Below are 144179 nucleotides of genomic sequence, written 5' to 3' on the forward strand. Positions count from 1 at the left end.
ACCAACATAGGGATGCGAGATGCGGTCGAAGGAGTCGTTAGAAATGTCTGCAAACATCTTCAGTTGCTTCTCGACAAGCTCCGGTGGGCAGCATTCATTTTCCAAGGACCACAGCTACGCCACACCTGCTGCCGCCGGATGGAGACCGTAAATTTTAGTCCCGTATGGTCGGTGTAGGCCACAGTTTCCCTTCGAGGACGACAGTGTCAAGAATGCGTGTAACATACATTCGGTCGAGACGACAATCAGGCGTGTATCCAGAACGGAGGCCATCTACATGCTCCCAGGTATCCACAAAATGCATATACTGGGCTCGGGGTATGAAGAGAAAATTGATCTTCCGTTGCAAGTACACATCTGAAATCGCCGCCTGAGCTACAACGGTCGTGTCGACGTTGGAAGAGCGGAGCGGGCCAATTTCCTCTGTGAAGAAGCGGGGAGGCACTCGTCTCCTATCTGTACCGAACGCAGCGTAGATGATGACTCGTACACTAGGCACTGTCATTGCTAATCCCCGCGCCGACGATACCTACGGTACATCCTCTGCCGTGATGCCTTGTCTGAGAAATATTACATTGCTGCTGCCAGTTTCGGAGACGGGTGATACATAGGATTCGTAGCCGTGGATGACGGAAAATTCCTCGACGTATGTTTCTTGTAGCAGAACGATGTCGGTGTCCTCCGGTCGCAGCATAACTCTGAGTGAAGACATCTTAATTTGCGACCGTATGGTATTGATATTGATACTGATAGAGGCAGGCCGATATGCTTGTCATGGTTCCGTCACATTTGTACCGGCCATGGGAGCTTACGCCGACTGATGTGCTGGCACGGTACGTGTCTGCGTCCTGTGCGCCGTCGTTGGTTGTAAGTGTGATTTCAGAAGGGTGCCTTCCCCGTCGTGCCGTCTGTTGTTACCACCATGGGATCCCGTTCACTAAGCCCAGTCCCAGTGTGACATGTTTCCCGTCGGCCGAGTCCTTCCAGCCCCTTTTCTTTGTGTCATCTCTTCTACTGCCTCAGGTTGGCAACGGACTTCTGGTAGCTTTGCGTTGTAGAGCCTTTCAGCTCACGCTTGACGTATGCTGCTGTCGAGACGGTAGTGTTCTGGACGTGAAGTCTCCGTACCCTCTGTAAGTCCTCTTCCTGCGTACGTATTTATCAGTCGGCCGACGCAGTGAGGCGTCGTTTGTTGTGCCTTTTCGCGGATAGTTGCTTACGCGTGTGAGTTTCTGCATCCGAGCCCGCATCTCGTGGTCGTGCGGTAGCGTTCTCGCTTCCCACGCCCGGGTTCCCGGGTTCGATTCCCGGCGGGGTCAGGGATTTTCTCTGCCTCGTGATGGCTGGGTGTTGTGTGCTGTCCTTAGGTTAGTTAGGTTTAAGTAGTTCTAAGTTCTAGGGGATTTATGACCACAGCAGTTGAGTCCCATAGTGCTCAGAGCCATTTGAACCATTTTTTTCCTGCATCCGACCGTGGTCGTGTGTCTCTGGCGCCACTGCAATTTTAGACGACGACAGCGGCTTGTACCGTGCTGTCGATGACACTCTTCTGGTTTCTGTACTGTAGGTATCGGTCACTTCTGCTCCGCGGGGGAGTGCCGCCACCGTCACCATGCCCGTGTCGTCTACCGCCGTCGTCGACTGTCCAGCTGTTGGCTGAGGACAATGTTTCGTAGAGCGTCCTTCCGGAACACATTTGCTTTTGTGAGAGGGAGAGACGTTGCCATAAGTGTTGCTCTGTCGGTGCTTGTACGATTCTCCGTTGGAGACATGTTGAGTGGACGTGACCTCCGTGACCACAAGCTGAGCAAATTTTCGGCTGACCATCATAAATATCGCTCTGCAGCCTCCACCTGTAAGATGCCACATGTTTTGATACGTCGTTCCGTATTTGTTCAAAATGGCTCTGAGCACTATGGGACTTAACTTCTAAGGTCATCAGTCCCCTAGAACTTAGAACTACTTAAACCTAACTAACCTAAGGACATCACACACATCCATGCCCGAGGCAGGATTCGAACCTGCGACCGTAGCGGCCGCGTGGTTCCAGACTGTAGCGCCTTTAACCGCTTGGCCACCACGGCCGGCGATCCGTATTTGGAGCACGCTACGAAATACCGGGTACCTCATAAAGAACGTCCATTTTTATGATATGTGACTGACCAAGACGTCAGCCAGAAGCTCAATTGGTAGCCTCAATATTCTGACAGTTATTAATCGAAACCACCCTGATCGGTGGCTGCCGCTCCGACATGGCCGTCAGAATGTTTAAATTTAAACCCATCTCTGGTATGGTGGACGAACTTGTCACACACAGTGTCACTGATAGGTTTCACGTTGATCACAGTGGCTGTTATAGAGAACTCGATTACAGTCATATCTTGTGGTCCAATTTTAATTCTCTTATATTTCGTTCCACCTCATATTCCTTGGATCGTACAAATTCATTATGAAAGCTGGTAGACCGTGGCTACAAATAAGCACTTCCACAGGACGACAACTGTTGAACTACATGAACTAAAATCGTCAGAACTTCTGAACGGTTAGCGCCAGGACGTTCAAACTGCACGGCTGACGGCGCAGCGCAGCGATTAGTACGCGCACGAACACGCGCCTTGTCGTTGTCGGCCATTTGCACGTGAAAATGTCTCGGTACAGCGTGCCTGCGTGTACAGCGCAAGTGAAGGCATACTGTGCGACCAATAACAGCCCTCCTCTAACTGAAAGGAAGTTTGCGAGCGAGTTCAAGGGAAGAAAACCGGTCCAAGTGTCCTAACAATCAAGAATTTGATTCATAAGTTTGAGAGAACTGTTAGTGTTCGTGATGAGCATTACCAACGGTCGTTCAAAAAAGGTGAAAACGCCTGAAGAAGTGGACAAGAGATGCGCTGTGTTTCAAACCAGATTCAAGATATCGACGAGACGAGCTGCGCAATATGTATGAATCAGCCAGGAGACACTGCGACGTATGTTTGTTGAAGATCTGCAGTCATTCGCACACAACATATCAGCCATTAAGCCACAAAGCCATGGAACAGCGGTTGTGTTTCGCCAACAGTTTTGACGACCAGGTCTTTGATATGAACATAGTTTGGTTTAGCGACGAAGCTCACTTTCATTTTTGATGGGTTCATCAATAAGCAAACCTGGGGCATTTAGGGGGCTGAGAATCCGCATTTCACGTTCGACAAATCTCTTCACCCTCTACGGGTGGCTGTGTTGTGTGCAATGTCCAGTCACGGAATAACCGGGGCGACATTCCTTTATGCCACGGTGGCTATCAAATGATACGTGAAGGTTTTGGAAGAAGATTTCATCCCCATTATCCAGAGTGACCCTGACTTCGACAAGATGTGGTTCATGCAAGACAGAGCTCGAACGCATCGACGCAAGAGAGTGTTTGATGACCTGGAGGAGTACTTAAGGGACCGCATTCTGGCTCTGGGGCACCAAGAGGCCACTGGCATCGGCATCGATTGGCCGCAGCATTATCTGGATCTGAACACATGCCACTCCTTTTTGCGGGACTATGTTAAATACATTTTGTACCCGTGGTCTAGGGGTAGCGTCGTTGATTCATAATCAAAACGTCTTCGGTCCCGGATCCGATCCCCGCCACTGCCTAAATTTTGATAAATAATCAGCATTGGCGGCCGAAGACTTCCGGCATAAGAAGTCAGCCTCATTCTGCCAACGGCCTTGTCAAAGAGGGTGGAGGAGCGGATAGAGGTTCAGGGCACTCTCTTGTCCTAGGGGTGGGAAATTGCCCCTAAAGGCGGAAGAATCAGCAATGATCAACGACATGAGGATGCAGAAGGCAATGGAAACCACTGCATTAAAGACACGTAACGTGTATCCACAGGACATGTGGCCTGTAATTGAAGAAGTGTCATGATGATCTTTCCATTGGCAAAAGATTCCGGAATAGTCCCCCATTCGAATCTCCGGGAGGGGACTGCCAAGGGGGAGGTTACCATGAGAAAAAGATTGAATAATCAACGAAAGGATAACGTTCTACGAGTCGGGGCGTGGAATGTCAGAAGCTTGAACGTGGCAGGGAAAGTAGAAAATCTGAAAAGGGAAATGCAAAGGCTCAAGCTAGATATAGTAGGGGGTCAGTGAAATGAAGTGGAAGGAAGACAAGGATTTCTGGTCAGATGAGTATCGGGTAATATCAACAGCAGCAGGAAATGGTATAACAGGTGTAGGATTCGTTATGAATAGGAAGGTAGGGCAGAGGGTGTGTTACTGTGAACAGTTCAGTGACCGGGTTGTTCTAATCAGAATCGACAGCAGACCAACACCGACAACGATAGTTCTACATCTACATCTACATCCATACTCCGCAAGCCACCTGACGGTGTGTGGCGGAGGGTACCTTCAGTACCTCTATCGGTTCTCCCTTCTATTCCAGTCTCGTATTGTTCGTGGAAAGAAGGATTGTCGGTATGCCTCTGTGTGGGCTCTAATCTCTCTGATTTTATCCTCATGGTCTCTTCGCGAGATATACGTAGGAGGGAGCAATATACTGCTTGACTCTTCGGTGATGGTATGTTCTCGAAACTTTGACAAAAGCCCGTACCGAGCTACTGAGCGTCTCTCCTGCAGAGTCTTCCACTGGAGTTTATCTATCATCTCCGTAACGCTTTCGCGATTACTAAATGATCCTGTAACGAAGCGCGCTGGTCTCCGTTGGATCTTCTCTATGTCTTGTATCAACCCTATCTGGTACGGATCCCACACTGCTGAGCAGTATTCAAGCAGTGGGCGAACAAGCGTACTGTAACCTACTTCCTTTGTTTTCGGATTGCATTTCCTTAGGATTCTTCCAATGAATCTCAGTCTGGCATCTGCTTTACCGACAATCAACATTATATGATCATTCCATTTTAAATCACTCCTAATGCGTACTCCCAGATAATTTATGGTATTAACTGCTTCCAGTTGCTGACCTGCTATTTTGTAGCTAAATGATAAAGGATCTATCTTTCTGTGTATTCGCAGCACATTACACTTGTCTACATTGAGATTCAGTTGCCATTCCCTGCACCATGCGTCAATTCGCTGCATTTCAGTACAATTTTCCATTGTTACAACCTCTCGATCTGCAAAAAGCCTCAGTGAACTTCCGATGTCATCCACCAGGTCATTTATGTATATTGTGAATAGAAACGGTCCTATGACACTCCCCTGCGGCACACCTGAAATTACTCTTACTTCGGAAGACTTCTCTCCATTGAGAATAACATGCTGCTTCCTGTTATCTAGGAACTCCTCAATCCAATCACACAATTGGTCTGATAGTCCATATGCTCTTACTTTGTTCAATAAACGACAGGTATACATGCCGACGTCGCAAGCTAAAGATGAATAGATAGAGAAAGTGTATGAGGATATTGAAAGGGTAATGCAGTATGTAAAGGGGGACGAAAATCTAATAGTCATGGGCGACTGGAATTAAGTTGTAGGGGAAGGAGTAGAAGAAAAGAGGAGATATATTTGGAAAAGGCCGGGAGATACGGGAAGATTTCAATTAGATTACATCATGGTCAGACAGTGATTCCGAAATCAGATACTGGATTGTAAGGCGTACCCAGGAGGAGATATAGACTCAGATCACAATATAGTAGCGATGGAGAGTAGGCTGAAGTTCAAGACATTAGTCAGGAAGAATCAATACGCAAAGAAGTGGGATACGGAAGTACTAAGAAATAACGAGATACGTTTGAAGTTCTCTAACGCTATAGATACAGCAATAAGGAATAGCGCAGTAGGCAGTACAGTTGAAGAGGAATGGACATCTCTAAAAAAGGCCATCACAGAAGTTGGGAAGGAAAACATAGGTACAAAAAAGGTAGCTGCGAAGAAACCATGGGTAACTGAAGAAATACTTCAGTTGATTGATGAAAGGAGGAAGTACAAACATGTTCCGGGAAAATCAGGAATACAGAAAAACAAGTCGCTGAGGAATGAAATAAATAGGAAGTGCAGGAAAGCTAAGACGAAATGGCTGCAGGAAAAATGTGAAAATGGTTCAAATGGCTCTGAGCACTATGGGACTCAACATCTTAGGTCATAAGTCCCCTAGAACTTAGAACTACTTAAACCTAACTAACCTAAGGACATCACATACACCCATGCCCGAGGCAGGATTCGAACGTGCGACCGTAGCAATCCCGCGGTTCCGGACTGCAGCGCCAGAACCGCTAGACCACCGCGGCCGGCGAAAAATTTGAAGACATCGAAAAAGATATGATTGTCGGAAGGACAGACTCAGCATACAGGAAAGTCAAAACAACCTTTGGTGACATTAAAAGCAACGATGGTAACATTAAGAGTGCAACGGGAATTCCACTGTTAAATGCAGAGGAGAGAGCAGATAGGTGGAAAGAATCCATTGAAAGCATCTATTGGGGTTAAGATTTGTCTGATGTGATAGAAGGAGAAACAGGAGTCGATTTAGAAGAGATAGGGGATCCAGTATTAGAATCGTAAATTAAAAGAGCTTTGGAGGACTTACGGTCAAATAAGGCTGAAGGGATAGATAACATTCCATCAGAATTTCTAAAATCATTGGGGGAAGTGGCAACAAAACGACTATTCACGTTGGTGTGTAGAATACGAGGTGCATTCAAGTTCTAAGGCCTCCGATTTTTTTGCTAATTAACTACTCACCCGAAATCGATGAAACTGGCGTTACTTCTCGACGTAATCACCCTGCAGACGTTCACGTTTTTCACAACGCTGACGCTATGATTCCATGGTAGCGGCGAAGGCTTCTTTAGGAGTCTGTTTTGACCACTGGAAAATCGCTGAGGCAACAGCAGCACGGCTGGTGAATGTGCGGCCACGGAGAGTGTCTTTCATTGTTGGAAAAAGCCAAAAATCACTAGGAGCCAGGTCAGGTGAGTAGGGAGCCTGAGGAATCACTTCAAAGTTCTTATCACGAAGAAACTGTTGCGTAACGTTAGCTCGATGTGCGGGTGCGTTGTCTTGGTGAAACAGCACACGCGCAGCCCTTCCCGGACGTTTTTGTTGCAGTGCAGGATGGGATTTGTTCTTCAAAACATTTTCGTAGGATGCACCTGTTACCGTAGTGCCCTTTGGAACGCAATGGGTAAGGATTGCGCCCTCGCTGTCCCAGAACATGGACACCATCATTTTTTGAGCACTGGTGGTTACCCGAAATTTTTTTGGTGGCGGTGAATCTGTGTGCTTCCATTGAGCTGACTGGCGCTTTGTTTCTGGATTGAAAAATGGCATCCACGTCTCATCCATTGGTCAACCGACGAAAAGAAAGTCCCATTCATGCTGTCGTTGCACGTCAACATTGCTTGGCAACATGCCACACGGGCAGCCATGTGGTCGTCCGTCAGCATTCATGGCACCCACCTGGATGACACTTTTCGCATTTTCAGGTCGTCATGCAGGATTGTGTGCACAGAACCCACAGAAATGCCAACTCTGGAGGCGATCTGTTCAACAGTCATTCGGCGATCCCCCAAAACAATTCTCTCCACTTTCTCGATCATGTCGTCAGACCGGCTTGTGCGAGCCCGAGGTTGTTTCGGTTTGTTCTCACACGATGTTCTGCCTTCATTAAACTGTCACACCCATGAACGCACTTTCGACACATCCATAACTCCATGACCACATGTCTCCTTCAACTGTCGATGAATTTCAATTGGTTTCACACCACGCAAATTCAGAAAACGAATGATTGCACGCTGTTCAAGTAAGGAAAACGTCGCCATTTTAAGTATTTAAAACAGTTGTCATTCTCGCCGCTGGCGGTAAAATTCCATCTGCCGTACGGTGCTGCCATCTGTGGGACGTATTGACAATGAACGCGGCCTAATTTTAAAACAATGCGCATGTTTCTATCTCTTTCCAGTCTCGAGAAAAAAACTCGGAGGCCTTAGTACTTGAATGCACCTCGTATATGAGTCTGGCGACATACCATCTGACTTTCGGAAAAGCATCATTACACAATTCCGAAGATGGAAAGAGCTGACAAGTGCGAGAATTATCGCACAATCAGCTTAACAGCTCATGCATCGAAGCTGCTTACAAGAATAATATACAGAAGAATGGAAAAGAAAATTGAGAATGCGCTAGGTGACGATCAGTTTGGCTTTAGGAAAAGTAAAGGGACGAGAGAGGCAATTCTGACGTTACGGCTAATAATGGAAGCAAGGCTAAAGAAAAATCAAGACACTTTCATAGGGTTTGTCGACCTGGAAAAAGCGTTCGACAATATAAAATGGTGCAAGCTGTTCGAGATTCTGAAAAAAGTAGGGGTAAGCTATAGGGAGAGACGGGTCACATACAATATGTACAACAACCAAGAGGGAATAATAAGAGTAGACGACCAAGAACGAAGTGCTCGTATTAAGAAGGGTGTAAGACAAGGCTGTAGCCTTTCGCCCCTACTCTTCAATCTGTACATCGAGGAAGCAATGATGGAAATAAAAGAAAGGTTCAGGAGTGGAATAAAAATACAAGGTGAAAGGATATCAATGATACGATTCGCTGATGACATTGCTATCCTGAGTGAAAGTGAAGAAGAATTAAATGATCTGCTGAGCGGAATGAACAGTCTAATGAGTACACAGTATGGTTTGAGAGTAAAGCGGAGAAAGACGAAGGTAATGAGAAGCAGTAGAAATGAGAACAGCGAGAAACTTAACATCACGATTGATGGTCACGAAGTCAATGAAGTTAAGGAATTCTGCTACCTATGCAGTAAAATAACCAAAGACGGACGGAGCAAGGAGGACATCAAAAGCAGACTCGCTATGGCAAAAAATGCATTGCTGGCCAAGTCTACTAATATCAAATACCCTCCTGAATTTGAGGAAGAAATTTCTGAGGATGTACGTCTGGAGTTCAGCATTATATGGTAGTGAAACATGGACTGTGGGAAAACCGGAACAGAAGAGAATCGAAGCATTTGAGATGTGGTGCTATAGACGAATGTTGAAAGTTAGGTGGACTGATAAGGTAAGGAATGAGGAGGTTCTACGCAGAATCGGAGAGGAAAGGAATATGCGGAAAACACTGATAAGGAAAAGGGACAGGATGATAGGGCATCTGCTAAGACATGAGGGAATGACTTCTTTGGTACTAGAGGGAGCTGTAGAGGGCAAAAACTGTAGAGGAAGACAGAGATTGGAATACGTCAAGCAAATAATTGAGGACGTAGGTTGCAAGTGCTACTCTGAGATGAAGAGGTTAGCACAGGAAAGCAATTCGTGGTGGGCCGCATCAAACCAGTCAGTAGACTGTTGAAAAAAAAAAAAAAAAAAAGAATAAAAATTAAAGACATGGTTACAGCAATAACCCCGAAAACAATTTCTGTGCTGAAAACAGCCATTCAGGCTATTCAGGCTATTCTGCCTTATCTTCATGGGGGTCATGTAAAATTTCACTATTTGTCAGCGCCAATTCATCGCCAATGATGCCAGGCAAATTGAACATCATAACCTAAGATATGGATATCTGTAGTGCCGTTTCCCTGTCGAATAAAGTCGGTGCACGCAGTAGTTTGTAACTAATTTACTTTTTTTTTGTACAGTTCAGTAAATGTCACCCTGTAGATCGAAAGGGTAAGCACTCACTAACAGGAAACAAACAACTGCATGCGCACGAAGCTCCGCAACAGGGACGAAAATCAGATGTCCGTGGCACAACGTCCGTCTGCAATCCGGGCGCGCTTCCAGGACCACCCAAAACTTCCTTTGCCCTGCTACTTATTGGCTGTCAATTGCCAGTAGTGTCTGTTCCTTCCGATATGTAGGCGTGTCCGAAGGAAGACTCCATCTAACTATACAGACGCTGTAAAATAAAGACGCAGCCCTAAGGTAATCTGGACGTATATTTATTCACTACACAAAAGCTACCACGACCCGCTGAATGTTCCTACAAGTTATTGAAAACTATTTTCTTTATTGTTCCTTTTTAAATTAGCGAGTTACGTTCTGATCAGCAGAAACTTTATTGTCGACCCCATGGCTTCACTAACTCCTTCTTTTTATTTGTATTCTAAAATGATTTTGGCAATGACTGCTTCTTCACTATATTAATATGAAATAATTCACGTTACGCAATTGCGATGTGTTATACTGTACCACACTGTTCGTCCTTGTATGATATTTTCCGAGCAAATATAGTGTGCTTGCACTTGCTCTATGTTGCGTGATGTGGGCACGTGGTGAGCACTCAGTCTTTTTACAAATTTTGAACTAATATAGTAATGGTGATTGCCGTGACTAATACGAGGGTCGTAACTTAAATAGTGGCAACTATTTATTCACAACCGATAAAAATGAGTTACATGTTTGCACCTGTTACTGTCCTTCAAAGTAGTCACCAGTGTTGTGTAGAACCCGTTGCCAGCGATATGGAAGGCGTAGTATACCGTTAGCAGAGCCTGTTCTGTTGATGGTGCGAATGGAACGGTCTACTGCCTGTCGAATCTTTGCTATAATTCTGAAGCGAATGCCACTAAGTGATTCCTTCATCTTCGGAATCAAATCAAAGTCACAAGGACGTAAGTCCGGGGAGTATGGTGGTTGGTACAGTACTTCCCAGTCCCATCGACCGAACAGAGCAGCCACAGCTTGCGCTGTATGCGCCAGCGCATTGTCGTGCAAAGTGATGGGTAGGTTGCAGGGAAAGTGTCGCCGCTTCTTTCGCAAAGCTGGTCGCAGAAGACGCCCCAAAAACGCACAGTAATACTGTGCACTGACGGTGGTGTTCGCTTCAGAACTGTTCCAAAGATTCGACGGGCAGTAGACCGCTCCATTCGGTATGTACTTGAGCACGGTTATGAAGACACCTCACCTAACAACAAAAAACCAACGTCCCATTGTGGCCCCCGTTGTACCATGCAACATTTGTCTCACAAACTTTTCAGCTACTTTCGAAGTTATTGTAGTTGGCAATAGCTAGTGACTCACCCTATATAATGTTCAATTGTTAACATACTCTCCATTTGCATCTACATGATTACTCTGTAATTCACAATTAAATGCCTTGCAGAGGGTTCGTCGAACCACCTTTAAGCTACTTCTCTGCCGTTCCACTCTCCAAAAGTGCGCGGGAAAAGCGAACACTTAAATCTTTCAGTGCGAGCTTTGATATTGTAATGAAATGATATCGGTATTATTATTATTATCATTATTATTATTGTAAAATGTTCATGTACTACAGAGATCAATGGAGGTTTCTGCAAGTGAGAGGAAGAAGGCTTTGATCTTGACTTGCCAAATACATTCATCAAAAACAAATAAATATAATGAATACGTCCCCAGAACGTATAAGTCAGCCGTATCATGATACAGAAGACTTTAAACGATGCTGGGTTGTATGACTCTTGGACGTGTGTTTACGATAGCACGAAGTTTCGGTTTGTGCAGCACATGCTGCAAAAATCATGATTCACATGTGATACCAGTGTGTAGGAGTGTCATACTGAGCAAACAGCAGATAGTGTACTAGACAAAGCGGTCACAACATTGGATGGTAGCCTCGTTACCCACTTGACTGTTATGGAAAGTCCAGATCGGTCCATTCGGCGCGGCCTAAGAGCACCATACCACGTGGGAATTTGTTTCTGTCCAAGGTTGCATATCGAACGGAGTGTAGGAAGTCTTTTGTTTGGTCGCTTCCCCCGTCCGTAAAGCACAGACTGTCTCGGTCTGGAAGGGCACATAAATTCCTGTTGACCACGTCGTTTGTGTGCTTCCTTTTTTCGGTCAGACAGTGTACATAGTTACAGAACGATACTAAACAAATTTCAAGACGCGACAGAAGGTGTCGTTAAGAAGAAATTGAGGGTAGGAACGCGTGTCCGGGAACGACGTCCAACGACGCTGCAGAGTGTCGAAGTTACAGGCGACGAAGTCTACCGCTAGGTCACCCCTGCGCAGGAAACGTGACGTTGTACGCAGACGGACCATGGGGGGAACGTCTGGCAACGTTGTTTGTTATTCAGTGATTACGACACATTGCAACGATAGACTGTGGGGGACACGGAGATAGTTGCGTAGGGAGGTCTTGGCTCCTATGAATGCAATGCTGTGTTGCCTCGGTGGATGCGGGGTTCCATCCGCGGCTCATTTTTCTCCTGTATACGGAAGAACACTGGAGATTTTAGAGCGTTTCAGGAGAAAAATAAAATGTGGATAGAAACCAGTGTGCGAAACTGTCATCCAACAAGGCGACAGACCATCGCATTCGAGAGACAAGGTCGTTATACACAGCAGTTGGCTCCATCTTCTCTACCGCCGATCTTGGAAATCAGTCGAAATCGCCGGATAACACACAGCTGCAGGCGCCGGCGTCCATAATTTCGGCGCTCTGCAGCACCCTTGCATGACATTTCCCGACACGGGTTGCTGACCTCAGATTTTTGCTCATGGCGCTCTCTAAAAGCCTAGGAGTTTTTCTGTGTCTTTTTGTTACACCCTGCACACATGGGCTTGCTCTCTCACAACTATGTTATGATACGGCAAGAATACAGTATCGTGAGCTACCGCGTCTGCAGTTTATCTCTCCACTATACTGCTGTTCGCCATGTTAGCGATAACAAGCCTCTCATGCGAAATTTCACCTGCCTCGAGATGACTGGGTGTTTGTGTTGTCCTCATCATTTCATCATCATCCAGGAAAGTGGCGAAATTGGACTGAGCAAAGGTTGGGAAATTGTACGGGCGCTGATAACCACGCAGTTGAGCGCCTCACAAACCAAACATCATCATCATCATCTCATGCGAAAAGGCAGTCGATGAGTCTATGACGATTGTTCTCAGTGCCATGCAGGGCCTCAACGGCTTCTGGTGTCTAGCGCCGTATCGCCAGACAGAGCAGTGTACGCTTCAGTCGATCACACAGATTGGTCAATTCTGGGTCCAAGATGGTGACATGTAAGTGAAATTTATCATTTTGGAAGTAATCACCATAACTATTAGTACATATATCCGATTGTGAGACAGGACGGTCCATACCTTCATGGAAGAATGTTTGCGTTCTGTGAAGGCATTGGCCATCTTGGGTCACAACTGAATAAATTTATCAACAGCTAGGGCGATTTCTTTTGAAATAATAAATAGTTGACTCTCCCTTTTTCCCATCTGTGTAGTTTTCATTTAACTACCCCTCATAAAATTGACATGTCTTACAGCTTTAGTTGAACAATAAAGCTCGATACAGCCATCTGTAAAAGAGAAGAAGAAAATAATAATTACCTTTGTTCCGATATTGTATATGGCAGCAGCCAAACAGAACAGGCGTTACACCTTATAATGAATCTGAAAGTAAAATAAACATCACACTGCTCGTCATTAGATGGTAAAAGAACACAAATCACTCATGGACTCATACGAAAAGGTAAATCAAAGGACAGCCGGCCGTAGTGGCCGAGCGGTTCTAGGCGCTACAGTCTGGAACCGGGCGAGCACTACGGTCGCAGGTTCGAATCCTGCCTCGGGCATGGATGTGTGTGCTGTCCGTAGGTTAGTTAGGTTTAAAAAGTTCTAGGGGCTTGATGACCTCAGAAGTTAAGTCCCATAGTGCTCAGAGCCATATGATTTTTGAAATAAAAGGACACAATCAATTCTACTGTCAGCGAGCAGAGTGAAGGAGATACAATGGAATGCTGTAGATCCTTCGCTTCTTTTAAAATAATTTTATAAGATAAGACTGTGCGCGAGGAGTGTCGTGACCTGATATGCCCACTAAAGTAAAGTACAGGCAATGCATTTGAGTGTCTCGCATATATAAGGGCCAACCGTGAACAATAGCGGAACTTCCCCACCATGTATATTTTTCTATGGAATTCTGCCTTGCCTCGTTAACACAGCCAATCTCAAACTGTAGTTCGGAAATAAACTAGTAACAGTTTTCCCCAGAAACTGAAATTATATAACCAGCACTAACGAACTGGTACAGGGAAAAAGCGGTGAACGGACGAGTTCTGTGACAAACAGCAGAGGCGTCAGCCGCAATATAGGCTGCTGTGCGCCTGCCGCAGCACTAAATTTCTCGTTCGGGAGACGTCAGGGGTGCGACGAACAGCGAGCGGAAGTCACAGCGGCTGACACACAGCCAGCCATCCGCCCATTCACGCACCCACGCACCCACGCACCCACGAATGCGCCGCACACACCCACGCACCCACGAATGCGGGCACGCGCTCACACACACACACACACACACACACACACACAGCCCCTCTGACCGGCTTTCGCTACTGTTCGTCACCGCCAGAGAACTCGCAACACGTCCACATGAATTATAACGGAGGTTCCCGCTGCCCGCCCATGGGGGAGCCATCCAACTCCTGCTTCGACTTTCCCGCCTGCTGGCCTATACTTTAAGCATTCAGCAGTTTCTTTCGAACGTGGAATCGACTCGCCTGATCCAGTCTTTACTTACACACGTCCTGACCGTTGTCAGCTGGGAGTTTTAATATGAGTACTGTAATATCAAAAGATGATAGAAGAATCTTTATATAAACAGCGCAGCTCGTGTTCTACATTAGGCATTAATAACGTAGCAATAAGAAACAGACAATGCGATGTACTGCATCATCAGGGAGACTGTAACTGTCCTCCATAACTGAGGTAGCGAATGGACGCCTGCACTTGGTGCAGTATTTGCCTGGAATCCGGATGGTGCTAACAAGTTTCAACCTCTATCAGTGACCGCCAACGGGAAGAAAGTTGGTACCATAAATTTCACCAGCACCTGATTATGTGCCAGCCTCGTAGAATAAATTCAAAACTTTTCCACAATCGCACATAAATTTAGGATATGCACCACTGTGATTAACCCAGCATTGGAGTGGGACGTCATGTTAGACAACCCTCTTCAGACTATTCAACGCGAGTACAAGACGTGCTAGCACCGAAATTCATCTTCTCACTTCTCTCATCCGCACAGAGGAACGGTCTTGACATCATGCTATAGGCACATCCATCAGTCAGCTACAAGCAACAGATACATTTAAGATACAAAACTCTCATACCTCACGAGGAAAAATGCTACTTTGTCTGCTGGAAGAAAACTGTTTTCCCTTTGGTGGCTGAATGTACTCATACCCTACAATCTAATATGAATGGCTCTTTTCTCAGAGAAAAAGTACACTGATTTCAGTTATGGAAGCCTTGTACACAACAATTACAGTCAAGCACGATAAGAAAACTATAGTTACAAAGAGTTTGACCTGTTCGCACCACTGTAGATTTTTCTCGCTCCACAATAGATGGTAAAATATGCACTTTTACATCTTATACATACAAATGTTAATTTTTACACTAGTAAATGTTTAATATTAGGAACTAGAAAGCGTTTTTCTTTTTACTTTTTCGTACCAACAGTACGGAGGTTGGGCGAGGGCTAACGGCTAAGAATCACGCGGCACGAAAATTTCACGTCATTGGATTAAATCTTCACGTGGGTGACGGCAGTCTACGTAGACATGAAAATTATTGATTGTCAGAAATAGATAACCTCTATCGAAAACTGATGCTATAATCTACAATTCTCTTAATTCTTCATTTTTTTCTTTTCCTCCATTCCACGTTATCTTCATCTATACTGGACCAATTATTTTAGTATTTTTCTTTCAAATAGTAACAGTCTTTCTTCATCTTTCTTTAATACTTCACATCCGTATAATGGTACTGGTATAATGGTCGACTGATACAAGCTGATTTTGAAGTTAGGACTAAGTGATCATTTCTGTAAGATTTTAATAAACCTAAAGAGTGTTTTGTTCGTTGTTGCCAGCCGGGTATCTACTTCTATATCCATTCCATTATTGTTACTAAACAGGCTCCTTAAGTACTTGAAGCGGTCAACTGTTTTGAAAGTGAATCCATCTACAGGCAAAGACGCATCACTTTGGTTTTTCTTACTTATGACCAGATACGAGGAAGAGTCAAATGAAAACCTTAAATATATTTTTAAATATTATTTACTGTGCAGAAGTGGTACAAAGCTGTATTACTTTTCAACACAACTCCCCCAAGCTCAATGCAAGTCCTCCAGTGTTTAAAAAGTGCAAAAATTCCTTTAGAAAAAAATTCTTTGGTAGTCCGCGCAACAATTCTTGCACCGCGTGGCGTACCTCTTCATCAGAACGGAACTTCTTTCCTCCCATTGCGTCTATGAGTGGTCCAAACATATGGAAATCACTTAGGGCAAGGTCTGGCGAGTATGATGGATGAGGAAGACACTCACAATGCAGGTCTGCGATTGTTGCAACTGTTGTACGGGCAGTGTGGGGCCTTGCATTGTGATGTTGCAAAAGAACACCTGCTGACAGCAATCCAAGTCGCTTTGATTTGATTGCAGTCCGCAGATGATTTTTTAGGATATCAGTGTACGATGCACTGGTGACAGTGGTCCCTCTCGGCATGTAATGCTCCAAAATTACGCCTTTTACGTCCCAAAAGAGAATCATCATAACCTTCCCTGCTGATGGCTCCGTTCGAAACTTCTTTGGTTTTGGTGATGAGGAATGGCGCCATTCATTGCACACTCTTTTCATTTTCGGTTTGTGGAAGTGAACCCTGGTTTAGTCCCAAGTAACGATTCTTGCTAGGAAGCCATCACCTTCTCGTTCAAAGCGCCGAAGAAGTTCTTCAAGCATCAACACGTCGTTCTTTCATTTCAGGTGTCAGCTGCCGTGGCACCCATCTTGCAGACACTTTCTGAAACTGGAGCACATCATGCACAATGTGGTGTGCTGACTCATGACTAATTTGTAAACATGCTGCAATGTCACTCGGCGGTTTTCCTTCACTATGGCTTCAACTGCTGAAATGTTCTGTGGAGTCACAACTCGTTGTGCCTGACCTGGACGAGGAGCAAAAAAATGGCTCTGAGTACTATGCGACTTAACTTCTGAGGTCATCAGTCGCCTAGAACTTAGAACTAATTAAACTTAACTAACCCAAGGACATCACACACATCCATGCCCGAGGCAGGATTCGAACTTGCGACCGCAGTGGTTGCCGGGCTCCAGACTGCAGCGCCTAGAACCGCACGGCCATTCCGGCCGGCTGACGAGGAGCATCTTCCACTCAAGTCACACCATTTGCGAACTTCGCACTCTATTCGTAGACTTGCTGCTGTGACAAACATGCATCACCGTACTGAACTTTTATTCGTCAATTAATTTCAATAGGTTTCACACCTTCACTACGCAAAAACCGAATACCAGAACGCTGTTCTTCCCTAGTGCAAGTCGTAAGTGTGGCGGCCATCTTTATACTGATGCTGCGACGGTATGTGTGCATCTGCTCTATGCAGCCACCTACAGGCCATTGTGCTCGCTGTTTGTAGCACGCTTACCAGCTTACAGGATAACGGCGCGAAATTTCGATTTGTGATTGCAAATTTAAGGTTTTCATTTGACTCACCCTCGTATTATGTCTTTTCTTCACTAACTTTGAATCCTATTTTCTCAGCAATTTTGTAATAATTTTCCATCATCTTGACTGATTCTGTTTTGGAACTACTTATTAATGCTACATCATCTGTGTAGGCAAGTCTAGCAGCATTCATCTCCTGCATTTGGATCCCGTGTCGATTAGTTTTACTAAATCCTCTATCGATCTTCTCTATAACGAAGTTAACTACAATAAGTGAAATGACGTCTCTTTGTCTCAGTCCAGTGAATAACTTAAAATTTTCTGTTTCTCCTACAGGTATATTGAAATGACGTAAAGTTTCATTTTAATTACTATGATTAGCTTAGAAGGTATTTCAAATTCCTTCATTATATTTAGAAGTGTTTATCGGTGTATGCTATTGTAGGCCTTTTCGAAATCTACAAATAATATGTGTACATCTGCATTGAATTCCTACGCCTGTTCAGTTACCTGTCTTAGAGTGAAAAGATGATCTAATGTGGATCTATTTCTGCGGAAACCGCACTGATAGTCACCAATTAACTTTTCAGTAATGGGATCAGTCTGTTCAACAGGCACGTCGATAGGATTTTATAATTAACCTCCAGCAAAACAATTCCTCTAAAGTTGTCGCACACAAGGGGACTATTCTTCTTAAATATCTGGTATATAATTGCGGTTTTCCAGTCTGCAGATATGGTTTCTGTCTTCCAGATTGTTTCTATTAAATATTGTAGTTCTACTTCCTGTCGTGGCCTTCCATCCTTTAATAACTGAGCGTATATCTGCTCTTCCCCACAAGCCTTGTTATTCTTTAATTTCTATATGGCTTGTTTTTTTCATTTACCGATTGGGTGCTAACTTGTACAACGACTGTATTAGGTTCTTCAAATTTGAAGTAAGGCTGTGGATCATTGCAGTTGAGTAATTGTGAAAACTATGTCTTCCATCTTCTTTGTATGTCACTCTTGTTGGTCAGAGTTTTCCCATGCTTATCCTTTTCAACTGTTCACTTTTAGTAAATTTACCCAAAGATATTTTAATGTTTTGGTACATCTTCCTTGCTCTGTCGCACTTGAAATCATCCTTCGCTTCTTTTATCATATTGTTGTAGTATTCCCTTTCTCTTGTCTTTGGGTTCGTTGTGTTTCAAGGCGGATTTTGTAATATCTTTCGTTCATTGTCATATTGTTCCTTTCTCTAAGCCCCACATTTCTCGAATTTCTTCTCTCCAGAACTTCTCGTTGGAACTTCTTGTTAAACCAAATTTTGTTAGGTTGTTTTCTTTTTCCTATAACTTTGGAAGATACTTCCTGACTATTGTTCTTCTGGTGTTCCTTTTGCTCTGACGTCTTGTTGTTTCCTGTTGTATAGTCTAGTTTTTGTTAGGTTGCTTTCCATTTCCTTGGTAAAGTTTCCTTTTGTAGGTTCTTCAGCCAAGTTTCCTAAGTTATATCTAGTAATTTCCGCTGTGTTTATATTTATTTTCTTCTTAATTTTCTTTTCATTTTTGATATGATTAACATATGGTCCTTGTCAAATCGGTGCCATAAAGGTTCTAATATTCTTAATACTGTTCTGGAATCTTTTTTGGATGGCGACATGGTCAATATGATTCACTACGTCTCCATCTGGTGATGTTCATCCTCTTGTCCCGTTTCCATGTACTGCCGTAACGGATTTGGAAATATGCAGAAGGCGTCTCTATTGTGTGTGTGTGTGTGTGTGTGTGTGTGTGTGTGTGTGTGTGTGTGTATGTGTGTGTTCAAAAATGGCTCTGAGCACTACGGGACTTAACAACTGAGGTCATCGGTCCCCTAGAACTAAGAACTACTTAAACATAACTAACCTAAGGGCAACACACACATCCATGCCCGAGGCAGGATTCGAACCTGCGACCGTAGCGGTCGCGCGGTTCCAGACAGAAGCGTCTAGAACCGATCGGCCACACCGGCCGGCTGTGTGTGTGTGTGTGTGTGTGTGTGTGTGTGTGTGAATAAAATTGCCGTACATTCTCTGAGTAGAGTTTAAATATTAAAATAAATTCACATCCGTCTTTGAAAATATTTGATACGCACGCATACACGACTTCCTATATAAAAAACACAGTAGTGTGGGACAGTGAATAGCACAATGCCGAACGAGGGTTCAAGTGCACATCTTGCCATCCAGGCTTAGGTTTCCTGTGATTTCCCTAAATCATTGCAAGCAAATAAGCAGGTGGTTCCTTTGAAAGGGAACAGGCGATTTCATTCCCCATCCTTGGAACATTCCGAGCTTGTGCTCAATCTTTAATGAACTCGATGTCGGCAGGACACTGAAAGTGGGGAGGGGGGTAAGAAAATTTAATGTGGATTGCAATTAAATAACTCGAGAACAAGTTAATGAAAAGTTACTGGGCACAGAGTCTGAATTAGGGGCTCTAATATTTCCTGTACAAGCTGATGGTGCATTAATAAATACGTAATGTTCACTTACCTCGAATAATTAAATTAATTAAATTATGGTTTGGCACAATGGATAACGTGAATTGACGTGAGTATATCACGGAAGGTATGTTACTGCAAACCACTCTAGGTTCTTTTGTACTGCACATTTCTTTCTTCATTCTGTATTTCACTTCTCTGCCTCAGCGTTGCAGGTACGTTTATGTCATGGTGTTTAGTAATCTGCATGAGACAAGTAATGATATGGGCATTAGTAATACCTTATTATAGTCAACGGAGTTCTTTTTTATCATCAGTAGAGAATATTTATTACTTAGGAGCAATGAGCTGACAGCAATAAATTTTAAAATATATTTAGCATCTTGCATTCATTACACAAGAGGTGCATCAAATCGTACTTGAATACGTGGTCCTACAACTGGAACAGAAATATTTATGTTCGTGAGGTACGGTGGTGGCAATAGCATCGGTTTGGCAACATCAATTCCTCAGCATTAGAGGGTAAAACAACAAAAATCACTCACACACTCATACGAAAAGGTAAATAAAAGGTAACGATTAATTGTACTGACTACTGTGGGATCCGTACCAGATAGGGTTGATAAAAGAGATAGAGAAGATCCAACGGAGAGCAGCGCGCTTCGTTACAGGATCATTTAGTAATCGCGAAAGCGTTACGGGGATGATAGATAAACTCCATTGGAAGACTTTGCAGGAGAGACGCTCAGTAGCTCGGTACGGGCTTTTGTTGAAGTTTCGAGAACATACCTTCACCTATGAGTCAAGCAGTATATTGCTCCCTCCTACGTGTATCTCGCGAAGAGACCATGAGGATAAGATCAGAGAGATTAGAGCGCACACAGAGGCATACCGAAAATCTTTCTTTCCACGAACAATACGAGACTGGAATAGAACGGAGAACCGATAGTGGTACATAAAGTACCCTCCGCCACACACCATCAGGTGACTTGCGAAGTATGGATGTAGATGTAGATGTAGATGTAGTGTTAGCAAGCAGATCAAAGGATGTACACAATGAATGGAGGGTGAACGCCATATCAAAGAAACATGCACGTAGACAAATTTTTTGAATAATCAAAAAGTAGTCATCAGATAATAATACACTCAGCATGTAGGTAGTCTTTTGACATAGATTTTAACGTACTGCACAGTGGAGGAGCCTCTGACCCATTATTTGTGAAACCATGACGGATGGTGGTCAAAACACTTCCATAATACTTACAAAAGAGAACATCGTTAGCAAGAGGATAAATTTCGCACGAATTTCAATACAGGCTAATGTTGGCCAAATAGTAACTGTCTACGAACAGCCAGTGCTTAAAGCATTGTGTAATTCGACATGGATCGATGGCTCAGTCCCGTACTAAGCAATGACCATCAAACAGCATTCTTGCACTAAAATTTAATGGCATGGACAAAATAAGAGACCACGACTGATTTCTCTAACATAGATGAATTTCAAAGAGAAAACACTAAGTGACTGTACAAGTAAATATATCCCGGTGCCTGTATCATCAAGTTAGATAGGACAGTTCAAGAGACCATGTTTTCCAACTTACCAAGACTAAGGCAGAATACTCATCATGGTGGACGCCGTGAAACGGCTTCACTTTCAAAACAGTCGTTGGGGCAAAAGGAACTGTTGGGGCTGACATCTACAGCATTACGTAGTTCCATCTGGATGTATATCTTTGACTCCTGTCTTAGCCCAATCTAGGCTCAAATTTAGGTTTAAATGGATCTACGCGACTCATGATCCTCTGGCTGTCTGTGTAGTCATTCAACTTTACGACACACTCATTCCATTCACTCATAATCACAGAAAGGGACCACAGGTACTGGAAAGCGGGCGTACCAATAAATAAAGGAATGAGTCAACACATTATTTCTCCAGATGCTGCCGGCGTGCTGAATATTTAACTACACAACACGAAAATCAATGTATATATATGCAAAATACATCAACTGTGAGGAAACGTAAAACATCTTACGACCCATTTCAACACTTACATCCACAGGGTGAGTCACGTACGACGTAACGCCCTCTTGGTTCATGAACGGTTGCACATATCGAAACGTGGTTTTGGGCAAACGTTAGAGCATCGAGGGGCACGTATGTTTCTGTTTGGTTAATGTTTTTAGCGTTGGTGTCAACAGAGATATTGAAGTAAGTAGTTTTTTTAACGGAATAGAATACTTTTCATACCTGCAATCGATGGCTCTTGAGAAGACAGTTACAGTGACATAGCGTTTGTTAATGTTGACGTTGAAACCTGTCGTACGAAATTTGAGAAATATCCTAGAATGTGGGAGCACGGTAGCCCGAAACGGCATTCGCGCTGCAAACACATCCAAGTAGATGTCTCGTACCAGGCTGCGTGGTTGTATACCGTAAGGCAGGCCTGCGCAACGAGAATAAAGCTTCATTTCCCCTCGAACTAACTCACGATCTGCATACATCTACGAATGTTGTATGTGGAAAAACAGCATAGGCTAGAATATAGAGTATATACTCCCAGATTTACGTGAAATGAAGAAACAGAGAAATAACAGTTCATTCTTAAATTAAAAAAAATCCTATACGTGGCTCTGCGCTTCTTAGAGGTAAAATAGAAGCTCTCTGACAACTGTCTCCACCTACACTGCTCTAACTCATATCATATGGGATACATTCGCTGAACTAAACATTTTATTAAAAATATTTTGGTGACCACCTGCACACCGCAAAATAAATATTCTTCTTAACTAAACGTCGTCGATTTATTTGACTCCGTAATGCAATTTCGTACATACGTAAATCAAATAAACAATTTAATAATAATGATTTGGTACTACCCAAATCAAAAAACAGAAATTGTCTTCCAAAAACATAACGTTATCCTTTATTTGAACTGTTCAAATTGTTAAAGATGGACTGAAAGCTACATTTCCAATCGCTGTTTGAAAGAAAGACGAACGGATGTACTTACAGTGTATGATAGAGCATGCACTGGTGACTCGACGACAAATTTCGTCTGACGTAGCTGGAGTTTCGTCATAGATGCATCTTTGAGATATCCTCAAAGAAAGCAATCAGGAGGAGTCAAATCGGCGAACAATGAAGACCATTTGTCAACAGAACTTCGTCCTATCCAACGTCCGGGAAATTTCTCATTGAGTATTTGCGTTTCAGCACGGGGTGCGTGAGCTGGACAACCGTCGCGTTGCAGCCATATACACAGTCGAATATCCAGGGGTATCTCTTCTAGAACAACCGGCAGAATGTTCGTCATACAGTGTGCGTACGAATGCCCACTTAGAACGCCTAGGATGAAGTAAGGTCCCAAATGTCATTTCCTATGAGGCCGTTTACGCTCCACGGCCGTTGATGTTGCCTGGGCGAAGCCAGTGTGGATTTTCGGCTGCCCACTGGTGCATGTTACGAAAATTTTCATTAGCGTGGAGCCGGCCGAGGTGGCCGAGTGGTTCTAGGCGCTTCAGTCAAGAACCGCGCGACTGCTACGGTCGCAGGTTCGAATCCTGCCTCGGGCATGGTTGTGTGTGATGTCCTTAGGTTAGTTAGGTTTAAGTAGTTCTAAGTTCTAGGGGACTGATGACCTCAGATGTTAAGTCTCATAGTGCTCAGATTTATTTGAACCACTTTCTTCTCATTAGCGTGGTTAGTAAACGTTGTATCGTCGGTCAAGCGAACACGATGGAAGAACGTAGGTTCGTCTTTCAGTTGCTGAAGGGCTAACCGACAAAATTCTCTACGACTTTCGAAATCACGGTCGTCGAGTGCCTGATGTAGTGCCTGATGTAGTGACAGATGACGGTGATAGAAGTTCTATCGTTGCGGGGTGCGAATGACACTCGCCTGGCTGACTCCAAATTCTTTGGCAATATATATTCAAATGGCTCTGAGTCCTATGCGACTTAACACCTGAGGTCATCAGTCCCCTAGAACGTAGAACTACTTAAACCGAACTAACCTAAGGACATCACACACATATCCATGTCCGAGGCAGGATTCGAACCTGCGACCGTAGCGGTCGCTCGGATCCAGACTGTAGCGGCTAGACCCGCACGGCCACTCCGGCCGGCACTCGTGAACATACAGGGTGTAATTGGTATAATTGTATGTATTTTTGTATGTGTTACCGTAATAGGTACGCTCCTCAGTATGTTGGTTGTCTTTCCCCTGCACGGAAGAGTCTTCGCACAAACACGTCACAGGCTTTTTAACCCAATGTTTTCACCACATTCGAAACTGCAGCGCTAGGTGAAATACGGCTGTGAGTATAAACTCACCGTTTTGTGCCCACACGTATACACATGAACAAGTGACCTACTCCCCAGGGCAAAATAAACATTAATGGCTTGGTCTTGCTAGACGTAACTGGAGGTGCTAACCAATCTTAAAACGTACTACTCCTATTAGCTATAATTATTAGTCTGCAAATGAAGTGAACATTGATGCATTGTGGTTCAGTATACTGTCCTCAATCCCCAGAAAACTAAGTGCACTTATATCTGTTACATGTTGTATGTACATATGCATACAGTCACACCTACCACCCCTCCTACACACACACATAGCTCAAAGTGCCCCAGGAAAGTTGAAATCCTCATGGCAGAGCGTGGACACATCTCATATTATTTTCCACTACTAGGGGTCCTGACGCTTTTGGTAAGATAGTGTATATTATGCTGCTATAAATTATTTAAATTATTTCTATTTCCTCAATGTCTGCTTTTAGTTGTCGTGATCTTCCTGAGATTAGTGCAAGATGCAGTACATCACCTTTATACGACACACTACCGTGAAGTACGGCAACGTCCAGATTGTGCTTACGATGACGTGGTTTGGTGGTGTCTAGGAAGCCTGCATACGCGATTCGCTAGACAAACATTCAAATAAATCTTATTAATGAGTTTTATTACAAAAAGAAAATTACAATACTTAACTTTTGCAATTGCACTGATGTGACGCAAGCAACGGGCGACATACAAAATAATGTCTTTGTCAGTATAAACCAGGGGTTCCCAACAAAATTTTCTTGAGGATCCCCTCATCGAGCATGATTGGCACCTTGTCATATCACATGGCAAATCTAGTCTTTTTGGTACTTATAAAAAACATTGATATATTCATTATTGACAAAATATTGAGGTGCCTAAACAAAAAATCTGTTATCATACAAAATATGTTTAATATATTTTTTATTCTAATAGCATCTTGCGGACCCCTCTGGCATAGCTTGCGGACCCCTGGGGGTCCGCGGACCACCTGTTGGGAACCACTGGTGTAGACAATCCCAAGTTTGTGCTGCATAGAGAGTACAAGCGAAGCGACTAGAGTTGACGCTGCTAATTTTGAATGGTTCAAATGGCTCTGAGCACTATGGGACTTACCTTCTGAGGTCATCAGTCCCCTAGAACTTAGAACTACTTAAACCTAACTAACCTAAGGACATCACACACATCCATGCCCGAGGCAGGATTCAAACCTGCGACTGTAGCGGTCGCGCGGTTCCAGACTGTAGCGCCTAGAACCGCTCAGCCACCTTGGCCGGCGCTAATCTTGAAGCTGCTATTGAACTGGGCTGTCACTAGTCGGTCGCGTCGCTATGTCCTCCCCACATAGGGGGCGCTGCTGTCGCGTTGTGGTCCTGGAGGGAGGTCCGGGAAGCGTGCCATTGGCTGACTTCTTTCCACAGCCATCTCTTCTCTATCGTTCCCGACTGGCGTGCCGGCGCTTGACTTGTGCGCCGTAACAGTTCGTGTCACTTGCTGTTGCAGATAGCCATTTTCCACGTGGAGAGGGGCCCGTTCTGCGAGCTGTTCCTGCAGTGCGTGACGTACGGCTTCTACACGGAGCCGTGGCAGGAGCAGCTGTACGCCGCCTTCAGCCTCATGTGCATGTTCGTGCTGCCGCTCGCCATCCTCATCGGCACATACGTGTCCACTTTCATCACCATCTCACGTGAGTTATCGCTGCTTAATATGCTATTGCATGTTTGCAGCTACATGTGTCATATCGTCTATTCCCCATACTAGGTATTACCGTGGCTCACATTGCCAATACAAGGGATGATGAGATCACTGGCACACCGACGTAATAACTGCGATGTCCTGTCTCGAACACTGAAATCATCACTAACTACAACATCGTCACCAACAGTAAACATCAATCCTAAGAATATTCAAATTATTTCATTCACAGTCTCCAGTCACAAGTATCTGAAAGTTTCACCGATTAATTTGCTTTAGCAGTGTACACCTTCAGATCTGTTTAATTGTGAATTTGGCTTATGTCAGTACTTTCGTTGCATTTTTGTTGTGCAAGTGTCTGATTGTGAACTTTTGATTGTTTCTACACAGGTACGAGCTCTCAACTAAGGAAATTTACGTTTGTACATAAATGGTATTTTAATTTAGATTTAGTGAACACTGGTATTGTACGTGTCTCTAGTTGGTTACCCTTATATTTTGCCACATTTTAATAGCGTTATCACTGTAAAAAGCAAATACTTGGTCCATTAAAGAATTTTAACGAAGGCTGTGGCTAAAATAGTTGGGTTGGAATTACCTTTAGTTCAGTTGCTAATATGTATATATTAGACGCGTACACTGGAGGCAGACACATTTCTTGGAACAAGCATCGTTTTGGGTGTATTTATTTTATTGTTCATGTTTTCATTAAGAAGCTTATGGCGAAGATATGATAATGACGCCAATTTTCAACATTCATGAGATTCCTCCTAATGTGGTGTCGGAACTCCATTTAGCCGGCGTAGCGTAACAACTCGATGTGGCATGCGCTCAACTAATAGTTGAAAGACTGCTGCAGAAAACTGAGCTATGCTTTCTCTATAGCCGTACATAACTACGGAAGTATGGCGCGCAGCACGACCTGACACCCCGATAATGCCCCATAAATATTCGATGGGATTCATGTCGGGTGATCTGGGTGCTCAAAACATTCGCTAGAGTCGTTCAGAATGTTCTTCAAAATAATCGCGAACAATTCTAACCTGGTGGCATGGTAAATTGCCATCCATAAAAAAAATCCATCGTTGAATTTCTGCAAATGGTCTCCAGGTTGCCGAACATAGCCATTTTTAGTCAATGATCGGTTCAGTTGGGTCAGAGTACCCAGCCCATTGCATATAAACACAGTCTGCGCAATTATGGAGCCACCACAAGCTTTAATGGTGCCCTGTTGACAACTTGGGTCCACGGCTGCGTAGGGTCTGCGCCACACTCGAACACTACTGTCAGCTCTTATCAAGTGAAATCGGGACTTCTCTGACCAGGACACGGTTTTCCAGTCGTCTAGGTCCACCCGATATGATCACGATCCGAAAATACACTCCTGGAAATGGAAAAAAGAACACGTTGACACCGGTGTGTCAGACCCACCATACTTGCTCCGGACACTGCGAGAGGGCTGTACAAGCAATGATCACACGCACGGCACAGCGGACACACCAGGAACCGCGGTGTTGGCCGTCGAATGGCGCTAGCTGCGCAGCATTTGTGCACCGCCGCCGTCAGTGTCAGCCAGTTTGCCGTGGCATACGGAGCTCCATCGCAGTCTTTAACACTGGTAGCATGCCGCGACAGCGTGGACGGGAACCGTATGTGCAGTTGCGGACTTTGAGAGAGGGCATATAGTGAGCATGCGGGAGGCCGGGTGGACGTACCGCCGAATTGCTCAACACGTGGGGCGTGAGGTCTCCACAGTACATCGATGTTGTCGCCAGTGGTCGGCGGAAGGTGCACGTGCCCGTCGACCTGGGACCGGACCGCAGCGACGCACGGATGCACGCCAAGACCGTAGGATCCTACGCACTGCCGTAGGGGACCGCACCGCCACTTCCCAGCAAATTAGGGACACTGTTGCTCCTGGGGTATCGGCGAGGACCATTCGCAACCGTCTCCATGAAGCTGGGCTACGGTCCCGCACACCGTTAGGCCGTCTTCCGCTCACGCCCCAACATCGTGCAGCCCGCCTCCAGTGGTGTCGCGACAGGCGTGAATGGAGGGACGAATGGAGACGTGTCGTCTTCAGCGATGAGAGTCGCTTCTGCCTTGGTGCCAATGATTGTCGTATGCGTGTTTGGCGCCGTGCAGGCGAACGCCACAATCAGGACTGCATACGACCGAGGCACACAGGGCCAACACCCGGCATCATGGTGTGGGGAGCGATATCCTACACTGGCTGTACACCACTGGTGATCGTCGAGGGGACACTGAATAGTGCACGGTACATCCAAACCGTCATCGAACTCATCGTTCTAACATTCCTAGACCGGCAAGGGAACTTCCTGTTCCAACAGGACAATGCACGTCCGCATGTATCCCGTGCCACCCAACGTGCTCTAGAAGGTGTAAGTCAACTACCCTGGCCAGCAAAATCTCCGGATCTGTCCCCCATTGAGCATGTTTGGGACTGGATGAAGCGTCGTCTCACGCGGTCTGCACGTCCAGCACGAACGCTGGTCCAACTGAGGCGCCAGGTGGAAATGGCATGGCAAGCCGTTCCACAGGACTACATCCAGCATCTCTACGATCGTCTCCATGGGAGAATAGCAGCCTGCATTGCTGCGAAAGGTGGATATACACTGTACTAGTGCCGACATTGTACATGCTCTGTTGCCTGTGTCTATGTGCCTGTGGTTCTGTCAGTGTGATCATGTGATTTATCTGACCCCAGGAATGTGTCAATAAAGTTTCCCCTTCCTGGGACAATGAATTCACGGTGTTCTTATTTCAATTTCCAGGAGTGTACATTCGTCGTACGTCCCACATTGTTTCCTGTAGTTATTTAATGCCGTGTTGCTTGTCTATTAGCACTGAAAACTTTACGCAGACGCCGCTGCTCTCGGTCGTTAAGTGAATGCCGTCGGCCACTGCGGTGTCCGTGGTGAGAGATAACGCCTGAAATTTGGTGTTCTCAGCACACTCTTGACACTGCGGATAGAGGAATATTGAATTACTAAACGATTTCCGAAAAGGAATGTTCCATGAACCTGGCTCCAACTACCATCCCGCGTTCGAAGTCTCTTAATTCCCATCGTGCGGACACAGGCATGTTAAAAATCTTTTCACGTGAATCAGCTGAGTAGAAATGACAGTTCCGCCTGTACACTGTCCTTTTACACCTTGTATACGCGATATTACCGCTGAGCATGTCGCTACCCCATGACTTGCCAACTCAGTGTAAATGTAAGTGACATGCTTTGGGTTAGAATTCATCTGATCTGTACCACGTCGGTGTCGTACAGGAGATCACCTCTCTCTCAAGGAACTGATTCTTTACATTGCCTGCTGAACCTAAAGAAAGTGGGGGTCATTCTGTGACAGATCGCTTAGGTCCACACCCTTTTCAATGTAAGCTGGAGCCTCACCTACAAGTTTGAATACAAGGAAACATTTCCTGTACGTTTGCAATACCCAACATAAACCTAAACATAGATCTACGACGACCGACACAATATTTCTTGTAGAGCTGAGGATGTCTTTTGAATCCGAATCACGTGGACACTATTTCTGTCAAACAATCTGGAAGCTAATGAATGTCTTAAGAGGTGCTACTACTTCCTGATGTGAAGCTACCTCAATGAGAAGTCGGGTTATTGTTTATGCAGGGAACTGCAAAGTAACGAATATGTAAATTAGTGAGAGATACAATGAAAATTTAAAATTTTAATTAAAATCGATGAAAAAGAATTTGAGGTTTCCAGTTTATAATTAACGATTTTGTGAAGTATTCGGGGAACAAGAGATTAAATTTACGCTTAGAAGCTTCTATTTGTTACAATTCGTGTTGTTGAGCACTCTGACACTAAACAATAATGGCCTCAGCGCGTTACTTAGAGTAATTTTTATTAAGACCTCTCCTTAAAAGCAGTATTACTCTCTCCTTACATACACATTTTTATGGCAATGTGATACACACTGTTTGGAAACTTGACATTCCTCCTACAGTTTGTAAACCATCGCGAATGGTAGAATACCGTGTGAATACTCTGTCATTTCATGTATATGACAGCACATTCTAGTGAGCACTCAAAGTGGATGTACCGGGTGATAAAAAAGTCAGTATAAATTTGAAAACTGAATAAATCACGGAATAATGTAGATAGAGGTACAAATTTACACAAATGCTTGGAATGACATGGGGTTTCTAGAACAAAAAAAAAACAAATATTTAAAAAATGTCCGACAGATGGTGCTTGATCTGATCAGAATAGAAATAATTAGCATAACAAAGTAAGACAAAGCAAATATGATGTTGTTTTTAGGAAATGCTCAATATGTCACCATCGTTCCGTAACAATAGCTGTAGTCGAGGAATAATCTTGTTAACAGCACTGTAAAGCATGTCCGGACTTATGGTGAGGCATTGGCGTCGGATGTTGTCTTTGAGTATCCCTAGAGATGTCGGTCGATCACGATACACTTGCGATTTCAGGTAACCCCAAAGCCAATAATCGCACCGACTGACGTCTTGGGACCTGGGAGGGCAAGCATGACGAAAGTGGCGGCTGAGCACACGATCATGTCCAAACAGCGCACGCAAGAGATCTATCACGTGTCTAGCAATATGGGGTGGTTCTAATAAAACCCCATGTCATTCCAAGCATGTGTATCAATTTTTACCTCTCTATCTACATTATTCCGTGGTTTATTAAGTTTTCAAATTTATACTGACTTTTTGATCACGTGGTACTTGTGTTACTCAGAGAACATCTTAATGAACATTAAGATTTAGTACACTCGTTGATAAAGAACCCCTTGTGTTTTACTTAGATAACAGGGTTTAACCTTTGTTACAACTCGTGCTCATATACCCACATCTAAGTACCGCGACGCACTGCTCGTCCACAGCTGATCTTATCAAAACCGATCATCCTAATAAGAAAATGTACGAAGTGACCCACACCGTCGCTTTCTTCATTACAGTTACGAGCGGTTACGGTCCCCTTATTTGTCAAGGTGTCAGCCACGGAACTCTACGTTCTTCTCTTGGTGAGATCATACTGGACGTGCGTTACCAGTATACTCCTCAGCCCTATCGACGGCGTCTCACATGAACAGTGTGTACTTCCCACATTAATTTCTGCAGTTATTGCATGCAGTGTCGCTTGTCCTTCAGCACTGATAACTCAATGCAGACGCCGCTGCTCTCTGTACTCGCCGGCTACTGCGTTGCCTTCGTGGTAATGCCTGGAATTTGTTATTCTCGGCACGCTCTTAACACTAGGGGTCTCAGAATATTGTATCCCCATGCGTCTAGCTCAGACTACCACATCGCATTTAAACCCCGTTAATTACCGCTATGCGGCCATAATCACATCGGAAACATTTTCACATGAATTACCTGATTACAAATAATAGCTCCGGCAATGCACCGAACTTGTGTGAAAAAAAAACTCTAAAAATTATTGACCGATTTACTCCACATTTTTACACGATATTCCAATAAACATTCGAAGGGACATTGGATGTATACTTCTTTTATGGGCATAATACATAAATACAGAATATGTAGTATATGAAGGGGATGTGTTGTTACGAACTGTTTGACCGATTCACTTCAAACTTTTACACGATACTCTTATTAACATTGGGACGATTATAATCTATATATTTTTTAAATACATATAATATGCTAATACATGAGTTGCATGTACAGGAGAGAGTTGTTACTAACAGGCGCTAAAAGTTCGTGACCGATTTACTTTCAGTAATTACACCATATTCTACTGTAAATGTCGACGTACATATGACACATATTTTAATGCATATAATACACAAATATGTATGAAAGGTATCGTTAGATCTATGTAAGTCTACCCATCCAAAGACTACAATTATGCGAGATACTGCCGCTGAAGCTACTATCGTCACAAGCTCAGCAGCTAGAGACGTGTCTCTCATGGTATGCCGACGATACCAACCGATTTACACATTCATTTTAAGCGACATGAGTTCCAACTCAAGGTTTCGTTTCCAGTAACAACAAATAGGCTTAAGGTCAGAGAAAGGGACAATGGGAGAGAGAAAAGGAAGGAGGAAAGGGACATGGAGAGCGGAAGAAAGAAATAGAGAAATGATTGAGAGGGAGAGGAGGAGATGAACAAAGGGAGGGGGCACCGGCAGGTGGACAGGTAAAGTGCGGAAGAAGTTGAGGGTGTATATCCCCTTCCCATACAGATGTAGCAACTGCGATGCTTTGATGCGTTCACTAGTGTAAATTCTGTAACCTCAAAACTGTCACGTATTATAATTCATAAATTTCTTCTGTATCATTTAAGACAGAGAAAATGAACCCACTGGAGATGGATAATCCTCTCTGTGAATGTTTGGCCACCTAAACAAGGAACATTATGTTTGCTCAAGGCAGAAATACATGTCATTACTACATAAATACAAAGCAAATGCTTCAACCACAAAAGGAATGTGTGTTTCACAGGATAGGTTGTCCCTGATCCCGCGTTGATTGTTTGAGAGAAGCTTGTTTCCCACATGTAAATAATAATATATGAGCTTAGAATATGCTTCATTGTCCAGAAAGACACGGAAATCAGTGATATTTTGCTCTGTAATTCTGTAGATTCTATCTTTTATGCATTTTTAAATAGTAGAGCTCTTCCCTCCTTACTAGCCGCGAGGGACGATTATTCGCTGTACAAGGGATTGTCGATAAATTTGAGCTAGGAAAGGAACTAGTTCCGAGACTTACTCCAGTGTGAAATCTAACGGCTGTTCCATTAGGGTCTGGCGTCTTGTTCGCTTCAAGTACTGTTAATGGTTTTTCAATACCGGGTATGTCATCTCTTATAGAAGAGGCTTTATAAGATTCTCTAACACTGCTTGATTTCCTCCTAAACATGTTATTTCGTCGATACTAGGCGAGTGGACCCGCTTACTTCCAAATATAGAAAAAAAAGGTGCGGATTAATGATAAATGCGAGGGCTAGTTTTTTCAAGATCCTATCGTTCGTGAAATTAAAAACCACACCAAAATTCTGATGAAGCTTTGCGGAGATGTGTTGTGCAGTGCCTCCAGTATGGCCGTATCTGTTACGAATGACAGTGAAGCGTAGCAGTGATGCAGGAGCTATGAAACAGGGCGTATGGCCGTTCATGACGCACTCTGCGCTATGACATTGCTCGGCAGCAAACAGCAGCTGCAGCAAAGACGGTTCTGCAGCGTTTGATCACTCACCGTACAACCCGGACTCGTGTTCCTCTGATTTTTGACTCTCACAGTGGTCTATATTTCACAAGTGATCGGACCTCTTTTGAAACAAACAAAAAAATAAATAACAAGCTCTCGTAATTTAGACGACGCGTCATTTTTTAACTCAACTGTTTTTGTCAGTGGCGTGTTTTGGGAAATATCTGCGTTGCTACAAAAACGTCTCCAACGCTCAACGCCAAAAGAAAAAAAAAATCATCCGTTGAGAATTTTATATCGTTTGTTTCTCTGGATAAATAATCTTAATGTACCACTTTTTGTTTGTCGTTGAGCGAAGCTTACGTATTTGTAGTAATGGAGAACATTTCCTGAAGACAACAAAACACCACGAACAGAAAGTGATAAACTACAAAAGTTATCTCGGCTAAATTATTAAATATTGTTTAATATTGATCAATACCTTTTGCTATATTTACAAGTCAGCCGCTCGACCCGCCTAGTAGTTAAATATCTGTGGGAGAAAGTCAAGGAGTGTCCCATAAAAAATATCAAACCGGTGCAATAATGGCTAGAAAACTGCTTAGACGCAGGCATTCGGATTACTGGAAGCACATTGCAATTATCAGGCATCAGGGTATTGAGAGCTGCCCCTGTGGCAATTGACTCTGTTCCCCAGTCAAGTCTTTGATCGATAGCCAGTGCAATCTCGCAAATAATGGCTGCGGTTTCGGAGGATTTACGGCTTACACATTCCTTCCACACCGTAAGATTGATGGGACGGAAAGTAAATACATCAGGCGAATCCGCAACCCAGCTGCTAAGGAAAGGCTAAGCGCAACGTGTTACAAACTTGCCGAAAAGTTTTCTGTTCACCAGTAAGCAGAGCAATTACAATAATTAAGTAGATAAACAGGTTGAGCAAATTGTGTATCAAGTCTGCACTCAGTCGCTGTGAATACAAACTTTGTACTTCAGTTGCCACTGACAGTTCAGTTCATCGATGACGTCAGGAGCCAAGTCAGTACTCCCTGGTTCCCAATTCAGATTTAGTGACTGGTTTGCACATAAGAGAGCTATAACCATTTGCAATAGAATTCTCCAGGATACTGATCAGCGAATTATACCTATGCTCGGTGAAGTACTGGAAGATTTCAAGTGGGGAGTAGCGTACCGTTTTATAGTTGTTATTACATTGTACCTTCCTTTCCAAGTCATTACCATCTAACAGAAATATGTAGCTAGCCATTTAATATGTGGATAAATTTATTACAGGAACATACACGTAATGTTGCTCAGTAACACAGCTGATGTTAAACACAAAGCTGTGGATAGCTGAAAACAAAATACTTTCTTTGCGTGTCAGTGAAAAGAATTTCTCATAAAATCTTCTGTAAAGTGAACGAGAGCATTTCCTAAGCAGAAGAATTACGGAGAAAACGAAAAAAGTAACCTGGAACTATATGGTTAAGAATACGGGACAGAAACAGCAACAAAATTGTTTAAAGAGAGTAAAATTAGTCACTATACATTTTTATATGAGTAAAATTGACTCTTGAAGGATACAATGTTACAGAAACGGTGGGGGACGTATTATGAACATAATATGATTATAAATGTAATTTCATGAACGAAATATTTTTCAGTAGGCCTAATCGGAAAATAAATGATAGTGGTAAGTCACAGCAAATAAGAATAGTGACTATTAATAAATCCTTTAATGCAAAAGTAGTATAGTAACTGGGAACTATTCTTCAGTGAATAACTTTGAGTATGACTGCAGATTTGGCGGAGATTATGTGTTGGTGGGACATGACAATTTCCAATGACCGCTTCAGCTGGACGAGAGGTCCCAAGTCCTTCCCTTCTAAACAAAGCTCAGATCATTATGTAGACAACACCAGTTTGCACAGTGCCTTGTTGACAGCATGGTTCCCTGGCTTCCTGGGGTCAGCAGTTGTCAATTGAAATGGGGACTGATCCGACACGTCCAAGACTGTTTAGTCGTATAGGGTCCACCCGATATGGTCACGAAAACAGGACAGCCGCTGCAGGCTATCTCATACTGTTAACAAAGGCACTCGCGTCGATCGTCTGCTGCCTTAGCCCACTAACATCAGATTCCGCCGCACTGTGTTAACGGATACGATCGTCGTACGAGCCGGCCGCGGTGACCGAGCGGTTCTAGGCTCTCAGTCCGGAACCGCGCGACCGCTACGGTCGCAGGTTCGAATCCTGCCTCGGGCGTGGATGTGTGTGATGTCCTTAGGTTAGTTAGGTTTAAGTAGTTCTAAGTTCTAGGGGACTGATGACCACAGATGTTTAGTCCCATAGTGCTCAGAGCCATTTGAACAATTTTTTTTATCGTCGTACGTCCCACATTGATATCTGTGGTTATTGCACGCAGTGTTGCTTGTCTCTCAGCACCGACAACACAATGCAAACACCGCTGCTCTCTGTCGTTAAGTTAAGGGCTTCAGCCACTGCGTTGTCGGTGATGAGAGACAATGCCCGGAATTTGGTATTCTCAGCACACTCTTGATACTATGGATCTCGGAACTTTGAATCCCCGTGCATCTAGCTCCAACTACCATATCGCATTCAAAGTTCGTTCATTACCGTCGTGAGGCCATAATCGTATCTGAAAGCTTTTCAGATGAATTACCCGAATACAAATGACAGCTCTGCAATGCATGCTAATGACTATAAATCTGACAGAGGTCACATATTGGTACAATATGACGAGAGGAGCAGCATACTGTCTTTAACACAAGCTGTAAGGATTAAAACAGAGAAAAAAAATAGATGTGGCAAGAGCTACATGGAACTAATAATGAAACTGAGTATGTTTTAATGTACATTATGTAAATTGTACAAGATGTGACAGTGGTGCAGAAATTAGAAAGATGACGGAGTTCGCACCCTATATTGAACCTATAGCACAACAAAGTCACACACTCGTAAACAGCCCAATTGCACAAATAAATTCCCCATTGGCATCGAGGGTCGACATGGCTACTACATGCAAAAACAATATCAGAATGTACTTACACTGCAAAGGACATCGTTCACACAGTATCTCTGCAGAAAACTTTAACAAGATGGCGCAAGATTTATACTAAAACTCAATTAACAACAAAGATATAGTTTCATCCTGAGGGAAGCATCTTTTTGCACGAAGCAGAACATAGTATCCATTTGAAAATCTTGACATCAATAGACATCATGTTTCTACAAAAGAAGAGTGTATACAGTTAATTTATGTATATAATTAACCATTATAGCAGTAGACACACCCTGATAAATGAGCAATACCTGATAGTTATTCATAAGCTGCGTTCTTTACACACTATATTTAGCAGGTTATGTATGTACGTAGCATCATCATTCTGCCACAACAAGAGGAGAAAGGCACAATGACAAATCTGTATGCAAATGGTTACGTATATATAACTGGTTTAGCTATTGCATGTATATTACAGACCGTATTTGATTGCTTAAACATAAGTTCCATCGTTAAAATTTAAGAACTGGTTCTACAAGCGGGATTCGTTGTCAATTTGTAGCGCTGGGAGCCTGTAACATAAGCTCTTTATCAGGTAGAAGGACTGCGAAATACACATGTACAAATTGCATACATTACACTTTTCAGTCATAAACCAATATCAGGCAGAACATCATTACCATATCCTTACTCCTCCTCTGCTTCATCATCATCATCACTGTCATGATCATTAGAAGGTATGGCAAGCAGGCTGCCAACGAAATGGTCTCTGTATTTATAAGTACTCACGAGACATTGTGAAAAAAAAATGGTTCAAATGGCTCTGAGCACTATGGGACTTAACATCTATGGTCATCAGTCCCCTAGAACTTAGAACTGCTTAAACCTAACTAACCTAAGGACAGCACACAACACCCAGCCATCACGAGGCAGAGAAAATCCCTGACCCCGCCGGGAATCGAACCTGGGAACCCGGGCGTGGGAAGCGAGAACGCTACCGCACGACCACGAGATGCGGGCTAGACATTGTGAACCATGTAAGTTTCTGTACATAACTATATTGGTTAAAATAATCTGAATGACCAAATATCAGCACAGTTTTCACCTGCGTATTGCCATGATTGATCATATACTTTTATGTAATACATGCTAAACATAGAATACGTTGTCCTACAAATCGGTGCATTGGGTGTACAGAAGGTACATGATACGTAGCCATTGTGCTCACTGATACAGTTCTCCATAATATCTTGCCCAGTCGATTGTCTAGATGAAACAATTTAAAAGTTGAAATAGGACATTTAGGTCTATCACCCTGATATCGCAGTCGACGAAACCCAAAATACGTTCACCGGACGCAAAAATTCGTGCAGTGGCAAAATTTTACACAGTGTTAGTGGGGAGTGTCATGAACAACATACAAAAACTCCTGACCAATAAAGCGTGAGCGTAGCGTTGGGGGATGGGGAAGGCACGTCAAGGTCACTTTTTTAGATTTCGCGAAAATGCTTATGCATACAAAATTAAACTGCATTACATTTCCTACAAAGAAGACCTCTTCATTCTTTCCTCTAGTACTAAGAGTTTCCACATTGCAGGGTATAAGAGAATAACAGATTATTAAAGATAGTGTTTTAATTGTATAAAAGTGATGTTTATTATTAAATGAAACTGGTTAAGAACACGTATTAAATGTGTGTATCACATCTAAAAGCAGCAGAATCGTATTAATGGACAAATTGTGTTCTGGGTGTGTAACAGTGTGGAAAGGCAGGAGAGGAGGCTACAAGCACCAGGGAAGATAAGTCGCCGGATTGTGGTCATGTATATACGTCTGTAAAATGAGAGCGAGCAGGCAATTCCCCATTCTCTCTACCGCACTACATCACAAAATCCAACTGCGAGGTATTCTACGATGTTGTACCGACCTTTCCCCAGGTCGCCTTATGAATCACTACCGACAGAGTGTGCAGACACTCTTGGGCTGGAGATCTGTTTACTTTCCACAAACTGTCTTGACACTACATTGAATACAGATATAAGCTGCTAATAACATAAATGCAAGAAAGGCATATGGACACATTCTACACATATCTCAGCACATGCTGACACACTGCTACAGCGGAAACTGATTCTTACTCATCCTTTATGGCACTTGTAGGGCTCTACACGGTAAGGTGACTTTTTCCACCACAATGCTGATTGCTTTTCATTTCAGCCACAGACTGTATCAACCACCGTTTCTTGTTCATTTCTCTTATGAAAGTAGAAAAGAAAACGTCACTGAGTTTGTGTTTATACTATTATAATAGAGGTATTTACAGTTTATTAAGTGTGTAATTATTTTCAGTTGTTATGTGAGATATAATGTAAAATACTTTCCGATAAGAAACGGCTGTGAAGTGCTTAATTTGTAAGTGTGGTCTGACGAGTGTCGAGTGTAGCATCGGTGGGAAAGGGAATTGATTGTTCAATGTGGCATCTTGATGCTGTCTGTCGTCGACAGCATATTGGAAAGCCTTGAAAATGTGTTGTAGTCACTTGGTGCTGAATAAATGAATGACTTCTATCAACATTAATTTATAATTGGTAGACTGGACAAAACTCTTTCATTCAGGAATTTCTAGCACTTGTAGAGTGGCCTGCACTGGGTGAAGCGACTTACCACACATCCACAGTGTATCATGCGAGACTGGTGTCAATATTTCTGATGGAACAGGACTGGACATGTTTAAATCTAGAACAGTTATCTGCTGTAACCCATTGCTTGACTTGTGCTGAAATATCCGGAGTTCAGTTACACCTAGCTCACCTACTTCTGTTGCAGATGGATTCAATCTAACAAGGGGACCCACCACACTGTAAATACCGAGCCTTGCTTCTTGAGAAAATCGATTTTGAAGTTCATTGCCTGCTTTGTATAACCGTAAAAGCACATATATTTCGAGCAAGTCAGCGTAGCGCGGCGGTAAAGGTTCACTGCTACGGCGCTGGAGGTACCGTGTTCTAGTCCTGCTTGTGTACTTTTTTTCAAAATCGACTGAATTTTTCAATTTTATTTCAAAGAATATCAACAAAAGTGTAAGATGTGTGAAATTGTAAAGATATATTCAGTTATTAATTGTTTCAATATTCATTCCGTTTGTGGCTCGCGTCGCATTCTCCCAAATCATCTTCTTCGTTGAAATCTATCAATTCATCATCAATAATGATGTCTATCGGCCAAGAGATCCTGTAATGCGATACATATCTCATCGTAAATTGCAACGGAATTAGCAAAGATCACGCTAGCCGGTGTATTAGTTACGAGATTCAAACCGTGAAGTGGTTTTTCGGCGTATTTAATGGCATTTGTGATTTCGACTTTTGATTCTCCGTTCAACTCCTCTACTTGTGGATATTCTTCGGACTGCAGGACTGCAGAAACACTTGGTTCTTCCATTTCACACAATTTTTCTAACACACCGCACTAGAGACGCTTTGCGAGCAACAGACGCTATAGTAAGATGCGAACGTAAAGGAATGCAACTCGCATCCTCATTGGCCTAGGAGCTGGGGTTCCCGTTACGGCTAACGGTATTCACGGAAGTGGGGACGAGAATGGGTGGAGATAAATTTCAGGAAATACAAGAAGGGATCGATGTACGAACATTTGGAACTCCAGCTGCGAACCACAAACGAAATGAATATTTGAAAAAATTAATAACTGAATATATTTTTACAATTTCGCACACCTTACACTGTTTCTCGACATTCTTTGAAATAAAATTGAAAAATTCGGTCGATTATGAAAAAAAATTACTGAAATAGGATTCGAACACGGTACCTCCAGCGCGCTAGCCTTTAACCTCTACCTTTGCGCTACGCTAACTTGATCGAAATATGCGTTATGTTACGTGTGTGCAAGTCTCTCAACGAACTTCAAAATCGATTTTCTCAAAAACCAAGGCCCGTCGCTAAAAAACCAGATAGCCAGGTACTCAGGGTTAGTACCTTTATAACATATCTGAAGCGCATCTAAATCCTTGATTTACAGTATGGAGGGTCCCCTTGTAAGCCTCTTCAGAAGTTGCGAGTGGTGAAACTGAGGCTGCAAAAAATATACCAGCCACTGATAGTGGAGATGTGTAATCGACATTGTCAAACACATAAAGACGCCTTATTAAAATTTGGTCAGGTTCTTCACTGTGGAGCTCCAGCTGTTGACCTTTTTCATATGACAGCCCATTCAACAAGTGCAAATAAATACTCAAAAAGCTGAAAGTAACCTGTTGACCTTTTTAATATGACAGCTCATTCAACAACTGCAAATAAATACTCAAGAAGCTGAAAGTAACTCTGCTACATAAACAACACTTCAGTGAAGTTATTTTGCTTACTAACACGAAAGAACTGGTCACGAAATGCTGGAGAGGTATAGACTGCCTGTAAAATAAACTGTGAGCAACACCCATGGAGGGGGGAAATTACTGTTGCTAAAAGAACGTTACATTTACTGTACAGCGTGACTGAGTATCAGTTTCCCTCCAGCATTGTAGAAGAGTACGCAGAGATTTACAAACATTAAGTACACTTCCGTTTCTTGCGTTACTATAGTAATTCATATTTGTAGTTCATTTAGTGTTAACGCATTCAGTAGAAAATAAACACCCTCGGGCACATCTGCACATGGAATCACCAGTGATTCGTAAGACGAACTGAACAATGGTTGGTATAACTTTGTCAAAACAGCCTGTAGTTGCTTTTGTGACGTAGTGTAGTAGAGACAATGGGGAGCTGCCTCCTCACTCCTTATTTTGGAGACCTTTTGAGGAGAGAAGTGGACGACCATTATCCTGCAACCTACCGTTCCTCGTGGTTCTAATTTCCACTCGCACGTTTAGACCCCGTTACATCTCCAATACGATACTACTGCATTTGAGATATGATACACACATTTAATAGTCGTATTTGTTATTAACCAACTTCATTTAACAATAAACATCAGTTTTATATGATTTACATTATTTTTAATAATCTATGACTTCCCCATTTCCTACATGTGTTTTTTAGTGTTTTCTGTGCGTTGAAGTCGTTTAGTAAATTTCGTGTAGTTTTCAGCTGACATTTCTTATTGTTTCTAGTAAAATATTTCAGTAAATTTTTCATCCAGTGTTTTAACTTCGCTGAGTGTTCCACTGGCCGCTTGAATTTTTTAGCTAGTAATTTTGTAAAGTTTTGTTGGTGTTGATATTAGCTGTGGTGTAGTATTAATACAAATAGTTGCTTTCTTAGTACAAAGAGAATTTCGAGAACGCTATTGTTATTTCATAATAGTTATACTTGTGTAACTTAGGTAACGTAGACGTATAGTTTGTTTCAGTCACTATAAAATTGTACCATGAGTGAGAAGTGTGGGTTCCTCATAGGTTTTTAAGTTGTGGGTTACAGTGTGGGATTCGTTCAAAATTTTTTCATTGGGGGGGTTGCAGTGGGGAAGCCAGTGGGCATTCTAGGGAGATCCTCCCATGCGAATACAGAGTCCACAGTAGAAATAAGTTGATAGAGGAGCAGGAGCGTAAGATTTGTGCCCTTCAGATGCAGTTACAATGCGCAAAGGAGGAACTAGATAGAATGAAGAGGGTGAAGGGTGGTGGGGAATAGGAGCTGGGAGTTGGTAAGAAGGCAGCTAGGAGGAGGAGATATTCAGACAGTTATACTTTGCATATATGCAATAGATTTGACCAACTGTCAGAGTTGAGTGGAGAGGAGCCTCTTGTAGCTATAGATGCAGGGAACACGCAGCAGTTAACAGTTAAGAGGCCGAAGTCAGTTGTAGAGTCTAACAGAAAGAAGATGGTTCTGCTGCTAGGTACTTCGCATGGTAGAGGTGTGGGCCAGCAGTTGTAGGAAGTGTTGGGGAGTGAATACCAGGTTACCAGCACTGTGAAGCCTAGTGCAGGGTTGGCTCAGGTGACTGACAGCATAGCGGAGTTATGTAGGAATTTTGCGAAGGAGTATCAGGTAGTGATAGTTGGTGGAGCAAGGAACAGTCTTGATAGGGACGGGGAATATGATGTAGGTGGTGACCTGGTAAAGGTAGATACTTAAACTGGTGGCACCAATGTGCATTTCGTCAGAGGACACCATGGTTCCAAGTAGAGAAGGAATTAGCATATTTCATCAAATTATGAGAGATATTAGAGATAAAGTTAGTGAACTGCTTATAGATGTTGACTCTGAAACTATTGGTGTATCGGAGCACCACTTAAATAATTTGACAATTCAGAGGCTTCCTGTAGCAGGCTACAGATTAGCTGGCTGTTTTTCAAGGAGTTACGTGTGGGATGGGGGATTGGCTATGTACGTAAAAAACAGTATTCCATATTTGTCGATAGACGTATCACAGGACTGCACTGAACAGATATTTGAATGTTGTGCAGGGGGAGTTGAATTTAGTGAAACTTAACTTCTAATTCTTGTTGTTCATAGGTCCCCTAACTCTGACTTCAGAGCATTTCAGCTCAAGCTAGAGAGGGTTCTCGATTCACTTTGTAGGAAGTACCAGAAATGAGTTATATGTATTGTCTTCTACACAAATTTTGTCTATGATGGTGCAAGAAAAAGGATGTTGGTAGAAATCCTAAATTCATATGATCTGATGCCTATTGTGTTTTTTTCCAAATAGGGTGCAGGGGGACAGATGCACAGCCATACACAATGTTTTTATTCATTCTTCATTACTCGATGGGAATTCAGTTAGTAAAAGGGTGAATAGACTTTCAGACCATGATGCACAAATTTTAACGCTAAAAGGCTTTTCTACTCAAACAAATGTCGCATATAATCACAACCTACGTAGGAATGTTAAACCAACAGCAATAGAGAGTTTTTTGAACCTTGTCAAGGAACAAGAGTTGCAGGATATTTATATAGCCGACAACATAGATGATAAATAAAATGCTTTCCTTAACACATATTTTATGCTCTTGCTCTTTCTTTCCATTAGAACGTTCTAAACAGGGTGCTAGCAATAATATGCAGCCCTGGTGGCTGACTAGTGGGATAAGGATATCATGTAGAACAAAGTGGGAATTATATCAGAATGTTAGAAGCAATCAATCTACAGTAGCCCATTACAAACAGTATTGGAAGGTGTATTGGTGGTAGCTAATAGAGTAGCTAATTCACAGGATAAAATTAAAACCATGTGGTCAGATGTGAATGAAGTGTGTGGTAGCAGCACAAGGTCGATGATATAAAGTCAGTTCGTAGTAAAAATATTTCTGTTACTGATAAATCAGATATATGTACAGTATTTATCAATCATTTTCTGAGCATTCTTGGTGAATTAAATAAAAATTTTGTTTGTACAGGAAATCACACAACTTTCTTGGCAAATGCCATTCCGAGATTCAAGTCTGAAATACGCCTCTGTGATCAGATAAGGGGGAGATTGAGTCAATAATTAAATCACTGAAGACTAAGGACTCTCATGGATATGATGCAATGACTAGCAGAATATTAAAGTACTGTGCTGCGCATGTTAGCCCTGTATTTTGCCATATTTGTAATTTTTCCGTTAGGAATGGTCAGATTCCTGAAAGAATAAAGTACTCAGTAGTAAAGCCGCTTTATAAAAATGGAGAAAACGACAATGTAGACAATTTTAGACCTATTTCTATGACATCAGTGTATGATAAAGTTATTGAAAAGACAGTGTATCTAAGGATAATTGATCATTTTATGTCACACGTTTTGCTGTCAAATGCACAGTACGGCTTTCGAAGTCGTTTAACAACTGAAAATGCTATATTCTCCTTTCTCTGTGAGGTACTGGATGGGTTAAACAATAGGTTTCGAACGCTATACATATTTTGTGATTTAACTAAGGCTTTTGATTGCGTTGATCACAAAATATTGCTCCAGATGTTGGACCGTTACGGAATACGGGGAGTAGCTTACAGTTTAGCAACAGACAGCAAAAGTTCATTATTCATAATGCTGAGAATGTCTGTGATGTGGGGTCTGAGTGGGGTACACTCAAGTGGGGGGAGGGGTCCAGGGATAAGTGTTGGGTCCACTCCTGTTCCTTATTTATGTTAATGATATGCCCTCTAGTATTACAGCTAACACTAAAATATACATCTGTTTGCTGACGTCACTAGCTTGGTACTAAAGGATTTTGTGTGCAACATTGGCCAAGTTTCAAATAGTGCAGTTCATGGCTTGTAGAAAATAAACTACCGCTAATCATAGTAAGACTGAGTTTTCACAGTTTCAAAGCCACAATTCAAAAAAACCTGACGTTGAGCATATGATTAGTGTAACTGAACAGTTCAAATTTCTAGGTTTTCATATAGATAGTAAACTGTCGTGGAAAGCACACGTTCAGGATCTTGTTCAAAGACTTAATGATGCCACTTTTGCTATGTGGGCAATGGTCTTGCTGCAGTGGATACACCGGTTCCCGTCAGATCACCGAAGTTAAGCTCTTTGATGGGTGACCATCCGGGCCGCCACGTGCTGTTGCCATTTTTCGGGGTGCACTCAGCCTCCTGATGCCAATTGAGGAGCTACTCGACCGAATAGTAGCGGCTCCGATCAAAGAAAACCATTATTACGACCGGGAGATCAGTGTGATGACCACACGCCCCTCCTATCCGCATCATTAGCTGAGGATGACACGGCGGTCGGATGGTCCCGATGGGATTGTGAAGTGACTGATCGTTTGACACGAAAATTGATCCACTTTGCTTATTTTCGTTCACTTATGTCTTATGGTATTACGTTTTGGGGTAACTCTTCCCATTCCAAAAGGATATTCTTCGCTTAGAAGTGGGCGGTTCGCGCAATAAGTGGTGTAAGCTTATGAACATCTTGTCGACCCCTGTTAACGAGTCTGGGTATTTTGACATTGGCCTTTCAATATTATTATAATTATCGTTAATTCCCCATTTAGGAGAGTGCTAAAACACAATCAATTTTCATGGCACTTTTTTGTCTCTTTCTTTTTTTTTTCCCAAATGCCTCTCAGGTATTCATGGTGTTTCTTCTCCCTCTCCTCTGTCCACTACTTTTCTGGTTTCTTCTCTTTTGGCGTTTCCTCGAATTTCTGTTGCCTGATTTTTTTCTCTGTATTTTTCTGCTTGTTATTTCTTCTGTGGAGATATTTAGTTTCTTGAGGTCTTCCATGGTTTCCTTCGTCCACTTAACTTTCATTGTATTACTCATAATTATGTTAAAAATCTTATTGTCAGTCTATTTTCCTTTATCCTATAAATGCGCCCATGTTGTCTCTAATTGCCTCTGTCTTTTTTACAGTTCTTTTGTCGGTCTTTTTATCCTTATCCCCTGTCTCTGAAATGGCCCATACATCTTTCCCAGAATATTTTTCTCTTGCTTTTCTATTTCCTTGATCTTCGTTCTTCCTCTGATTACTGTCGTTTCTGAGGTATACAAGGCTTCTGATAAGATTACTGTTTTATAATGTTTTAATTTGGCATTAACGGAAATACTTCTTTTGTTATAACGGTTTCATGTAATTCTATAAGCTTTTTGCAGATTTAATGCTCTTTCTTCATTGGCTGTCGAGTTTATTCCTGTTTTCTGTATAATCTCTCCCAATTAATCTAATCTTTCTACTGCACTATCTTTCCATCCTCTGTTACCAATGGGTTTCTGTCTGTGTATTTTGTGTCCATGAACTGGGTTTTTTGATACGATATTTGTACTCCTGTCCTGGTTGCGATTTCATGTAGTGTCTCTAGGACTTATTTGGCTTCTTTTCTGTTCTTTGTTGTTGGCAAAGGTCAGACATGGTTCTATTTTTGTGTCTCCCCATCTTTACCCCATTAACTCCTTTGTCCCAAGATCTAAAACAGCCTTAAATAAAATGGGTTACAGGCCATCTCCGTGTCTCAGTCCTGTCCTGATTTCGAACAGTTCCGAGATCTCTCCCATGAACTTCAATTTGGATTTTGAATTTGTTAATGTTTTCTGAATTAGTTTTCTGATCTTGTTGTCTACCTTCATTTCTTACAGGGTACTAAAAGCGGTTCTCTGTCTAGGGAATCGTAGGCCTTCTTGAAATCAACAAATGTTATTATGGTATTTCTGGACTTTTTCGTTGTTAATATTTTTCTCAGATGCCTGATCTGTTCACTGCAGGTTTTTCCCTTTCTGAACCCTGCTTGGGACTCTCCGATATGTGGCTCTATCTGAGGTTCTATGGATAGAATTTTGTATGTGACAGGCAGTAACGAAATTCCTCTATAGTTATTAGGGTCTGTTTTGTATCCTTTCTTGTGGAGGGGGTGTATTGGGGCTGATTTACATTTTTCTGGCACCTTTTCTGTTGCCCAGATGTTTTTGATTATTCTGTGTATTTTGGGTGTAATGTTTTCATGGTCTACTTTCCACATTTCTGCAGTCAGTCCATCTTATCCTGGTGCTCTGTTATTTTTCAATGTTTTATTTTTTTCACTATTTCTTTGTGTGTTGGGGGTTCGCAGTCCTGGTTAGGTGATGTTGCAGTCTCCCTTACACCTCAGCCTCAATATGGTTCAGCGACATTTTTCATCGTGACCTGTTGTTGCAGTCTGACTACGAGCTCCGTGCAAATTTGGAATGCCGCGGTGTCCACTTTGTACGACGTGTTTTCAGGGGACCTACAGATATTAGGGTCGCCACTGGTGCCTTCATCTTGGCTTTCGAGTGTGACACCCTGCCCGAGAAGGTCAAGCTGATGATATATCGATGTGATGTTAAGCCTTACGTCCCTCCTCCCATGCACTGCTTTAAGTGCTGGAGGTTTGGGCATATGTCATCGAGATGTGACGACAACCCTACCTGTCGTGATTGTGGACGTGCCTCCCACCCCAACGTGCCATCTTCGCCGCCCCCTATTTGTATCAACTGCGGACAGAATCATTCACCTTGCTCGTCAGACTGCGCAGAACGGGAGATTATGGAGTAAAAGACCTTGGACATGCTCACTTAAGCAAAGGCTAAACGCAAGTACGATCGACTTCACCCTGTGTGCATTTCATCGCCGTATGCTGCAGCAGCATCGATGTCGCCATCCCTGGTGATGAGCCCCCAAGCTCAGCCGCTTTTTGTGGGCCCTCCAACCAGGCCGTCTATTCCTGCTCCTCCTCCTGCTAGTTGGGGGAACACCCTCTTTCGTTGCTCCCCTGTTTTCAACATCGGTAGTAACAACCCATCCTTCTTTGGGGTGTTCAGTCCCCACCTCTGCGCCGGAGAAGTGCCCGCCTCCTCCAGCTCCCCTCGCGCAGAAGGGATCGCTTGGTGCCCTCCCTTCCACGGTTACTGCCCCTCCAGATGTCAGCCAGTGGCTGAAAAAGCCACCACCTGAGGGCCGTAGGGCTTCCAGGTCTTCCTCAGTCCATGAGACTGGGTCGGAAAAGCCAACCCAGCCTGATAAACCGAAGGACAAACGGGACCTTACCAAAAGAAGAAAAAGCAAAAGGAGAAGGACATAGAGACAGAAAAGGAGTTCCCGTTTCACCTGAAGATGATGTGGAGCACTAGCATCCACTCAGGAGCTAGATTTTGCTCGACCCGCAGCTCCTATGGAAGTTGATAAGGCTACTTCGCAATCGGTGGCGGCGTGTGCTTCTAAGACGTGACCTAGTCCGCCCCCCCCCCCCCCACCCTCAGGTTCTTTCATGTCTTCAGTCGGATACCATTATCCTTCAATGGAATTGCGGTGCTTTTTTCCACCACCTTGCTGAGTTGAAACAGCTACTGTGCTGTTTCCCTGCCAATTGTCTGGCCCTACAGGAAACCTGGTTTCCTGTTCAGCGGACCCCCTCCCTCTGTGGCTACCGGCGTTACTATAAGAACCGTGTAGAATACGACAAGGGTGTCTGGCAGTGTCTGTGTTCATGTTCTTGCCACTGTTCCTAGTGCCACAGTGCCACTTCACACGGCTCTCGAGGCTGTGGCTGTCAAAATCCGGGCAGGAATGGAGCTTACCATCCATTCCCTCTACCTTCCCCCGGATGAGGTTGTCCCTCTTGATGACCTAGCTGCTACCTTGTTCGCCCAGCTCCCCCCGCCATTCCTCCTTTTGGGGGACTTTAACGCCCACCACCCTTTATGGGGTGGGGTCCACATTTCGCATCTCGAGTTAGGGTAGGAACATTGAGGCTCCCTTGGCACAGCAGGACATTTGACTCCTTAACACTGGTGCTCCCACATACAGGGTGTTACAAAAAGGTACGGTCAAACTTTCAGGAAACATTCCTCACACACAAAGAAAGAAAATATGTTATGTGGACATGTGTCTGGAAACGCTTACATTCCATTAGAGCTCATTTTAGTACTTCTCTTCAAATCACATTAATCATGAAATGGAAACACACAGCAGCAGAACGTACCAGCGTGACTTTAAACACTTTGTTACAGGAAATGTTCAAAATGTCCTCCGTTAGCGAGGATACATGCATCCACCCTCCGTCGCATGGAATCCCTGATGCGCTGATGCAGCCCTGGAGAATGGCGTATTGTATCACAGCCGTCCACAATACGAGCACGAAGAGTCTCTACATTTGGTACCGGGGTTGCGTAGACAAGAGCTTTCAAATGCCCAAACAAATGAAAGTCAAGAGGGTTGAGGTCAGGAGAGCGTGGAGGCAATGGAATTGGTCCGCCTTTACCAATCCATCGGTCACCGAATCTGTGGTTGAGAAGCGTACAAACACCTCGACTGAAATGTGCAGGAGCTCCATCGTGCGTGAACAACATGTTCTGTCATACTTGTAAAGGCACATGTTCTAACAGCAGAGGTAGAGTATCCTGTATGAAATCATGATAACGTGCTCCATTGAGCGTAGGTGGAAGAACATGGGGCCCAATCAAGACATCACCAACAATGCCTGCCCAAACGTTCACAGAAAATCTGTGTTGATGACGTGATTGGACAATTGCGTGCGGATTCTCGTCAGCCCACACATGTTGATTGTGAAAATTTACAATTTGATCACGGTGGAATGAAGCCTCATCCGTAAAGAGAACATTTGCACTGAAATGAGGATTGACACATTGTTGGATAAACCATTCGCAGAAGTGTACCTGTGGAGGCCAATCAGCTGCTGATAGTGCCTGCACACGCTGTACATGGTACGGAAACAACTGGTTCTCCCGTAGCACTCTCCACACAGTGACGTGGTCAACATTACCTTGTACAGCAGCAACTTCTCTGACGCTGACATTAGGGTCATCGTCAACTGCATGAAGAATTGCCTCGTCCATTGTAGGTGTCCTCTTCGTTCTAGGTCTTCCCCAGTCGCGAGTCATAGGCTGGAATGTTCCGCGCTCCCTAAGACGCCGATCAATTGCTTCGAACGTCTTCCTGTCGGGACACCTTCGTTTTGGAAATCTGTCTCGATACAAACGTACCGTGCCACGGCTATTGCCCCGTGCTAATCCATACATCAAATGGGCATCTGCCAACTCCGCATTTGTAAACACTGTACTGACTGCAAAACCACATTCGTGATGAACACTAACCTGTTGATGCTATGTACTGATGTCCTTGATGCTAGTATTGCAGAGCAATGAGTCGCATGTCAACACAAGCACCGAAGTCAACATTACCTTCCTTCAATTGGGCCAACTGACGGTGAATCGAGGAAGTACAGTACATACTGACGAAACTAAAATGAGCACTAACATGGAAATTAAGCGTTTCCGGACACATGTCCACATAACATATTTTCTTTATTTGTGTGTGAGGAATGTTTACTGAAAGTTTGGCCGTACCTCTTTGTAACACCCTGTATATTAGCTTGACTCATGGCACATACTCGGCCATTGACCTCTCTCTTAGTAGCCCAGGTCTTCTTCCATACCTCAGTTGGAGGGTCCACGACGACCTCTGTGGTAGTGACCACTTTCCTATCCTGGTTTATCTTCTTCAATCCCAGCCCCCTGACCAACTGCCACGATGGTCTCTTCATGGAGCTGATTCGGCATCCTACACCTCAGCTACTATGCCATTGCTCCGCTTCCTAGTGACATTGATTTCGCAGTGGACGAGGTCACTATGGCCATTGTTGCAGCTGCTGAGGCAACTGTCCCCTGCTCTTGAAGTACTCTAAAGGCGTAAGTCAGTCCCTTGGTGGACGCCAGGGATTGCAGAAGCTGTCCGGGACCGCTGGCTGGCCCTGCAATGACACTGGCGTCTTCCTTCCTTAGAGAATCTGGTTGCCTCTAAACGGCAGTGGGCCCGGGCCCGGCGGTTAATCTGGCGTTGCAAACAGGCCTGCTGGAAATGATATGTTGCCACTATAGGATCTCGCACCTCTCCATCTCAGGTGCTGCTGCGGGTTCAGCGCATTTTTGGCTTTCGGCCTCATGCATCTGTCCCTGGCCTTTCTCTTCAGGGTATACTTTGCACTGACCCAATGGCCATCGCCGAACATCTGGCAGAGTACTTCGCTCATAGTTCCATGACTGCAGGCTACAGTGTAGAATTCCGCGCCATTAAAGAGCAGGCTGAGCGTACGCAGTTGTCGTTTCGCACGCACCGTTGGGAATGATACAACGCCCCGTTTAGTGAATGGGAGTTACAAAGTGCCCTTACAGCTTGCCCTGATACCTCTACAGGTCCAGACCGAATTCCCAACCAGCTTCTTCGCCATCTCTCGGCGCACTGTCAGAGTGAATTACTCGCCCTGTTTAACCGCATGTGGACGGAGGGCGTTGGCATGATATCGTTACCATACCGGTGCTGCAACCTGGTGCAGATCCGCTGGTGGTTGATAGCTATCGCCCTATCAGCCTTACCAACGTAATGTGCAAACTCCTGGAACGGATGGTGAGTCGGCGACTCATGTGGATCCTCGTAGCTCGGGGCCTCCTGGCCAAGCAACAGGGGGGCTTCCGTCAGGGCCGCTCAGCGATTGACAATTTAGTCTCGCTATTGTCGGCTATTCGTACAGCTTTTACTCGGCGAGAACATCTAGTTGCTGTTTTCTTTGATCTTCAGAAGGCGTACGATACCACCTGGCGCCATCATATCCTTGCTACGCTGCACGAATGGTGCTTACGGTGTCCACTTCCGATTTTTGTGCGGAATTTTCTCTCCAATCGCTCCTTTCGGGTTAGAGTTGTCACTTATTATAGCTCTGCTCATATTCAGGAGAACGGTGTCCCACAGGGCTCAGTTCTCAGTGCTCCCCTCTTTTTGGTGGCGATTAATGATGGTCTTGCTGCTGCAGTGGGCTCATCGGTCTGTTTCTCTCTACATGCCGATGACTTTTGTCTTTATTACAGTTCCCGAAGCATCAGTGTCGCTGGACGGCGGCTGCAGGGAGCTATCCGTAAGGCACATTTTTGAGTGTCCAACCATGGTTTTCAGTTCTCAGCCTCTAAGACCCTAGTGATGCATTTCTGTCATCGTCGAACGGTCTACCTCCATCCAGAGCTCTACCGTGCCAATGAACTCCTTGGTATTGGCAGAAGATGGAAGAAGGAGCCTGCGGTTTGGTTTCTTGGGCGAGGCATGGACGCGGGCTATGTATGACGCAAGCAACTATTGGCGGCGGAATCGTAGGGGAGGGATCCTAGCTTCAACAAGAAGGCTAGTCACCGGACTAGTGCGGAAGGCACCTGCCGCCAGTCTTGCCGTTTTTAGTCAGATTTCCACGGATATTGTTCTCATGTTCCGGTACAATTCTTCTCTAGATCTTCGCTTCTTTTGGGACCTAGTATTCTTCTATCTTCTTTCTCTTGTTGTTCTGCCCCATTTCTTCCTAGTGTCATCGTGTCAGCAGCATATAATACTGCATTCCTCACTGCTGCCTTGTAGTGGCTTGTCTTTGCCTCTGTGGATACATTCTTTTTATTGTATATCTGTCTCGTCATGCAGAAGGCTGACCTCATCTTCTTCATCCTCTCTGTTATTCCGTCCTTGCTCCTGTTCCTTCCTGTTATAAATTCTCCCAGGCATTTAAATTTGTCTACCATTTCCACAGTGCCTTCCGATGTTTCCCAGTCTGCAGTGGATTTAATGTCTTTGTCCATCTTCTGCATTGCTCAGCTCACTTGGACACCTCATCTTCGCGAGCTTAAACAATGGTGCTGGCGGCACCTCAACATCCTTCGCTGCCTCAGCCACACCGTTTGGGGGCTGCACGAACGACCCTCCTACAGCTCTATAAGTCCTTAGTCCAGTCCCATCTTGAGTACGGGAGCGTGGTGTACGATTCAGCAGCGCCTTCAATGTTGCAGATCCTCGAACCGATTCTCCATTGTGGCGTCAGACTGGCGGCAGGTGCCTTCCGCACTAGTCCGGTGACTAGCCTTCTTGTAGAAGCTAGGATCCCTCCCCTACGATTCCGCCGCCAATAGTTGCTTGCGTCATACATAGCCCGCGTCCATGCCTCGCCCAAGAAACCAAACCGCAGGCTCCTTCTTCCATCTTCTGCACTCCCCACGACGGTGGCCTAGGTCGGGTCTCTCGATCGCGGTCCGCGTTCGTTCCCTTCTCTCGTCACTCGAGTCCTTTCCCCTTCCCCCATCCTTCCGGCCCTCTTCTTCTATCCCTCCTTGGTCCCTCCCTCGCTTGCAGCTTTGCTTGAATTTGTCCTGCGACTACAAGTCCTCCGTTCCACCCGCCAGTCTTTGTCAACAATTCCTGGCTCTTCTTGCCTCGTTTCGCTATGTAGTCTACACCGATGGTTCTGTGGTCAATGGACGCACTGGGTTTGTTTTCAACCACAGCGACTACGTTGAGCAGCATTCCGTACCATGTGGGAGCACTGTTTTCACTGCAGAACTAGTTGCTCTTTATCGTGCACTCGCTCACCTTTCTTCCTGCCCTGGGGAGTCATTTGTCATATGCAGTGAGTCCCTGAGTGGATTGCAAGCACTCGACCAGTGTTTTTCTCGGGACTCTTTGGTGCGCGGTATTCAAGATGCTGTTTTTTGCGCTCGCCGAGTGGGGTTGTTCAGCGACGTTTGTGTGTACCCCAGACCACATCGGCATTCCAGGAAACAAACGTGTCGATCGGTTGGCCAAGCAGGCCACCACTTCGCCACCCCTGGAGGTTGGTCTCGTGGAAAGAGACCTCCAGTCAGCCCTACATCACAAGGTCCGCGATGTCTGGAGCTCTGAATGGTCTGTCTTGAACACGCCAAACAAGGTCCGCATGGCAAAAGTCGTCCACGGCCGTAAGGAACTCATCCTTGAGGAGCACGCGTAGGGTCTCAGTTGTTGTCTGACGGCTCCGAATTGGACATACGCGGTTGACCCACAGCTATTTCCTTCGCCGTGAGAACCCACCCAAGTGTCGCTGTGATGCAGGGCTGTCAGTGGTCCATCTTCTGAAAGACTGCCCCTTTTAGCCCCCTTGCGGCAGTCCTTTAATTTACCAGCTGCACTTCCTTTACTTCTAGGTGACGATGCCTCTATATGTGACTCAGTTTTACGTTTTATCCGTGCAGTTTGGTTTTATCACTCACTCTAGTGTGGGCGCTCTCGCATAATTTCTCAGGCTACACAAACTCCAGCGGCTTTATTTTTTGACGTGGGTACCAAACTAGTGTCTTTTATGGTAACAAGTTGTGTTGATACCTCTATCAACTCTTTCCAGCTGGAGGTTCTTCATTTGTAGTTGAGTGGTTGACCTTTTACTTGATCCATCAACCACTGTAGTCTGTTTTATTCTAGTCAACTATTTGCTCTGCTCCTTTTAAGTGTCCTCTATTTTGTGTTATTGCGGTGTTCATTTTAGCTCTGTACCCATTGGTGTTCCCTCCCTCTGGGTGCAGAGGTTACGCTTTTATTGTATGGGCCTTTTACGAGTATGTCTGTTTGGAACAGGGAACTGATGACCTCGATGTTTAGCCCCCATCAAACCCCAAAACCAACTAACCAACCTGGTTAGGTTCTGGTTTTGTAAACTGTAAACTCTGATGTGGTTCATCGCACTTGAGTAATGTGTCCAAGCATCGAGCTAATATTTCACACTTTTTCTTCTGACATGTCTCCAGCATCCCATCTTGTCTTTTTAAGCATAAGCTTGGAAGTTGATATCCTATCACATTTTCTCGGAATATTCTGTAAAAATTCCGTGTGTAGTGTCAGGTGAGGTCCTCTTCTATCTCCTTCAACCTACTGTTTTTGTAACCTCTTTTTTCTCTGCGGATTATTTTTGAAGTGTTTTTCTCTAACTTGTTGAATTCTTCCAATTTTTCGTGTGTTCTATGGCTATTACATTTTTTCCAGGCTTGTATTTTGTCTTCTGTGGCTCATTCGCATGTTATGTTCCACCATCGATGATTCCTTTTTCTCGGTGGTTGCCCCAATTTTATCAGGTCTCTCATTTTTTTGACAGTTCTTTCCAGTTGTCGATGTTGATTTTTGGATTTTTCTTCTATTATTTGTTTCTTGTTTAGTTGCAGGTACTCTGAATCTGTTCTGAACGTTCTGTAGGTTCTGTGGATTTGTCTGTTGGGTATAAATTTTCTTTGATTTGGAGAAGGTGATGATCAGACTTAAAAACTCCTTTCCTAGTTCTGACGTTCATTATTTGTCTAGCGTTTTTCATGGATATTGCTACGTGATTTATCAGAAATTCTCCTAGAGCATTGTTAGGGGATTTCCAAGTTACTAGTTTTCTGTGTGGTTTCTGGAATTGTGTTGACATGATTTTCAGCTCAAAAATCCTGCAGAAATTTATCAAGGTCTCTCCATTTTTGTTTGTTCTTTAGTGGGCCGTGTGTTTCCCTGTCTTGTCTCGGAATTTTCTTTCCTTCAATTGAAATTCCATAGAAACACTTTTACGTGATTCTTGGGGATTTAGCTGGTAGTTTCATCCAGATCTTGCCAGAGTTTCTCTATCATGTCTGGCGTCTTCTTGTTATAATTATCTGTGGGACAATGTGCGCTAATTAGCGTATAGGCTCTGTTTATAGATCTGGGGTGAGTGTTGAACTTTTTATCTGATTTCGAGGTGAAATCTATTACAGAGTCCAGTATCGATTTATGTACTACAAATCCTGTTCAGAACAGTTTGAGATTACTTCCTAGAATGGTTATGGCTGGTTTCCCCATATATAGTCTGTAATTTCCGAATCAAGGAGGTTCTCATATCCGAATCGTGTTTCCTGTATTGCCATAATTTTCGTATTGAATTTATCGAAGGTGTTCGTTAATTGTTTTAATTTACCAGGCTTTAATAGTGTGTTTGTGTTCAGTGTTCTCACGTAAAATATTGCCTCTGTCTTGAGGGTTTTTGAGAAGCTCCGATTCTTCTCTTCACGACATGCCTGATCCCCCGGAATCTGATGATCAGGTCCATTACCCAGACTTACTCACTGGGGCCCAGGGTACTGGATTCTTTCCCATTGTTGTGTCATGATTATTGGTTTCTGTTGAGGGTTTGGTGGTCAAATCACGAAGGATCTCACATAGTTTCCACTGGAGTTTTGAGTTCCAGAAGATTCAAACACAGCCGAGCTCACAGAGCCAACAGACGCTGGCCAGAGTACCGGTGCCTGCCACACCGACGTGTCTGGATGTTGGGGCTTCACCTGTAACCCTAAGCAAGGGCCCTCACAGGGTGCTACCATCTGGAGCCAGGTTTCTTTACGAGATGTTACTCCTCTCCCTCCTCCTTCCTCATCACTTTCGACATTAGGCCCCGGACTTGGGACTGGCAATGGCAGAGTTGGGGTCTCTTCTTCTTCTTCTTATTATTATTATTATTATTGCGTTACGGCCGCTGTAGGACCACAGGTAAACCATTCTTGGACTGCATTTTCCTCTTCTTCGCCTTCTCTTCATTCTCTCTCTTCTTCTCTGCCGCTCTTCTTCTGATCTTCTGATCTTCAGTTTCCGCTTCTCCTGTCGGCTCCACTGGTAACACTCTAATCTATTCCTGTATTCTTCTCTGTCATTGATCTCTTTGTCGGTGTATATTTGTTCCTCCAATTTTCCTTTCTTTCGACCTTGACCCCCAATTCCAACCAGTCCTTCCGAAGTTCAACAACCTACTTCCTGTCCATCCCCTTCTCCTCCCTGTTGTTTCCCACACTCTCTTCGTCATTCTGTCCATACTTTTGCTAACAACATGTCTAGAAAACCTTGCCGTTTTTAGTCAGATTTCCACAGATATTGTTCTCATGTTCCGGTACAATTCTTCCCTAGGTCTTCGCATCTTTTGGGACCTAGTATTTTTCTATCTTCTTTCTCTTGTTGTTCTGCCCCATTTCCTCCTAGTGTCATCGTCTCAGCAGCATATAATACCGCATTCCTCACCGTTGCCTTGTAGTGACTTGTCTTTGCCTCTGTGGATACATTCTTTTTATTGTATATCTCTCTTGTCATGCAGAAGGCTGACCTCATCTTCTTCATCCTCTCTGTTATTCCCTCCTTGCTCCTGTTCCTTCCTGTTATAAATTCTCCCAGGCATTTAAATTTGTCTCCCATTTCCACAGTGCCTTCCGATGTTTCCCAGTCTGCAGTGGATTCAATGTCTTTGTCTTGTTATAGGAGCTCCTCAGTCCCACCTTTCTGGTTACCTTAGTTAAGTTGTCGAATTGTGTCTTTGCGTCTTCTCTCAATATAATATTCCTTATTGTCATTTCTTGTTAACAATATTAACTTATTCCCAAGAATAAACAGCTCTCACTCAGTTAATACTCTGCAGAAATCAAACCTGTATTTGGATCGGACTTCCTTAACTCTTGTGCAGAAAGGTGTGCAGTATACTGCTACATTCATTTTCAATAAGCTAACGCTTGAATTCAAAAATCTTAGCAGTAATTCACGCGCTTTCAAGTCTAAACTGAAGAGCTATCTCATGGGTCGCTCATTCTGCTCTGTCGAGGATTTCCTTGAAAAACTGAGCTGATTCTTGTTGTATTGTTGATTGCGTTTACTTAAACTTATGGACTGACTTTTTCGCGTTCATAAAGATTTTATTTGTATGTGTAATTACTTTTATGTTGTAATTTCAAGTAGTGACGTGTTCCATGAACTTGGATATTTGCTGGCCAATTTGGTCCTACGGAAATTAACATGTAAATAAAATACTGGAGAAAAAATTAACAGGACCCTCTTTCTAGGAAATGTAATGTAGGTTATTAGTTTTTGTGAAAACATTGACGCTACATGCCACGTTTTTGGGAATATTGAAGAAAAAAAACCTATAAAGAGACTTTTAAAAGTTTCTCACACCGCACCAGTCAGGATTTTTCGTATGATGTTCATTACACTCCTGCTACCACAATACAAAAATTTACGACTTCGCAAATCTTTTCTCCTAATTTTTCTTCGTTAACTAAACAATAATATCTAGTCACAAAATCAGTTTCAGTGAGATATGGGATCTCTACCTCAAAAGTGTCATATGCTGTGTCAAAATTAGTACTGACTCCATCACAAGGTATTACGAATGACACCCCATAATAGACAATATACTTACTGCACATTCTAATAATGTTAATGTTTTCAGTTAATAAAGCACAATTAATCAAAACTACTGATGTAGAAGGTTTCCTACACTTTTCAAATATTCTGGAAGAACTTGTGTGTCACTAGATAGTGTTGTACCTGAAATGTTATCGAGAGTTATTGATGTGAATGAATTTTCTGTGTATATGAATTTCAGCGCTTACTTACACATCCATACTGAGCTTCCAGCATGGGCCACATCAACTTGTACAAATTTTTTAACACTTACGTATCTGTAGAAAGAGTTTTGCACAATGCATCATCACATCTTACAATCGTCGTTCACATCTGTTGAGGTGTGGAGATAGGTGCTGTATATGCACACACTGCATGGTGGGTACCAAAACGACGTTTTTAAATTCAAAACGGTTATTCAACACCCATTTTAAAAGTAAATGTACATTTTCCTATGCATAAAGGCATCACTTTTACTTTTCAATTGATGTAGCTCAGGACCATTACATTCTTCAAAGTCTTACGTTGATTTGTGTTTACAAATTTCTGCAGTCCAAAATACTTTTGGACTCCCTTCTCATTTGTTTATCCTCATCTCTTAACTGTTGGTATCATATTTGTATGGTCAATGATGGGCTTGTTCCTGTGCAAATTGTGAGAATTCTGTTAACCACATTGCAATTTCTCCTGTATTGATGCACTTGACGTCTTGGAACAACTTTTTTGTTTTTCACTTTTGTACTGAATACTGTAATAATACGCCCTTCATACCCAAATGCAATAAAAGTAGTGAATTTCGCCATGAGCTCATCCCTTTCCTTATGGTATCCTTGGAGGCCAAGGACGATGATAACACCTTGTGATAGATACTATTGTGAAATTCTTAGAAGTTCTTTCTAAACAGCTCTTTGTACTATTGATATGAGTAGTGAGTTCATAATAGAATATAATCATATAATATTAAGATATAAGCAGCCGTGTGTGCTGGGAAGTTGTCTGCAGCTTCGAATTCAACACATGCCATCATTGGCCCTGCGTTGACTGTCTCATTTTCTTTTGTACAGTCAGTTACGAAAATTGGTCCTGTTTTCTCAAACTCTGTCAGGCTGTTGTCTTTAAGAATTTCATAGTATGAACCATAAAAACTCGGATACCTGTCAAGCAACAGAACGTAAATCCTCTAATCTTAATCCTGTTGTAAACTGTCATCTGGATAAATTTCAGAATTATGGTACACTGTGGTGTTCTTTAATTTAGAGTTACCAGGTTTTTATATTTCCTTCATGATCAATCTCTAATTCCGTTGTTACGAAGTATGGTGTTTCGAGCTGAACCAATATTCTAATGGTCAATATGAGTGTCGAATGCAGATAGATTTGACAATGTTAAATTAAATGTTGATGGCACCTGTGTAGACTGTGTAACAAATGCATAATTTCTAGGAATGAATATTGATTATCAGTTGAAGTGGTGTGAACACACGAAGGTACTTGCAAATAGAATGTCATCAGCATGTTATGCCCTTAGAACCCTATCATCAGTGTGTAACATACAGTGTCTTTTAGTTACATATTATTCATATGCGCAATCAGTTCTTAGCTATGGCATTCTTCCTTGGGGAACAACTGCCCAAAATATGAACTCAATTTTCAAACTCCAGAAAACAGTCATAAAAATAACCAAAAATACTAGTTGAGCTCATCGTAAAGATCTGTTCAACTCTGGGGATTTTAACTGCTGCATATGAATACATTTACCAGTCAGTTGTACACATCAAAAATAACATTGGTAATTACTGCACAATCAGCTCTGTCCATGACCATGCAACAAGAGATAGACTCAACTTACATTTACCAAGAAAAAATAAACATAAAACGCAAAACAGCATTTTGTACCAAAAGAGATTAAAGAAATTGCCAAAATACACATATTTAAAAGGCAGCTAAAAAGTACATGTTATTCAATGCATTTTATACATTGAAGGATTACTTAGCTAAAACAGAGTAGGGGTTTGATAAAAAAATGATATACAAGCAAGTACTAATAATAATAATAATAATAATTACAAAATATCCAACATTCGAGATAACAGCTTCACTTTTTTCCCTTCTTTTTCCTTTCTAGAAATACTTACCCCCAAGCTATGCATAGCACGACACGTCTTGCTCTTTCTGAGCTCAACATTTATGTCATTATGGAGGGATGCTGACTCAGTTTTTCAGGATAGTGAATGAGAAGATGCGCTACAGAAAATGCCCCAGAGGTCACTAGTGTATGTGTATGTATATGTGTGTGTGTGTGAGAGAGAGAGAGAGAGAGAGAGAGAGAGAGAGAGAGAGAGAGAGAGAGAGAGAGAGAGAGTGTGCATAGTGTTATGAAACTGTGTGTATAGTGTGTGCAATGACTGATAGTGAGATATGAGTGAACAGTGTGGCATTACATCATTTAATAAGTTATTTGTAAAACTAGAAGTATGTAAATATATGTCTATATGAATTATCTTATTTTAAATTGATCTAAATTTGTAAATACTTTGACATTTCCTATATTCTTGTAAAAAGAGATCTACAGATGAATAAAGCTACTTATACTTCAGTAGAGGATATTCACACAGCTCCTACGACCGAAAATTTTAGGGCAATCGAATCCCCCAACAACTATTTTTAACAAATTTAAGTGTTCCTCCCTTCTTACTGAAAATGGGGTATTTTCCACTTGAGTTTCTTAATGACGATTTCATTGAATTCATTTGCAGTATTTAGTCCTTGAATGTTTGAAATATTCTCTGTTGTGCTTCATAATTGGATCAGTTCCAGTTTCACAATTACTAAAGCGTATTTCATGCCTTCAAAATACTCTTTTATTATATGTAGTGGCACACGTGCAGCTATACACTTATTCAGGTATAGCTTCCTGATCTGTTTTGTCTGATATCAAGCCAGTATTTTCCTGCCCATTTAGGTCTGATTACGCCACAGAAACTATGTGTACAGAGTATCTGCACACCATTCCGTCTACATCTTACTCCATGAAACAGGAATGTGAAGTCATTACATGTTATTAATGAACATGACTGAAGTATAAGAATGCAAAGAAAACTCATATCGGACTCAATATTAGCTTTTTAGGGTGTGTGCAGAGACATTTATGCAATCATTCTGCATATGCTCCATACGCGAATGGAATGGGGAAAAACCCTAATAACTGGGAATTACTCTCTGCTATTAAGTTCACTGTGGTTTGTGGAATCTTGATATAGATGTGAATGCATAGATACAGAGCTGACAAAAGTAAAGGGATACCTCCTAATATCATGTCATATCTCTTTTTGCCCAGCGTAGTGCAACAATTCAACGTTGCATGGACTCTACAGGTCGTTAGAAGTCCCCTGCAGAAACATTGAGTGATGCTGCCTGTACAGCTTTCCATAATTGCGAAAGTGTTGCCAGTGCAAGATTTTGTGCATGAACTGACCTATCGATTATTTCGTATAAATGTTCGATGGGAATCAAGTCGGGCGATTTGGGTGGCCAAATCATTCGCTTGAATTGTCCCTAAGGTGATGCATTGTCACCTATAAAAACTCCATATTTCTTTTGGAACAAGAATTCCATGGGAGGCAGCAGATGGACCCCAAGTAGTCCAACGTATCCATTTCCAAACAATGATCGGTTCAGTTGGAAAAGAGGATCCAATCTATTCCATGCAAACATTGCCCAAATCATTATGATGGAGTCACCACCAGCTTGTTTAGTGTCCTGTTGACAACTTGGGTCCACGGCTTGCAGGGATCTGCGTCACAGCCAAACCCTGCCGTCAGCTCTTACCAACTGAAATCGCGACATCTGATCAGGACATGGTTTTACAATCGCCAAGGGCTCAATCGACACAATCACGAGTTCAGACGAAGCGTTGTTCGGCGCTGTCGCACTGTAAGCAACGGCGCCAGGGCCGTCTGCTGCCAAATTTCTCCGCAGTGTCTTAACGGGTACGTTCGTCGTACGTCTCGCATTGTTTTCTTCGGTTACTTAACGCAGTGGTGTTTGTCTGTCAGCCCTGACAACTCTATGCAAACACCGCAGTTCTTGGTCGTTAAGCGAAGGCCATCGGCCACTGTGTCGTTCCCACTGGTGAGACTTAATGCCTGAAGTCTGGTATTCTCTGCACGCTCTTGACACTGTGGATCTCGCAATATTGGATTCCGAATTGGAATTACCCACGTGTCAACTACCGTTTTACGTTGAAAGTCTGTCAATTACTGTCGTGCGGCCGAAATCACGTCGGAAAGATTTTCACATAAATCACCTGCGTCCAAATGACAGCTCCGCCAATGCAATGTTCTTTTATAGCCAGCGTACGCGATAATACCGCCATCTGTATACGTGCATATCGCTTTTTGTCACCTCATTTTAGAGCCAGCGGTTGGTAGTATTTTGTAGCAGTGTCTGTAGCATAATTTCTTTGTTAGGAAAAGATTCAAACGTCGATTGCACACATATGCGAAGTTTTACACATAAATGTTCTTGTTAGGTAGTTGAAGCCACTACAAATCACTTTAAAGACGGTGCTATTCGATTTCAGCAGCTGGAACTGTTTTTCGTCCCTTGTTATCAGAGTGCTGTAGGCCTGCGGTGCGTACGTCACGAAGGTAGGCTTGCGCTCGCTCGCTCAACTTAGCAAACTACGTTTCTACACATGTTAATTCGTAACTAGGTGCGTACGTGCAAACGAGAACTGCATCTTCTGCTGGAATCCGCTGTTATGGACTCTTTCTGTTATTAGTCCTAAAGTGATCGGAAGTCAGCAGGTCAACTTACAAATTGTTACGGCTGTATGGAGTAGAAGAAAATTAAAATATTGCAAAAATAATTATTGAAACGTCCCCTTAGAAAATTTATGAATGACTGCTCATAAACCTCTTACATTATTTGCTTTTCAAACAGCTCATCAAAACTGAACGTACTTAGACATTACTCTCTTTACTTATTCTGATCAACACTAAACTGACACACAATATTTTTAGCGCAACACAATCTGTCTTTTGATAATCCCTACAAAAGAACGGCCCTGACTAACAATAACCTATACCTTTCATGAATAATTTACCTCACAAAAATCTTCATTACTCAAACTTCTGCAATACAGCGAGCGCCAATACTCCCAGCTAAATAAAAAATTCTAACTACTGAAGTCACTAACTACAGATAGACATAGTTAGCAAATGAAAGATTTTGATAAAGAACAAACAATGTATTTACCTTAATAGTGTTCAAAAGTCATTATATGTATATCAGTTCATGACATCCAGTCTTACAAATTTACTCTCTCTGATGGACACACGTCCAGATCATCCGTTCTCAAAACTCCGCCATCTCTTTCCCCACATCCACCACTGCTGGCGGCTCACTTCCAACTGCACAACGCCATGCGCTGTTAACATCCAGCTGCCCAACACTACAGTAGCAAACAACAGTGCAAACCGGCCACAGACTGCACACAGCACAGCCAATGATTTTCATACAGAGCGCTATGTGGCGTTACCAATAAAAAAAAACCTAAACAGACTACTTACATAGCCCCCATGCTCCCCACAAAAAATTTTACAAATTGTTTTGGGCAGTGGCCAATACAGATTTGAAAAAAATTTTCATAATTACAATAACAAAGAAATCAAATGCACACACTTATCGATACAATGTTGGTCAAAAGCTAAAATTTCCTCACAGTCCATGAAGACAGTCCTGATCATTCATCACAGTAAAATTGCAGTGTTTTTCTCAAAGTTTGGGCAGTAAAAGAAAATGCACACGGAAGTAGTGGAGTTCCATGCTCTCTTCAAGAAGTAGTGTTGTCCTTCCAACAGAAAGACAGTGCTGACTCTTGACATGCAGACATGTAATGGACCACAACAGAACAAACCCATAGCAGAGTCAGTCGAAGTTTTGAAGAATGTTGGTAGGTAGGTCATCACAGAGCGGACCCACTGTAGTCCTGGTAGAGAGTATGGTATTGTTGGGCCATCAAAGGTGCAGACCCACTGCAGTCCTTGTAGAGATGGCCAGCAGCAATCTGTTGCGACTGTGCAGGTGCCCAATCACCATAGAAGATTCTTGCGGACAATATAGCAAGTCCATAACCACCACTTGTGCACTCACAAAGTTTTTGGAATTGTCCTTAGAACCAGCAATGCTGTTAACCAGTCTCTTGCTGAATTATTAACACACGTGCAAGCACTAACAGTCCCAACTTCTCTAATACTGTGCATATATTATGACAACAGAAACGTGTGCACTGAAATGAAACTTAATTTGAAGAACTGGTGTCTATACAATTGTAAATTTACAACATAAGAATACAATTACAAAGGTACAAAATGCATCATTAAAGAACATAACAATACAGATAACATTTGTAGTAATACGGGATTTAAAAAAGAATAGAAATAAACATATACATCAGTGTCACAGGAATTATGTTATACGTAAATACATAAAAGGTCTGCATAACTTTCGAAACATCAACTTCACACGTGAGAATTTAAACAAAACAGAATAAATAATGTCTAAACATCTTTACAAAGTAAATAACATATTATAAATGCAAATTATGTTTGAGGATAACAGTATTCCTCATCATAGTGAATGTAGCTGAGTATTAGAAGAAGTTCTACAACATAAGTCTTATCAGATAAACACATAACGACAGGAAGAACAAAAATACACAAGGTACACAGAAACATAGTGGAATAACAAAGGACAGGTCAGGGTTTGTTTTCAGTGTGACATTTGGTACTGCAGTTCAACCTAAAACTTCATTTCATAGATGTTTCCTCTTATTTCACTTTTTTTTAATACCTTGTCAATGCATTTCTTCCAATTCCTCACAACTCACTCTCTTATATAGTCTACCCCCTCTTAATCTAACTTAAATCCACTGAGCTCAGATGCTAAACTAAGAGACGAGGCAATGCAGCAGTACAAAACAATTAACACAAACAGCAATGACAAAAAAATGCAAATTGGCAAAGCAAGCAGCTGAATATCTAAATTAGCAAAGCAAATGCAACATTACAACTAATATAAGGCAATGTGCAGCAAATAAGAAAAATAAATCAGTAGTAAAACTGGCTTAACAGAGTAATACAAAATGAAATTCAGTAGCACTATGCCTGGCAAACATCAGCAGCAAAGGCAATAACTTATTTCTAAACATGACAAACCCACAAGCAGAAAAAATAGTACACCAAAGACAACAATGCAGATAAGGGAAATGTATATACACATCTTAATGTCTATGTAATTAAAGTGGTGTGCCACAACTTACTCTACAAAAAAAATTACCAAGTACTTGAAAAGAAAATTATGTATGCAGTTACTGTTATTAGTCCCTTCTTATTGTTGTTTCCTTTCCAAGTGCTCATTTTTCGAAGAATGTGGATCATAAAATTATTTTTTAATAAATCTGTTGACAGAAAGTGTTCACATTAGCAAATGCATTTAATTTTATTTTATAAAACCAATGCTGCAACACAGCTGGAAAACAGATATCAAATGAAACAACCAACTATGTAAAGCAAAGCATAACAGTATCATTCAATAGTCATGTGGCATTTCATAAGTTAGTAGAAATTCTCTCTATTCTCGTAGAAAGACACTTGTCATAATCAGGTGTGCAGATGTAAAAGATATTTCCTATCAATTCATAAGCATTTCAGTAAGTAGCACAAAGTATGTGCTCCACAGTATAATCATATGTTTCCAAGTAATAGTGTGTCATATTTGCGATGCTTTCTGTAAAGGAATGTCAATAGCGAGGTTAATAGCCTCTTTTTTCCTCCACCTAATGGCTTTTTCTCCAGGCAGGTGGCACAGCTGGGCACCCACGACTGATTACGTGAATGTCACTTAACTTTCTTACCGAAATATTTACGACACCAGTGACAGTCTCGTATAAAAAAATTTCACAGGTTGAGAATTTGCGTTACAAATGTGTAGAAACAAAATCCTATAAATATAACAGTGTCCAAAAATTTTTCGTCGGCATTGTAATACATTCATGCATGTACACACATTTCATAACTCTTAAAGTACAATTCTTGTTTTCCAACATCCTTTTTCACAAATCAGAGTCCCTAAACATTACTCATCATTCCTTACATTATTATACATATATACATTCATCAACACTTCCTCTGTAATAACATCATAACACCTCAGTCAAATCTCAAAAACTTCTTAGCTTTGTGCAATAATTTCAAAACATAAAAAAATTCTCAGCTCATTTCAATAGTGTCATCTACTTCAAACCCACTTTAAAAATCATGATCCCATACCAAATACATCATTCAAAGCCCTCATAGTATCACAATGGTTCAAAAAAAAAAATATGAACAGTTCACAAAGTACATACAAAACAAAATTCCATAAGTGTGAAGTTATCCAACAGTGTAATTAGGCAAACATCTGTCACTCATGTATTAAAAAAAAAGTTTGTCTCTCTCAGTTAAATGAACAGAGAGCTGTGTAATTATGAGAAATATTGTACCGATGTATAAAGTTGTATTAGCAAATACCATATTAGCTAGGGCTCCTTTTGCTTGGCAAACACATGGTACACAAAGTAAGCGTGTACCCCCCAGAGGAGTAATGTAATTATACCCTCAGGTGTTACAGATTACAACAATGGAATGAAATGAGTCACGGAAAACCTTTGTATCATTGTAATTAAAAATTTTTTAAACATAAATGTTTTGAGTACAAAATCAATCACTCAAATATGTATACTGTAGCCTTAAACTGTGCACCTTGTTGTAAGATAATCTCTGTCATTCCAGAACCTTACTTAAGAATTACTTAAGGGTAAAAAATGTGCCAAGTGTCGTAATTGTCGTCGTCCGTAAGCAAAGTTCTGTTGAAGTCGATGTACTTACCTCGTAATAAACAAAGTGAATTGCTATGCGCATAGATATTGTAGTTGTTACGCTTATTGCCATGATTAAGTAAGTACTGTACTGTAACATATTGTTGTGCTACAGAAAAGGCTCTCTCATTGTAGCTATATCACAAAAGTTACTACTAAAACACGTTTTCCTTTCCAGAAGAATACAGAAAAAATGTGGAGATATAAAACAGATACATCACAAAAGCAACAATGTAAATTTTGTCACACATTAGTAGCATTGTGATATAATTGTGCAACTAACAAGCAAGAATGTACACACACAATAACACTGTGTCGTCTGTTCACTATAACAATGTGTTGTGTACATAGTTCCGCATAGTCAGTGTGTACACAACTTTCCCACAAGAGTTCGGCCTTCTAAGCACAACAGCGCAGGCCCAGAACTCGTCCGTCTCTACACTATGAGATTGCGCTGCCTTAGAGAAGGATCAAATTCTGCTTTGGCGATCCGCATATTAATATGTAACACAGCCAATGAGATTGCTGCTAATGTAGAACCTTTTCTCCTCACAGATCACACTCGCGCAGTGATACCTGAATGCACGAGGTATTATAACGAGTGTACAGACCTCCAATTAGTCACTCTGCATTTGTCTGCGCCAGTCTGTAACAGTCTGGATTTGTCGGCACCTAAGAAGATTATCATATTCCTGTACATAGCCATGAAAATAAATGTATAGACACTTTGTCAAGTATCAGAGATATGTGAGGATAAGATTAACGTACCAAGACCAAAGGAACTTCAGATTGCCAATTGTAAATAGCATCCAGAATCAAGTTACATAATGTTTATGCTTGTTATAATTTTAATAAATGTGTGTGAAAATTAATCAAGTTCTGTTTAAAGTTGGTCACTGTCAATCTACTACTCTAAGCGTGCAAGTGGCATTTCTATTGCCTGACCTAACCGCAGAAGATAAACACGCCACGATAAGACCACCCGACATATTGCTGACACTCGCCTAGTTCGTTACAGCGACAAGTCAAATAATCTGATGGTGTGTGTACTGAAGGTCTTACAGTACGCACACCACACAACGTATTCGTAATTACTGTCTAAATATGTTCCCTAAGTTCTAGACTGGATAGTTAACTTCAAAACATTGTTGCATGTTAACAATTTGCAAGTGTGACAAAGCGTACTAGTAGCGTGAAGTGAAAAATTTTATGGCAAAGACTAAGTTAAAAAAAAAACAGTTTATCTCTCAATAAACGGTTTACATGTGAAATGTGGTGCAATCCTTTACTCTTCCTAGTGCACGGAGTTTCAACTTCAAAGGAATTATCATGTTGTATACGTCGGCAAGGAATGCTACAATTTTTCTCAAGATTAGCGTGTATGTAATTTTTCCCTGAGCCAGCCGGCGCACGTGGCTGCCTGCAGTGCGAGTCACTGTCTGTCTCTTTGTTGGCGCACGTCGTTATTGGGATTAGGAGACCCAACTTCTACAAATTCACCTTGCCGAGAGTGCCCTGCTCTGTTTGAATCTCGCCAGTTCTGACGAAATTCAGGTCTATCGTTACGATTATATCGCCTGTCGTCATGTCGGTAGATTCCATAGTTACTTTCTTGTCGGTCACGTGGTGGAGAATTTCTCCCTGAATCGTAACTGCACTCTGAACTGTTGCTTCTGAAGTTATTCTGTCTCCCTTGATCATAATTATTTTGGTTCCCATATTGTCAAGTTCTCTGATTGTCTCTGTGATAGTCATTTCCACAGAGAGGTGATCTTTCCCTGTAATTATTACTTCTCTGCCAACGGTTGTCATACGGGTGGTGTCTGTTTTGGTCACGATTTTCGTTGTAAGAATAGCCTTGTTGTGTCCAGTTATTATTTCTTTCATTGCAGAATTGTGACGGATGTGACCTGTAATTGTTGTGTTCCTGTTTTCGCGTCCCGTGATTGTCAGTGTCAATTTCCAATTCTTGTAACAGCCCCTGAAAATCTTCAATGTCGTCTTTCCAACTTCCTGCCAAAATAATATGTCGTAAATTTTCAGGCAATTTGATTAAGCAAATGCGGATGAGTTCTGAGGGGCTGTGTGGGTTTGACAGGTAATGATTCTTGTGCAACATGTCTTCAAAACAATTCACAAGACTGGAAAATTCAGATTGCTCTAAGTGTTTCATCATTATGACGCTATGTTTTACTCGGTCTTGTGTAGCTTGAGCCCAATATGCTGAGAGGAAGGCATGATGAAATTCTTGTTCACTGTGACAGTCGTGATGACCGATCGCCTTCTTACAACTGGTTCATTCTCTAAATAGCCACACATAAATTCTAATCTGTTCTCTAATGACCAGTTGGGAAGAAAACAATGATATAATTGATGAAGCCACGCTTGTGGATGAATGTCGTTGCCGGAATTCTTAAATGTTTTGAATTTACGTGTAGTACAGTTTATAGTGAAAATCATCATATCGGCGAGTCGCATGTCAGTCATTGTTACGTCATTTCGCCAGTTCCATCTCAAAATTCGGTGTACCTTGCAATTTCTTTCATAATTTCCGAAGTGCCCTGTGTTATTATTTTGTGGCTGTTCCGTATTTCTATGTCCCTCTACCCGTATTGGAGCGCGACTGTCCTCTGAAATGTCTTGTATTACCTGTGTCAACTGATCTTGTACTTCCCGGATTTCTCTTCGGTGTTTAGTATTAATTTGGTTCTGATTTTGTTTGAATTTCCTAATTTGTTTGTACTCTTCCGTGTCATTAAAGACTACCGGTCTTGTGTCATTAAGATTATCATCTACCTTCGTAGATAAATTATTTAGCTGATCCGAAAGTTCGACTACTTTCTCTGATAATGAGCTAATTTCCTCCATGTGTCTTTCTGAACCAATTTTCAGAGTATCTACTGTGTTCTTTAAGTTTTCCTGAGTTTTTGCAAGTTGCTTAACCGAATCGGTAGATGCAACTGAGTCAATTTTAGCTTGCAAGGTGTCGTGATTTTCATGAACAATAGTTTGCAGTTCCATTATGGCTACTTCGTGATTCTGTAATGCATTTTCGTGACGCGAAAAAATAGGTTGAAAATGCTCATTACAGACTTTTCGACATTTATATTCGATTTTAAGTAACTCTGCAGTTAAATCTTCACGTGTTTGATCAAGCGTTTGTTCCATTGTATCTAACTTTTGAAGATTTTGTTCCATTGTGTCTAACTTTTGCTGTGTTTGTTTCTGATTTTGGTTCATTTGTTACATTAATTGCAATAATACTGTATTAGTGTCTGGAATCTGTTTCTCTATGCTTTTTCGCAGTGCATTTTCACCGGCAATATTCACATTTTGGCAAGCAGAAAATGTGCCTTGACTCATTTGAGAAAACGGTGAGGACCCAAAACCTGAATCTACAGTATTGGCAAGATTGTGTCCTGTCATTACGGATTCATGAAGCGAGCTGTTGCCGACCGATCGATCAATAATGCTTCCCTGTTCACTAATTGTTTCACTGTCTACAGCATTATTTGCCGCCCGCTCCATTTCCCTACGCACAATTACCAAATTACTATGTTGAACATTAGTTAATTCATTACACGATGGCGCTAAAACACTGCTTTCGTCTTCACTGTCATTTCTCAGTTTACTTTGCAGCCTAGTATTACGTTTTTCACACGCTATAATTGTCATAATATTTCACACGATAACACAGAAAAGCAGAATTTGAAGAGCAAAAATAAGAAAACACATTAACATAGCACTGAAAATAATATGTAGTTAATCGCAAGAGCAGCTGCGAAATACTTGGTGCAAATCTACATGCGTGCCACAACTGTTTTACTGTACAACAATGAAAAACAGCAACAACAAAGGAGATTTTCTCTGCAATTACGCGCTAGCAATAAACAAAAGCTACACTAATTACATAAACTACACGAAAAAATCAGAAGATTCCAGGGAGGTATCCTCAGCTAAGGGTCGACGTATGAAAGTCCCCTCAGAAAATTTATGAATGACTGCTCATAAACCTCTTACATTATTTACTTTTCAAACAGCTCAGCAAAACTGAACATACTCAGACATTACTCTCTTTACTTTTTCTAATCAACACTAAACTGACACACAATATTTTTAGCGCAACGCAATCTGTCTTTTAATAGTCCCTACAAAAGAATGGCCCTGACTAACAATAACCTATACCTTTCATGAATCATTTACCTCACAAAAATGTTCATTACTCAAACTACTGCAATACAGCGAGCGCCAATACTGCCAGCTAAATAAAAGATTCTAACTACTGAAGTCACTAATTACTGATAAGCATAGTTAGCAAATGAAAGATTTTGATATAGAACAAACGATGTATTTACCTTAATAGTGTTCAAAAGTCATAATATATACATGACATCCAGTCTTACAAATTTACTCTCTCTGATGGACACTCGTCCAGATCATCCGCTCTCAAAACTCCGCCATCTCTCTCCCCACATCCACCACTGCTGGCGGCTCACCTCCAACTGCGCAACGCTATGCGCTGTTAACATCCAGCTGCCCAACACTACAATAGCAAACAACAATGCAAACCAGCCACAGACTGCACACGGCACAGCCAGTGGTTTTCATACAGAGCGCTACGTGGCGTTACCAATAAAAAAACCGAAACAGCCTACTTACATTATCAGTTGCATAAGACACGTCTTCTTGTATGAAATGAGGACTGTTAAGCAGAAGAGAGTAAGTGCTATAAACAAGCCGTTACACCATTTATATCGAAATTCAACTTGAATTAAATTTTTTGTACACTGATGCTCATAAAGTAAGGGTATCGCTGATAGATGGCGAAACAACGCTCTGGTGGGTGGTTTGCGGGTTTAAATCACCTTGGGGTATGAGTATGCGGTGCACTTCACCTGCGGTCGTCGCACTATGGCGCTGGCAGCAGTCCACATACGCAGAGGTGTGTTGGTGCATGTCAGCGTATGGTGCATCGATTAAGTGTGTAGACGTTTCCAGACGTGCTAATGGTCACTGTGTGTTCAAAATGGCTCAAAGACCACATATGGATGACGTTATGAGGGGTAGAATACTAAGGCGACTGGAGGCTGGTCAAACAGCAGGTCGTAGCATGGGCCCTCCGTGTGGCACAAAGTGTGATCTCAAGTTTATGGCAACGATTCCAGCAGACAGGAAACGTGTCCAGGCGCTACAGTACGGGACGTCCACAGTGTACAACGCCACAAGAATAGCGCTATCTCACCATCAGTGCCCGCAGACGGCCACAAAGTACTGCAGGTAGCCTTGCTCGGGACCTTACCGCAGCCACTAGAACAGTTGTCCCCAGACACACAGTCTACAGACGACTGAACAGACATGGTTTATTCGGTTATAGACCTGCAAGGTGCATTCCACTGACCCCTGGTCACAGGTGAGCTGGTAAAGCCTGGTGTCAAGAACACAGTACATGGTCGTTGGAACAGTGGTCCCAGGTTATGTTCACGGACGAGCCAAGTATAGTCCGAACAGTGATTCTCGCCGGTTTTTCGTCTGGCGTGAACCAGGACCCACATACCAACCCCTTAATGTCCTTGAAGGGACCTGTATGGAGCTCGTGGTTTGATGGTGTGGGGTGGGATTATGATTGGTGCACGTACACCCATGGATGTCTTTGAGAGAGAACTGTAACAGGTCAGGTGTATCGGGAAGTCGTTTTGCACCAGTATGTACTCCTTTTCAGGGACGCAGTGGGTCCCACCTTCCTCCTGATGGATAATAACGCATGGCCCTATCGAGCTGCCATCGTGGAGGAGTATCTTGAAACAGAAGATATCAGGCGAAAGGAGTGGCCTGCCTCTTCTCCAGACCTAAACCCCAACGATCACGCTTGGGACGCCCTCGGTCGACGTATCACTGCACGTCTTCAAACCCTTACGATACTTCAGAGCTTCGACAGGAACTGGTGCTAGAATGGGAGGCTATACCCCAGCAGCCGCTCGGCCACCTGATCCAGAGTAGACTAACTCATTGTGCGGCCTGTGCTCGTGTGCATGGTGATCATACCCCATATTGATGTCGGGGTACATGCGCAGGAAACAGTGGCGTTTTGTACTATGGTTCTCTTACCAACTATCGCCAATACCGTGGACGTACAGATCTGTGTCGTGTGTGTTTCCTATGCTATTAGCGCCAGTTTTGTGTAATGTCACGTTGTGTGGAACCAATTTTTCTGCAGTTATCCTTAATTTATGAGCATGAGTGTTGCATTGTTAATCAGTAAGACTTCATAATAACAGATTCCAATAGAAGATGCAATTCTCGTTAGTACGTACACGCCCAGCAGCGAACTGACAGGTTTAGAAACTCGTTTTGTCTGCTGAGCTGAGCAAGCGTGCGAGTTGAGGCCTACCTCCGTGAGTTACGCGCCAGGCCTGTCTATCTCGTGGGACTCGGGCTGTGACAAGTGACGGCTGCTCGGAGTCGCTTTTCTCGCGCATGCGCAGGCAGCGAGCGCGCGTTCCGGCTGGAGGCGGAGCGCGGCAGCAAGGGCGGCGTCGGCGGCGGGGGCGGCGACGCGGCGGGCGACAACCGGCGCCGCCTCATCCGGCGAGCCAAGGCCACCTCGGTGCGCATCTCGCTGCTCATCGTGGCCGCCTTCGTCGTCTGCTGGACGCCCTACTACACCATGATGATCATCTTCCTCTTCCTCAACCCGGACAAGCACGTACGTCGCGCCCCGCGCCCGCTCATGTGTTATCCACTTCCGTCATGCACGCTAGCCGTATTATTACAAGGGCGGAGTCTTGTTACTCACTACAGATTTGTTAGATATTTTCTAAGACTGTTGGTAAACATACTGTTGTAAGGATCAAAATTGTCAAATTATGCAACCTGTTGCTCTTTGTTGGTAAATGTCTTGAGTGATCACTATGGCACAATTAACTGAAATGGGCGACTTTTCATGCCATAATTTTTATCTTTGTAAATTTTTGCCAAATTCTAGGCCTGGTATTGGGCGACATAAATAGCAGTATTGGCTCTTGTAGTAACCAAAACCAACTGCGGGAACGCCTTGGGCTGCGGATCGGAGCCGCCAGGCGGGAAAACCGCCGGCGATGGAGCACGCACCACCGGGTAAACACAGGAGGAGTCGGGCGACAGACCAACGACCACTGACAACAACCGACCACGTCCGACTATGAGCGACACACCAAGGAAGAGATAAACAACGGAGGCTTGTGGAAACCACAACACCAAACACCAACAGTAAATCCACTCGGAACCAGGGCCAGGCAAATGTCAACAACGAGCAACGACCAGAACGCAGTACCGCCGAGATAGAGACGAAATCCAGAGCGAGTAGCAGACTGAGTGGACTAGGGCAGAGCGGGTCCCTATATACGAAACCGGAGGGTAGCGGCTATTGGCCGCTGTCTGCACGTGGATTAGCTTTGGCGTCCTCGCTGCGCGAGAGCCGCTGCGCGGAATAGCCGCCGCGGAGGCGGAGCCCTCTATGGGCTGACCACGTCCATTTGTCCTGCCGCGTGTTCGACTTTCGCGGCGGGAGGTACTAGAGCTCTCAGCCATAGATATTCTGAGAGCGCACACAGAAGAACTGATAGGACACTTCAGCACAATCACAGAAAATGTTGCTGTTATCTTACAGCTTTCACCTTCACGGCTGCAGCACCTATGCTACGCCTACGAGGTGCGACAATAATGAGACTGATGTGAAAAAAAAGTTGCTTACCGTTTGAGTCAAGTTTATTGTTGTCTCCTTCAAAGTAGTTCCTTTCTGATTGCACACACTTTTTCCAGCGCTTCTGGCCATTGATGGTAACATTTCTGGAACTCATCTTCTGTAATATCCTCTAAGACCCTCGTCACAGCTTTTTGGACATCTTGTGTAGTTTGAAAATGGTGTCCCTCGACCGCCGTTGGAAATAGAAAAAAAGTCGCACAGAGCGATATCTGGTGAATAAGGTGGCTGTGGTCGTACTGAAATTTGTTTTGAGGTTAAGAATTACTGTACTGACAGAGCAGTATGGCATGGCGCATTATCGTGATGCAGCAGTGTTGGCACAGACCCGAAGACGAATGTTACGAAGTCTTTCTAAAATTTCTTTGTAGTAATATGGGTTAACTGTTTGTCCAGGAGGCACCCACTCTTTATGAACAATTCCCTTGGAATCAAAGAAGCACATAAACATGCATTTCACTTTTGACTTTGACATGCGAGCTTTTTTTGGTCTGGATGATCCCTTTGAGCACCATTGCGAACTTTGGTGTTTTGACTCTGGATCGTACTGCAAAAAACCAACTTTCATCACCAGTGATAACACGGCTCAACAATTCTGGATTGATTTCCGTTTGCTGTAACAGATCGGCTGCCACATTTTTCCGTGTTTCTCGCTGTTGTGGTGTGAGATTTTTGGGGACCATTTTTGCACAAATCTTTCCTATACCAAGATCTTCAGTTATTATTAGACGAACCGTTTCTTGATTGATGTTCAGTTCTCTTGCAGTCATTTTCTCGGATAATCTTCGATCTAATCGAACGAGTGCACGCACCCTGGCCAAGTTGTCATCCGTCTGTTATGTTGATGGTCGTCCACTGTTACCTCCATCTTCAACATTCGTTCTGCCTTCACTAAACATTTTATGCCAACGAAAAACTTGAGCTCTTGACATAACCCCCTCTCCAAAAGCCTTCTGAAGCTTACTGTAAATTGTCGTCGCGTTTTCATCCAATTTAACGCAAAAACAATAACACACTGTTGTGGAATATTATACGGTTCCATTTCCGTGACGAGAGACACAAAGACGTATTAACCTATTACAACACAACTCATGACTGAGAAGTTGCATCGATGTGCCGCTTGGACAAGAAGCAGATTATAGACCAAGGTCAAAGATATTGTGCCTACGCAAGCTTGCAGGGTTTCCACATCTTGCAAAGAAAATCAGTCTCGTTACTTTATTGTCGAACGTCGTATTCATAGTGTTTTCAGGATTCTCCAATTTACCCACTGCGTTTGGATACTTGTTGTCTCGATTTCTTGTGAGGAGTACCATATCGCTGTAAGGGAGGAGCCTCACTAAAGATTACTTTTGGAGTCGTGTATACCCACGCCTAAGCTGCCTTCTTGTCGGTGGCATATCATTTTTCAGGACCAACACTACCTATTCTGAGCATATATATTTGGTAGGATCAGACGAAATAAGGAAGACATTTTGGCAGAAATATGCAAAAACAATAGTTCAAACGGAAATGACAATTATCACGTGAAGGTAAACGATATTCTTTTTCTTAACTTGACTGCAGCCTAGATACAAAGTGACTTGAGACAAACTAATTGCGATTACTCAGAACATTACTAGAGAAATAGACACAGAGAATGTCGTTCTTCCGCTGAAGTTCCTATAATCACAAGAGTACATTTTTGAATTAACATTTCTGACATCATAAAACGATAGGCGTCTCATGTAATTGGGTGTACACGAAAATGAATACCGGAGAACTGGAGTGCTTGGTTGATGTAACACTTCTTGACCCCAGCCCCAACGCTCTAGGAAAGCCAATTCAAAACTGTTCATGAAGTCTCTGAAGCTTTACCTCAAAGATGTCTGGAGCCACTGTGTGACTAAAGACGAAACATATGTGAACCATAATGCCACGAGGAAAACTAGTCAAAATTTTAAATTGTCCAAAGCGAAAATCCACTGAAAAGAACCATAACCATTTTGTTAGTGTGGATCTGATTTTCTTTTTAAATCAGAGATCATTATCGTTATCGATTCCTTGCGAAAGCATTAGTTGGTATCCTGCCTGTCTAGTCTAGTGGAACATCTGCGTAGTGCAGTGAATTAGAAGTGACCTATCTAGTGACTTGGGGACCTAAGTTAAGGTATTGGACTCGGAAGACTGCAAAGGGTGAATCAACTACACCAAGGATGGCGCCAGATAATAGCCAGTTCATAGAAATCTGCTGGTTGGAGGAATAAAATTCCCATGGCCAGAAACGCTTGATAGTCAGTCAGTGAAATTCCGACCGCTACGCGATTCTGACGAAGTATTTGGGACAGATGAACAACGTAGCACCTAGAAGAGTCAGAGCAAGTCACGAGTTTGTAAAGCCACACGCCGTTGTCTGTTGAACGTACAACGAACAAACCTGTGAAAATGAGTTGTGGGGAAAGGAAGAGCAAGGAGAGAAGAAAATCTTACGTCAGATATCTATACAGTTGGAGCCTTGGACAGGAAAACCTGGACAGGAGCTGGTCAGTTGGTATCCTGGAGAAATCAGGTTGGCTAACCAGCCACTGCTGTTTTCTAAGGACATCTTCGCCAACGACAGCCACTGCCGTCTGCTCGACACACTGATGGTGGCGGTGTGACAGCTATCGCGATATTGTCGCAGTTCCGTAGCAGCCTGCGACTCGAAACGCTTCTGCTGAGTCATCGGCCGAAGAACTCTTGCCACTATCTGCGAAAAGCGGAGTCGACTCGGATGCGAACGAAATCTTCGGCACCTCTTAAGCCTCGTTCCACTATAACGAACTTGTAAACCCATACTGCATGTCTCGTGAGTCAGGCAAAGATCCGTGGCGTCAATTTGCTCCTTGAGAGCAGGTGTTCGATACAGTTCTTTTCTAAGGCATTCGATCACTGCAAAGATATTTTTGTGTAGTTTGCACTCAGATCCAATGATTTTATACATGAATTAATACTTCATTGCATGATACCCTACATTTCCCAATCATTTCCTAGAATTTTCTCGTCGGGATTGCAGACACATTGCGTCATTTTTTAAATGGGTTATAGTATGTATCCTACTGCCAAGATGGAGGTATTATTTGAAACGTTGAGCTGAAGTAATCTCATAGTTAGTAATTATCCTGCAAATTAGAGTCACACGCTTCATTAGTTCAATGACAATGTAGTTACTCGAGACGAGTTGGCTAGGTGCAGGGACTACGTTTAACGTCACCTATATCCCGCCATCGTCGTTATCAACTACACTAACACAACCGTGCGCTTTAAATGCATTTATCAGTCACTCGCACTTGAGGCGCCTGACGCCAATGCTTACCGTAAGTGACGGTGATACTGAAAAAGACTTAAAAAATTAGAAACGTGTCACTAAATGTTTACAACGGAAACATATTGTGGCATCTATCTTCACAGTTCACTTGGTATCAATCTCTTTGTAAATAACAGCAGTTTCTCGAAGAAAAGTGTATGAAATTTGCTGAGAGATGTTCGGAGCTCGTGAAACGAAACTCAGAAACATTTCAAGGGAGCAAGTGCTATTAATTTTCTGGCGATGAAATTGACAAGAAAGCCTTACATAGTTAATTAAATCGTGTCCGTAGTCCCTCATACGTGTGTATAACTAATATGCGCACAGAATTCAGCTTTCTTTAAATCCAGCAAAAGTAGAATTTCCAATACCGTCGTCCAGCTGGTATACTCATCCTACAGTATCTGCATAAAAGAATATAAAACGAATTCCAAGCCGATAAATTACTAAAGAAATCTATATATGATTTGTGTCATATAGTACAAGTAGTTTTCTTTTTATATTACCATGAGTAATGCGAAAAGTTTTATATCACAGTGAATTCTCAAATACACTCCTGGAAATTGAAATAAGAACACCGTGAATTCATTGTCCCAGGAAGGGGAAACTTTATTGACACATTCCTGGGGTCAGATACATCACATGATCACACTGACATAACCACAGGCACATAGACACAGGCAACAGAGCATGCACAATGTCGGCACTAGTACAGTGTATATCCACCTTTCGCAGCAATGCAGGCTGCTATTCTCCCATGGAGACGATCGTAGAGATGTTGGATGTAGTCCTGTGGCACGGCTTGCCATGCCATTTCCACCTGGCGCCTCAGTTGGACCAGCGTTCGTGCTGGACGTGCAGACCGCGTGAGACGACGCTTCATCCAGTCCCAAACATGCTCAATGGGGAACAGATCCGGAGATCTTGTTGGCCAGGGTAGTTGACTTACACCTTCTAGAGCACGTTGAGTGGCATGGGATACATGCGGACGTGCATTGTCCTGTTGGAACAGCAAGTTCCCTTGCCGGTCTAGGAATGGTAGAACGATGGATTCGATGACGGTTTGGATGTACCGTGCACTATTCAGTGTCCCCTCGACGATCACCAGTGGTGTACGGCCAGTGTAGGAGATCGCTCCCCACACCATGATGCCGGGTGTTGGCCCTGTGTGCCTCGGTCGTATGCAGTCCTGATTGTGGCGCTCACCTGCACGGCGCCAAACACGCATACGACCATCATTGGCACCAAGGCAGAAGCGACTCTAATCGCTGAAGACGACACGTCTCCATTCGTCCCTCCATTCACGCCTGTCGCGACACCACTGGAGGCGGGCTGCACGATGTTGGGGCGTGAGCGGAAGACGGCCTAACGGTGTGCGGGACCGTAGCCCAGCTTCATGGAGACGGTTGCGAATGGTCCTCGCCGATACTCCAGGAGCAACAGTGTCCCTAATTTTCTGGGAAGTGGCGGTGCGGTCCCCTACGGCACTGCGTAGGATGCTACAGTCTTGGCGTGCATCCGTGCGTCGCTGCGGTCCGGTCCCAGGTCGACGGGCACGTGCACCTTCCGCCGACCACTGGCGACAACATCGATGTACTGTGGAGACCTCACGCCCCACGTGTTGAGCAATTCGGCGGTACGTCCACCCGGCCTCCCGCATGCCCACTATACGCCCTCGCTCAAAGTCCGTCAACTGCACATACGGTTCACGTCCACGCTGTCGTGGCATGCTACCAGTGTTAAAGACTGCGATGGAGCTCCGTATGCCACGGCAAACTGGCTGACACTGACGGCGGCGGTGCACAAATGCTGCGCAGCTAGCGCCATTCGACGGCCAACACCGCGGTTCCTGGTGTGTCCGCTGTGCCGTGCGTGTGATCATTGCTTGTACAGCCCTCTCGCAGTGTCCGGAGCAAGTATGGTGGGTCTGACACACCGGTGTCAATGCGTTCTTTTTTCCATTTCCAGGAGTGTACATTAGATGTCCAAACGCTTAGATTTTTAGATCTGTGAGTCACTAAAAAGATTTCAAAGATGTGATACTGTGCAGAGAAGCTACTGTGACTTGTAATTCCTTTATTACTCGTTATTGCAGCTGAGCGAGGATTTGCAGTCGGGGATTTTCTTCTTTGGGATGTCCAACAGCCTGGTGAATCCTATTATCTACGGTGCCTTCCATCTGTGGAGACCAAGACGTAAAAGTAGAAGTGAATATCGCAGGTAAGATACTTTTATTTACACTTGATCTAATTGAAAGTTACAGCTATAATATTTGTGCATTATAGTGGCTTTAGCGTGTTACATCATGGTAAAATATTTCAAAAGAAATCCACAAAAGTCCTAAGGTTGAACTGCGGAATTACACTTGATGTTACTAATAAAGGAAAAGCATTATAAAATGTGCAAAAAGAAATAAAACATGACTTAAAAACCTAACAAGTCTGTACAATTAAATTATTTCTGAAAATAAGCTCAGTAAGTACAACAGAAATCTTCAGATTTTTCCTGGTTGGTGATTCAGATGCCGTTTTGTGCAGAAGAAAACGAAATTTTTCAGTTACAGTATTAAGTTGTTCTTGGTAGTTCCTTCATGGTGACGGCTCGTTCCTAATGATGATCGTTACTTTCTCTCAGCAGTGTACGGTATTCAGTTGTTTTTAGAAACGTAATGGAAAAAATTCGTGAGAAAATTCATTATTAAAATCACAGTTCCGTCACTTTTCAGGTGGCAAAAAACATTAAAGCATGCCTCTCATGAAATGGTACATTTTGCGGCTTCACAATGTTTTATCCCAGAAGTATTGGCATCTTTGATAGTTCTTATTACTCATAATCAACTCTCGATACCAAACAAGTGTAAAATTCCTACTGTGAATACTTCAAATAACGGCATCTTTTCCTAACTGGTAATACTTCTGATTGTCAATTACTGCAATATACCTTATAACAAAGAAAATTAATGTTGCTTTATTGAAATTTGTAGAGACTATAGTCTCTTCTTTACGACAAGATACACTAGGGTGACGAACGTCATGGGATAGCTACTAATACCGTGCCGGACCTCTCGATTATGTCCCATAAATGTTGCGTGGGATTCATTTGGGACGTTATCGGTGCTCAAATCACTCGCAAGAATTGTCCAGAATGTTCTTCAAACCAACCGCGAACAATTCTGGCCCGGTGACATGGTGCACTGTCATCCATCCTTCGATGGAATCATGTCAGGCGACCTGAGTGGCCAAATCATTCGCTTGAATTGCCCCCGACATGGTGCACAGTCATCCACAAAAATTACCTCTTTTATTTGGAACAAGAAGTCCATAAATGGCAGCAGATGGTCTTTAAGTAGCCGAACATGACAATTTCCAGTCAATGGTCGGTTCAGTTGGGACAGAAGAGCCAGTCCATTCCATTTAAACACAGCCCACACCATTGTGGAGCCACCGTCAGCTTGCACAGTGTCTTGTTGAAACATTGGGACCATGGCTTGGAGGTGGGGTGTCTGTGCCACACTCAAACCCTAGCATGGGTTTTCGGATACAAGTTTTAGTTAACGGAACACCTAACAGTATTCTGTTCAATGATTTACATACTTTATGTAAGCAATGTTCTGGCTCATTTGCATCTAACTTGGTTTGCGCAAAATACACTCCTGGAAATGGAAAAAAGAACACATTGACACCGGTGTGTCAGACCCACCATACTTGCTCCGGACACTGCGAGAGGGCTGTACAAGCAATGATCACACGTACGGCACAGCGGACACACCAGGAACCGCGGTGTTGGCCGTCGAATGGCGCTAGCTGCGCAGCATTTGTGCACCGCCGCCGTCAGTGTCAGCCAGTTTGCCGTGGCATACGGAGCTCCATCGCAGTCTTTAACACTGGTAGCATGCCGCGACAGTGTGGACGTGAACCGTATGTGCAGTTGACGGACTTTGAGCGAGGGCGTATAGTGGGCATGCGGGAGGCCGGGTGGACGTACCGCCGAATTGCTCAACACGTGGGGCGTGAGGTCTCCACAGTACATCGATGTTGTCGCCAGTGGTCGGCGGAAGGTGCACGTGCTCGTCGACCTGGGACCGGACCGCAGCGACGCACGGATGCACGCCAAGACCGTAGGATCCTACGCAGTGCCGTAGGGGACCGCACCGCCACTTCCCAGCAAATTAGGGACACTGTTGCTCCTGGGGTATCGGCGAGGATCATTCGCAACCGTCTCCATTAAGCTGGGCTACGGTCCCGCACACCGATAGGCCGTCTTCCGCTCACGCCCCAACATCGTGCAGCCCGCCTCCAGTGGTGTCGCGACAGGCGTGAATGGAGGGACGAATGGAGACGTGTCGTCTTCAGCGATGAGAGTCGGTTCTGCCTTGGTGCCAATGATGGTCGTATGCGTGTTTGGCGCCGTGCAGGTGAGCGCCACAATCAGGACTGCATACGACCGAGGCACACAGGGCTAACACCCGGCATCATGGTGTGAGGAGCGATCTCCTACACTGGCCGTACACCACTGGTGATCGTCGAGGGGACACTGAATAGTGCACGGTACATCCAAACCGTTATCGAATCCATCGTTCTACCATTCCTAGACCGGCAAGGGAACTTGCTGTTCCAACAGGACATTGCACGTCCGCACGTATCCCGTGCCACCCAACGTGCTCTAGAAGGTGTAAGTCAACTACCCTGGCCAGCAAGATCTCCGGATCTGTTCCCCATTGAGCATGTTTGGGACTGGATGAAGCGTCGTCTCACGCGGTCTGCACGTCCAGCACGAACGCTGGTCCAACTGAGGCGCCAGGTGGAAATGGCATGGCACGCCATTCCACAGGACTACATGCAACATCTCTACGATCGTCTCCATGGGAGAATAGCAGCCTGCATTGCTGCGAAAGGTGGATATACACTGTACTAGTGCCGACATTGTGCGTGCTCTGTTGCCTGTGTCTATGTGCCTGTGGTTCTGTCAGTGTGATCATGTGATGTATCTGACCCCAGGAATGTGTCAATAAAGTTTCCCCTTCCTGGGACAATGAATTCACCGGGTTCTTATTTCAATTTCCAGGAGTGTATTTTGTTGGACACATTTGATTAAAACATAATGCTACTTCAGATTTTACTCGTTGACAGGCCTAAGCCGTTACCTATGATGTAGTAGTTAAAGCTCTAAACATGGCTGCGTTGGCAGCGACCGTTACAAGATAGAATTAAAAAAGGTTCCAGCCCTCGGTCACGAAAATGAAGTCTTCTTAACTTGGTTTCGACCACTTCTAAGAGTGCCTTCATCAGAAATAAAACATTTAAAACTGCCGTGTGACGTATAAAATAAATAGGAAGCGATAACGCTTTAGTCACAAAATATTAAAATAGAAATCTTAGAGGCAGGTCACTAAGGGCTGCACCACCTGTCGAGCTGCGGCGGCATCAGACTCTGATGGCTTCATATTTATTTTATACGTGACATGCCAGTTTTAAATGTTTTATTTCTGATGAAGGCACTCTTAGAAGTGGCCGAAACCTAGGTCAAAAAGACTTCATTTTCGCGACCGAGGGCTGCAACTGTTTTAATTTTGTAAGTAGTTAAAGTGGAACTTGGTCCTTTTCGTGGCGTCGTTAGTTGTGACACCAGTGGCATGTAGCACATGAGTGACAATCATGTTGGTAACCTGAAGACACAAATGTGAGTTGAAGAAATTTTAAAGCGTCTATCATCATTCAAGCTAGCATGGTGGTGGGTCTATTAAAGCACACCCTGAGTTCGACTTACTCTTCATATGGTGGAGAGTATTTCTAGTAGATGAACGAAGTTGCCTTTGAACATAAAATCAAACATCTTTCAGCTGTATAATTTCCAAACTGTTATTTCATAGAGCTTCCAGTTTCAGCGATATATTACGCCATCTTCAGGCCCACTGATCATGAGTAAGCAGATTACAACCTCAGTGCCAGTCAAAATAGGAGCCAGCATTGAAAGATTGGTACCTGTAGATGCTTGATAGAGCGATCACTTGACACATCATCTGCCAACTATGGCACAAGTCGGCAGATGACGTTTGAAGTGATCGCTCTGTGAAAAGTCTACATATATCAGCCTTTGAATGCTGGCCCCTATTTTGACCGGAATTGAGGCTGGAATATTCCTACACTTCGGTTAGGGGGCCTGAAGATGGCATAGTATATCGCCGAAACTGGCAGCCTCATGAAATAACAGTTTTTAAATTAGATGGCTGAAAGGTGTTCGATTTGACATTCTGTACGGAACAGCTGAGGTCCTGTAACGATCTCTGAAAAGATGGACTTACACAGGGAATTGCCATGGGTGGAGTATTAGATCCAGCGGCAGCTTATAAGATGGCAGAATAAATTAAGGTCAATTTCGCACCGTAGATAAGAGTTATATACGTCATAACAGGAAGGTGAATATGACACTAAACTTACTTTGGTGGTAACGAGCAGATATGCTTTTAAGTATGTAATGCAAAAGTGATGACACTCAATCGATGGTATTAACACTCCGCTCCTATATAATGCATGCCAATGAGCAGGAGGTGACACAAAGAGTGAGAGGAAACATTTTGCGTGGAAGCAGAGGCCACACCACGGGAGGCGTCCCGCGGCGGGAGTCAGTGACCGGTCAGGTGACGCTTACTGGAGAGCAGGAATTGGGCTACCAGAAGTAGGACAGAAAGAAGCTTTAGAAAGCTGTGTTTCCGAATTCCAAATGGTTACAATCAAAACCAGTGACGTAATTGTCACGTGAACAGCGAGTGGTACACATGTGATGTACACACGTAACTTTTAGGCCTCTGGAGCAGGCACAAAACGTCCGATTGCGGAAACGAACTAGAAGAGAGTAAAGTGCTAAGATTCTGATGCTGTTTAATAGTAGGGACCTTGTGATTGGCAGAGAAAGTTTCCACAAAAATAAGAGCAACGCTCATACTGGTCGAAAAAAGCGGTGATTTGGAGAACAAAAGAACACAGGTGGGGAGACGGTTGGGCTACAACAAAGAAAAGAGCTAAATTTTCAGGGACTCTTCTCTGAAATTGCGTCAAGTGCAGAATGGTGCACATAACGCTCTGTATGATACAGAGGAGAAATTTGCGTGAACACTGCGTTCACTGCAGCTGACATTCAGCTAGAGATTAGCTGTAGCGTCACTGAGTTCCAACTGTGGAGAAACTAACCAGCCAGATAGTTAAGTGTTCTTGCGAGGACTGAGAGGGCATTTTAATATGCAAGCTATTCCAGCCATGCGTGTGCATATTGCCATATTCCAAGACTAGGGATGAGTACATGTTTTCTCGCCTAACGGGAAACAAAAGGAGAGTTTCTGCTGCAAAAATCAGCAAAGGCTTACTTAGTTTTCATAGGAGTTTGAGGATGAGAGCAGCCATGAAGACGACAGCTCATCGCAGCTAAGGCAAATATCGCGAGCAGAGGTGTAAACTTGTTGGTTAACCAGCTTGCATCCACTGTGAACTCGAGCGACCTTGGGTAATCCTTTGCTCAACTGGTCACATAACTAACCATCCCCAGTAGACTTGATTGTCATCCTAAATAGTACTGAACTTTGAACCGAAATTGGATGACTTATCGTAGTACTGGCCAACATCATGACATAGGCGTAAGAATAATTTTGTAAAGAAACTTCTAGTTAAAATTTACCAGTGTTGTGTTTAGGATTATTTCACTTTCTGAGGATGATATGCGTTCGTTTGACAACTGTCGTAACATTGTCACATTGTAAACTGTCTAAATGCATGTATTTCTCTGATAAGATTGCAACATTAAACCAAAAATATTTACAGCTTACACATTAGTTGTTCTGTCCTCAAAACCTTACAAGCTCACCTGCTCTTGGAAACCTTAGCGGGTATCTATGAGGGTGTGCTGAAAAGCAATGTTTCCGAATTTTTTAATGTAAAATCTCTTACAGATTTTTAAATAAAACAAATGTTATTAACATTATAAATCTTTACTCTACATGTTGAAACGTCCCCTTAGAATAATTTATACAAGACTGTGCTTAAACTGACACACAATTTTTTTTTTTTAGCGCAACGCAATCTGACTTTCAGAAATCCCTACAAAGGAATGGCACTGACTAACATTAACCTGTACCTTTCACAAATCACTTACCTCGCCACTAATGCCAGCTAAATAAAAGATTCAAACTACGGAAGTCACTAACTACTGATAGGGATAGTTAACAAATGAAAGATTTTAATAGAGAACAAACATTGCATTTACCTTAATAGTCATAATATATATAGCTGTTCATAATATCCAGTATAACAAATTTCAAAACTCCACCATTTCTCTCCCCACATCCACCACTGCTGGCGGCTCACCTCCAACTGCGCAACGCTACGCGCTGTTCACATCCAGCTGCCGCTGCCCAACACTACAATGGCAGACAACAATGCAAACTAACCACAGACTGCTCACAGCACAGCCAGTGATTTTCATACAGAGCGCTACGTAACGTTGCCAATAAGAAAACATAAACAGCCTACTTACATAGCCCCCATGCTCCCCACAAAAAATTTTACAAATTATTTTGGGCAGTGGCCAATAATGATTTGATAAAATTTTTCATAATTACAATAACAAAGATATCTAATGCACACACTTATTTATACAATGTTGGTCAAAAGCTAAAATATTCTCACAGTCCATAAAGACAGCCCAGATTGTTCATCACAGTAAAATTTCAGTGGTTTTTTTTTTTTTTTTTCAAAGTCTGAGCAGTAAAAGGCAATGCACACGGAAGAAGTGGATTTCCATGCAGTCTTGAAGAAGTAGTGTTGTCCTTCCAACTGAAAGACAGTGCTGACTCTTGACGTGCTGACAGGTAATGGGCCACAACAGAGCAAACCCACAGCAGAGTCATTCGACGTTTTGAAGAAGATTGGTAGGTAGGTCATCACAGAGCAGACCCACTGTAGTCCTGGTAGAGAGTATGGTATTGGTAGGCCACCAGAGGTGCTGACCCACTGCAGTCCTTGTAGAGATGGCTAGCAGCCATCTGCTGTGACTGTGCAGGTGCACAATCACCATTGAAGAGTCTTGCGGATAATAGAGCAAGTCCATAACCACCACTTGTGCACTCACAAAGTTTTTGTAATTGTCCTAGCAGTTCATAATATCCAGTGTAACAAATTTAAAAACTCCGCCATTTCTCTCCCCACATCCACCACTGCTGGCGGCTCACCTCCAACTGCGCAACGCTACGCGCTGTTCACATCCAGCTGCCGCTGCCCAACACTACAATGGCAGACAACAATGCAAACTAACCACAGACTGCTCACAGCACAGCCAGTGATTTTCATACAGAGCGCTACGTAACGTTGCCAATAAGAAAACATAAACAGCCTACTTACAATGTCTATATATTTTCAGTCCTCTGCATCTAGAAGGCTCCGAATAGGTGCAGTGTGTTATAATACTGTGTCGGTGCATGAGAAACAGTGTGCTGTAATCGTGTTTCGAATTCTAAGAGTTCGTCCACACACGGGGCACCCATCCTTCAGTACGACAATGCCAGGCTAACATACGAGTGCTTCTACGTGTGCAATAGTCCGACGCCTTGCGTTCGCTGTCTTCCACCATACTCCATACACTGCCGACTTGGCCTCAACAGATTATCATGTGTTTCCAAAACTCAAACAACATCTCCGAGGACCTGACGTTGACTGCGATGAAGCGGTGCAAGCAGACGTCATGTTGTGGCTCCAATAACAAAACCAGACGTTCTAAAGTTACGGTATTAACAATCTGGTCTCTTGTTGGAAGAAATGTATTAGTCTCCAGGGTGACTATTTTGGGAAATATTGTGTAGACATGAAGAATAAAGATGTAGACTATTAATAACGTTTGTAAGAAATTCGGAGACGTTACTATCAGCACTCCCTCGTACTCGGACGAAACTTCGGCAGTGACGACCTATATTTAGTGCCGTGTTGACGACACATTCGCTTCCTGGATACATGGGCTTGAAAAACACATCTCTTGTACTTTTTACCCCATCATGTTCACGAGAAGGCTGAATAACACGATATCTCGCCTTTCTTTAACGTTCTCGTCCGCCGAGAACGCTGCGCGTGTGTCAGCCGAAGTGCATACTGGAAACAAACTCATATGGACCGGTAATTACAAGCTTTCAACCATCACCCGGCCCAAAGCAGCACTATTAAAAAGAGCTTGGTTCATGAAGTGAAAGCCGTACGAAATATCTTCCGCTGTTGGATTCGGGTGATGGTATTTAAACAAACCAAAAAATCCTTAAAAACGGCTTCATTATATTTACTCACTAAACGTAACACTATGCATCTATGAATCACCTCATTTTACATGAAATCATCTCTTTTGAAGGTGTAGTCTGAGTATCGTTACGCCCAAGACTTTTGAACTGGTGCAGTAAGTTGACAGACTAATTACCGGTCGCTTAAAATAGCAGAATGGTATCGCGTAATTTTTTTTAATGAATTAAATTGAATACTGATTCATACAACGATAACTGTGCCGTTATTCCTATTGTATGAAATGGTTTTGAAAGTACTCTTTTATGTTTGTTAAAAGCCACGGCTAATTTTTCTCAGGGCACTATCGCCAGAAACATCATACGCGTCCCAATGTGAAAACATCCATCTTACTCACGAGGGATTAAAAATCTTTCATTAATATTATGCGATAATCCATTTAAATAATGCAAACAATACTTAATTATTTTTTTCTGGGAGGCTGGATGCTCCAGGCTATGTGCAACGACAGCGTAAGGATTTATAGATATTACTATTAATAAAGAAGCTGTACCTCTGGCCTAATATGAATGGGAAAATACACTCCTGGAAACTGAAATAAGAACACCGTGAATTCATTGTCCCAGGAAGGGGAAACTTTATTGACACATTCCTGGGGTCAGATACATCACATGATCACACTGACAGAACCACAGGCACATAGACACAGGCAACAGAGCATGCACAATGTCGGCACTAGTACAGTGTATATCCACCTTTCGCAGCAATGCAGGCTGCTATTCTCCCATGGAGACGATCGTAGAGATGCTGGATGTAGTCCTGTGGAACGGCTTGCCATGCCATTTCCACCTGGCGCCTCAGTTGGACCAGCGTTCGTGCTGGACGTGCAGACCGCGTGAGACGACGCTTCATCCAGTCCCAAACATGCTCAATGGGGGACAGATCCGGAGATCTTGCTGGCCAGGGTAGTTGACTTACACCTTCTAGAGCACGTTGGGTGGCACGGGATACATGCGGACGTGCATTGTCCTGTTGGAACAGCAAGTTCCCTTGCCGGTCTAGGAATGGTAGAACGATGGGTTCGATGACGGTTTGGATGTACCGTGCACTATTCAGTATCCCCTCGACGATCACCAGTGGTGTACGGCCAGTGTAGGAGATCGCTCCCCACACCATGATGCCGGGTGTTGGCCCTGTGTGCCTCGGTCGTATGCAGTCCTGATTGTGGCGCTCACCTGCACGGCGCCAAACACGCATACGACCATCATTGGCACCAAGGCAGAAGCGACTCTCATCGCTGAAGACGACACGTCTCCATTCGTCCCTCCATTCACGCCTGTCGCGACACCACTGGAGGCGGGCTGCACGATGTTGGGGCGTGAGCGGAAGACGGCCTAACGGTGTGCGGGACCGTAGCCCAGCTTCATGGAGACGGTTGCGAATGGTCCTCGCCGATACCCCAGGAGCAACAGTGTCCCTAATTTGCTGGGAAGTGGCGGTGCGGTCCCCTACGGCACTGCGTAGGATCCTACGGTCTTGGCGTGCATCCGTGCGTCCCTGCGGTCCGGCCCCAGGTCGACGGGCACGTGCACCTTCCGCCGACCACAGGCGACAACATCGATGTACTGTGGAGACGTCACGCCCCACGTGTTGAGCAATTCGGCGGTACGTCCACCCGGCCTCCCGCATGCCCACTATACGCCCTCGCTCAAAGTCCGTCAACTGCACATACGGTTCACGTCCACGCTGTCGCGGCATGCTACCAGTGTTAAAGACTGCGATGGAGCTCCGTATGCCACGGCAAACTGGCTGACACTGACGGCGGCGGTGCACAAATGCTGCGCAGCTAGCGCCATTCGACGGCCAACACCGCGGTTCCTGGTGTGTCCGCTGTGCCGTGCGTGTGATCATTGCTTTTACAGCCCTCTCGCAGTGTCCGGAGCAAGTATGGTGGGTCTGACACACCGGTGTCAATGTGTTCTTTTTTCCATTTCCAGGAGTGTATTACAAGACGCCGTTTTCAATTTATTGTGATTATTCAATGCTTTTATTATTAAATGACTGTTAAAATAAATTAGGTAATTTTTGTCATCAATGACTTCGCTACAATAATGAGCCTACACAAAATGGCCAAGGCAATATTTAATTATTACTTACTGAATCATATGCAGGATAGGTACTCACTACTGAGAAAAACACATATTACAATTACTAATTTCATATATGTTCAGCAAAATTCTATTACTGCTACAGACAATTCTATCAGTTATTGACTGTGAACAATTAGCATCCGTCAGCTAGAACATCAGAATCGAAAGATAATGAAACATAAAATACGCTCATTCTTCTTGTACAAAGGGATAAAGATAATAGTAATTGCGATTCTAAGAGCGCAGGTAGCGCTTCTGCATTGTTGAGTATCAACGACTGATTTATACTCTTTTTTACCGCAGGCTATGCTATAATGATCTCCTCAGGGCGCTAGATGGTGTAGAACTGGAGCCAGCTGGCCATGTGACACCGGCACTGACGTTAGTCAGCAAGACCGAACTCGCTGACTGACTGTTGTGCTCGTTATTACAAGTCTTGTCTTGCTGATGTGCAATCACTGCAATATGTCGCACTGTGAAACACACATGGGCACTAAAGCATAAAGTACACGTGGAATCGAGTGTCTCACAACAGCGGATTGATCACAGTAGCATAAGGAGAAACTCGTCTTCAGTGGGCCACGCAGTCGACCGCGGTGGTCTCGCAGTTCTAGGCGCGCAGTCCGGAACCGCACGACTGCTACGGTCGCAGGTTAGAATCCTGCCTCGGGCATGGGTGTGTGTGATGTCCTTAGGTTAGTTAGGTTTAAGTAGTTCTAAGTTCTAGGGGACTGATGACCACAGCTGTTAAGTCCCATAGTGCTCAGAGCCATTTGAACCATTTTTTGGGCCATGCAACACCAAAACTGGGCAGTAGCTGACATGAAGGGTGTAGTGTGGTGCCACTAATCATAATTTCTCATCTTTCCAGATGAAGCAAAGCATCGGTGCATGAGCAGCCCCTTCACAGGACATTAATTAAAAATAAATTATACTTACTTAAAGACAACTGACACAATCACCCAAGCGTCCATTTCATGCTAAACATGCTAATTTGGAGAGATAATTTTTCAAAGTAATTTTTTAGTGTGTTCCGCTGTGCCCGGCTGGTCGAGCTTATGTAAAGTGAAAGATGCTGTGGAGTACAATTATGATAATGTGCTACTAACACGTTGGAATGGTTACTTCATGCCGACTGTCAAAATGAGTATGAGAAACCTTATCAGCTTTTCTCTACTGTCAGTTGCGGTAGCCCCTGAAATTGCACCATCATAGCAGGCAGTGATGTTTCGCATGTAAATGCCAGAGCTGCACACAGGATACCTTGTAAGGAGGCTAGTCTGTTTAGTAACTAGTACACATGGAACCAACTCCTGTTCCAGTGAAACTCTGTTACATTATAATCAAATTCGCGACCCAACTAATCAATTATGTAACGCTTTCTGACTTTGGTAATGAAGAAGAAAATAGAATGACTTGCTCACACTTGCATAAATCATGTAACTTAATGAATGGCAGACAGAGAATGAATGACTGAACAATTCCCGCCAAAATTAATAACGTGTAATAGTGAACAACTTATAAACCACCGTGCAATAGGGATCGAGAAACCCCTCCCACCCTCGCCCCTTTCCGTTCGTCATTATAAAAACTGAACAACTACCGACACTATGTCTCAATATCATCTGAATAATGTGCAGTTAGAAAAATTTGAATATGTGTGACCTATCAAGTAACTCTGAACACATTTATGCAACAAAATATGTAGTTAATTTTCGAGCATGAACATGTACACTTTATGGAATCAGCCATTGCACTTCTTCATGCAGCGACTATTATTAAGACCTGTCTTCACACCTGGAATACGTGCACAGCAACTGCTTTTTAATATTACTGAAGCTTGTTTCTTTATTAGTTGTGCGTGCAGTGCGCTCTGGACATGCATTATGATGTGACATTGCTGTAAAAATATTGGTTATACCTTCTGAATACTGCAAGATCCTTAGGCAAATTATCACGTAACAACAAACAGCAACCTTATAATCCTAAAGGCAATCGACGCAACGTTCCCTAGACAACAAACAAATTTATTATCACACATGACGAGAGAGCAAATGTCCCGTAACCTCTATGAATGATAACTGATGGCTGAGATCGGCCACTGAACACAATAATATACTAATTGGAGCAACAAACATAGATGTACAACAGTTTGTATTTATTATTTGTGGTTTCCTTAACCATCACACAAGACGAGAGTGGAAATGTTCCTTAACCTCTATGAATAATAACTGATGGCTGAGATTGGCCACTGAACACAATAATATAATAATTTGATCAACAAACGTAGATGTACAACAGTTTATATTTGTTATTAGTGGTTTCCTTAACCATGTAAAAGTTGTGGAACAATTAAAGAATCTTGAATTTTCATTATGTCTGGGTTCAACAGATTTTTATTTGCTCCAAATCTTACACACAATTTACAACGATTTGGCAGAGAATGAAGTTCTCTACAACTGTTTGTTCATCTGACGCAAAATGTCGCTAACACTATTGGGAGGTACTAAATTATATGGAAGAAAGCACAGACAAAAGACAATAATAAGTTAAAAAGTTCGCTGATCCAAAGTTAATGAGACAAAACCACAAATTATAATCAAATGGGCATCTGAAGATGGATACCTGAGCAATTAAGTGATGAGCTGCTGAGAATACAGATGGCACTACCGAGGAATGCGACACTTAGATTTCCCTAAAAACAGCAAAGCGTGAACTCAACAGAACCAGATGGTGTGAGGGAGACCCAGTAACAGACGGCCGGGAGACGAATACCACAAATGTCCGTTCTTTGCCCTAACACTCTACTTTTCGGTAACACTCTATAGGGATAGGATAGCTCAGCGATGTACCCATTGTGACAGATGATAAGCTGGAGAACACAGCAGATACTTCGCATCCTTGGCATAGGAGCGGCCCTTTAACAAACAAAAATTTGATACCGGCCTGGAGCAATGTCTCCCGATTAGTGGGCATACCTTCATTGTCGCACAGTGCTGGGACAACGCATTTTATTGAATAAACAAATTTCGTTTCAGCAAAGACAATCAAATTTCTCATACTGGCTGCTCAATGTTGTGTGGTTTCCTTTGAGGTTCGTCCAGAAAAAGCAGAATTAGCTTGCTCGATTATTACCTGCAAATAACTGTGGCGAAACAGAGTCGTCTGTCCTCAGTGTGGACAGGTGCCACCTGGGCCCTGTTCTGTCGAGTGACGTTGTTTTCGAAGAAGAGCATTTCGGAAGCGACGCCGTACTGTTCTAGCAAACCGAGACGCTGTTGCCGGCGCTCTTCGCGCCAACCAATCAAAAGGAATCTGCCTCAGATATGCGCATGTGGACTGCAGCGCCACAGCGGCACGAACCCGAAGTGGTTAGCAGCCGACCCAGGAATTACCAAAAAGTGTATTTGAAGTACGTAGTTCTGTTCTAATTTCGCTGACTACGTGTTTCCATGCATGCATAATAACGACATGATATTTGACTGTGCTCTGGAAACTGTGATAAATGTCATATTACATCATTTTACTCTCATTCACATCGACGTCTTGTTTTGAATTTTATGTATCAGAATACGAGTTAGGAATGGTGTGTAGTACCACACTGCATAAATACATCTATAAAACCACCCGAGAAATTCGTTACTTTTTCTGTTTCGGTCATACCTTAGTTGCTTCAAAATTAACTGCATCAGAATCATAGAATCCAGCAAAACACACATTGGACAGATGAGGCCATAGGTCAACAGGGTGCAGCACAAGGCCATATCGAGCTGGTACATCATTACCTGTCTCTGTTTCTGATACTTCTGTTGATGCGCTCAAATATTTCAAAAATCCTTGCAATGTTTGTTATAATTTCCCTCTTTTGTTATTGTGTACTTCATCTCTCACCTGCATTTCTTAAATGTGATGTCCACACAACATGAGCTTTTTGTTTTGCTCTTACTTTATTTCTTTTTTCAATCATCTCATTTACCAGGTTATCACTCTATTTTCACACACTAGCTCAAACGCATTTGTGATGTCTTTTGATTAATTTGATGTATTCTGTTACATTCCTATGATAGTTCTCGTGAAACATTCGTATTTCTTTAATAGCAGGTTCATTCCATTTCAAATTTTCCTTTTTTAGCTTTTTCACTCCTGCACCTTCTTCAGCTGTTTTTATAGTTAGATAATATAATCTGGTATACCAACTTTTTCTTAAAGGCTATGAAAGACTATTACGCTAACTGGGAACAGGTATCACTTGAGTAATGTATACATGATGAGGAGAGACTTAGCTGAAAACTTGGATACTTATAATTTTTGTACAAAGCGTCTTAGTCAAAACGCAAAAAGCACTGTCTGTTTCTATTTCATGCTCTGTATTCACAGTTTGGCGGTATTCTCACTCATAAATTTGTGCACCCGCCCTCAAATTCATTTTGTGTAGCTTCCTCACGTAAAGGAACATAATGTTTGCCTGAAAAATCGTAAATGACTGGAGAATCAGCTTAATTAAAAACGTTATCAGTGTAGTTCTTCACCAAAAAAAAGAAACGTCGGTTATGTTAGTGTTCGAGTACTTAATTTACAGCGCGCCGGTACGCAAGAAGGATTTTGATGAAAGTAACACAGGTCGCGGAAGACAGCGTCTCCATTTCCTTGACGATCACAGCAGAGCTTGTAGCTTTGCAATTTGAAACATTTAAGTTAACTGAGTGCACTAACAGCGTATGACTTCAACAGGTGAGAAATGGAGCCAATGTGGATGTGCAGTGGACTATACCTGCTTCGGAAGTAGCTAAGGTGACAGACGAGCAGCATGCGAAGTTCTAATGCCCACCGTATGTTAAATGAAAAGCACTCGTTTGTTTTTGTTCTACAGTATCAATTTATTGTGGTAAACAGTTTTCTGCTTACAAAGCCGTTATTATACATTTACTGACTGTCTTTACCCAAGAAGTAACAATGTTTGTAAACGACAATGGGCAAGACATTACACACATACATTGAAACACAAATGCACAGTAAATGGCAACTTTGACAGTGTGGTGGTGATGAAATGTAAAAAGCAAAAAGCTGAAACATTAAACAGATGTAGAAGGGGTAAACAATAAAAACGTCAACGCAAAGATGGAAAAGCATGCCTACATAAAAGTTTATTTTAATAATAAAAACCAATAAAATTAAACAAAACTAGAACGTGACAAAAGGCTGGTTCAGAAGCTATGAAACGTGGAGAGTGACACATAAACCAATTAAAAGAAAGAATTGTCAACTGTAACTACATAATATATGAAGAACTTAAGATATCTATAAGCGAAAGAATATGAATAAATGGAGGAAAATGGAGGAATGTGAAATAACATACAGTAAATGCCATCTTTGAGTGTGTGGTGGTACTGTGTTTTAAAAAGTAAAAAGCTAAACAATATACAAAAAAACAGGAGAAGCATTAACACTATACTCAAAAACTGTGCCTACATGCAAGTTTGCATTAAATAGATGAAACATGTAAAATAAAGACAGTACTTGACGAGACAACTTCAAGAGGTATTAAACATGGAAAGTAATACAAGTACCAATTAAAAGAAAGACTTAACAGTTGTAACTACAGACTATAAGGACTACATAGGCAATTTCAGTAAGTACAGGAAATTGGGGGAATATAAGGGAACAGGCAATGTGGAAAGTAATGGAAACACATTCACACACACAAATCTAAATAACATAGAAAAAATCCTCAAACCTGCTCTATCTTGCTCTCTCTCTGTCTCTCTAACTCTCTCTCTCTGTCTCCCTCTCTCCCTCTCTCTCACTCACTCACTCACACACACACACACACACACACACACACACACACACACACACACACACACACACACACAAACGCACACAAAAAATGGCACATATGGTACATACACCTCTGAAATATTCAAAACAACTAGCAGGAAGATCTTCAACTGTTCCACTGTCCGCCATCTTGTTTTTACAGCTGGTAAACACTGACAGTGACAGCTCAATATACAGTACTTCACAGTGAAGAAGATGAGGAAAAAAGAAAACGTGAGTGAAACATAATGTAAACACACACACACACACACACACACACATATACGTACACACACACAAAATGGCACATATGGAACATACTCCTCTGAAATATTCAAAACAACCACCAGGAACACCTTCCACTGTTCCACTGTCCGCCATCTTGTTTTTACAGCTGGTAAACAGTGACAGAGAGAGCTCAATATACAGAACTTCACAGTGAACAAGATGAAAAAAGAAAACGTAAGTGAAACATAATTGAGACCTAGTACCAAGGAAGGCAGGAACGTGTTACTAATGTTGACAGGGCCATACTTAGTTGCTCTTGGTTACTTTATTTTCCAATCACGTACAGTTTATTTGGAAACAACAATAAGTAAAAGGTGACAATAAATTAAGAAGTGTTCCAATGCTGAAGTCCTTAATGACAACAAATTCAAAACTCTTTATCAGCTGATGGTCACAATAGTGATAATTTAAAACATTTTAATGGCTGAAGGCTTGAATAGCAATCTTTTAACAACCAGTTAACTTCATCAGCTTGCAATTACAGTTATTAAAATATCTTTTAAAGAAGAATCACCAAAATCTCACTGCTAGAATACAATTGTCTAATTAAGATTTTAAGTCAAGTAACACCCACAGCTGAAGGTCTTAATGACAACAAATTCAAACTACTTCTCGGCTGAAGGCTCAAATAGTAATAATTTAAAAACCGTTTCACGGCCGAAGACCTGACTAGCAATTCTTTATGAACCAGTTAAATATCTTCAAACTTGAAATTAAAGTTATTACTTCGCAAGTGATGAGACTGGCAGCCAAGAGTTGCATTCACTTCATGAGATGGTAATTCAGACTAGTGTCAGTTTAAACGCATGACCAATAACCATTGCCGAATCTACCTGAAGTCCAATGACCAATGCAACGATGGAATAACACACCCAAGCACTATGTCTTCAGACTTCGGTGATTAGAGCATCCAGAAGCAGCAAGGAACCACTACTACTGCCAGAGTAGGAAAAAAAAAAAATAAAAGAAAACACCACGCGGCCCACAAACCAAGAAAGCTGTCTAACTACACGCCTTACTGGACAGCAGGGGCAATGCGAGGAAAGGTACACTGTCTTAACATACACTAAGCTCCAGGGCAGGTAACTGGGGCGTTAGGGACCACTAGGGAGGAAAAATACCACTGGTTGAACTTTACAAATAATAAAATATAAAACGCAACAGTTAATAATAAATGGTTCAAATGGCTCTGAGCACTATGGGACTTAACTTCTGAGGTTATCAGACCCCTAGAACTTAGAACTACTTAAACCTAACTAACCTAAGGACATCACACACACCCATGCCCAAGGCAGGATTCGAACCTGCGGCCGTAGCGGTCGCGTGGTTCCAGACTGTAGCGCCTAGAAACGCGTGGCCACCCCGGCCGGCAATTAATAATAATAAGTGGAGGAAGACCAATAAGGTTCGCCTTCCCCAAACGCTCCACTCGATCTTCTTCGTTTCGGCAACACTGCGAGCAGCAACACGCAAGCAAATGGCGAGATCTCACATTGGTGGAGGTTTCACTACCTGAATTAAGGTCCACTCAACATAAACGTCCTGGGTGCGGCTGACAACGAGGTTGTACCCCTCGCGACTACAGCTGTTCCGTCTGGCAGTGCATTCGTGCCGCCAGTCGTCCTGGCGTGTTCTCGCGCTGCGCGGAACTGGCTGCTCGTCCGTCTCCAACCGAACTGCCGGCTCACACCACATGTAAACACGAAAACGTTGCCCCAAAGATAGTACCACCGTTGCTAGACATCGATTACCGCCGCTGCTGCCAATAGCGGGCAGAAAACGCTTGCAAACGAAGTGGCGCCAATGAACACAAGAAAAAGACAACAACCGTAACTGTACCAGCTAAACGATGCCATCCTAGCAACAGCACCAACGTGAGCCGCAGCACGGCTTAACCTTCCACACTGAATTAATTAATTTCAGGCATAGCCATAGCAGTTTCCAAATCGTAATTTTTACTTAAATAATTTGTCTGCATTAAGTTGTATGCGGTGCAGACGACAAACTGTGAAAGAAAACAGGCACTATAGAAACATAATACCTCAGGAAAACCACACCACGTCGTAAAAAGGTATGGATACATAACTTTATTGCGTTCTTAAAAAATTTGTAATTACGATTTTAAAAATTTATGATGACGTGTGTACAAACAGTAAAGAACATTCTTTATGTTCAACAGCCATAAAACAAAAGCCCACTGATGATGCTGCAACTGCAGTGAAACATGTTTGGGGTATAAAACAAAATTTGTGTTTTGCTAAAGGTGGACCCCATCGAAAAACATATGTATAAAAATTAGAAGTTTATGTGAAGTTCAGAAGAGGGTAAGTATTAAACTGTATCTCGTCATTTAAAATTAGATCTGCTCTGTGCGCTAGATGTTTGTTACTTTCCAGGGCTTCCTGTAGACTGAGATTTTTGGCCTTATTTTGCTAAGTAAAGAATATGCGACTCTGGACGGTAGTTGTGGCCCTCACTCAGTAAATGCTCAGCAAATGTGGAGTCAGAATTCTACAACCTCCAGCTGCCCTCATGTTTTGCCAGCCAGCTGTAAAACTTGTCAAATTCAGAACAGGTATTTCTGTATACCCCACTGTTGGCTTATAGCTGGGTATTATCTTCACTATAGAAAACACACTGGGCTGTGTTGTTCTTATTAGGAAATCCTAATTTGCTACATCCGTGATATCTCCACTAGATGCTGTCTTGCAGACATTGGAAGGGGCAGCAGATGTGGCGTAGAGGAGGGGTACAGTTCTTAGTTTCCTATGCAAGATGGGGTCAATAAGGAATGGATTGTAGCCATTGGATGAGGCAAGAAGTTTTATTGTATCTAAGTCTATGTATGGACGTGGGGACAGATACGAGATGGTGCACCATTGAGTGGAAAGCTGCATGTTTGTGAGCTATGGGGTGTTGTGAGCAAGAAGGCGTTACCGTGTCTGTAGTTGCAGCTTTTCTATAAATTTTGAATCAATGTATCTGTGTACTGACATCGGCCGTGAGACCTAGGAAGTTTATGGATTTGCTGCCAATTTCCATTGTGAACCGAATATTTTTACGTTGACTGTTAAGGTTTTGCAAAAAAAGTGTTGAGCTTTCTCGTAGTAACAGTCCACCGTATATCTCAAAGGCGAGCCGAGAGTTTCCAGTGTCGACCGACATCTTATTACGGCAAACTACAGCACTCCTTGTAGTTATGGATCGACAGTGTAAGAGAAGTAAGGCGTTTGAGTCCAGTTGATTAGCGAGATAAGTTGTCATCTGTTCGTCTCGACGATGCTACAGTTCCTCCATCCCTCCCACCGTCGTTCAGTCTCTCACTCTCTCTCTCTCTCTCTCTCTCTCTCTCTCTCTCTCTCTCTCTCACACACACACACACACACACACACACACACACACACACACACACACTGTCGCGTCCCGGCACAGCCTCACTATACCAGAACGAAGTAAGTGCGAACTGTGCAGCGCAATCGGGACGTTAACGACAATGGGTTAGTTATAAATTGCTGTCAACCTTTATATCGGAGATGAGAGGGAGAGAATCTCCTTGGTTTGAAGCAAACAAGTTTCCTGAAAATAGGTTAAAGAATTGCAATAGGCAGAAAAGATTGGTTAGTTTCTATCAAGTTTATTCTCACATATACTGATGTGAGGTATTGGACCATAAACCCCTTAGTAAGATTCAGTCTGTTTATTCGGACTTGCTACTTCAAAGCTAATTGCCGGTACATATAAGAAACAAGTACAAAGCAATCACTTGTTCTTGGTTAGCACTGAAATCTCTCTAAGTAATTGAGACAAAGACAGACAGCCTCTGTTCAACCCTATTCCACTGAAACTCTAAAAATCCTAGTTGACCTGCAGTTCCTGAGTGTCCACCAGAGTCTATCACCGTCTTCTCGTAGTTGAAGTCTTTCTCAGCTGTCTCGGCTGCTACGGGCCTACTCGGCCCCACTGGCGTCTCGCTGCGGAATCTCCAAACTGCCGGCACTGGCTCTGAATCTGCATCTGAATCTCTGCCTCTAGCTATTCCGCTGCCTGGCCTTTTATTTCGTTTTTCATGTACTTGGGTGCACACGAGTTAATTAGTTTCAAACGACCCTTTCATTTCTAAGTGACCAGATTGCATAAGAATGCCTATGGTTCCACATGACACTCTCGTTTCTAATTGGTTGGCTTGCGCGAGAATGCCTTCCATTCCACACGACACTTTCGTTTCTAGCTGCACACAACTTAAGTTGGTTCCACACGAGTCTTTTTCGCACGTTACTGACACTCTCATGTTGTATTCTCGCCCTGGTGTTAGCGTCTTCCATTGCGCAAGTTTGATTCATGCTGCTTCCTCTGACAGGAAGTCAAACACTAAGTTATTTGATCAACAAGCCATACTTGGCAGCCTCCACTGCTTATCTTGTCCCTACATCCTGGTGGACTATTTCTTAATGTCGGCTGGCTGTTTGCCTATGGAGCTTGTACTCTTATTATGGACTCAAAAGCAAGAATAAAAATTAAAATTTTCTACAGTCACAACACACACACACACACACATTTTACTACAGTTGGTAAAACATATCGGCAGACCGCACAACACCTTGAAAGTAACTTCCTCCAAATGTCCCCCGTTTACCTGCATTCATAGCTGAGGGCGCCGTAGAAAGCTATCCGTAACACGTCTCAATATATTCTGCAGTGTGGCAATTATTGCACGTGGAATGAGAGTCTTAAGTTCATCAACTGTCTGCCAACTAAAACACCCTTTCCTTCACGATACCCCGGAGAAAGTCACTTGGAGATGTTAAATAGGGGAAACGAGGTGGCCTGTCACATCGCCAAAGCGTCATTTCACACGCTTTGGATACGTGTGTTGGACTATAGGCACACTCGTACTTGGACGTGCTGTGTGAACCATTGCACAGCCCCGCTGAAGCCAAATGTTTTCAGACGGCCTCTTTCCTGCAAACCCCAATTGAGGAAATTCTGCAGCATATATCGGGTTGGATGGCATTCTCTGTAGCTATATATCTGGCGTGATCCATAATCCCAGACATCAGCAGTTGGAGAAACAGTGGTTGTTTGTCAATCGATCCCAAAACTGTCAGTGCAGCAGGTGTCTCTGATTTGCCTGTCAGTGCTTACAAGTTTTGGAACGCTTGTAATTTATGCCCACGAAACTTCGAATTATCCGGTAAGCCGCACTACGAACGTCACGGCTGTTGTAACGTGCCGAATGGCTGAGACTCTATTCAAGTGAAACGTGATCTCGTTCCATGCTCTCAACGTTCGAAAACTTGTCCCCTGACTTGGAGTCTGCCGTTTCAAAACACTACCAGTGCCCGTGTACTGTCTTGCCCACATGATCGTGCAGCGCTTCTCGGCTACAGACAAATGGCGATCGTTTCTGTTCCGTCGCAATATTCGTTGGGCCTCTTTGGCAGAACCAACCCGGATAAAGACTTCGATTGCTGCAATTCGCGTCTGCACAGACCACCGCTCTTAGGCTTACTACTTGCCTGATTCCTTCCTCTTCATCGATGTACGCACGGGCACCAATCGCCGTGCATTTTGCCATGGTTGCCAGTTATAATTCGTCGGTACGCCTGTCCGCCGCTCGTGGTCTCGCGGTAGCGTTCTCGCTTCCCGAGCACGGGGTCCCGGGTTCGATTCCCGGCGGGGTCAGGGATTTTCACCTGCCTCGAGATGACTGGGTGTTTGTGTTGTCCTCATCATTTCATCATCATCCAGGAAAGTGGCGAAATTGGACTGAGCAAAGGTTGGGAAATTGTACGGGCGCTGATAACCACGCAGTTGAGCGCCCCACAAACCAAACATCATCATCGTCATCGTCGGTACGCTACGTGGCACCCACTATGTAAATCTAAATAAACAACCAAAAGTGATTCAAAGATGTGCGTGGAGCGTCAAAGAACGCTAAAACTAACATGCAAACATTGCATGAAAAATACAAACGGCCAATATTTGGCAGTACTAATTTATTTTGTGATCAGTTTTCGTCTTACATTGCCCTCATCAGGAAATTAATATCGCCATATAGGTACGTTGACAGTTATTTCAGTTTCATCCAGCATTAAAGAAGTTATTCAAAAGCACTGTTAAGTGTCTATAATCATTTAAGCAATAATGTGTTACACCAGTTCAGTCTAATCGGACGCGTTTCAGAAATTTATTGGAGTTTTCAAGTGACGTGGGAGTTTATATTACTGTTGGATCTAATATTTGCGTATGTATTCTCCTTCTCCCTGTCTGAAGTCTTCTTTTTGTAGTTTGAAGGTGTTTTGCTTTCTTCAAAAAGAAGAAACTCACACACACGCAACACATAATTCACATGTTGCCTTCTTACGTTAACTGTTAATTTAATTCGAAACAGGACTACTAGTTCGCCTTATCTTCGGGTACCTTATCTTTCTCTTAACTGATAAAGCACAGATTGCCGAGATGGCAATTTTAAACTTTACTTTGCCTTATCTTCGCATTCCTTACCTTTTTCTTAACTCGTAAATTACGGATAACCGAGATGGCATTTGTAAATTTTACTTGCCCTTGTACACAGTCTCTACAGGTTGTGATTTCAGGGGAAATATTTCCTACGTGGATATCCGACTTAAGATCCGCTAGCATCTTCTAAAAGCAAAACATAAACATCTTTAATGTCAATGCTGAAGCTGTTATTTTGTAACGTGAGGTAAGCAGACTTAACACACTAAATCAGCAAACATTCATTATGGCTTAACCCGCATGAAACGAACGATTAGACACGTGACAAGCTGTGGGAAGTTAACGACTGCAGAATTACACACGTATTGCTGTGTGAACACTGCAGCATCGCTGTTCAACCATGTTATTTATAACAGCCGAGCCCGCCACAAATTGTAGGCTATCCGGTAGATTACAGCCAGCGCGCCAGAAAGCTACCACTGACTGCATATAAATGCAGGGTCCTGTGGAATGTCTGCCCAATTAAGGTCCTGTAATAACGATCTGCCACTGAGGTGAATCCTCCCTCCCTCTATGGCCACTCCTCGATGAACACAAAACGCAAAACTTCAGATAATAAGTGTTACACTATACGAAGGGGGAGTCGAGGCGACGCAACCAGGGATCGAAAATTCATAGACCTGTTGCTAACTTCGAGGGTTATTCCGGTCTGTAGTATTAAGTATACTATTTAGCAAATTGTATCAGTTTGAGTCGCTCATTGCATCCTAATCCGTATATCTGTTTTCGGCACGTATAACGTGGCGTTTGAACCGAGAAATTAGAAAGATCACGACTTTTAATTGAAATCTGAGGCTCACACAGCAGGTGAATGAATAGACAACTAATGAGTAATGTGTGCCACAAGTGTGTACACACAAAAGCGCATGTGAAGCTGCGGAAAAGCCACACGTAGCGTCCAGCAGCACACTATGTTCTTATAGATTTCTCTAACATGTCCTGTCGATTTCAATAGGAGGGGTGAAGCCGTCTGCAGGGAGGATATTGGTTCTGACGCCGCATTCACGAACCACTTCCACTAAAATGAAGCGTTCTGTGGATTTACAACAAAAATCTGTGTGAAATGCTTTCTGAGAAGAGATTTCCGTTACACATCACAGAATTTACGTAAATGGTGTACAGACGCCACGCTATTTTAATAGACATGCTATTTTAATAGACATATTGACGATGTTAGTATACAAGGTGATTCAGTGAAAATGTTAACCAAGTCTCAGGGATGATGGAGAAGGATAAATTTGAGTTAAGGAACTCGGGTCCATTTACAACCACATTGAAAGTTAAACGCAAAAATATTTCTGATACCTCTGACAGTGGAGTTGTTCTATTGCAAATTATTTGCTTTCCATATTTGTGGAGGAAGTAGTATGGAACAAAAGAAGAAAAAATTGTGTAGTAAGCATGGGCTCTAAAACGTATACCTTAAGAATTAAGAGCAGTTGTTCGCCAGACGAGATGTGTTTCACAGTAACAAAGTAGACCAATGCTCATAGCTCTTAATGTATGCCCTTTAGGGCGCATGTTTATGAATATTTTTCTGGTTTTGGTTCGTACCACCAACTCATAAAACATGGAAAACAAAAAGCTTGCAGTAGAAGAAGTACTCTGCCAAACTTATCAGAACGGTTTTCCCTTATCATTTTCGAGTTGGTCGTTCCCGACCAAAGGCCCTTGCCTCAAATTGATACATTTCTCTTTCCCCATCGTCTCTGAAAGTTTTTAACATCACCACTGAATCACCCTCCACATACAATAACAAACAAGATGGTCCTACAAGGCAACAGTGGGGTTCACTATATAGATTGGCGATAAGGTTCAAGAATGTAAAACAGAACTACCTGATGGAATTAAACCAAGCCAGCAGAAGGCGATAAATATACGCTCTTACCCTTAATAGACGAGTCAGTTTTACTAACACTACAACATGACTTACAGGAATACATTTACCTGCTGTAAAATTTTTCTGAAAGCTACAACTGCAAAATTTCTATGAAAAAAATGATACCATGGCATTCTGAGGGACATATTTTAAACGATCAGAAATCAGTATCTAGAGTGCGTTGGTAGAACTGGTCACACATTTCAAATTACCTTTTTTACATTAATATCACTTAGGATGCACAGATGAATAGCAATAGTAAATTTTGTAACCTGCAATGTCAGAGGACCTACTGAGGTCGAAACGCCCGCACTTACTTAAACTACAAGACTCAAAGAAATCACAAAGTTATATGATTTACTGGGAGCACCCCAGCGACAAAGCGCATGCAGAATACATTCACACACTTTTATAAATGAATAAATAATTAGAGGGTATGTCTCAACATTATCCTTGAATGTACGAGAGTGAGGTAGGACACAAAACGGACACAGAATTTAATCAACAGCTTCAAGCAGTAATAGACAGCACTTATAAAAACTATTAGTGGCTCATAGTAGGCGATTTAAATGCCAGACGGAGTAAAAAGAGTAGGTGTATAAGGGAAAATTGCCCTGAATAGCAATGGGGAAACATTAAATGGGTGTGCCTCACGTACTGAATTAGTATGTGTCCGTATCTGCTGAAGGCAATAGCGATAAATTTACATGGCTTGTGCACACCAACAGGCATAAACCATGATGTCGATGCTTCTACTGCTACTGATAATGATAACATGAACGAGACACTGTATGTACGGTTTTGAGTTTGTCTAAACTTTCTGGGAGACAAACATACATGTTACACAAATCAGTTTCTCTCTAGTTTGAGAATGAATCACACACGTTAAAATCTAATATTTGAGCAGCAGAAATGAAGTTAGCTGCTTGCACTTAATATAGACTAGTTCAAAAGAGGCAACGTAAGGAATGAGTAAACCAGAGAAGAAATAGATATTTGTTCTGTAAGAGCCAAAGTTAATTAACATTAAAACAAAATGTTCAGATGTTACAAGAATTGATGAAAATCACGTCTCAGATTTACTTATACGTTACAATCCGCAGTAGTAGCTACTAAAGATGGGCAAAACTGTTCTTTTCAGAGATTGGATCAGAACTGTTCACTCCCTGAAATGAATTAGCTCTTTTTCAGGCCTCACCACTCATTTACAATAGAAAATAAATGGAAGGCACATTGCCCTTTAAACTTGGTTTATTCCAGTACTATTCCCGTATTTTGATCTTATTTGATCCTATTTTGAAGTAACACAGATAATGAGTAAGAATTTTGTATTGTTTATTGAAATTTCCACGATATGACAAAGTTTTGGATTATTGATTTATTTTGCACTATCGTGGTTTTTTGGGTGATCGGAAAATGTTGTAACTTGAGATTTACATTAACAATATATTTGGCTATAATGTATTAAAATTTCATTAACCTCATACAAATACATCGCAAGCCATATATTTTTAAAGTGAACGTTTCCTTCCGAAGACGCCTAAAATCGCAAAATCCGTACCAGAATAAGAAAAAAAATATAAATTTGACTGTAAAACGAAAGTGCTGCATATAGCCTTACGCAGAATAAAACGAGGAAAATATTGGTGTATCACATTTTGCGATACGTTTATCGGTTCGCTCATAATTAAAGCGTAAATTCGAGTGTCCATAATAAAAATCCTATAGTAAGAGGAGTCGTCAGGAACCTAATCTAATCAGTTTAAACAAAGAAAAATAAAATAAAAACAATTGATGTATACATAACATAATAATGTAATATACATAGCGGTATTACTACGAAGAACAATATCTAGTAGAGACGAACTCCGATGCAGAGGCGCTGAGTCGAGCAGGTCGAGCCGCGAGCTGTATTACTGCGTGAGCTGAGACCGCAGAGACCAGAGTGACACCTGAGTCGCTTTTCTCAACGCTCTGGCTAGAGTCGAGACGGTGGGGCGAGCGTTGAGCGGGCGAGTTCCGAGGGTGGGGGGGAGCGGTGAACTCACCCGCTCCGAGACAAATCGTCCGTTCCCTTGCGAGCAGGTTGTTGCAAGTAGTTCCTATGTTATCCGCTAGGTGGCTCTCTGTCCTGTTGCTCGCATCAACTGCCCAGAGGGCAGGGCGTGCGACTGAAACGATCGCCGACAGAGTGCGATGCGAAGTTACGCTGCGCCAGACACTGCAGGCGGCAGACGACGCACAGAGACGGCACGGCATATGTGAAACACAAAATCCAATGGGGCACTGCACAATGCAGGCAGCCAAGGTAGAAGCAGGGCAGAGGCCGGCGCTGGCTGTGTTGTGTGGCGTGCACTGTGCTCTGACCAGCAGAGGCGCTGCTGATATGCTCCGTCTCTCTCTCTCTCTCTCTCTCTCTCTCTCTCTCTCTCTCTCTCTCTGCCGTGGGAAACGTTTGGAGCTACCGTTCTTTTTTTCTGAATCACTGATTGTTCACTCCTTTGAAAGATGCAACTCTATGCATTAGTTCAAGAGCAGATCCCCCATCTCTAGTAGCTACCTGAACCAGAACTGCGCAGACGCACTTGACGCGAAGATGCCAAAGATAATGATAGTCAGAAGAGAAACAGGCGGTCAGCCGTCGACAGATGTGATGTAAATAATAAGTAACCGAAAGCAACTTATCGTAGGGCCGACAGTGATTTGCATTCCTGACGACTGAACTTTTATCCAGACACTTTCCTTCGCAGCTACTGAGCCGTACTGCGACAAATTGTGACTGCAACAGAGCAACGCATTAATATCAACTTTAAGTTAGCAGTTCTGAATAATAACAAGAGATACAAGAGTAAAGTTGCTACAAGTGTTCGGTAAAAGTGTCCATGAGTACAAAATACGCAATTAATTTCTGAAGATACTCTCGTGGTGGAAACGGAGAGTTGATGACTTGCCCCTTTTTTGTCGATCATAATGAAGTATAACATACACTGAAGCGCCAAAGAAACTGGTATAGGCATGCGTATTCAAATACAGAGATATGTAAACAGGCAGAGTACTGTGTTACGATCTGCAACGCCTATATAAGATAACAAGTGTCTGGCGCTATTATTAGATAGGCTACTGCTACCACAATGCTAGGTTCTCAAGAACGTGGTGTTGTAGCCGGCGCACGAGCGATGCGCACAGAATCTCCGAGGTAGCGATGAAGTAGGAGTTTTCCTGTACGACCATTTCACGAGTGTACCGTGAATATCAGGAATCCAGGAAAACATCATATCTCCAACATCGCTGCGGCAGGAAAAAGATCCTACAAGAACGGGACCAACGACGACTGAAGAGAGTCGTTCAGGGTGACACAAGTGCAACCCTTCCGAAAATTGCTGCAGATCTTAGTGCTGGGTCGTCAACAAGTGTCAACGTTCGAACCATTCAATGAAACATCATCAATATGGGTTTTCGTAGCCGAAGGCCCACTCGTGTACCCTTCATGTACACTACACAAAGCTTTACGCCTCGCCTTGGCCCGTCAACACCGGCATTAGACTGTTGCTGTCTGGAAACATTTAGTCTGATCGGACGAGTCTCGTTTCACATTGTGTCGAACGGATGGACGTGTACGGATATGGAGGCAACCTCATGAATGCATGGATCCTGCAGGTCAGCAGGGAACTCTTCAACCTAGTGGATGGTCTGTAATGGTGTGGGATGTGTGCAGCTGGAGTGATCTGAGACCCCTAATACTTGTAGATACGAATCTGTCAGGTGACACGTACGTACGCATCCTGTTTCTGTTCACCTGCTTCCTTCCTTTCAAGTGTGCCCCCCCCCCCCCCCCCCGCCGCCACTAGCTCACTCTTCCAGTCTTAGTAGTCTCTGATTGGTGACACCACTCATACACGTCAACAGGGGACACTCAATTCACGTGACCTCACTGTCAACGATTCTGGTTGGCATAAAGTGTTGGTAGAAGTGCCAACACCTTGTCTCTACAGGAGGCCGAAATGCACGCTAAGCTCACGCAGGATGGCGTGAGGTCTGGAACAGGTCAATGTAATTTAATGTAGCAAATAAAGTACGGAGATGAAGTTATACTTAACTTTATTCCATAATTGGAATACATCGGTCTGATGGTTCATGCTTCATTAGATACATAGCAAAGGATAAATGGCGCCTTGCTAGGTCGTAGCAATTGACGTAGCTGAAAGCTATGCTAACTATCGTCTCGGCAAATGAGAGCGCTATTTGTCAGTGAACCATTGCTCGCTAAGACGGCTATACAACTGGGGCGAGTGCTAGTACGTCTCTCTAGACCTGCCGTGTGGCGGCGCTCGGTCTGCAATTACTGACAGTGGCGACACGCGGGTCCGACGTATACTAACGGACCGCGGCCGATTTAAAGGCTACCACCCAGCAAGTGTGGTGTCTGGCGGTGACACCACATGGCAAGTGCCTCTTTTTAAGTAGCAGCGCTTAGACCTTCGTCCCAGATTCACTGGACCTACAGGCTTGTGTTAAAGTTATTACGGAAGAATGCAGTGAGAAATCACACAGACGTAGTACGATATTACTAAGCATTACTACTACCCAGAGACAATCGAACTGAATCTGAATCAGCCCTCAAGGCTACTTGTTTATGTTAATAACATCATTCTCATCACATATAACTCAGCGCCGCAGAAGAACTCACAGCAATTCAAAGTTATGTATATCTCAGTTAAAAAGTGTGCATATTGTAAAGAAACGTATTAATGTGTTACGTTTTTGTATGTGTCTATCTGTATTTCTTGGCTACCTTAATTACGGACACATCACTGACTCAGTAACATGTAATACCGTTCAATGTGAAAATATTTCTTACGGCAGCGACAATATGGGTCAACAACAGTATAATAATGAATAGTGCTCTCATTTTTTTTCAACAGCAGTTTCACATACCGATAAACTAACAAGAAAATACAGTACTGTAAAAAGATTACCAAACATGAGTCTGCAGTGAGATGAGTGTAGACTCTGTTTAGGCACTTGGCTTAAGATAGTCAATTCCAGGCAATTTGGACGCTGCAGTCATCTTACAAGTGAACCTACCCAACAGATACACTTCAATTTTGATCGGTTTTGAATATGTTCCAGCGTAGGACACTTTTTTACACAATGTTGTTGTTGTTGTGGTCTTCAGTCCTGAGACTGGTTTGATGCGGCTCTCCATGCTACTCTATCCTGTGCAAGCTTCTTCATCTCCCAGTACCTACTGCAACCTACATCCTTCTGAATCTGCTTAGTGTATTCATCTCTTGGTCTCCCCCTACGATTTTTACCCTCCACGCTGCCCTCCAATACTAAATTGGTGATCCCTTGATGCCTCAGAACATGTCCTACCAACCGATCCCTCCTTCAGGTCAAGTTGTGCCACAAACTTCTCTTCTCCCCAATCCTATTCAATACTTCCTCATTGGTTACGTGATCTACCCATCTAATCTTCAGCATTCTTCTGTAGCACCACATTTCGAAAGCTTCTATTCTCTTCTTGTCCAAACTATTTACCGTCCATGTTTCGCTTCCATATACATGGCTACACTCCATACAAATACTTTCAGAAATGACTTCCTGACAGTTAAATCTATACTCGATGTTAACAAATTCCTCTTCTTCAGAAACGCTTTCCTTTCCATTGCCAGTCTACATTTTATATCCTCTCTACTTCGACCATCATCAGTTATTTTGCTCCCCAAATAGCAAAACTCCTTTACTACTTTAAGTGTCTCATTTCCTAATCTAATACCCTCAACATCACCCGACTTAATTCGACTACATTCCATTATCCTCGTTTTGCTTTTGTTGATGTTCATCTTATATCCTCCTTTCAAGACACTGTCCATTTCGTTCAACTGCTCTTCCAAGTCCTGACAGAATTACAATGTCATCGGCGAACCTCAAAGTTTTTATTTCTTCTCCATGGATTTTAATACCTACTCCGAATTTTTCTTTTGTTTCCTTTACTGCTTGCTCAATATACAGATTGAATAACATCGGGGAGAGGCTACAACCCTGTCTTACTCCCTTCCCAACCACTGCTTCCCTTTCATGTCCCTCGACTGTTATAACTGCCATCTGGTTTCTGTACAAATTGTAAATAGCCTTTCGCTCCCTGTATTTTACCCCTGCCACCTTTAGAATTTGAAAGAGAATATTCCAGTCAACATTGTCAAAAGCTTTCTCTAAGTCTACAAATGCTAGAAACGTAGGTTTGCCTTTCCTTAATCTTTCTTCTAAGATAAGTCGTAAGGTCAGTATTGCCTCACGTGTTCCAGTATTTCTACGGAATCCAAACTGATCTTCCACGAGGTCGGCTTCTACTAGTTTTTCCATTCGTCTGTAAAGAATTCGTGTTAGTATTTTGCAGCTGTGGCTTATTAAACTGATTGTTCGGTAATTTTCACATCTGTCAACACCTGCATCCTTTGGGATTGGAATTATTATATTCTTCTTGAAGTCTGAGGGTATTTCGCCTGTTTCATACATCTTGCTCACCAGATGGTAGAGTTTTGTCAGGACTAGCTCTCCCAAGGCCGTCAGTAGTTCCAATGGAATGTTGTCTACTCCGGGGGCCTTGTTTCGACTCAGGTCTTTCAGTGCTCTGTCAAACTCTTCACGCAGTATCGTATCTCCCATTTCATCTTCATCTACATCCTCTTCCATTTCCATAATATTGTCCTCAAGTACATCGCCCTTGTATAGACCCTCTATATACTCCTTCCACCTTTCTGCCTTCCCTTCTTTGCTTAGAACTGGGTTTCCATCTGAGCTCTTGATGTTCATACAAGTGGTTCTCTTATCTCCAAAGGTCTCTTTAATTTTCCTGTAGGCAGTATCTATCTTACCCCTATTGAGATAAGCCTCTACATCCTTACATTTGTCCTCTAACCATCCCTGCTTAGCCATTTTGCACTTCCTGTCGATCTCATTTTTGAGACGTTTATATTCCTTTTTTCCTGCTTCATTTATTGCATTTTTATATTTTCTCCTTTCATCAATTAAAATCAATATTTCTTCTGTTACCCAAGGATTTCTACTAGCCCTCGTCTTTTTACCTACTTGATCCTCTGCTGCCTTCACTACTTCATCCCTCAAAGCTACCCATTCTTCGTCTACTGTATTTCTTTCTCCCATTCCTGTCAATTGTTCCCTTATGCTCTTTTGAAACTCTGTACAACCTCTGGTTCTTTCAGTTTATCCAGGTCCCATCTCCTTAAATTCCCACCTATTGCAATTTCTTCAGTTTCAATCTACAGGTCATAACTATAGATTGTGGTCAGAGTCCACATCTGCCCCTGGAAATGTCTTACAATTTAAAACCTGGTTCCTAAATCTCTGTCTTACCATTATATAATCTATCTGATACCTTTTAGTATCTCCAGGGTTCTTCCATGTATACAACCCTCTATCATGATTCTTGAACCAAGTGTTAGCTATGATTAAGTTGTGCTCTGTGCAAAATTCTACCAGGCGGCTTCCTCTTTCATTTCTTAGCCCCAATCCATATTCACCTACTATGTTTCCTTCTCTCCCTTTTCCTACATTTGAATTTCAGTCACCCATGACTATTAAATTTTCGTCTCCCTTAACTATCTGAATAATTTCTTTTATTTCATCATACATTTCTTCAATTTCTTCGTCATCTGCAGAGCCAGTTGGCATGTAAACTTGTACTACTGTAGTAGGTGTGGGCTTCGTATCTATCTTGGCCACAATAATGCGTTTACTATGCTGTTTGTAGTAGCTTACCCGCATTCCTATTTTCCTATTCATTATTAAACCTACTCCTGCATTACCCCTATTTGACTTTGTGTTTATAACCCTGTAGTCACCTGACCAGAAGTCTTGTTCCTCCTGCACCGAACTTCACTAATTCCCACTATATCTAACTTTAACCTATCCATTTCTCTTTTCAAATTTTCTAACCTGCCTGCCCGATTAAGTGATCTGACATTCCATGCTCCGATCCGTAGAACGCCTGTTTTCTTTCTCCTGATAACGACGTCCTCTTGAGTAGTCGCCGCCCGGAGATCCGAATGGGGGACTATTTTACCTCCGGAATATTTTACTCAAGAGGACGCCATCATCATTTAATCATACAGTAAAGCTGCATGCCCTCGGGAAAAATTACGGCCGTATTTTCCCCTTGCTTTCAGCCGTTCGCAGTACCAGCACAGCAAGGCCGTTTTGGTTATTGTTACAAGGCCAGATCAGTCAATCATCCAGACTGTTGCCCTTGCAACTACTGAAAAGGCTGCTGCCCCTCTTCAGGAACCACACGTTTGTCTGGCTTCTCAACAGATATCCCTCCGTCGTGGTTGTACCTACGGTACAGCTATCTGTATCGCTGAGGCACGCAAGCCTCCCCACCAACGGCAAGGTCCGTGGTTCACGGGGGGGGGGGGGGGGGGAGGGGGGGGGTGTTTACACAATATCACCGTATAAGTGTATATGTATCTGTGTGTGGCCACTTTATCACGAGATAGTTATGTATTTTTATTTTTATAATTATATTTTATGATTTTGGTTGTGGTGGCTTTAAACATTGTGGGCTAGCATGAGACTTAATTAACTTATACTGCGATAACACCCGAAGTACGTAGGATATAATATTTTTTAAACACAATGCGCGATTCACCGCCTTCTAATAAATAGTTTGCGTGAGCGCTGCTATTTAGGAAAGAAAATATGCGTATTCTTACGCAAACTGTAATTATTAATATGGGTCTCAGGGGCTACTGGTCATTTATGTACCAAATGTCAATCTTTGCGGAGCTTATTGGGTGTAATGATTTTCAATATTTCTTGTTCATTATTTGCAAGGAAAAACTGGAGATAATCTCGTCTGCTGTTAGGCGGCCAAAATGAAACACACTGAACTCATTCAGTGCTGTGGATTTTAGTAAATGAAATTTATTACTACGCTTTTTAACTTTGAAATTAATGAAAGATCAAAATTGAGATGTCTCTCGCATTTACATTTAATATTATGACATGAAATTTGAATTAAATAATACAGTCAACGTAATGGCGGACTAAATCCTGCTAGGGGAGATGAGCTTCCTGCACTACGAGTTTCTGTAAAAAACTTGGTTAATGAGAATTAATGGTTGCTATCATGAGAGAGAGGTGACAACTAAGTCAATAATACACACTTTCTAATAACACTTTCTATTATATTTTGAAAAATACAGAAAAACGTACATTAATTATCACCCAGCGCTACAATGGCGGCCTACCTATAGACGAAACAAAACAGGAGAGCTCGTTCAGTCAAAGCATTGTCTCTGATGTTCATGGCCTATGTTACAAAGAGATTATACCAAAAAACTGTGTTTTGTTAATTACATCGATATTTGTGTGTTTATAATAATAATTTACTATCTTCACTATTTGTTATAATCGCGCAGACGTACTTAGTCTTTAGATAATTTATGTTTCACACGTCTCATAGCAAAAACTTCTTTTCCCTTTCTCCAAATGTCCATTTATGTGACGTCCCGTCACAACAGCCGTTAAGGAGTGAAACACGCCTTCAAACATTTAATGTTTCTGAATGAATACAGTTGAAACGTTAACAGATATAAAACAAAACTTCAAATAAAAGTTCTATGGTTTTTAATGTAAGTCACTACTGTGAGCCTCTATTTGTCTAAATAGTCACTTTTATCGAAATCCGCTCCCCATTACTATTTTATTATTGATCTTAACATTTGACTAATTGCAAAAAGGTTTAACATCGTTAATACAGTAGATTTACAATAACGTTGCAACAATAATGTACAAACAATTCCGAAAATAACACAATTAAATGTGAAAAGTTTACAGCTTTAAAACAAAAAAAAAAAAGAAATTACATGAAATGGAAAAAATAAAACTTAAGATATTTTATATTTCAAAGATTAATAGAAAATACATAAATAGAAAAATATATGTAGACTATGTATTTAGAATATATTTATCTATGAAAGATTTATTAAGCAACCCAACATGACAATTATCATTGAAGGGACACGTACTGGGCACACACAGAGCGAAAAAGAGATATTTCTAGCTCCTTTCTTACATATATGTCTTTGAAATACCACTTCATCATGTATGATTGCATTTGATATTATCAATGATATACGTTCTGCTGTCAGTTAAATGTCGAAATGCGAAGTGAAAAACAAAATAGTGGGGGGAATGGACGAAAGAATGACTTTTTCAACAAACATGGTTGCACCACTGCTACGTTCTTTACAAACCATAGAACTTTTATCGGACGTTTTTTACATACAGTATATCTGTTAACGTTTCAGTGGTACAGAAATACTAAACTCAGTTGTTTTCGAGGGGGTGTCATCTCAGACACCGGAAAAACTGTTCCTTAAGAGGTGGCTGCCTGAGATATTACGAACAGCTACTATGATTAAGATGTCTCGAATGCGTATGTAGAAATTGCTGTTATGAAATTTCACGTGGCAGCCGGATAATTGATTAGGATTCTTGAAATGGAAAATTAAGTACACTGCTACGGTATATGTCGTTGGAAAACCCTTGTTTCTAAGCGATTTCAAATATAATGTGAGAAGTGGCAGCTCTTTACAGCTCTTATAGTTCTGTCCAGCAGCAGCCCTCTACGGCCAGACTCCAGAGCTGTCGGAGGAAAATGCTCTCGCTTCGTCCTCCATCCGGCCAGATTTAACGGAGCGAGTTCATCGCGTTTACTGCTTGGCTGGATACATGTGTGGAACATATCACATCTACCCTCCAGCGACCCGCTCACGCCCACTGCTTTCTCTCGTTCCCACCTCTAGCTGACTTTAGCCGTGCAGCAATGCCGCCGTGCATACTCCTTCACTTTCCAAAATTCTTTATGAACAAGAACAAATAATCATGAGCCAAAATGCACACCTGGAAATTGAAATAAGAACACCATGAATTCATTGTCCCAGGAAGGGGAAACTTTATTGACACATTCCTGGGGTCAGATACATCACATGATCACACTGACAGAACCACAGGCACATAGACACAGGCAACAGAGCATGCACAATGACGGCACTAGTACAGTGTATATCCACCTTTCGCAGCAATGCAGGCTGCTATTCTCCCATGGAGACGATCGTAGAGATGCTGGATGTAGTCCTGTGGAACGGCTTGCCATGCCATTTCCACCTGGCGCCTCAGTTGAACCAGCGTTCGTGCTGGACGTGCAGACCGCGTGAGACGACGCTTCATCCAGTCCCAAACATGCTCAATGGGGGACAGATCCGGAGATCTTGCTGGCCAGGGTAGTTGACTTACACCTTCTAGAGCACGTTGGGTTGCACGGGATACATGCGGACGTGCATTGTCCTGTCGGAACAGCAAGTTCCCTTGTCGGTCTAGGAATGGTAGAACGATGGGTTCGATGACGGTTTGGATGTACCGTGCACTATTCAGCGTCCCCTCGACGATCACCAGTGGTGTACGGCCAGTGTAGGAGATCGCTCCCCACACCATGATGCCGGGTGTTGGCCCTGTGTGCCTCGGTCGTATGCAGTCCTGATTGTGGCGCTCACCTGCACGGCGCCAAACACGCATACGACCATCATTGGCACCAAGGCAGAAGCGACTCTCATCGCTGAAGACGACACGTCTCCATTCGTCCCTCCATTCACGCCTGTCGCGACACCACTGGAGGCGGGCTGCACGATGTTGGGGCGTGAGCGGAAGACGGCCTAACGGTGTGCGGGACCGTAGCCCAGCTTCATGGAGACGGTTGCGAATGGTCCTCGCCGATACCCCAGGAGCAACAGTGTCCCTAATTTGCTGGGAAGTGGCGGTGCGGTCCCCTACGGCACTGCGTAGGATCCTACGGTCTTGGCGTGCATCCGTGCGTCGCTGCGGTCCGGTCCCAGGTCGACGGGCACGTGCACCTTCCGCCGACCACTGGCGACAACATCGATGTACTGTGGAGACCTCACGCCCCACGTGTTGAGCAATTCGGCGGTACGTCCACCCGGCCTCCCGCATGCCCACTATACGCCCTCGCTCAAAGTCCGTCAACTGCACATACGGTTCACGTCCACGCTGTCGCGGCATGCTACCAGTGTTAAAGACTGCGATGGAGCTCCGTATGCCACGGCAAACTGGCTGACACTGACGGCGGCGGTGCACAAATGCTGCGCAGCTAGCGCCATTCGACGGCCAACACCGCGGTTCCTGGTGTGTCCGCTGTGCCGTGCGTGTGATCATTGCTTGTACAGCCCTCTCGCAGTGTCCGGAGCAAGTATGGTGGGTCTGACACACCGGTGTCAATGTGTTCTTTTTTCCATTTCCAGGAGTGTATGTAAAGTTGTGGAATGATGGTATGGCCACGAGTAGGTGACAATGTTTTGATGTTTTGGACGTCTACGCCTCATCGCATGACAAGAATGTTACAGACTAGCACGCCCTGTAAAGCAGGACATTCGGCGATAAGGGACGGATTACGAAGCTGCTGCAGGCTCCACTATTTCGGAGGACATTGTTGAACGTGGGACTTTAGGGCTGACTGCCATAACGTGTTACAGCGTAGACCCAACAACATTGTGTTACGATCGCATTGGGCTTGGCATCAGAGACTGGACGTATCACCCGGTGGGATGAATAACGGTTTTTTTTTTTTTTTTGTTATTTCGGCTCGATAGTCGTGTCCGCATACGCAATCCAGAACAGCAATTGATCGAAACCTCTTCCACGCGAGGAGCGCAAGCCGGTGGGGGCAGTACGGGCAGACATTCACCCGGGCTCCGTGGGACATGTGGTAAGAATCATGATGGCTCTCGTTCTTCCACCATAACCGAGTGCATCAAATATGAAGTAGCCACCAAGGTGGCGGATACGTGTGTTCTACTATGCCAAGACTGCTTGGTAGCTACAACAGGAAAACACAATTAATTATCAGGAGTACAAAATAAGGAAGTATTTATTATTTAACTTTATTGCAGCCCATGATCGGTTTGTTAATAATTATAGAAGACGCAACTAGACTGAGCGTCTGTAGAAGGACATAATTTACAAGTCACAAATCTTGCAGTGATGAATTAATCTCTCGTAATCTTGAATGTCAAATCCGGTGAATCTGAAGACTAACCTGGAACTGGGCTACAAAGACTTGATGGCAGCAATGACTGAGCTGCAGACGATGACCAACATCGGCGCTGGCTGACCATTGAGCGCGGCTACGAACTGTAGACTGGCACAACTGCACTACTCCCCTGCTGCACATGAAGTGGCCTAGCGGCGCCTCGCGGCGAGCATAAGTACTGCAACTGGCTGCGTACTTTTTGGCTAACAAAGCCGTTCTCCTGTTCCGTTTATCGGGAGAATCGCATCCGGCGGATCGATCTCTCAGGCGGCGGTGTGTTCGTACGAGTGACGACATCAAAAATCAAAGGCATCACGCTAACTGTGCACGGTGTGAAAGGGATCTTAATGTTAAATATCTTCTACGACGGTGATGGTGTCTTCTAGCAAGAAAACTGCCGCTGTCGGAAGACTAGGATCTTGCTTCTATGAATTATGGAGCACGATAGTGAACTCTCGTTGTTGTCTTCGCCGTAAAATTCTGCAGAACTGAACCTAATAAATCACATCTGGGCCGCTTTTGGGGTCCAGTTCATTCGTGTAGCTTCGTTACTACGCGAATAAAACGAATCTTATTTTCATATAGCCTATAAAGAGACGACCAACTTTACTAAGTATTACGATAGAGTTACACCTTTTCCGCAATGTTACTATTGGGTAACAGCTAGTTGTTTATGCTTTATTTGAAATATTGTACACCTCCCTTAAACTGATAATTTCGCCATTAACAAAGACCTGGAGAAGTGTAAGACCTGTTCCATAATTAAGTAAGACGACCTGCCTTATCAGTGGAGAGTAGCATACATAAAAATTGATCAGTATGAATGAGATTCATCTTGTCTGCAAAACAGCATCACATTCTTGACAGCTGGTACTACCAGCTCTATACGTTGCCTGGTATTCATTACAGTACACTCCTAAGTGCATAACTATTTGAGGAACATCTGAAAATATCTCAACATCAACGTTTCAATTGTTTGAAAGACAAACCTCTGATGAACATTTACAGCGGCGCCATTGTTCCCGAATTACGATGCGAATAAACCATCTGTGCCTTGTGTCTCCTTTCCTGTATGATACCAGCTATAAAACTTGGCAAATGTTTTCCATCGATTAACTTGCTTCGTTTGATTATCACGAAGAACGAACGGCAGCCACGATGAAAGCAACGGCTGCGTCAACGAAGACGGGAATCGAGAAGGCTGAGTTATGAAAGTAGGCAGCAGCTCGATTTTCTAAGGTTTCCACTCTCCTTTGATATCCTGTCGTGCCCCTCAAAAGGAAAATATACTACTTCTGAGGAGATTTATATACATATATATAGGTTCACAGAGAAGAGATGGAGCTTCGACACTGGCGACTGCAAGTATAATTCCAAAACCTATCGGCAAACCAGTGAACACCTATAGATATGTGCGATTCTAACGAATCAGATTAGTGCTATTAAACTGTGATCATCGGGCTTCAACCCAGCTTTCCATGTGAAAGGCGCAGACTACTGAAATACTAAATCATAAAAGTGTAAATAACGTTGATAGCTTATTCATTATGTGTACATACGTTCTCCACACCGAATCTTCCTTCTTTTTGCGTTGACTGTCCTTCATTGTTCATATTATTATTAATTTTATGTATAGTGTACTGTGATATCGGATTTCTTGGTGTATTTTTGGTCGTGTTTCACTTGTAAGCATGTCATACTAAAAACCGGCCCTGAAATAAGACTGTTCTCGTACAAATAGTATGGTTAAAACTGTCTTTTGTTTAATTTTTATTACATTTATTGGAGTGACAGACAACCTTTATGTTGCCTAGAAAATGCAATCGAAACGAAAACAGAAATTACAAGAGGAGTAACTTTTATTAAAATAAGATGTTTTCTAAAGGAAGTAAGAAAGTCAAAAAGCGGGAATGGAAAAAGACAGGACAAATGCTCAAGGGAACTTAAGGAACAAGACGAAGACAAGTCAGGTAGTTACTATGGGAACAGTTCAGCGAAAGGAAAGCACCAGCAGAACAGTTATTGTTTTGACATGAGCATCGAGCGTAGAAACTCAACAGCACATACGTTAACACAGCCGCGCTGGGTAGCCGTCCGGTCTCAGGCGTCTTGTCACGGTTCAATCGGCTCCCCGCATCGGAGGTTCGAGTCCTCCCTCCGACATGGCTGCGTGTGTATGTTGTCCTTAGTGTAAGGTAATTTAAGTTAGATTAAGTAGTGCGTAAGTCTTGGGACCGATGACCTCAGCAGTTTGGTCCCATAGTCCTTACCACAAAATTCCATACCTTGCCAATTTCTTTCATAATTTCCGAAGTGCAATGTGTTATTATTTTGTCGCTGTTCCGTATTTCTATGTCCCTCTTCCCGTATTGGAGGGCGAGTGTCCTCTGAAATACGTAATTCTTGTATTACCTGTATCAGCTGATCTTGTACTTCCCGGATTTCTCTTTGGTGTTGCGTATTAATTAGATTCAGATTTTGTTTCAGTTTCCTAATTTGTTCGCACTCTTCTGTGTCATTAAAAACTACCGGTTTTGTGTCATTCAGATTATCATCTACCTTCGTAGATAAATTATTTAGCTGATCCGAAAGTTCAACTACTTTCTCTGATAATGGACTAATTTCCTCCATGTGTCTTTCTACTGTGTCCTTTAAGTTTTCCTGAGTTTTTGCAAGTTGCGTAACCGAATCGGTAGATGCAACTGAGTCCATTTTAGCTTGCAAGGTTTCATGATTTTCATGAACAATAGTTTGCAGTTCTTTTATGGCTGCTTCGTGATTCTGTAGTGCATTTTCATGACGCGAAGAAATAGGTTGGAAATGCTCACAAATTTGTGTTTTTACGTCATTACAGACTTTTTGACATTTCGATTCAATGTTATGTAACTCAGTAGTTAAATCTTCACGTGTTTGTTCGAGAGTTTGTTCCAATGAGTCTAACTTTTGAAGCTTTTGCTGTGTTTGTCTCTGATTTTGTTCCATTGTGTGTAACTGTTGCTGTGTTTGTCTCTGGTGTTGTTCCATTGTGTTTAACTTTTGAAGATTTTGTTCCATTGTGTCTAACTTTTGAAGATTTTGTTCTATTGTGTCTAACTTTTGAAGCTTTTGCTGTGTTTGTCTCTGATTTTGTTCCATTGTGTCTAACTTTTGAAGCTTTTGTCCCATTTGTTGCATTAATTGTAATAACAATGCACTGGTGTCTGAAACATGTTCCTCAGTGCTATTCGGCAATGCATTTGAACCGGCAATATTCGCAGTTTGAAAAGCAGAAAATGTGTCTTGACTTATTTGAGAAAAAGGTGAGGACGCAAAACCTGAATCTACAGTATTTGCAAGATTGTGTCCTGTCATTTCGGATTCCTGAGGCAAGCTGTTGCCGACCGATCGATCGATAATGCTTCCCTGTTCACTAATTGTTTCACTGTCTACACCATTGTTTGCAGCCCGCTCCATTTCCCTATGTACAATTACCAAATTATTACTTTGAACATTAGTTAATTCATTACTCGCTGGCGCTAACACACTGCTTTCGTCTTCACTGTCATTTCTCAGTTTACTTTGGAGCCTTGTATTACGTTTTTCACACGCCATTATTGTCACAATATTTCACACGACAACACAGAAAAACACAATTTGAAGAGCAAAAATAAGAGAACACATTAACATAGTACTGAAAATAATATCTAGTTAATTGCAGCTACGAAATACTTGGTGCAAATCTACATGCATGCCACAACTGTTTTACTGTACAACAATGAAAGACTGCAACTACAAAGGAAATTCTCTCTATAATTATGCGCTAGCAATAATCAATAGCTACACTAATTACACAAACTACAAGAAAAAATCAGAAGATTCCAGTGAAGTATCCTCGGCTAAGGGTAGTCATATGAAACGTCCCCTTAGAACAATTTATACAAGACTGTGCTTAAACTGACACACAATATTTTTAGCGCAACGCAATCTGACTTTCAAAATTCCCTACAAAAGAATGGCCCTGACTAACTTTAATCTATACCTTTCACAAATCACTTACCTCACAAAAATCTTCATTACTCGAACTACTGCAATACAGCGAGCGCCACTACTGCCAGCTAAATGAAAGATTCAAACTACGGAAGGCACTAACTACTGATAGGGATAGTTAGCAAATGAAAGATTTTAATAGAGAACAAACAATGTATTTACCTTAATAGTCATAATATATGATATCCAGTATTACAAACTTCAAAACTCCGCCATCTCTCTCCCCACATCCACCACTGCTGGCGGCTCACCTCCAACTGCGCAACGCTACGCGCTGTTCACATCCAGCTGCCGCTGCCCAACACTACAATGGCAGACAACAATGCAAACTAGCCACAGGCTGCACACAGCACAGCCAGTGATTTTCATATAGAGCGCTACGTAACGTTGCCAATAAGAAAACATAAACAGCCTACTTACAACAGAACAAAACACACATGTCATTCAAGCAAAGATGGGATGAGTGGTTGGAGGCACGTCAGTTGGATACACAACACACAAAATATGGAAGAGATGTGCGTGTACAGTATAAACGTAGAAGTCTAATGACATGATTGGATGGGATATTCCACGAACTGTGTCCAGCCGCGTGTAGCTAAATGGTTTACCACGTTCCGGCTAGAGCTCAGGCTGTACTTGTAAGCCCACAGTCGACGATGCGTGGCACTAAGCGACGTGTCTCACCGACTAACTGCTTCATGCACATGCCTGGGCCTCGTTGACCCCTCGGTGACGTTGTCGGCATCCCAGCGCCCTTCTATCACATCGGTCTCACCTTTCTGGAGCACAGCTACCGTTCTGCCCCTCTGCCTCTTTGCAGCCGGTGTGCTTGTTGTCGAAGAATGCGGTCTGCACTGACAAGGGAACCTCCCCATCGCACCCCCCTCAGATTTAGTTATAAGTTGGCACAGCGGATAGGCCTTGAAAAACTGAACACAGATCAATCGAGAAAACAGGAAAAAATTGTGTGGAACTATGAAAATAATATACAGTGAGTAGTCCATGTGAAAGATAAGTAACAACAAGGATAATGTGAGTTAAGGAGCGCCGTGGTCTTGTGGTTAGCGTGAGCAGCTGCGGAACGAGAGATCCTTGGTTCAAACCTTCCTTTGAGTGAAAAATTTTAATTTTTTATTTTCAGACAATTATTATCTGTCCGTCCGATGCGAGGTAACTGCGCCATAGTATGGGGACGCTACACTTTAACAAACATCGAAACACTCGACGTCAGTCGACTACAGCGCACGGAAGAGAGAGTATTCTTGCTAACGAGGCTGACTGGCTGGCAGTTGACTGTTCGCTACTTTGGACGAGAGTGCATTAAATACGTGAGATGTATTTCGTGGGCAATATGTTTTCGGTTCCCATTGGAGAGGCACGTCCTTTCATCTACTAATCACACGGTTTTGCGGTGCGGTCGCAAAACACAGACACTAAACTTTTTACAGTGAACAGAGACATCAATGAACGAACGGACAGATCATAACTTTGCGAAAATAAAAAAAGTTAACTTTTCACTCGAAGGAATACTTGAACCAAGGACCTCTTGCTCCGCACCTGCTCACGCTAACCACGGGACCACGGCGCTCCTGACCTCAGATTATACTTGATGTTACATATCTTGCACATGGACTACTCAGTTTGTATATTTTACTTATTTTTTTCATAGTTCCACACAACTTCTTCCTGTTTTCTCGATTGATCTGTGTTCAGTTTTTCAAGGCGTATCCACAGTGCCAACTTATAACTAAATCTGAGGGGGGTGCGATGGGGAGGTTCCCTTGTGAGATGCAACTGGCCCTTGCTCCCAGTGTGACAGGGCAGAAGTAGCCGCACTACAGGTAGCACAATATATGGCGGGCTGTGAACAGTCATTTTTCTTGACATTCCTGCACGCTCCACGTGGCACGTCACCGTCAACGGGAAACAATCAGATCGTTCTCCTCTCCACCTCGCTTTGCATCGAGTGCAGGCTGCCGGACACGGACCTTCAGCGCTTCGTTTGGCCCCCGGAAGTAATCGTCAAGCAATTCTGACCTTCTTCACACGTTCCACTTCTGACCAAATAACAACACACACGATGTTGTTCCCCTGTGACGTGTACTACCCACAGACGAAGACTCGCTCTGTGAATTGGATCCGCGGCCTTGCTGTTCGATATTTTTTTTCCCCACCGGCGAGAAGAGTAGTCTCGATTTTTGTACGAACGATATTGCGCCATTATCCTTAATCTGCAATGGAGGCAGGACTTTTTCAGCTTCTTTTGGAGTGGTTTTTACGACTCACCGAAGTTGTAATGTCCCTGCAATCAGCAGTTGATCTGATGCACTATTTTTAATACTATGATCCCCAACGGTATTCCCCTTTATTTCGAGAAGACGTGCTTGAATTTCTTTCTCCGCAGCTATGGGCAGCTATCGTAAACTTCACTCCACAAGTTTAGGTACAACTGTTGGGATAGGCGTAGTTAAGAGCCAACGGCTGAACTGTTCCAGGTACGTTTTATAGGGTCAAATTGGCTGTAGCAAATAGACCACTTTTTTTAGGTTTCCGTTAAAAAAGTTCGTTAGCGTCGCTTTCTTGGCTGCGGAAAGATCCAGGATCCGTTCCTGGTACCTCTCTACATTTTTTTCTGAGTTACGGAAATCTAGAACGTGGTCCACTCAGCCACGTGAGGCGGAATGAGGAGCTGATTAAATAAAGAAGCAGCGGCATCATTCCTCTTTTGGGAAGAACGACTGAATGATACTGCGGCAATCTGATCACATGTTCCATGATCAAAGATCGCTCCTTGTACTGCTTGTAGGCGACAGTCAGACAGCCTGAAAAGGACTGCGGCTTAGCCCACAACAGATGTTTACGCTTACACGTTTAAACACACTGTAATGAATCCTGTGGAAAGGGGCCGTGTTATGTCAACATACCTGTCCTGCGGGTAAATCTTCAGACACGTCCTCTTGACTTCCCAACAGCATGTATTGTAGTTAAATAGTGTCTGCTTTCCATTTTCCCTCAACTTTTTGTTTAACGCCTGGTTATCCTGAATGATGGCCGACATAATTTCGCATAATCCCTTCAGTACGCACGTTTCACTTTATACTAATTTTGGATTCTTTTCCCCCATCATCGCTCAGTTTCCATACCTAATTTTCCTATGTATTTCAATTCTATACCCTCTTAGGAACTGATTACTTCGTCTGAAAACGGCAACAAAATACAATACAACGAAGGAAAAAAAATGAAGTGGAACACACAAATTCTATGAGCAACGTTGAAGAATGGTTGAAGTGACATACACCAGTAATACCGTGCAGATATCTCTGAAAGTACTTCCTCCGTTCATCTGCTGGTTTACCACTTATACAGGGTGTACATAAAGTGCGGGAACACTTTCAATTATTTTTGCACAAGAACTAAACACTGTACAGATGTTATACGTATTGCATTTTTAAGAGAAACACTGGAAGTTTTTTTAAAAGCATTCCATATGCGAACCATGAGTGACCCGGCAGATGTCAATACGTGAATCGAATTCTTGCCATACCCGTCTCAGCATGGCATCGTCTACTGTGGCAGTCGCTTCCCGTATTCTCACCCGGTTTCATAGGCAGCTTCTGTTGCAGGACTTTCCACACTGTCAATGGAGCCATTTCGAGATCACGGGATGCACGACGGACCGATTTCCTTCGACTCCTTATGAATCTCTCTTGTTCTCGCTCCGCATTCACTTCTTTCACACTGGGATGCTTTTATTTGCCTGCCACAAGTAACCCGTCGTAACGAATTTGTTGCGCCAGAGGTCAATGGCTTTCTTGTTGGTCGCTTCTTACCGTATGTGGTTCTAAACATCCGTTGAACAACTGTAACGCACTTGTTTTTGTCGAACTTTAACACACAGAAAGCTCGCTCCGCACCTTGTAACGATTCATGTGGAATGTTACTTAAGCTTCTTCTGCCTGGTTCATTGATGAATGAACGGGAAATTTTCATGCTTCACAAAGTTTATTCACATTAATTGACTTCCGAACTGCACACTCATCATGTAAACAAAACACAGACAGATTTCACTGATCTCTTTGACTTCCGAAAGTAACTTTAAAATTGACTGACAAAACAACAACTCAACAACTAACTCACAGCCTCGCTGCATCGCTTTATATAGAATTTTAACAATGACTTCCAAAATAAAGCATTATTAATTTTGTACAATTTTGATGTTACAATTAAAATTTACAAAACGTAAAAAAACCAATGTTACTGCCGATTAAGGTATGAAATACAATATTCAATGACAATCTTTTGTAGCAATATATTTAGTTTTCCATAAGAAAATCATTCTGAAATTTAATTACAATAATTTCTCTCGTATTATTTTAGTTACGTAATTAATTACAGTTTGGATTTGGTTTCTAACATAAAATGGTAGTACAGAGCTCATGCTTTATCTGATTAAATACATAGAACGTACAATTAAGGCCACAAATTCTGGAAATAGGAAAACTGTGAGATGTAAACAATTGGAGAGTTAATTAGAAATGTAATTACAAAGAATATTAAATACAGAGGAAGACATAAAAACAAATAACAAATGAAAATACATCGCTTGGTAATAACGTTTAAGCTGTTTCTCAAGATAGTGAGGTCTAAGGTTACCGGAGTTTTGGATTGCAATTTTGTTAATAAGAAGCATTGATTTTTCATGCTAACATCTCTGCAGTCTCTAGTTATTTATTTCTAAATACTTATTACTTCAGTTTATTGATTAGGTACTTAAATTAGTATACGTACATAATTTTATCAATGACAACAATCGACCGATAATTTTGGCAACGCACGTCCTCGCAGAATATTTCACACGCCTTCGCAATGAATAACAATTTTTTTATCAAATAGTACAGAATGATATGTATACATATAGACACAAGGCCTTAGGAAGCACCGAACTGTCTGATAAATATCCAGATGCATATAAAAAAACGTGGTGTCGGACATTTCATATGAATCCTGGGTAAGGCTGTACCGTATAACCTGTACTCGCCATGTTTGCGACTAGCGCTGACTATCGGCAAATTACCAAACTATGCCGTTGAAACGTCCCCTTAGAAAAATTATACACGACTGTGCTTAACCTGACACACAATATTTTTTAGCGCAACGCAATCTGACTTTCAAAAATCCCTACAAAGGAATGGCCCTGACTAACATTAATCTATACCTTTCACAAATCACTTACCTCACCAAAAATCTCCGTTACTCGAACTACTGCAATACAGCGAGCGCCACTACTGCCAGCTAAATAAAAGATTCAAACTACGGAAGGCACTAACTACTGATAGGCATAGTTAGCAAATGAAAGATTTTAATAGAGAACAAACAATGTATTTACCTTAATAGTGTTGAAAAAGCATAATATACATAGCAGTTCATAATATCCATTCTGTACTCAAAAATCCGCCATCTCATTTCCCACATCCACCACTGCTGGCGGCTCACCTCCAACTGCGCAACGCTACGCGCTGTTCACATCCAGCTGCCGCTGCCCAACACGACAATGGCAGACAACAATGCAAACTAGCCACAGACTGCACACAGCACAGCCAGTGATTTTCATATAGAGCGCTACGTAACGTTGCCAATAAGAAAACATAAACAGCCTACTTACATAAAGAAATAATAAACAGCCTACTTACATAGCCCGCATTTCTCTTTTGTATTGCGTATTAATTTGATTCTGATTTTGTTTGAATTTCTTAATTTGTTCATACTCTGCTGTGTCAGTGATGGCTACAGGTCTTCTATCATTCAGATCATCATCTACCTTTGCAGATAAGTTAGTGACCTGATCCGAAAGTTCGGCTACTTTCTCCGATAATGAACACATTTCCTCAGTGTGTTATTCTGAACCGAGTTTCAGAGTGTCCATTTGTGTTGAAATCGAATCTACTGTGTCCTTTAAGTTTTCCTGTGTTTTTGCAAGTTGCTTAACCGAATCAGTAGATACAACTGAGTCAATTTTAGCCCACAAGATCTCATGATTTTCATGAGCAATGGTTTGCAGTTCTTTTGTGGCTGCTTCGTGATTCTGTAATGCATTTTCATGCCGCGAAAAAATTGGTTGAAAATGCTCACAAATTTGTGTTTTTACGTCATTACAGACTTTTTGACATTTCGATTCAATGTTATGTAACTCAGTAGTTAAATCTTCATGTGTTTGTTCAAGCGTGATGTGAAGATTTTGTTCCATTGCGTCTAACTGTTGCTGTGTTTGTCTCTGGTGTTGTTCCATTGTGTCTAACTGTTGCTGTGTTCGTCTCTGGTGTTGTTCCATTGTGTCTAACTTTTGAAGCCTTTGTCCCATTTGTCTCTGATTTTGTTCCACTTGTTGCATTAATTGCAATAATAATGTATTAGTGTCTGGAATCTGTTTCTCTATGCTTTTTGGCAGTGCATTTTCCCCGCCAACATTCACATTTTGACAAGCAGAAAATGTGTCTTGACTCATTTGAGAAAACGGTGAGGACGCAAAACCTGAATCTACAGTATTTGCAAAATTGTGTCCTATCATTTCGGATTCCTGAGGCGAGCTGTTGCCGAGCGATCGATCGATAATGCTTCCCTGTTCACAACCTGTTTCACTGTCTACACCATTATTTGCCGCCCGCTCCATTTCCCTATGCACAATTACCAAATTACTACTTGGAATGTCTGTTAATTCACTACACAGTGGTGCTGATAAGCTACGCTCGTCATCACTATTATTTCTCAGTTTACTTTGGAGCCTAGTGTTACGTTTTTCACACGCCATTGTTGTGACAATATTTCACACGATAACACAGAAAAGCACAATTTGAAGAGCAAAAATAAGAGAACACATTAACATAGCACTGAAAATAATATCTAGTTAATTGCAGCTGCTAAATACTTGGTGCAAATCTACATGCATGCCACAACTGTTTTACTGTACAACAATGAAAGGCTGCAACTACAAAGGAGATTCTCTCTACAATTAGCGCTAGCAATAAACAAAATCTACCCTAGTTACACAAACTACAAGAAAAAATCAGAAGATTCCAGTGAGGTATCCTTGGCTAAGGGTCGACATATGAAACGTCCCCTTAGAAAAATTATACACGACTGTGCTTAACCTGACACACAATATTTTTTAGCGCAACACAATCTGACTTTCAAAAATCCCTACAAAGGAATGGCCCTGACTAACATTAATCTATACCTTTCACAAATCACTTACCTCACCAAAAATCTCCGTTACTCGAACTACTGCAATACAGCGAGCGCCACTACTGCCAGCTAAATAAAAGATTCAAACTACGGAAGGCACTAACTACTGATAGACATAGTTCACAAATGAAAGATTTTAATAGAGAACAAACGATGTATTTACCTTAATATTCATCAAAAGTTATAATATATACAGCAGTTCATGACATCCATTTTTACAAATTTCAAAACTCCGCCATTTCTCTCCGCACATCCACCACTGCTGGCGGCTCACCTCCAACTGCGCAACGCTACGCGCTGTTCACATCCAGCTGCCGCTGCCCAACACGACAATGGCAGACAACAATGCAAACTAGCCACAGACTGCACACAGCACAGCCAGTGATTTTCATACAGAGCGCTACGTAACGTTGCCAATAAGAAAACATAAACAGCCTACTTACATAAAGAAAACATAAACAGCCTACTTACACCGTGAAGGTATACACGAAAAAAATCTTTCAGGGTGTCCCTTCAAAATGACATATGTATAATATCTGTACAATGTTTGGTTCTTGTGCAATAAATAATTGAAAGTGTTCCCGGACTTTATGTACACCCTGTATAAAGGGACAAGAATGAAGTACGTATTCGGCGAGGAGGAATTTCTGAACACACCAGGCGATGCAGTCAGTAGCTGTGTAGAATTGCATTTCATCCTGTGAGCCGCTGTGGTTGCTTCGCAAAACTCGGTGTCTAGCCAATATTTACGCACATGGGCAAATTACTTCACACAGCGGTAAACCGCTACAACCGAAACGCATCGCATCGTGTGATTAATGAAACGGCTAAAGTCGCGAATGGATTATGCATTTGAAGTAGAGTGACATTTAGGTGAAGCGCCAGTATAACGTTTACGAGTTGTGGCGTGCGCTAGGGGAGCTGAAGGGGAAATAACTATATAGAAACTGTTTGTACATCTCGCTGGAAGATGTGCATATATCGTAAACCAGTATCTTATGTTGCTGACTACTATTATATAAAAATAACATACAAAAATTCACGATTTTATGAACTGTTAACATTAACTAACTCGGAAAGTTTCTTTTTCATCGTTTGGCGACTGTTGCATGTGATAGGAAAACATGAAATTTTCATTCACAGTATTCAGTGTGGGATAAAAAACCGAAAGCCTAAAGTGCGTGATCATTAAGATGGGGTCTGCAAACGTATGAGATGCGTATTGAGTCGACTGCGGTGGTGCGGACGTGTTCATTCCATGCTGCATTGTGCTTGGTGCGAAACTCTTCACAGTCAAGGACATGGAAAGCATTCCACCTTTAAGCGCAGACAAGTCAGTAATGCTCCATCTTCAGAACTGTCGTTTCAGATCAACATATCTGATATAATATCTTTCTCGGAAGTGCGTCTACAAGATGTATACAGGGTGATTCATGAAGATATGCGAATATTTTAGTATGTTATTCTACAAGTAAAACTAAAGAAAAACGTTCATATAAACATAGGTCCGCAAATGTTTAGTTACGGAGTTACGGTTAATAAAAGATTTTGCCTGAAATTTAGCAACCTTTCTATCATGAAGTCATCGCAGAACTATGCGACTTTAAAGTAAAGCACGATTTTCATTTATTTTGTTGTTATTGGTCTGGTGAATCTAATAAAACATGTCCCAGACATGTATTTGCAGTAGTTATCCACAACATCCAGAGAAGCAAAGATTATTATACAAGTGAATTTGCTTACTTTCCATTAAGAATGTAGAAACGTCTATGTCATTGTTGGCAACCGTTAGTGAGTTGTTTCAGTCGTTTCCTAACCTTGAAATGAGTTAGTTTTCTGTATTGCTCAGTGAAAGAACATAACTACAACAGTGTATTTAAGTGAAACTGAAACCAGCAACAAAATGTGTTCATACACGTGCAGCCTAATGCATTGTACTCCATGGAGACATTTTTCAACATTTATTATGAATTTATATGTTCACTGTACAATTTCCTTAACACTGAACTTCGTTTTTTTCGGTTTAACATTAATTGACGTGTGCTACGGTATTATATAATGGCGTGTGACGAAGGCATCCCGTCGGGTAGACCGCTCGCCTGGTGCAAGTCTTTGGATTTGACGCCACGTCGGTGACTTGCGCGTCGATGGAGATGAAATGATGATGGTTAGGACAACACAACACCCAGTCCCTAAGCGGAGAAAATCTCCGACCCAGCCGGTAATCGAACTCGGGCCCTTAGGATTGACAGTCCGTAGCACTGACCACTTTTTTTTGTTTAAACTTGTTCGTTGTTGATCATTGTATTTGGTCGTTGCAGACGTCACATGACATCCGTTCAAGTTCATTTGTTGATCCTTCCACTCAGTTTTTTACTACAACCGGCTCTCTGACCGAACACGCTGAGCTACCGTGGCGGCTACCACTCAGCTACCGGGGGCGGACTGTGCTACGGTATTAACAAAAGCAGATTATATGACACGTTAATAGAGCTTCAGTTAACGTTATTACCATCATTTTTCCAAAATTAAATTCTCTACAACTTCTGTTGAAAACTTTGTGCCATTTTCTGGAATTTAAAAAACAAATTGGGCCAAGTAGTTAATAAATAAAAAATTACACGTAATTACGTCTTTGCGTCTCTGGATGTTCTAGAAAACTACTGCAAATACATGTCTGGGACATGTTTTATTCGAATTCACCAGACCAATAACAACAAAATAAATGGAAATCGTGCTTTAATTTAAAGTCGCACAGTTTTGCGATGGCTTCATATTACCGAGGTTGCTAAATTTCAGGAAAAATCTTTTATTAGCCGTAACTCCGTTACCAAACATTTGCATACCTATGTTTATATGAACTATTTACTTTAGTTTTATTTGTAGAATAAAATATTAAAATATTTGCATATCTTTGTGAATCACCCTGTATAGTGACCGGGCCAAATATCTCACGAAATAAGCATCAAACGAAAAAACTAGAAAGAACGAAACTCGGCGCTGCCATAGGTCAAACGGATATCAACTGCGTTTTTTAAAATAGGAATACCCATTTTTATTACTTATTCGTGTAGTACGTAAAGAAATATGAATGTTTTAGTTGGACCACTTTTTTCGCTTTGTGATATATGGCGCTGTTATAGTCACAAACGTATAAACGAATCACATTCCGTCTTAAAATGGACCGTCTGCCTTTCGCCGCCTTACCGGATCTCAACGCCCCTCCCCCCCTACTACCCTCTCCTTCACGACGACCAAGCCTTCCCTGACAATCTTAGTATGATCAATCACTGCCTCCTACCTGTCCGATATCTTTACCCTCCCTGACGATCCCCAGTTCGATTACTCCCTCTTCCAAGATTTCCGCGATCGAACTGACACCTCTGTCCCTCCCCTCGCCCCTGGCTTCCAGTACTTACACAACATTACACCCAACGAACATCACTACTCAGGATATCATCACTACACTACGCACGAAGCGCAACATCGCTCCCGGTCAAGATCGTATTAATTATCACCGCCTCTGTGTAGCTCCTGCCTCCTTCCTCTCCACCCTGGGCAGGCTATATAATGTGGTCTTCTCCACCGGCTGCTACCCCAGGCTATGGAAAATCTCCCGTATCCTGATGTTCCTCAGACCCGACAAACCGCCGTCCGCTATCTCCTCCTACCGTCCCATCAGCCTTACCTCGGTCTTCAGCAAGGTCCTGGAATCCATACTCACCTGACGCATCCACCAGCATCTCCGCCAGCACCGCGTCCTTCCCGTTACCCAGTGTGGCTTTCAGCCGTCCTTCTCTACCGATGACCTTCTCCTTCACCTCACTCATTTCCTCTCTGAACAGCTCAACTCCCGTCGCTCCGCCATCTTCTTCTCCCTCGACCTTGAACGCGCCTATGACCGTGTGTGGCATTCCAGTCCCCTCTTCGAGCTCCAAACCTTCGCCCTTCCTATCAACTACGTCCATCTGATCCAGTCCTTTCTTTCCCAACGTCCTTCCTATGTCACCATCCATAACATGGATTCCTACACCTTCTACCCCTCAGCCGGTGTGCCCCAAGGTTCCGTCCTCTCCCCTCTTCTCTACCTTTTGTATGCGGTGGACATGCTGCCGCCCTCACCCCCCCCCCCCCATTCACCCTCTCCAGTACGCTGATGACACCACCTTCCTTGCCCTCGCCCCACCCTGCAACGCTCCCAACACCTTGTCCAATCTCATCATGACTGGTTCACTGCTTGGTGTAACCAGTGGTTGCTCAAGGTCAATCCTTCCAAGACCCAGGCGATCATTGTAGGCAAAACCACGCCTTCCTTTCGTCTCCTCGACTTCTATCTCACCATTTATGGCCGTCCTATCGCCCTCACCCCAACCCTTAAGTACCTTGGCGTCACCCTTGACTGTCACCTCTCCTGGACCCCCCATCTCCGGACAATCCAAGCCAAAGCACACTCCCGACTCTGTCTCCCCAAGCTCCTTTCTGGCTGCACATGGGGTCTGGACCCCTCCTCCATCCTCCACACCTATAAATCCCTTATCCGCCCTATCCTATGCTACGCTCATCCCACCTGGATCTCCGCCCCTCCTTTTACAAATCCCTTCAAATCCTCGAACGCCACGCACTCCCCACCTCACCTATCGCCCCTGTCTCCCCTCCCCCACACAGATCCTCTATGACCTCCTTCTTTTTCTCGAACGGATACAGATCCTCTACACCTCCCGTAAACTTGATCCCCCTCACCCACTTGTCTCTCCCATCCTCTCCCACCCCTGTCCACTGCTGCACCTGCATTCCCACATCCCACCTGCTCTCCATCTCTTCACTCTCCATACCCTCGCCCAATGTGGCTTCCAGAAACTCCCACTCCCTGATGATGCCCTCATCCCCTCCATCTATCCCTCCTACCAACTTTGATCCTCCTCTACCACACCCTGTGTTTTCTTCCCGAGGGCACCCTCTCTCTCTTCTCTCCCTTCTCCCTTCCTCCCACTCTCCTCCCCCTGGGCTTCCGAAACCCCCTACCTTCTTTCCTCCCCCTCCCATCTCCTCTGTCACTGGCATCTACACACTCCCCTCTCCCTCCTCCCTCCCTTTTTCCCCTTTTGGAAGGTCCCCGGACTCGCACACGTGTAGTGAACTTTCGTACCCCGGAGATCATCGCCTAGTGTTTGTATGTGTTGTCGGGTTCATGTTCAAGTGTTCCAGTGTTACTCGTTTGATCTCCAAAGTTCGCGTGTGCCATCTGTCATCTCTGTGCGTCTCCACTTGTCTGAACATTTTTATTTTGGACTCTGCGCCCGTGAACGTCTTCATGTGTTTTAATTTTGTATGTCTAGGGGCAGCAGCCTTTTCAGTAGTTGCAGGGGCAACAGTCTGGATGATTGACTGATCTGTCCCTGTAACACTAACCAAAACGGCCTTGCTGTTGTGGTACTGCGAATGGCTGAAAGCAAGGGGAAACTACAGCCGTAATTTTTCCCGAGGGCAAGCAGCTTTAGAGAGCTGCATCAAACCAGTCTCAGGACTGAAGAACACGACAACAACAACAACAACAACATGTCTACGTTTGTATATCCACCCTGTCTGTTCTGCGATTGTCTTCTTTTGTATCCTTAGTTATCTGTGGCCGAAGAGCGGCGTAATATGTCGCTTCTGGCCTACCCGTATCAGGTGTGAAATTAACAATAAAGGAAAAAAAGGGACTGTTTACCAATTGCGGAAAAGGTCGATATCGTATTGAAGTATGGCTATTGTGATCAAAATGCCCAATGGGCGTGTGCTATGTATGCTGCCCGGTATCCTGGACGACATCATCCAAGTGTACGGACCATTTACTGGATAGTTACGTTATTTAAGGAAACAGGAAGTATTCAGCCACATGAGAAACGTCAACCACGGCCTGCAACAAATGATGATGCACAAGTAGGTGTTATAGCTACTGTCTCGGCTAATCCGCACATCAGTAGCAGACAAACTGCGCGAGAATCGGGAATCTCAAAAACGCTGGTGTTGAGAATGCTACATCAACATTGATTGCACCCGTACCATATTTCTATGCACAGGGAATTGCATGGCGATGAATTTGAACGTCGTGTACAGTTCTGCAACTGGGCACAAGAGAAATTATGGGACGATGACAGATTTTTTGCAGGCGTTCTATTTAGCGACGAAGCGTCATTCACCAACAGCGGTAACGTAAACCGGCATAATATGCACTATTGAGCAACGGAAAATCCACGATGGCTGCGACAAGTGGAACCCAGCGACCTTGGTGGGTAAATGTATGGTGCAATATGGGAGGAAGGATAATTGGCCCCCATTTTATCGATGGCAATCTAAATGGTACAATGTATGCTGATTTCCTACGTAATGTTCTACTGATGTTACTACAAGATGTTCCACGGCATGACAGAATGGCGATGTACTTCCAACATTATGGATGTCCGGCACATAAATAGCGTGTGGTTGAAGCGGTATTGAATAGCATATTTCATGACAGGTGGATTGGTCGTCGAAGCACCATACCATGGCCCGCACGTTCAGTGGATCAGACGTGCCCGGATTTCTTTCTGTGGGGAAATTTGAAGGATATTTACTATCGTGATGCACCGAAAACACCTAACAACATGCGTCAGGGCATTGTCAATGCATGTGCGAACATTACGGAAGACGAACTACTCGCTGTTGAGAGGAATGTCGTTGCAAGTATTGCCAAATGCATTGAGGTTGACGGACATCATTTTGAGCATTTATTGCATTAATGTGGTATTTACAGGTAATCACTCTGTAACAGCATGCGTTCTCAGATATGATAAGTTCATAAAGGTATATGTATCACATTGGAACAACCCAAATAAAATGTTCAAACGTACTTACGTTCTGTATTTTAATTTAAAAAACCTACCTGTTACCAACTGTTCGTCTAAAATTGTGAGCCATATGTTTGTGACTTTTACAGCACCATTTATCACAAAGTGAAAAAAGTGGTCCAGAATATGTAACAAAAAATGGGAATTCCTATTTTTAAAAAAACGCAGTTGATATCCGCTTGACCTATGGCAGCGCCATCCAGCGGGTCAACCATAGCCCCTTCAAGCTAGACAAGTTTCGTTCTTTGTAGTTTTTTCGTTTGACGCTTATTTCGTGGGACATTTGGCTCGGTCAGTATCAATGGACCACCCTGTATAGTGGCGTTTCCTAGCGTTTACCACACGCTGTCAGTGACTGATGTCAGTCCTCTGTTTCAGTTGTTTCTGTTATTTGGGCCAATATGTTTCTAGTACCCGATTCAAATTTTCTTTCATCCATTACATGAGTACCAGTGAAATGAGCCGCGCGGTGTGTCCGCTCGGTCAGAGGCGCCATGTCACGTAGCGCGCGGCTCCTCCCGCCGGAGGTTCGAGTCCTGCCTCGAGCGTATGTGTGTGTGTGAGCGTGTGTGTGTTCTCCTTATCGCAAGTTAGTTCAATTGGTGTGAAAGTCTAGGGACCGATGACCTCAGTAGTCTGGTCCTGTAGGATTTCACACACACACAGCAGTGAAATGAAAATCGACATCCGCCACTGAGGGGCCATGTAATGGTTCCATCCGGAATTAATAACTACGTATTTGCATTGAGACGTTTGTCTCTGCGGGAGACAAGACGATCAGTTTCTGTTTGCACTTTCTCGTCCGACTGAAACCGGCGTCCACGCAGGTCTGTCTTCTCACATCCCTGCCGCCAAAGAAAACAAAAGCTGTTCACGTAAGTACTGGTAAGATTGCGATGATCGGAAAGTTTGGAGCACAGCTTTGCTTAGTAATGAATCATTCTGCGAAATTAGTTGGGTGGCTGATGGTTGTAGACACAACATTGCTGTTACAGTAGTCTGCAGTAGCCAGTTCATAGATGTTGGCCACTGACAGGACCATGTATATCATTGGACATCACTCCATCAGCATCAAGATGATGTATATTTGGTCACCAAAACAGTACTGGGGCAAAGAGAGTTCTAGGTCATTTTGCTACTGTGGGTTGCATACATTCGAGAGGCAAGCATACATTCCCATCTCTCCCCTTTCTCCCCCACTCCTCTGGGAAATCACCAACCCACCGCTTCCCCCCTCACTTATATGAGCACACTTTTGACTTCAAATTAATTGAACAAATTAATTAAATTTATGAATTAATTACAACCTCCCTCTCCTAAGAAATCCCACAGCCCTCCAGCCCCCAAGTTCTTCCTACCATCCCCATCTGGTATTTGGTGGGAAAAGCACTGAGTCTGTGCTGGAGAGGAAGGATCATGTGACACAAAATTCAAATCATTTTCAATAATAATATATTGTTCAGTTCAGTTTGTGTATCACGAATTTAATCAGTTAGTGGAAGACAGAGCTCCCACCACTTGGGTAGAACTCCGCTCTGCACCGACTGCCCCACTTTCCATGACATAAGAACTGTAAGCACTAAGGACTGCAATGAAGTCCGGTATATTAGTCGCAGTTTTGGGTTGCCCTTGCATGTGTCTGTCATTTGGAAGCCATTACAAACGTTGACATCCGCCCAATGCCCTAAGTACAGATGACAGTACTAAATACCACCAACTGTGGACTCGAAGTCGCAGTCCTTTGATATTCGGTACTAGGAAAACCAACTCTGATCTCTCTCAAGCGGCTCCTCCCTGTTATAACATCTGTACCTCAAGCCCGCAGACCAAGATGACATGCCCACCCACACAATGGCCATCCATTTGTTAATGTGACCCCTGAACAAAGCACCATGTGGTAACATTCCTTTGATTGGGATATTCCAGACTCGCTCCCTATCTCTGTTCCTCACAAGAGGTTACTTCATGTTCATGTGAACACATGCATCTACATCTACATCTACATCCATACTCCGCAAGCCACCTGACGGTGTGTGGCGGAGGGTACCTTCAGTACCTCTATCGGTTCTCCCTTCTATTCCAGTCTCGTATTGTTCGTGGAAAGAAGGATTGTCGGTATGCCTCTGTGTGGGCTCTAATCTCTCTGATTTTATCCTCATGGTCTCTTCGCGAGATATACGTAGGAGGGAGCAATATACTGCTTGACTCTTCGGTGAAGGTATGTTCTCGAAACTTTGACAAAAGCCCGTACCGAGCTACTGAGCGTCTCTCCTGCAGAGTCTTCCACTGGAGTTTATCTATCATCTCCGTAACGCTTTCGCGATTACTAAATGATCCTGTAACGAAGCGCGCTGCTCTCCGTTGGATCTTCTCTATGTCTTGTATCAACCCTATCTGGTACGGATCCCACACTGCTGAGCAGTATTCAAGCAGTGGGCGAACAAGCGTACTGTAACCTACTTCCTTTGTTTTCGGATTGCATTTCCTTAGGATTCTTCCAATGAATCTCAGTCTGGCATCTGCTTTACCGACAATCAACATTATATGATCATTCCATTTTAAATCACTCCTAATGCGTACTCCCAGATAATTTATGGTATTAACTGCTTCCAGTTGCTGACCTGCTATTTTGTAGCTAAATGATAAAGGATATATCTTTCTGTGTATTCGCAGCACATTACACTTGTCTACATTGAGATTCAATTGCCATTCCCTGCACCATGCGTCAATTCGCTGCAGATCCTCCTGCATTTCAGTACAATTTTCCATTGTTACAACCTCTCGATACACCACAGCATCATCTGCAAAAAGCCTCAGTGAACTTCCGATGTCATCCACCAGGTCATTTATGTATATTGTGAATAGCAACGGTCCTATGACACTCCCCTGCGGCACAACTGAAATTACTCTTACTTCGGAAGACTTCTCTCCATTGAGAATAACATGCTGCGTCCTGTTATCTTGGAACTCCTCAATCCAATCACACAATTGGTCTGATAGTCCATATACTCTTACTTTGTTCAATAAACGACTGTGGGGAACTGTATCGAACGCCTTGCGGAAGTCAAGAAACACGGCATCTACCTGTGAACCCGTGTCTATGGCCCTCTGAGTCTCGTGGACGAATAGCGCGAGCTGGGTTTCACATGACCGTCTTTTTCGAAACCCATGCTGATTCCTACAGAGTAGATTTCTAGTCTCCAGAAAAGTCATTATACTCGAACACAATACGTGTTCCAAAATTCTACAACTGATCGACGTTAGAGATATAGGTCTATAGTTTTGCACATCTGTTCGACGTCCCTTCTTGAAAACGGGGATGACCTGTGCCCTTTTCCAATCCTTTGGAACGCTACGCTCTTCTAGAGACCTACGGTACACCGCTGCAAGAAGGGGGCCAAGTTCCTTCGCATACTCTGTGTAAAATTGAACTGGTATCCCATCAGGTCCAGAGGCCTTTCCTCTTTTGAGCGATTTTAATTGTTTCTCTATCCCTCTGTCGTCTATTTCGATATCTACCATTTTGTCATCTGTGCGACAATCTAGAGAAGGAACTACACTGCAATCTTCCTCTGTGAAACAACTTTGGAAAAAGACATTTAGTATTTCGGCCTTTAGTCTGTCATCCTCTGTTTCAGTACGATTTTGGTCACAGAGTGTCTGGACATTTTGTTTTGATCCACCTACCGCTTTGACATAAGACCAAAATTTCTTAGGATTTTCTGCCAAGTCAGTACATAGAACTTTACTTTCGAATTCATTGAACGTCTCTCGCATAGCTCTCTTCACACTACATTTCGCTTCGCGTAATTTTTGTTTGTCTGCAAGGCTTTGGCTATGTTTGTGTTTGCTGTGAAGTTCCCTTTGCTTCCGCAGCAGTTTTCTAACTCGGTTGTTGAACCACGGTGGCTCTTTTCCATCTCTTACGATCTTGCTTGGCACATACTCATCTAACGCATATTGTACGATGGTTTTGAACTTTGTCCACTGATCCTCAACACTATCAGTACTTGAGACAAAACTTTTCTGTTGAGCCAACAGGTACTCTGAAATCTGCTTTTTGTCACTTTTTCTAAACAGAAAAATCTTCCTACCCTTTTTAATATTCCTATTTGCGGCTGAAATCATCGATGCCGTAACCGCTTTATGATCGCTGATTCCCTGTTCTGCGTTAACTTTTTCAAATAGTTCGGGTCTGTTTGTCACCAGAAGGTCTAATATGTTATCGCCACGAGTCGGTTCTCTGTTTAACTGTTCAAGGTAGTTTTCAGATAAAGCACTTAAAAAAAATTTCACTGGATTCTTTGTCCCTGCCACCCGTTATGAACGTTTGAGTCTCCCAGTCTATATCCGGCAAATTAAAATCTCCACCCAGAACTATAACATGGTGGGGAAATCTACTCGAAATATTTTCCAAATTATCCTTCAGGTGCTCAGCCACAACAGCTGCTGAGCCAGGGGGCCTATAGAGACATCCAATTACCATGTCTGAGCCTGCTTTAACGGCGACCTTCACCCAAATCATTTCACATTTCGGATCTCCGTCAATTTCCTTCGATACTATTGCACTTCTTACCGCTATAAACACGCCTCCCCCTTCACTGTTCAGCCTGTCTCTGCGGTATACATTCCAATCTGAGTTTAGGATTTCGTTACTGTTTACGTCTGGTTTCAGCCAACTTTCTGTCCCTAGTACTATATGGGCGTTGTGATCGTTTATTAATGAGAGCAGTTCTGGTACCTTTCTATAGACGCCCTGCAGTTTACTATTAGCACATTAATATTGTTATTCCCTGTTGCATTTTGCCTACTCCTATCTTGCCGCGTCTCAGGAGGCGTCTTGTCGGGCCTAGGGAGGGTATTCTCTAACCTAAAAAACCCCCATGTGCACTCCACACGTACTCCGCTACCCTTGTAGCCGCTTCCGGCGTGTAGTGCACGCCTGACCTATTCAAGGGGACCCTACATTTCTCCACCCGATAGCGGAGGTCGAGAAATTTGCACCCCAGATCTCCGCAGAAACGTCTGAGCCTCTGGTTTAAGCCTTCCACTCGGCTCCAAACCAGAGGACCGCGATCGGTTCTGGGAACGATACTACAAATAGTTAGTTCTGATTCCACCCCGCGAGCGAGGCTTTCCGCCTTCACCAATTCCGCCAACCGCCTGTACGAACTGAGGATGACCTCTGAACCCAGACGGCAGGAGTCATTGGTGCCGACATGAGCAACAATTTGCAGTCGGGTGCACCCAGTGCTCTCTATCGCCGCCGGTAGGGCCTCCTCCACATCTCGGATGAGACCCCCCGGCAAGCAGACAGAGTGAACACTGGCCTTCTTCCCCGACCTTCTCGCTATTTCCCTAAGGGGCTCCATCACCCGCCTAACGTTGGAGCTCCCAATAACTAATAAACCCCTCCCCCCGTGTGCCTGCTCGGACCTTGCTGAAGGAGCAGCCTCATGTCCCCTCACAGGCAGAGCGGGCGATGCCACACGGCCAGCCTCCACATTGACCTTCCGCCTCGTGCGCCGCGAACGCCGCTGAACCCGCCACTCCCCTTGGGGAGAGGGTGGCCCAACCGCGCCCGGTACCCGCGAAGATGTCTCGACAGCAGGGACAGTGGGTGAAGCATGTAACACCTGGGGTGTACCTTGCGACGCACCAGATTCCCCACTGCCGCTACACTCCGAGGCAGCAGCCTGAAGACGGCTGACCGCGGTCATCAACACGCTCAGCTGTTCGCGAACAGTGGCCAGCTCCTCCTGCGTCCGTACACAGCAGTCACACATCCTATCCATCCTAAGGAAACAATTTACTGAAGAGAGTTAATCAACCTTTAACTAGACTGCTAATTCACTAAAGGCGGCTGCTTATTCACTAAACTGTGGTTGCTAGCCACTTCTTGTAGAAAACAATGAAAATAGCACTACCTGTCTCTGGACTGTATTGAAAACAAACACTAGCACAACTGGCACTATGGTTGACTACAGGGACTCTCTCTGACTGTATTCAAAACAAACACGAAATCTATGGAACACTATTAAGAGCACTCGAAAAATAAAGCTTCCTAAAAGCAAATACACACGGAAGAAGAAGTGACAAGTAAGAAAAATACAGTTAATACTTAAATTAAGGTAGCTCGCTGCACAGCAGACGTGAAGCAGGCGGCAGTTACGACGACACTGCATGAACCAATGTGTCCAAACGCCCAGAGTTTTTCATAGCTCCTCAGGATACTGTGTTCCTATTGGTTAATGCTGGGTCAAAGGGAGATCTGATTACATTGTGATATCGAAAATGGAGGGGAAAAGGCCATTTGTAATACCCTAAGGCCATTGCACTACCCTACCAAAATAATTTTTTAACAATATACAGGAGTCAAACAGAGCACTTAAAACATTCACTACCACCTTACTATGATTGTTCTTTGTAATAAAACTGAATTTCGAAGTTTAAGAATCACACACAAACATTTTGCATATCAAAGTAATTAAATTTTCGCCACAAACAGACCATAGCGCTAAATATATCAGAGATCCTGCATGCAACAACAGTTGCTAACAGAAGCACCCTCCTCCACCACAACTTTTGCACTAAACATAACCGGTGACAAAACTGTTCTGATCGCACACACTCATCATCACGAAGTGCATGCCTTCTCCCAGCTGCTGAGGAGCTGTGCCTGCATTGGGCGGGAGAGGCCAAAACATGCTTCGACCATGCTGGCAGTTGCGCACACATCTCCAGTCACACCGGATGCTGAGAGCCTGGTAAGACTGTCACCAGGGCACAAAGCACTCAACTGATCAGTTTGCAAGAGAGAAAAAATAGTCCAGCACGTATACATTGAATCTTCTCAGGCAACACATACGTCCACGTCCACCAGCATAATGACTTCTTCACTATTCAATCACTCAGAAGTCGCTGCCACCGGGACTTGTCTTCGCAGATGCGGGCAAGAACTGAGAGATCAGAGCATTCGTTGTAACTACCTGGTTATCGCGGGCTAAGCTGCAGCTTCTGGTCAGCCAAGCACCCATGACCGCCCATGCCACTGGCTGAGCGCATTGTAAAGTCAGCGGTTGTGGCTTGGATGTATAGTTCTGAATGCAATATCACCTCTGACATAGATTCCCCAGCTTAAAAAATCCATTTTACTCAAATGTTTTGTCCATACACCTCGAGTTTCTGATGTGAAATGTAGATATCTCCCTTTTATACGAATTAATTTTCAAGACAGAAGAAATCGGATCATACAAGTCTTTTCAAATTACTAAAGTATCTCCACTTGTTGTGAAAATCCTATGGCATAGACTACATTCCCTCTAAGTATTCACTCATCAGCTAGAAAAAGCTGTCCTTATCAATTTATATCTGTTACATCCTGCATCACAGGACTAGAATATTGAACTGATTTTTGGCTCATGACAGAGTATTAACAGTATGTTCTACCTCTGACACAGAATACCTCCTCAGTTTCGAACTTACTTGAAGTAACCAAATGCCTTGCCACCTATATACTGTCTTACGATAGCAGTACAAGGAATTGTAAATATCAGGTTAATATTACACATCACTTTATAACTCTGTAATATAGCTGATTTTATTACGATTGTCATCTCTCCCTATGTAGGTGGGAGATTGAAATTTCGTTTTAAATTCTCGCTGCAACGACAAAACAACTTGTTACTGTTCTAAGACGCGAATCACGTCCGTAGTACTCTCGCTATCGCTTTCCTCCACCCGCTCAGTGGGTCGGATTACACCCATGCAGTCGGATTACAGCTTCCAGGTAACCTTCACAGAGGCCTCTGTGATGTCTCTGGGGGCTTTCCACAGGCTAAGTAGTCGCTTGCTCCAGTACCAAATTGGGTTGTAACTGTCGTCAAAGAGCTGAAGTTATCCAACGCTAATGGCATTCTGTCTGGTGGCTGCCTTGTCAGTCTGGAGCAGTAAGTTCTTTGAATTCCGATATACTGCTCCCAAACTAATCCTGCTGAAACCTGTCGGTCTATCCAGGCAGTAGAATGTTTCCCTCTCTTCTGCAACCCCGTGATACATCCGCCACCGTCCCCGACACCACCACCGACCTGCCTGTGAACAAAGCCACCACCGCCACCAACAAACGTGTATGAGTCTGCAGACATGGGATTTTCTCAGAATGCAGGTCTGTAGAAATATTCGTATTGGCTCCTGCCAATTTAGTGGGCGGATGCTTCGAGTACTCAAATAAGAATCCCTGGAGGGAATGAGATGTTCTTTTCGAGGAACACTACTGAGAACCGACATTCGAAGCTGACTACAGAAGGATTCTAATGCTGACAACATACATTTAGCTTAAGGACCATGAAGGTAAGATACACTCCTGGAAATGGAAAAAAGAACACATTGACACCGGTGTGTCAGACCCACCATACTTGCTCCGGACACTGCGAGAGGGCTGTACAAGCAATGATCAAACGCACGGCACAGCGGACACACCAGGAACCGCGGTGTTGGCCGTCGAAT

At 43.1% G+C, this 144179-nt stretch overlaps 1 protein-coding gene across 1 annotated transcript; it reads left to right on the forward strand.

Annotated features, from left to right (window-relative positions):
* The first annotated feature begins 765 nt into the window (after positions 1 to 765).
* On the forward strand, positions 766 to 79717 carry LOC126095387 (gonadotropin-releasing hormone receptor-like). The gene is made up of 4 exons (XM_049910190.1): positions 766 to 867; positions 25673 to 25856; positions 72913 to 73133; positions 79589 to 79717. The coding sequence occupies exons 1-4, from the start codon at positions 766 to 768 to the stop codon at positions 79715 to 79717; spliced, it is 636 nt and encodes a 211-aa protein (XP_049766147.1).
* The last annotated feature ends 64462 nt before the right edge of the window (positions 79718 to 144179 follow it).

This window comes from Schistocerca cancellata, chromosome 8, assembly GCF_023864275.1.
Source record: "Schistocerca cancellata isolate TAMUIC-IGC-003103 chromosome 8, iqSchCanc2.1, whole genome shotgun sequence".
Lineage (NCBI taxonomy): Eukaryota > Metazoa > Arthropoda > Insecta > Orthoptera > Acrididae > Schistocerca > Schistocerca cancellata.

Coding starts and splice junctions, on each gene's coding strand:
- LOC126095387 (XM_049910190.1), top strand. CDS start 766: ATGCTTGTCATGGTTCCGTCACATTTGTACCGGCCATGGGAGCTTACG. Junction 25,857..72,912: donor CACTTTCATCACCATCTCAC/GTGAGTTATCGC, acceptor GCGCATGCGCAG/GCAGCGAGCGCGCGTTCCGG. Junction 73,134..79,588: donor TCCTCAACCCGGACAAGCAC/GTACGTCGCGCC, acceptor TCGTTATTGCAG/CTGAGCGAGGATTTGCAGTC.